General features: G+C 37.1%; 5 protein-coding genes and 1 non-coding gene across 10 annotated transcripts in view; 2 read left to right on the top strand and 4 right to left on the bottom strand.

Annotated features, from left to right (window-relative positions):
- Window positions 1-16860: 16860 nt before the first annotated feature.
- Window positions 16861-24106, bottom strand: klf5a (Kruppel like factor 5a). Its single transcript, XM_055205170.2, has 4 exons — window positions 23498-24106; window positions 21160-22066; window positions 20402-20461; window positions 16861-18366 (listed from the first exon to the last, which is right to left on the bottom strand). The coding sequence occupies exons 1-4, from the start codon at window positions 23663-23665 to the stop codon at window positions 18188-18190; spliced, it is 1314 nt and encodes a 437-aa protein (XP_055061145.1). The 5' UTR covers window positions 23666-24106; the 3' UTR covers window positions 16861-18187.
- A 407-nt stretch (window positions 24107-24513) lies between these two features.
- pibf1 (progesterone immunomodulatory binding factor 1) lies at window positions 24514-74698 on the bottom strand. Of its 2 annotated transcripts, XM_055205162.2 has the most exons (18): window positions 74352-74698; window positions 73580-73890; window positions 73157-73257; window positions 72731-72929; window positions 72459-72578; window positions 71867-72000; window positions 68855-68963; window positions 68568-68749; window positions 67801-67926; window positions 59949-60047; window positions 50576-50741; window positions 48864-49014; window positions 45791-45881; window positions 45570-45672; window positions 36650-36780; window positions 31101-31185; window positions 25024-25197; window positions 24514-24776 (listed from the first exon to the last, which is right to left on the bottom strand). In XM_055205162.2, exons 2-18 carry the CDS (start codon window positions 73826-73828, stop codon window positions 24723-24725), a joined length of 2274 nt encoding a protein of 757 aa, XP_055061137.2. In that variant the 5' UTR covers window positions 73829-73890; window positions 74352-74698; the 3' UTR covers window positions 24514-24722. The 2 variants fall into 2 exon arrangements, 1 of the variants encoding a protein (XP_055061137.2); XR_008644438.2 differs by lacking the exons at window positions 24514-24776; window positions 25024-25197; window positions 31101-31185 and adding an exon at window positions 37458-37569.
- Window positions 74699-75265: 567 nt separating this feature from the next.
- Window positions 75266-78166, top strand: gpalpp1 (GPALPP motifs containing 1). Of its 2 annotated transcripts, none has more exons than XM_055205172.2 (7): window positions 75266-75456; window positions 75633-75765; window positions 75909-76037; window positions 76177-76432; window positions 76688-76852; window positions 77061-77162; window positions 77640-78166. In XM_055205172.2, the coding sequence occupies exons 1-7, from the start codon at window positions 75372-75374 to the stop codon at window positions 77856-77858; spliced, it is 1089 nt and encodes a 362-aa protein (XP_055061147.1). In that variant the 5' UTR covers window positions 75266-75371; the 3' UTR covers window positions 77859-78166. The 2 variants fall into 2 exon arrangements, with proteins under 2 accessions (XP_055061147.1, XP_055061148.1); XM_055205173.2 differs by having other exon boundaries at window positions 75267-75456; window positions 75912-76037.
- Window positions 78167-89746: 11580 nt separating this feature from the next.
- Window positions 89747-100052, top strand: gtf2f2a (general transcription factor IIF, polypeptide 2a). 2 transcript variants are annotated; one of them, XM_055205177.2, is made up of 9 exons: window positions 89747-89968; window positions 90252-90325; window positions 90435-90453; window positions 90555-90693; window positions 95150-95191; window positions 95537-95618; window positions 99003-99102; window positions 99185-99328; window positions 99531-100052. In XM_055205177.2, the coding sequence occupies exons 1-9, from the start codon at window positions 89903-89905 to the stop codon at window positions 99648-99650; spliced, it is 786 nt and encodes a 261-aa protein (XP_055061152.1). In that variant the 5' UTR covers window positions 89747-89902; the 3' UTR covers window positions 99651-100052. The 2 variants fall into 2 exon arrangements, with proteins under 2 accessions (XP_055061152.1, XP_055061153.1); XM_055205178.2 differs by lacking the exon at window positions 95150-95191 and having other exon boundaries at window positions 89751-89968.
- Window positions 100053-107703: 7651 nt separating this feature from the next.
- Window positions 107704-120967, bottom strand: part of tpt1 (tumor protein, translationally-controlled 1) — an 18862-nt gene continuing 5598 nt past the window's right edge. The window contains exons 3-6 of one of the 2 annotated variants that reach the window (XM_073863137.1): window positions 111830-112017; window positions 111360-111465; window positions 110877-110993; window positions 107704-108115 (exon numbers count right to left, since the gene is read on the bottom strand). In XM_073863137.1, coding sequence (XP_073719238.1) covers window positions 108113-108115; window positions 110877-110993; window positions 111360-111465; window positions 111830-112017 — 414 coding nt within the window. In that variant the 3' untranslated portion in view covers window positions 107704-108112. Of the gene's footprint in view, window positions 108116-110873; window positions 110994-111359; window positions 111466-111829; window positions 112018-120967 lie in introns of those variants that run through there. The other variant, XM_073863139.1, reaches the window with a different exon arrangement.
- LOC129445553 (small nucleolar RNA SNORA31) lies at window positions 108399-108526 on the bottom strand. Its single transcript, XR_008644821.1, has one exon. It is a non-coding gene; the product is annotated as a small nucleolar RNA SNORA31 (small nucleolar RNA).

Raw genomic sequence — 120967 nt, 5'->3', positions numbered from 1 at the left:
TTAAGAGTTATTAAAAGACTATCATAGTTATGGCATAAACTGCCCTTAATTTTGGCATAAACTACACTTTTACCAATTTTATTTAATGAACAAACTCCATCGCACAACTGTAGTAAATAGGTGCGTAGGAAAAAAGACCAACAATTAGGTCGTATCAGAAAGGAAAAAAACTCCCGCACACTATCATATACTTGCAATTTAAAAAATTATTTATTCACAACGTTTCGGTCTCACGACCTTCATCAGGTATACAAAAAACTTCACATTCGTCTCATTTAAAAAATATCACATGACTAATCAACAGAATCACATCTGCGCTCACTCAAGCTCATTAGGCATACCTAGACACCTCTCATTAACAATTACAGGTTGAAATATAACAGAGAAAACACACTCCTGTTTTTTAATTAATTACAGTCATTAAAAGCACAATCCACATGTAATCAAACAGTCTCAAGTAATAATTCTAAACAGTTACAGTGGTCGACAAAACTCAATAATCAATAATCACCAAAACTCATAAAGAAAGAGTAGTATATGAAGCACATTGTTTCAAACAGTTCCTACAAAAGATATTATAAAAGACACATAGTTCCAAACCGTTATTATAACATCACATTGAATAATGCCTCATCATTCATACCCATAGGTGATAAAGTCTGAAGGGTATAAATCCAGAAAAGTTCACGTCTCTGTAAGAGCAATTCAAGGTCACCCCCTCTAGGTGGCAAATTTACTTTCTCAATTCCACAAAACCGTAAAGAGGTAACATCATGATTAAAAGACAAAAAGTGTGCTGCAACTGGATAATTTAAATCTTTTCTTCTTATAGAACTCTTATGTTCACTAATTCTCTGTTTCAATTGGCGTGACGTCTTCCCCACATATCCTAAACCACAAGGACATCGGATCAAATATACAACATGAGTAGAAACACAAGTAATTACAGATTTAATTTGATATTTTTTACCAGTTCTTGGGTGACAAAAAAATGATGTTTTACACGTATTGTTACATTGAGCACAGTTCCCACAACGATAATTGCCATTTTGTATAGGGCTAAGTAGACTCTGAGAAACGCGAGGATTCTCACTCTGAAAACGCGCATGATTTAGAAACGCCTCATTAAAAGAGACAAGCGACACACAGCGATAATGTCGCTGGCTGTCTGAACGAGGGGTAAGAGTTCTATAAGAAGAAAAGATTTAAATTATCCAGTTGCAGCATACTTTTTGTCTTTTAATCATGATGTTACCTCTTTACGGTTTTGTGGAATTGAGAAAGTAAATTTGCCACATAGAGGGGGTGACCTTGAATTGCTCTTACAGAGACGTGAACTTTTCTGGATTTATACCCTTCAGACTTTATCACCTATGGGTATGAATGATGAGGCATTATTCAATGTGATGTTATAATAACGGTTTGGAACTATGTGTCTTTTATAATATCTTTTGTAGGAACTGTTTGAAACAATGTGCTTATATACTACTCTTCCTTATGAGTTTTGGTGATTATTGATTATTGAGTTTTGTCGACCACTGTAACTGTTTAGAATTATTACTTGAGACTGTTTGATTACATGTGGATTGTGCTTTTAATGACTGTAATTAATTAAAAAATAGGAGTGTGTTTTCTCTGTTATATTTCAACCTGTAATTGTTAATGAGAGGTGTCTAGGTATCCCTAATGAGCTTGAGTGAGCGCAGATGTGATTCTGTTGATTAGTCATGTGATATTTTTTAAATGAGACGAATGTGAAGTTTTTTGTATACCTGATGAAGGTCGTGAGACCGAAACGTTGTGAATAAATAATTTTTTAAATTGCAAGTATATGATAGTGTGCGGGAGTTTTTTTCCTTTTTTTTCCTTTACCATAAACTCATTTAAAATGTGAATCAATAATTTATTTGGACTGCAGGCAAGAACAGGTAAGTGATCTGTTTACAGAAGGAGGTGGCTTGTTCTTCATTTGATAAGTGGCCAATAAATATATCTGTCAGGTTTATGGTGTGTTTGTGTTTGAGAGAGACAGACAACAGATAGTAAATCAATACATCATTCATGTCTTGGTTTTTCTAGCTATGAAGAGGACTGCTTGGGGGCAATGGGGTTTTGCATAAGAACACTTAAAAAGGGTCTTAACCTTAGTTTTATATTTACAGAAATATTAACAGATAAAATGGTAACTTATTACTTGTGCACTTTGAGCAAAACCCCATCGAAATCGATATAGAATGATGGCTGAATAATTATTAATAGAGCTTCTCATACAAAAAATGTGATGCAAACAGCAAAATCTAAGGGATATTATTTGTTTGTTTTTTATACTGCTGTATGTCAGGCTTGTGCACAATTCAGAATTGAATTGAGAATGACTCCTTAATTACAATTCAATTCTTGAATTTGAATTGAATTTGAATTGATGTCAAAAACAGGATCTAAAATTACAATTCGAATTTGAATTAAAGAAAGCAGAATTGCAATTTAATAGAAATTCAAAGAAATTCATATACATATTATACAGTAGGTGAAGTGTTAAAAATGAAGCTTTCAGTATATGTCAGATATGTAATTTTGTGGAATACGATGGAACATGACTTCATTTCCCAGAATGCTTTACTTTAACCAAGTATTTAAAATGATTGCCAAAGTAACTTTCCTAACACTGTATGTGAGATTCTTTCTGTTGTGTGACTGTGGAATTTCTTTGAATTGCCATGAATTTAATTCCACTTCCTGTCATTCGAATTCCAATTTAAATTCAACTTCCTGTAGGGCGGAGTCAATTCAAATTCCAATTCATGAATTGAATGGAGGCCAATTCTGAAATTCTGAATTGTGCACAAGCCTGCTGTATGCAAAATAAACTTCAAAAATTAGGAATATTAAATTATTGAATCCATTAGGTTTTACAATTGACACTAGGTTAATGTTAATTTTAAAATTTTCTACCGTTCATTGTTAATTCATGTTGTTCATCATAATACATAAAAAAATTTAATGTAAATAAAAGTACTCGAAAAAATAAAACAGTTTGTATTGTTTATTGTATTCCACACTGTAAAAAAATTGCTGTAATTTTGCATCTGGTTGCCAGTAACTTACTGTAGAAGATAAAATGTTTCATGTTCATTTAAATTTGAACAAAATGTTAGCCTGGTCCAACCAGACTCTCATACATTCATTTCATTTGTACAGAGAGTCTGGCCACACTCCATTGCAAAGCGTTACTTCCGTTAAGGAGGGTCCTCTGTTGAAGTTTAAAACTATTGGATCTGCCCAGAGTCACTCTGAATCTGCCATAGCCAATCGCTAACGTGTAGTCGTGACGTGTATCATCAACCGAAACCGGCCGGAAACAACAAGTAAGAATAATCAGACAAACAAAACTTGGCAAACATTGTTCTTGCTCCGGCTTTAACTTCTGTACATACGGCAGTTTTGCAACAATGAACCGAATAGCTTTTCTCACGTTTTTCTCCGCTGCCATTACTGAACTACAACTTAAAATGACCTCAACGTCATCGTTCTTAGCCACCCCCATCTGTTCGCTGATTGGTCCTGCAGATTTTTGCAGGAGAAAACGAAACTCTACAGAGCAGTCCCAGACGTAGTACTAAAGCGAAATTAAAATTAAGCGGAAGCACGTAGGAGGGTGGAGCCAGGCTAACAAAAATGTTGCCAGTAAATAACATACAGTATTGTTCAAAATAATAGCAGTACAATGTGACTAACCAGAATAATCAAGGTTTTTAGTATATTTTTTTATTGCTACGTGGCAAACAAGTTACCAGTAGGTTCAGTAGATTCTCAGAAAACAAATGAGACCCAGCATTCATGATATGCACGCTCTTAAGGCTGTGCAATTGGGCAATTAGTTGAATTAGTTGAAGGGGGTGTGTTCAAAAAAATAGCAGTGTGGCATTCAATCACTGAGGTCATCAATTTTGTGAAGAAACAGGTGTGAATCAGGTGGCCCCTATTTAAGGATGAAGCCAACACTTGTTGAACATGCATTTGAAAGCTGAGGAAAATGGGTCGTTCAAGACATTGTTCAGAAGAACAGCGTACTTTGATTAAAAAGTTGATTGGAGAGGGGAAAACCTATAAAGAGGTGCAAAAAATGATAGGCTGTTCAGCTAAAATGATCTCCAATGCCTTAAAATGGAAAGCAAAACCAGAGAGATGTGGAAGAAAACGGAAGACAACCATCAAAATGGATAGAAGAATAACCAGAATGGCAAAGGCTCAGCCAATGATCACCTCCAGGATGATCAAAGACAGTCTGGAGTTACCTGTAAGTACTGTGACAGTTAGAAGATGTCTGTGTGAACCTAATCTATTTTCAAGAATCCCCCGCAAAGTCCCTCTGTTAAAAAAAAGGCATGTGCAGAAGAGGTTACAATTTGCCAAAGAACACATCAACTGGCCTAAAGAGAAATGGAGGAACATTTTGTGGACTGATGAGAGTAAAATTGTTCTTTTTGGGTCCAAGGGCCACAGGCAGTTTGTGAGACGACCCCCAAACTCTGAATTCAAGCCACAGTACACAGTGAAGACAGTGAAGCATGGAGGTGCAAGCATCATGATATGGGCATGTTTCTCCTACTATGGTGTTGGGCCTATTTATCGCATACCAGGGATCATGGATCAGTTTGCATATGTTAAAATACTTGAAGAGGTCACGTTGCCCTATTCTGAAGAGGACATGTCCTTGAAATGGTTGTTTCAACAAGACAATGACCCAAAACACACTAGTAAACGGGCAAAGTCTTGGTTCCAAACCAACAAAATTAATGTTATGGAGTGGCCAGCCCAATCTCCAGACCTTAATCCAATTGAGAACTTGTGGGGTGATATCAAAAATGCTGTTTCTGAAGCAAAACCAAGAAATGTGAATGAATTGTGGAATGTTGTTAAAGAATCATGGAGTGAAATAACAGCTGAGAGGTGCCACAAGTTGGTTGACTCCATGCCACACAGATGTCAAGCAGTTTTAAAAAACTGTGGTCATACAACTAAATATTAGTTTAGTGATTCACAGGATTGCTAAATCCCAGAAAAAAAAATGTTTGTACAAAAAAGTTTTGAGTTTGTACAGTCAAAGGTAGACACTGCTATTTTTTTGAACACACCCCTTTCAACTAATTGCCCAATTGCACAGCCTTAAGAGCGTGCATATCATGAATGCTGGGTCTTGTTTGTTTTCTGAGAATCTACTGAACCTACTGGTAACTTGTTTGCCACGTAGCAATAAAAATATACTAAAAACCTTGATTATTCTGGTTAGTCACATTGTACTGCTATTATTTTGAACAATACTGTAAATGTAAAATCTACAGTAAGTTACTGGCAGCTAGTTGTCAGTAATACCCATTAATACTGTACAGAATTTTTTTTACAGTGCATGCTATTTCAGTAAAGTTCAGTAAATCAATTTATTGTTGTGTTTTAAAAAAATGATATAGGGGATACTGGGGCAAGAAATGTAACTTAAAACCTTTTTGGATAGTCCATTAAACATTTATTTTTGCGAAAAACAAAGTTTTAGCAAACAAATTTTGCTACACATTGAACATTTTCAGTATTATAGCCACACATTTTAAAGTCCTCAACATTTATAAAAAAAATACTATCGTACTCAAAGGACAATTTAAACTTTCTTAATTATATTGTTTTGTGTTTTTATTAAGTTTCCTTTTTTGTGTCTTATTGTACAAGCACATGAAAACCAACATTTGTACAATTAATTTTTTTCAGAACTTTATGGTTCTCTTTCAGTCGGTCACTACGATGTCAGGTCGTGACCGACGAATTGGGAACCGCTTCGCGGGTGACCTATCTGTGTCGAGAAACCTTTAAAACGCCAATGAACTTGGCATGCAGATAATGGCATCTGCCGGCGCCGCACAGGTATTTAATGAGCGGCAGGTGCAGTTATCAAATCAGCTTTTTAGCTTTGAAAGCTGGCAGACTGAAAAACTGCTCACGAGAAGCTGCTCTTTAACTTGGAATAGATCTCTGCGTGTCAGTTGGTTGGGCGAAGGCACCACAGCGAGGCTCGCGAGTGTTTCCACCCTTTGATCTGCGTGATCGCCTTTTTTTCACTCTCTTTTAGTTGAGTGTGTGCGTTCTCCTCCCTGTGTGCTTCATCAACTACACAGCTGAAAGAGTGATTTCCCCTAAAAGAGCTGTAGTTGAACTTGCTTCTTTTTAAAGACAGCCGTTCGGTGCTCACGGGCGTTAAGCGTCTTTTTAAAGATGTCTTTCGTGTTACGCTGAGGCGGCTTTCGTGGGAGGGACATGCTCCGCTTGCGAGAGCCTGACTCTTGCGGATCTGCAGGGTCGTATGGCGTTTTTCCGGGAATGCGACCCTCCTTTGCTGATCGCCCCTAAGAAGTCGGCTGTGAAGCTACGGAGAGACGACCTCCGCCTCACGGTGCTGAATCGGCAAGCTGGTTCGTCCAGCGGCTCTCAGCTACCGGATCCGCAACCATCTGAGGTTCCGATGGAGACGGAGAGCACGCGTTCTGCGTCGCTTTCTACCTCTGTCGGGCCTCCCGAGGATTCGGTATCGGTCGTAACATCGGAGGGGGGCCGACATTTTCGGACCTTGATCCGGATCCTCTCCCTCCTTCTGGAAGGGTTGCGGTTCCTGATCTCGACCCGGAGATGAGGGCCATGCTCGCTCAGGCTGTGGAGGCGGTCGGGTTGGAGTGGCGAGCTCCTCCCCCTCCCGTACCGTCCCGCCTAGATGATTGGTACTTTGGGGCTGCACGGGCTTCACAGTTTTCCCCACCGGTACCTTTCTTTCCCGAGGTGCATGATGAGCTGACTCGGACGTGGAAAACCCCGTTTTCCCTTCCGGAACCGTCCGCATCAGCCATCACCCCTCACCTCCCTCGATGGTGGGGCCGCTAAAGGGTATGCGGGTATCCCAACAGTGGAGCGTTCTGTAGCGATGCAGTTGTGTCCTGCTGGTGTCTCCTACTGGAAGGACCGTCCTACCCTTCCCTCGCAAGCCTGCAGACATTCGTCAGCCCTGACGGAGTCTGCGTACTGGGCTTGTGGGGAGGTGGCCTCAGCCTTACATGCCATGGCTTTGTTGCAGGTTCATCAGGCTAAGGCCCTGAAGGACCCGCACGAGGGAGGTCACGATTCAGCGGCCTTTAAAGACCTGCGTGCAGCTACACGTCTGGCGCTACGTGCGACCAAGACCACCGCACAGGCCGTCGGTCGTGCTATGTCCACCTTGGTGGTCCAGGAGCGCCACCTCTGGCTGTGCCTTGCGGACATGCGGGATTCCGCTGCGGTCCCTCTGAAACAATTCCAGAAACTCCTGGGGCATATGGCAGCAGCCGCAGCTGTGACACCGCTCGGTTTGCTGCATATGAGACCGCTTCAGCATTGGCTTCACGACCGAGTCCCGAGGAGAGCATGGCTCACCGACTTTCACCGTGTTACGATCACACCGAAATGCCATCTCACTTTCACCCCGTGGTCAGACCCAGCGTTTCTCAGGGCGGGGGTGCCACTGAGACAGGTCTCCAGACATGCAATAGTATGCACAGATGTCTCTGACATGGGGTGGGGAGCCACGTACGGTGAGCTTGCAGCTTCAGGAGTGTGGACATCACCTCAGCTGCATTGGCACATAAATTGCCGAGAACTGTGGGCTGTATATCTAGCGCTCATCCGCTTCAGCAGCGAGTTGAGAGGCAAAGATGTATTAGTTCGCACAGACAACATTGCGACTGTCGCGTATATCAATCGCCAAGGCGGAGTGCGCTCTCGTCACATGTCGCATCTCGCCCGCCATCTCCTCGTTTGGAGTCAGAAGAATCTGAGGTCTCTTCGTGCCATTCACATCCCGGGGTCGCTCAACACAGCGGCAGACGCGCTTTAACGAGCAGCGCGCCCCGGCGAATGGCGACTCCGTCGGTCCAGCTGATTTGGAAACATTTCGGCAGAGAGCAGACAGATCTGTTTGCATATCCAGAAACAACCCACTGTCGCCTATTTTATTCACTGAATGAGGGAACACTCGGTGTGGATGCATTGGCACACAGCTGGCCGAGAGGTCTTCGCAAATACGTATTTCCCCCAGTGAGCCTCATTGCACAGACGTTGTGCAAAGTCAGGGAGGACGAGGAGAAAATTCTTTTAGTTGCTCCATATTGGGCCACCAGGAGTTGGTTTCCAGAACTCACTCTCCTCGTGACAGCCCTTCCCTGGAGGATTCCCCTGAGGAGGGACCTTCTGTCTCAAGAAGGGGGCACATTATGGCACCCCCTCCCCTATCTGTGGAACCTCCATGTGTGGTCTCTGGACGGGTCGCGGAGGTTTTAGGTGATTTACCCCAGGCGGTATCTAACACCATCGCTGCAGCACGAGCACCGTCTACGAGACAGGCGTATACGCTAAAATGGAACCTGTTTGTTGTATGGTGTACCTCTCAACGAGAGGACCCCTGGGAATGCTTGATCAGTGTTGTGCTTTCATATCTCCAGCACCGCTTGGAGAAGAGGCTGTCACCATCTACCATTAAAGTAGATATCGCGGCGATATCCGCACATCACGCACCCATAGACGGTAGATCTGTGGGTCAGCACGATCTGGTCATTAGGTTTTTGAGAGGCGCACGAAGGCTGAAACCTTCGCGCCCTCCCTCTATTCCTCCTTGGGATCTGTCCATGGTGCTGAAAGCCCTGCAGGACGCCCCTTTCGAGCCTCTGCGGACGGTGAGCGTCAAGTTTCTCACTATGAAAACTTTGACGCTCCTCGCATTGGCTTCCATTAAGAGGATAGGGGATCTTCATGCATTTTCGGTCAATGATTCGTGCCTTCAGTTCGGGCCGGCTGAATCCAGCGTTACACTGAGACCCCGGCCGGGCTACGTGCCTAAAGTTCCCACCACTCCCTTCAGAGATCAGGTGGTGAACTTACAAGTGCTGCTTTCGGAGGAGGTAGACTCAGCCATGGCTTTGTTGTGTCCTGTACGTGCACTACATGTGTATGTGGATCGGACTCAAAGCTTTCGGACCTCAGAACAGCTCTTTGTCTGTTAAGGTGGTCAGCAGAAAGGGAAAGCTGTCACTAAACAGAGGATGTCTCATTGGATTGTAGACACAATCGCCCTGGCTTATGAGAAACAGGGCATTCCTTGCCCTTTTGGTTTGAGAGCCCATTCAACCAGAAGCGTGGCTTCATCTTGGGCTTTGGCTTGTGGTTCCTCGCTTTCAGATATTTGTAGAGCTGCTGGCTCGGCGACACCTAATACGTTCACTAGATTCTATAGTGTTCGTGTTGAGCCGGTATCCTCTCGAGTTCTCTCGTCAGATCAGTGAGAACATAGAGGAACGGCTCCTGTGTCGGCTTGGAGCCTTTCTTTTTGGTGCTGCACAACCACACCATTATGGAAGGCCGTTAAGGCAAAAACATTATAAAAAAATTTTTTGGCTCCTCCACCGCTTGGTGGCCGATGTTGCGGAGCATCGGCTGCCAGCCTCTCACTAGATGTATCCTTCAGAACCTGGTTGAGGCTAGCGCCCACATTGCGCCCCCTAGTGGTTTCTTTGTGAGTATTTTCCGTGGAAAGTTTCTGGTTTACCACGTTTCCCTTAGCGGAGCTTGTTCCGCGCCTCTCTAGTGTTACTAAGAGAGTGTATTTGTTAGACCTCGAGTCTTTTCAACCATCACCTTAGTGGTAGACCCCTAGAGGGTTTTTCTTCCACAGCGATCTTAGTCCCGCCTGACGAGTTCCCTTCCCAGTTCGCCAAGTCTCTATCGTGGGTTAAGGAACAAGTAGTGACCGGCCTCTGCTTCAACCCCATTTCCGTCTCCCTTAAAGAGGAGCGTCGGGGGGTTTACGCAGGCACTGGAAGGGTCAGCTTCAGTGGCGCTTTGGTAGGGATTCCCAATTCGTCGGTCACGACGTGACATCGTAGTGACCGACTGAAAGGGAACGTCTCGATTACATATGTAACCCTCGTTCCCTGAAGGAAGGGAACGGAGACGTCACATCCCATTGCCACAGTTTGCTGTTCCACTGCTGATACCGGCCGGACCCTTTCCTTCGGTCCAGCTTTCTCAGCAAAAAATAGCTGATTTGATAACTGCACCTGCCGCTCATTAAATACCTGTGCGGCGGGGGCGGCGCCGGCAGATGCAATTATCTGCATGCCAAGTTCATTGCCGTTTTAAAGGTTTCTCGAAGCAGATAGGTCACCCGCGAAGCGGTTCCCAATTCGTCGGTCACGACGTGACGTCTCCGTTCCCTTCCTTCAGGGAACGAGGGTTACATATGTAACCGAGACGTTATCATACTGAGCCTTTGTGACAACTATACATGGGAAAGGCTCTCCTATAACACATGTTGCTTTATGAGTACATACTGTAAGATTTTCAGATCTTCAGATTTCAGATTAACAATGGTCAATCTTGTGTGATACTGAATTGTTACAGATTGCTGTTCTCACTATATTCACTACATTGTATTCATTGATAATCCTCAGCTAGACTCAATGCACTTAATTTGTAGCCTTCATTCATTCACGCGAAAACAGTTTTAAAACATCCCCGAGACTTCAGACCGAAACCAAGATTTTAAGGCTCTTGATTGAGATTATTTCCACAATGAACACTGATTTAAGTGTATCTGATAAACAAGAATCAGGATTAACACGGTTGTTACCACATGTGGATGTGATTTCACAATGACACAATCAAACAGCTGAGGTTATGAAATGTTCCCATGCTTACTACTTTAGTACATTAAGTCATGAGATTGTCTCTCAATTGCCAGGAGAAATTTGCAGCCCTTTATGGTTCGCCGTCTGCCATTTTGTTTCCTCGCGTTGAGGTGTGACAGTACCAAGTGGTTAAATAACGGAAGCAGACCAGTGAATCACCCTCTGCTTAACACGTAGATGCGTACCAGCGTCCAAGCCGTCTTGTCCTAAGTTTGTCTTCAGCTTTGGCAAACAAATGTCATGATCGACTCACGCCCACGAAACCCCCCCTTCCCCTGTTGATGTTTAAGAGGGGAAAGTACCCATTTGAAACCACTGTCCATTAAGGTATTAAGAACATGATTAGAACCATAAGTTTAAGCTCCCATGTGTTCATTCAATGCTTATTATGTTTCCACAGTGTGTTGGGAACAGGTCCTCCTTTCTGTGTGGGTGGTCTGTAAAGCTACCCTGGAAAAATTGCACCAAAAGCAGCATGTTGTATCGGCCTGCAGCCAAAGCCCAGATGTGACATTAATTGTTTTTAATCTCCTCTATGAGACAGTAGTTCCTTTCACACTAAGTAAATTTAAGGTGCACTTGAATATCAAACATTATAGCAGCATGTGTACAGTATGTTCCATAAAGACGAACAGGAAATGTAATGTTTCCCTAGTAATTTTAATAGACAGTTGGCTTCGACTGCTATCAAGGACTGCTTTAAAGTTATGCTTTTCTGAATCTATTTACCCAAGCCTGGATTCCTGCTATTGCAAATGCATTTAAATTCAGAATGAACTTTAACAGTCATTTAGCTGAGTTTATTCTCTGTCCAATGAGCTCCCTCTGAGAATTTAAGAGGCTCTAGCCTTGTTTTTAAACAGTTAACCCCACCATCCTATGATTAGCACTTGAGGGAAGAGGTAAAAGTAAAGATATTGGGTGATATGTGGAGTGCAGTAAATCAGGCTGCTGTTTTTGCCAAAAAACTGAGACCATGACAGCTTGAACTTTACTACTTCACTTATAGACGTTTCAGCAACAACAACATAAACAAACAGCTTTTGTGGCCCAAACTTAACTTTCGGTAGACTTCCACAAAGAATCAATACATCGTGGTCCTTCTGGAGTAGTTTATTTCTGATATTAAGCTAAATAAATAATCAGTAAACTACCTACTAACCATAAGTGTATCAGCCATTACACTGAGCTAACGTTACTGTGCAAAATTAATGTATACAATAATAGCTATAGATCCTTAAATTCTTGCCTGGCTTCCAAATCCACACAGAGATCCATGCTCAACAACTCCTCTCGTCTTTTGGAAACCAAAGCATTTTTATTTATTTATTTTTGTATGTTCCAGAGGTCAGTTTAGTCGCTAGCCAGACTGATAAACAAGCAAAAACCAGAAGTTAACTTTGAGCCAGGCGCATAAACGCGGCAATAAGAGCTCAGATACAAATGCCAATAAATGCCACCTCTGTCAAAAATGAGATGATAATATGGACTGAATGCTCTTGGCAAGTATTATACATTAATCAAATATTTTCGCTTCAAATCTGGCCATTCAGAAATATTGGTTTGTTGGCAGAATCCGCAAAAACGCTAGATTTTCAACGAAGTCCTTTAAGTGCACTGTGTTTTTACCCGGTTAAAGGAGGTTTACCGAAAAATAATAATGTTTGGTTCATCAACCATTATATGTTGCCCCTTTCTGATATTCACATCATCGTGTCAGCCTTTTGATTTTGTTTACAACAAAGACAGACTCACTTGTATTGATCTGACTGAGACAGGTTATGAGAAAGTGCAGCTTGTGGTGTTTTGAGGTCTGAAAGTCAAGAAAAAAAAATGGGGGCCCAATGCATTAGAGCAATAATGTTTACTCTGGGGGTTTAAAACATCCATGTAGGCTACGGAAAGGGGTAGGAGGCAGGAGAGGAAGAACAGAGTGAAGAAGAGGGGGGAGAAGAGCACTTGTAGGAGTAACAATTCTCGGGAGGAACCTTGAAGAACCTCCTGATTGGGTCCAGTGGAGCTTCTATTGTTTGCCTTTGTCTTTGACATCTGAAGTTCATTATGTCCAGAGGCTGAGGTTTGTCCGAAGAATCAAACTAAAAACATATGTAGAAGAGGGGGAGAAATTCCCCTTCTCTTTAAAAAAAAATGAAAGCATTTGTTTTCCTTTGCAGTGTTTCCTGATCTCATATCAAAAGCTTTATTGTTTCTTTGCTCACAGGGGTCCCCAACGTTTTGGCAGCTTGTAATTCGGTTGCACCCTGAGAAACCACTGATGCTGCTTAAAGCAGCTCATTCACCAACTGTGTCCATCCACACTGAGGGTAGAACCTCTGCCCTCAGTGTGGTTGAACCTCAGACTTTTCAGAACCTCTGACTCTCATTTTCTAAGCATACACCAAATGAGAATTAGATGAAACAAGGTATATGAAGGTAAGTTGTTTTAATTGTATATTTGAATTTGTTAGGAACAATGAATGCGAAAAGATGTGGTATCAATGCTCCAACATCATGGTAATGGCCTGTGAGTCTATGATCTGAGAAATCTATTAAGATATATTATTAAGATTTTAATGGTACAATTAATTATGAAAATTATGTAAAATTAAGTTTGTAGGACCCTTTGTGAACATATACTGTCTGTACATAGTGTACACAGACATTTAAATCTACAAATACAAGTTGAAAATGAATTTCAAGACCAGGGACCTCATTTATAAAATGCTGCGTAGAATACATCCTACATTTGATCTTACGTTATCAAAAATGCATAAGTAATTCATAAATCGAACGTACGTGCAGAAAACGTGCATACCGCTTTCTTTCATATGTGAAATCTATAAATCACCAATGATCTTGAACTTGTGTGCAAACATTTTCAGATCTTTGCCTTTTCATTAATGTCATAGACCAGTAATTCTCAAAGTGTGGCCCAAAAGATGACCTAAACTAGGTAAGTGTTAATACAATCGTCACTTATTTAGGTAGATTTTTAATGCACTTGTGAAACTGTGATATTCATTAATGTCATAGACCAGTAATTCTCAAAGTGTGGCCCAAAAGATGACCTAAACTAGGTAAGTGTTAATACAATCGTCACTTATTTAGGTAGATTTTTAATGCACTTGTGAAACTGTGATATCAGTTCTTGCCATTCTGTTTTAATAAAGTAAAAATGGATCGGTGGCTAAACCAAAGAGGTTTAAGAGTCAAAATAAAAGATCAAGCGTCACCTGAAAGCAGCTAAAATCCACATATTTATTAGTTTTGCAATGTACTAGTTTTTGTTTCATGTGTAAAATTCTTGTAATTTCAGTAATTTTGGACATTAAGGGGAAAAGTTTTTTCAGCATTTTATTGTTACCATAATTAGAACCATAGACTTCATATACCCACCACCTCAGTTTTAATGAATGACATTAAGTGAAACCTAGGCTGTTACAGTATGTTTAATTGCAGGGTTTTTCACATGTGCAGTTTGTTGTTCATATTAAGCTGCAACTCATTTCACATTTACTTTTTCAAATGAAATAAAATTAATATTATAATTTCTGAACATGGCATTGCATTTGTGTTTAAAAAATTAGTTTTTGACTTAAAACAGTTGCATATTAAACTTTAATTTAGTATATCCTTCCTATTATGTTGTTTTTGGGGAGCGTTTTAGAGTGAGATTTTGTTAGGTGGTCCTCAGAAAAAAATTGGAAGTGGTCCTTGGGCTGACAAAGTTTGAGAAACACTGTCATAGACATATAAAAGAGAGCTTGTCAATGTTTAAACCCTTTTCGAGCAGCAAGAATGCATATATTTCCAAAAACCTGCAGCAATCAGACAAGCAAAAGTGCGTGCGTATGCGCCACGTCAGGTTCTGAGCAGACGTACGCACTTTTGCTTGTCTGATTGCTGCAGGTTTTTTGGAAATACAAGCATTTTTCCCATGTCAAAGAGAGTTTTTATAAATATGGATTGGCCGTGGATTTTTGTGCACACTTTACGATCAAATCTGTGCGTACGCTTTATAAATAAGGTCCCAGATTGCATCTATTAAAATATGTGAGGGTCAAATACATTTCAAAATTGTATTTTTATTGGTTACTAATGGCATCTATGTTTTTCTATAGCAGCAATATAAAAAGTACTTTACATGATGTTTTATTGGGCAAGACATATGAAACCTCATAAAATTCTATGGGTTACACTGGACAATAAAAACGGAGGTATTGCAAACTTTTGTCATTGTTTCACTGGCTAATGTCTTTCAATCCTCCACTCCCTGACAAAAGTCTTGTTGCTTATCTATTTTGTAGAAACACCTGCGATTAACCTGACTTTTAATTGATCAATTGGTGTTAGAAATAGCTCATATGAAAAGCTAAAACCCTCCCAAATGATGTTTAATGCACTGAAAGAAATTAGTTTCACTGACAAAAGATTTATAATTTAATCAAGACAGAAAGATAAATTTTTGGCAAGACAAAAGTTTTGTCGCCTATACAGAAATTTAACAAATTTACTGCAAATACAAAAATATGTCAGCAAATTAAGTAATGGTGCTGTGAAATCCAAATTTAATATCTTGTATGACTTCCATGAGCTTGAAGGACCGCATCCATGTCTGATGACTGCAGGCTTATCTTGAAGCATCTTAATCTTCTTCACCTTGAGGAACTTTGATGTGGAGATGAAAAAATGCGATGGAGCTCCATCCTGTTGCAGAATTTGGCCTTTTCAATGGTTGGGAATATAAGAGGTAGCTAAGATTTCTTGGTATTTTAGACTATTGATGTTGCCTTACACCCTGCAGATTCTTCCACCACCAAACTTCACTGTTTTTTGGGGGAATCTCAAATCCATGCGGGCTCCAGTAGGTCTCCTGCAATATTTGAGGTGACTGTGGTGTAATTCAACAGAAGATTCATCTAAAAAATCAACCTTCTGCTTTTCCAGTGTCCATCCTTTTAGCAGGTTGTGGGCCTTGGCAAATGCCACACAGTTTTTCAATTGTCTTTTGTTAAGTACTGGCTTGTGGGCACTGATTTCGACCATGGAGGCCATATAGAGACAGAATCCTACAAACTGTTCTGGTTGACAAAGGGACTTCAGGTGACCAGGTCTCGTGGAGCTCTGCTGCAGTGGAAAATGGGCTGGCTTTGGATTTTCGAGCCAATAAACGGTCCTCTCGAGCAGTTGTTTTGCGGGGTCTGCCTGACCTGGGATGTCAAAAACGTCGCCAGTCTCTTCAAATCTTTTTTATATCCTCTGTACTTGATGCTGAGACACATTGAAGGTTTCTGCCACATCAGCAGTGGATCTGGTCTTCAGACTCTTAATAATCAAAACTTTAGTCTCAGGGTGAATCTTAGGCATGTTTGCAGAGGTCTAGTTGCAGTTGATTTGAAGGTCTAGTGTACTGTGGTTCTTTTTATACACACCTGAGACCTAATTGATCCATTATTAGTCACAGATGAAGCTCATATGACAAGGCGACATCATTTATGTCTTTGCAAAAATTTACTCAATGGGCTTTGCCAAGCTGTGAATATTAGAATACTTCTTGACAGTTTCATTTTGCACTGAAACATTATTTTCAAAGCAGTTGGGATATAAATGAGCCATTTCTTGAAAACAATCTTGATTAGAAATATATTTTATCAGCACTTCAGGTCAATTTGTACACAAGCGACAAGACTTTTGTCAGGTAGTGTATACTTTGATAGGATTTTTCATTAGTTTTCCTAGTTGGAGCTTGGAGTTTCAGCTTGAGTTGTGAAAATTGTTTCTAAAGACAATTTCAAATGCTGTACAGACCCAAGTGATCTTGAGAAACAATTCTGTGTTTGAACAGTTTGATCTCTTAATATATTTTTTTCTTTTTGGACCTTAGAAACAACAAGATACTTTATAGGGCCACCAAGAGTGTAAAGGCACCCTTGGACATACATCAATGCAAATTGAAATGAACTAAAAGTGTTTAATAATTATTGTGTACATTCTGTTCCCTCAACCATTACACTTCTACTGCTAACAGTACTATTTTCTTTATGTCATACATCATTATAATCACATTAAATCATTAAACAAAAAGGTAGCACACACATACAAGGTAAGATCAGTTTGTAAAAAGTTTATTTTATTAAATTTCATTTAAATCAGTAGGCAAAAAATAGTCACAAAGACAACCAATTTAGAAATATAATCTGGAAATCTACAAAATAAGTTTAAGTGAAAATATAAAAAAAATCAAAAACATCAAAATAGTCACACGGCCAGGATCCAAAAAGAAAAAAAAGGAACAGAGCAACAAAATAAATCAAAATAATATTTACAATAAAATGTCATAGTATTTACATTAAGGCATTTCAATTACACAAAACTTTTCAAATTCCAATTTACAAAGCCAATGCAATAAATACATTGATTTTACAAAAAAAAAAAAAAAAAAAAAACGGGTAAAAATTAAACCCTCTCTTACTTTTATGAAAGGCAACTGAATTGTTGTAAAAGTGAAATAATGGAATCCAGCTGAATGATCTGTCTCTAAAAACAGTGTACTGCTGATCAAAACAAACATCAAAAGGCACTTTAAGATGAAATGTGTTCCAAAGGCTTTACTTCAAAAGAACAGTCACTGTGGTCTTGTACATTCATATGAGCTTATACGTCAATGACAATAGGAAAACAAATGGTCGGCATGCTTCTGTGTGTAGAAAGTAGACTGTACAAATCACACAGCTGTCCAAAGCCCTTTCTACTTCTCATTGCTTTTCTATACCATTGTTTAATAATTCATGAAATAATTGCTGTTTAGTAGCAGCACATTATCATCCAAAGCTATAAATACTTCAACAACAAAGGCAGCCCGAAGAGTGAATCGTAGCTAAAAGTCCTTTTCGAGCAATAACTATTCCAGTGATGTATGTATGTATATACTGTATACTCAAATTCAAGTGCAAAGTAAAAGGGAGTTGGCTTAGTGCTTTGCAGATGTACAAGATTTCACAAATCCTGTATACGTTGTAGTCATGTTTAATACGTTTAAAACTATTTAACTGCACATCTTTATCTTCCATGGAAGTCAATTTTTTTAAGCAGAGGCTTAGGATGATGCATCAAGGCAGTTTCACTTACAAGACAGCTTATTTGCATTGCAAAGGGTTTAAAAATGACAAAACAGTCAAGACAGAGGATTTGATCAAACATCCTGTATGGATGAAGTGTTGTGAATCAGTATTTCACATGATATTTTGAATTTCATGCTCATACAGTATCAAACTTTTTTTGTTCAGCATTTTATAGTCGACAGCTTGTCTTAAAAAATTAGAGGGATCAGAACTTTAACCTTAAACATGATAAGGTTCGTCATGGCATAGAGAAAAAGTTATGTTCTTTTATCGCTTCAAGTGCATAATAATAAGTAGGTGTGTGGGCTTTTGTGTTTAATTCTGGTGCCTCTTCATATGCAGAGCGAGATGATCGGAGCGAGAGAAGCTTCGGCTGCACACGGCACACTGAAAGGGTTTGGCTCCTGTGTGTTTCCTGAAGTGACGCGTCAGCTCATCGGAACGCGCAAATCGCCAGTCACAGCCCTCCCATGTGCACCTGTATGGCTTCTCACCTGAAGAACACAATGGGTACCAAGTTTGGTTAGGTAAATGCAGTAGTGAATAGAATAGGACAGAAACTATTTCTATTCACAGTTAAAACAGGTTTTCAACCTGTTTCCACCTTACTAATACATTAGTAATACTTAATGATCCATTAGTGTATTAGCATAGTTTCTCTCCTTGTCATTGCTATAGTTACCACACAAACATATTGTTAGTAGAGGTGTGGATCTAACACATAAAATTCACTTAATCTATCTCTAAGATTAAAATATTTAAGAGTTTTGTTATGTTCGTGCAGGTTGACAAGACTAAACCCCTTGTCAGCCAGTAGTCCTGAACCATGTTTGCCAGTAGAGAACTTGGATTTAAACGTTTTTAGTATTTTTTCCCAAGATAAGACTTAATGAATTAATTCTTCCTTAGAATTAATTTTCTTGCCCTTAAAAACGCATGCAATAAAACCACAATGCCACTAAAGCCCAAAACTTGGAATTCAGATACGAAGTAGCAAAGAACAGATACATAACAAAAAACATAACACGTATCATTTATCTTGGCTGTTTTCTTTAATTACGGAAGCCGATGGATTACAAAGCATAACACTGTTCAGCTGTTTCAACCTCAAACACTAGGTGCGGCCCTCCAAAAACAATTAACTAAACGTCAGAACATGTGCCTGTCTTGGGGCTTTAACATGTGTGACGAAAACTCCGATCAAGAATCCTGTAATGACTTGTTTGAATAGCTCATACGCTGTCTGCCTTAGGCTCCGGTCTTTTCTCCATACACCAGTTGGATTAGGTTTAATTCCGTTGGGTATCATGGTGAGGATTCTACCCTATTTATTCATTATGTCTGTTTGAATAACGACATAGTGGTACGTGTCTGTCACAGAACCAGAGTTTTTTCATATTACTAAATAAGAAATAGCATCTAAATATATACAGTGGCAATAAACATTTGAAAAATGTGGGTAAATTAAGTTACGTGGCGAGGGAACAGAAAAATCATATTGCCATGTTTTTGCCACCTGTTATTTAGGGGTCAAGGTCATTATTTGTAGACTGGAATGTTCCAGACCCAAAAACCAACACTGGATAATAATTGTGCTCAATTAGCTGAATAACAGAAGTGTACAGTACTCAAAATTAACCTACTATTTTTGTTAACATGTATTTCCCATTTTAAATATTTTAGTACATTTTGAGGAAGCATTATATAAATCATTTGTTTTTACTATCCTTAAACATTTTAACTATTCTTAAAAGTTGTAATTTATGTTAATTTGGTTAGCCTGCTTTATAGATATCAGTAATCAACAATTACAATACCAACGGTGATTGATTAAATGTCATAATATTACTAGCACTAGAAGTCTAATTGTCATGCCCACGTTAAAACTGCTTCATCCATATCTCACAGTTTAGTCACATGCGGCAGTCCAATGGGAAAGAGAGGGTGTTATCTTATCACAATAGTACTTTAAAACCAGTGTTTTAGTAATTAGGCTGTTGACTGTGACATGAATCTATACCTGGAAAAATCGAAAATGGGGATTGCCTGACAAGTAGTGATTAAGTGCTTGATTATCCCAATGACATACCAAAGGCCATCTTCTGAAATGTATGATATTTACTCACAGAAAAGACTCTGGGTCAAATGAGGTGTGCTCTTCTGCTCATTTCCATACTGATACAAATTCTGTTACCCCAGATATAGACAGACAGAGCAAACCTGAACAACGAAAAGCTTTTTCTATCTATATTTATTTACATAAGCCTAAATATCTAGTGTAGAAGATCATTAAAATGCTGGATGTTCTAATTTGACATAAAAGTAAAAATGTTGTATGGACACGGCTTTGGTGCAACCTTATATTAAGAGACAACGTAGGATAGCTTTTAGGCGGCGTGCAAGAATGAACGCATGTGCATGCCAACAACGCACTTCTGCCCAGCAACATGACAGTAAAGTGCCAAAATAGGAGCCGTATCCAGCTTTATCGAGCATAAATAAAACCATTTTTAATTGGAGAACTCTTACCAGTGTGTGTCCTCAAGTGAGCCTTTAGATGGGACGACTTGGTGTAAACTTTCTTACAACCTAAAATTGAAAGAAATGTTTTGTTATTTAAAAACATTAAGCATTTTAGCATCTGACAAAAACGTTATAAGGTTTAAATGCACAAAAAGGAAATGTAACCACTATGTTTGACGAGCGCAATTTTTTATTAATCTCTAAAACGTCGCAGAATCAGTTGATTCGCTCATCACCACAGTCATAAATGAGAACATCCTGTTCTTTGGTTTCAGGCTGCTTTCTTTGCCAATTAGGAATCCAAAGCCCATCTCAACTCGTTAGCTATAAAACCCCACTCAGTGTAGCAAAGCAGTGATGGGTTCTAAATTGCAGAGCGCATCTCTTCAGACATGCAGCTTCTTAGCGTAAATGCACTATTAATGGCACTGTGAGGCTTGTCTGTTTTACAATTTGCCCAGTCAATTTGATGCAACAAGATTCAATAGCAATCAGCCTGACGTCAACTCTTTGGCATTCATTTTGAGCACTGGTTAAAAGGCTTTGGCCGTCTCTGAATTATTTAACAGTGGATTTGAGTGTGTGAGTAAAAAAGCACAGTCAAAAAGGTGCAACCTCCTGATAACGTGGCTATTCTGTAGAATTTTGGTGATAAATGTGGAGTAAATGTGCCTTTTTAGACTTGTGTGATGTTTACAGATTAATTTCTGAAATAATACAGAACCTGGTCATACTATATGAAGCTATTGTAAGGTTCTTAATACCTGGAAAATCACAGTGGTGTATTCTTCTCTTTTCCAGGTCTGGGTTCGTCCTTCGGTTGTACCGAACAGGCATGGACCCAGCGGTTGCAGGAGCTCGTGTTGAGGTGGGAGTCGGATGACTGGGTGCACTGACGGCCATTTTGGAGGCAATAGTGGCAGCGTAAGATGGCGGTGGTGTCAGATTGTGAAGCAGATCCTTCTGTCTGTCAGGACTACCAGGTTCTGAAGTGGGAGGCGAGGGGGGAAGGTACGGCATTTTGAGATGCGAGTGAGGCTGACGGTGAGGGTGAACAAAGTGACTTGGGCCGAGAGGGTACCCGGCGGTGGGCATGCCGCAGTATGGCTTGGCAGCAGTCTGTTGGGTTGCTAAGTGCAGGTCATGAAAAGCAGGCATCTGTGAGGGCATAGAGTGAGCTTGAGGGTGGGAATGAGAGTTTGTGACTGCCTGATGGGAGACATCCAGGTCTGAATTAAGTAGCTGAAAGAGAGGCCCATCCTGTGGGATGTCAAAACCTTGCATCTCTTGCTTGATAAAGACCCCGTTACTGTCATCCACTGTGTTGATTCCGGAACCTTGAGTGGAATTTGAATTAAAGATGCTGGTAAATTCTGGTAATGCGGGCGGAGCTGGGCCATTTGTGCTTACTGGGCACTCTGTGTGAGAAAAAGGCGCTGCCACAGGTTCAGTTTTGATCTGGTTGGGGACTGAAGGCCGTGTTGATCGGCACAGCCCGGTTCTTAAATACGCAATATCAGGCAGGTAAACATTCATATTGATGCTGTAGGGGGAACCATGGTCATTCCCAAAAAACTGGTCCACTACAGAAGCACTGTCTCGTTGTGACTTCTTCGGCTCTGAGAGAGCCACAGGTTGTGGAGAAAGATATTTATCCATCTCTAATTTAGCCTGAGAGCAAAACGAAAGAATCATGAGATGTGTTTCATTTGTTAATGCCATTAAAGGTAAATATGTGATAAACAGATTTTAGAATAAAAATTATGCAACTGTTGAAATATTGCATAATTTTCTTCTGTCAGCAAAGCTGACAGGATCTCCTGGGACCACTTGTGTTGGCTGAGCACAAACATGACATCATTTTTTTTTTTCAGAAAAGCTTGCACTAATGTACACTGTATTCACTTATTGTTGCAACAATAGCCAACCTCCATGCTTACTCAGCTATAAGCCATCATGTTAATAAATACTGGCTATTGAAAGCATTACAGGCATAAATCAGTTTACAAAATAAATACATTATGCATAGTATAATCACTTGGGAATTACTTAATCACATTAGGGATATTTTAGCTTTATTATTAAGCATTGCATTTCCAAACAGACAAAAATGTTGGAGAAGGTAAAACTAAATAGATGACATAATATTAGATGGTTTATAAAACATCCAGGACACAAAGAAAAAAGCTAGAATGTGTAAAAAAATTAATTATGAAATTGTTACTATCAATATCTGGTCAAGTAAAAAAAGTCAAGCTATAAACCATAAAATCCAATAAGTTTTAAGACATGATCTGTGGTTACGCATAAATTATGACAGAAACAGAATGGAGCGTGCGTGTGTGCTGCTGTATAAAACTGTATAGAACAGTCAGAGGTTAAACATTTATCAAGTCCTCTTCAATACATATCTGCTAGATTCCGCTTTAAACTGTAAAACAGCGCTCATACCACAAGCTCAAAACAGACTTTGCTGACAGGTGAAAAGAAAACATGCTGGAGAGATTGCTCAGCCATTCCAAATGACTGCCATTCAATTATCATGAATCCGTAATCAACAGAAAATAATATACCAATTCATGATATAATGCTCATTCATTAACCTCTAATGCCAGTAACGCGCAGAGTCTTGTGGAGAAAAAATAATAACTCGCACACATACACAGACTCGAGATGCCAAAGCTGTTTAAGTGCTCTTTACGCGTAGCTATTTCTGGATTTAGATCTTCCAGCTGTTCGTCGGACATGTATCTCTTTCACAAGTTTTCAAATTGAGGGTTGGCGTTGCTGGGAAGTTTTATGCGGAGCGCGAGACATGGGAGTCAGTTGTTGACTCTTCTGTAGCCAAGAGACCAACTGCAAGCAACTGACACGAGTCTGTCCGACCCAGCCCATCCTCTCCCCTCCGTTACAGCCACGAGAAAATCCCCAAAAACGATAACCAACTTCGCGTAAAAAAACAAAACCTAAACGCTTTACACATTGCACAAATGCGTCACGGTGCAGGCGTGAAACACAGCATAATTTACAACGGCCTGTTTTTTATGCGCTACGCATATCATCTTTAATTCATCCAAAGATGCAGTCAAATACAACAATTACCTGAGAATAGTCGCTCGATACGTCCCTTTCCGTGTCAGGATTCTTGACTTCAAAGGAAAACAGAGAATCCTCTTGAAAGCCGTCGGACAGTGAGGGTTTAAAAAAAGAGAGAAAGTCATCTTGTCCCGGTGCGAGCGTGGAGCTCATCGTAAGAAGCGTCGCGGCCATAAACCCGTAGATGTGATGGAGGGTGCGTCCGCAAAATGCGTTTTGAAAGATGTTGAGTATGAGAAGGTGCGTATACAGTGTGGTGCATTGAATGACACCTTTGTGTGGATGCGCGCGTGCTTTCAGTGGTATCGTCTCGTTTTGCTTTTCTACGTTCCTAAAGCTCCGTCATATATGTAAGTGCGCTGAAGAGGCGGGGCTTCAGGAGTGGCTGTCAGGGAGCGATACGACTACACCTTTACTACCACTGCCTTTACTGTAACAGCTGAACAACCCCGTCAAAACAAAGCGAGTTAAATCTGTCAAGAATTGGTTCCCTCTTAGCACTTAAAAAACATAAAGACAGTAGCGCTTACCTTGTTTTTGTAAAAAAAGAAAAAGTAAAGTATGTTGGTTAAAATAGCCTAACTTTAGCAATGTATCCCAGCAAAGAAACAGAGTCAATATTATATTATAGAGTTACTATTACTCGCATTCTGAAAAACAGAAAATACATGTTTATCATAAATTAAATTCATTTAATGCAGCTAAAAGTAAAAATAACACATAAATAAAAAGAACCCAATTCTAGCAGACTAAATCAATTAAATGAATCAAAATTATAAAGCTATTGGCTGCTGCTGTTCTAGCTGGACATTCGAGACTGTGGCGCGCACTACGATTAGGTATGCGCGCGCTCCTCTATTTTTATCACCAGCATGTCTCTCTCGCGTCTTACTAATCAAAACGGAAGGATGCAGGTCTTATTCCAAACAAATGGCACGTTTAGAAAAGGAGCTTTTTATAGGGTAACCAGTGAAAACTTTTTTGCATTTACCAAAGTAAAAACAACAACAAAAAATCACACATTTACAGCATAAGTGATTTAATACGAACATTGAAAAAAAATCTTTAAAAAATTTCTTTTGGGTTTAGCTACATACTTGATGGCCACATAAACACACAAACCTGCGTAACTAGTTATGTAATATATCTAATCTAGTAGCTTAAACATACTTTCATCAGTGATTGCATGACATGTATCCCAGCACTCTTAAACGAGTTAAACAAGTCTCTATCATTTGGTTTTCCGTTGTGATTTTCTACACCAATCTGGAACTTCTTTATTAGTCTGTAAAAAAAAAAAAAAAAAAAACGTGTTAAATATCTGCATCAAGTACGTTTTATAAAAACATGTGGAAAAAGTTGTGGCTTTTAAATGTATTAAAAATAAATGTCAGAATATAGCTTGTAATTTGGAATTATATCTAAATGACAAGCTATATTCTGACATTTATTTTTAATATATAAACTAATCTATAGGTGTCTAGATGCACAATTTTAAAAGCTGTCTTCATGGAAAAGCAGGCAAAACTTACAAACACTGTGGGTTTAGGGCCATGGTTGTATTGCTCCTCATCTGTGTTTTTAACTGGTCTCTGTCTGTGAACCGCTGTACCAGTACCACCTGTCTCAAGCTCAGACAGAGATACAGTCCCAACTTGGTGTTGTGAGCGCATGCTGATCAGGACTTGCTTCATCACAGACAGTTCCTAAAACAGGATAAAAACAAATTAGTGGCAGCCTAATGGCTAAAGATCTGACATTTACCCCTAAATATTGTCAGTTGACTTTCCATTAACAACAGATAGTAAGAAAGAGCCAGAAGTGCTTTGTTTGCAGTCTCGTTGTGCAAGCAATGTCATGGCCCTAAGCAGAGCAATTAACACTAAAACGCAAAAGTAGACAAAGACAGATCATACAATGTGGTGTTTTTCTGCTTATCTGAATTTTGGTTATTGGTATTTTTGGTATTGCTATTAATAAGGTTTTATAAGGTTTACTTAAAGTAGTTCAAATTCAAAAGAAGTAAATTCAATGTTTTTATTATTGTGTGTGTTTGAAGGAGGTCCCTTGTGTATACTAATTTGTGTTTAAATTGTAATTAGTACCTTGTCATTTAGCAGACTCTTTTTAAATCAATGCCCTGAAAGTACCTGTACACTTCTGTAAATACTTCTGAATCAACTTAAGGAAACGCCCTCAAACAACATAACTTTTTTCACTTCTCTAAAATCATTTGTGTAATTCAGTTCTGAGATCAGATAAAAGTTAAATGAAAAATGTTCAATATCGTATAATTGTTTAAGCTGTCTTTGTAACATTATTGCACAGAAGATGTAAAGTGGCCTACACTGAAAAAAAAAGAAAAATAATTCAATTCTTCTTAAAAAAAATCTGCTACAGATAATGATATCTAGTTTTTTACTGTAAAGTGATAAACAATTTAAATACTTGCTGACAACTCTGTATTAACAAGTTAATGTATGTTCATGGTCTTTGTGTTCAACCACAGTCTTGTCTTAACTACAACTTGTTAGCAATTTGTGGTTGCTTAAAAAAATATTACCTTCAAGTTTTTACCTGATTGTATGAAGAGATTAAATTACACTGGGAATTTTTTTTATTGTTTGATGTAAGATCACAGAAAAAAAGTAAAATTTCTTCTTACAATATGCTGCTAAAACCACAGACATTGAAAAGTCTTTAGTACAAAAAAGCAAGATACATTTTTTCTCTTAAAATAAATCATTTCAGAAGGATACAAACATCCCATAATATGGATCAGAAATCTTAAAATATTCTCCTTCCCAAACATGATAATCATAGCAAAAAATTCTTTATTTGTGACCGGTTATTTCTTACATTTTCAGGAAAGCAAACTCAAACATAAAACAATATAAAAAGATTTAGTTAATTCAATTGTGAACTGTTATTCAATGTATTGAATGGTTATTTTTTAAGTTTACAGAAAAGCAATCTAAAACATCTCCTGCTAGCAGATTGCAGCCCACTGCATTGGTCAGTATAGATCAGCCCAGTGCTTAAGAGTCATTCAATATTTCTATTTATCACTGCACGACCATATGCACTGGTATGCTAAAAAGTGCCAGAGAAGAGCAGCTGTCTGTGAGGATTGCATGCTTTCTGCCAACATGCCACTGTGGAATTGTGAAGTCGGCACAGTGTGTGCCAGCAGTATTTGGTTGAAAATAGCTCCAGATTTCACCAGTGCTTAATCAGTTACACCCTGCCCTTAATATCCTAAGAGTTTAGCATGTCACAAGAGGTGTAGTGTACCTTCAGTCTGCCTTACAATAGACCCCTTCACGGTTCACGTCACAGGCTGTTTCCACTGCGCATGTCGGGGTCAGAAAAGTCATTACAGCTGATTGAGTTGCGTATTATTCGGTATCGTCAAAAATGCCTACTTACGTCGTGGGCTGTGAAAATCGCACCAGGTCTTCCGTTAAGTTTTCGCGATTCATGCAGAATCTCAAAAACAAAAAAATACAACATCTGCGTCTGCAAGCAATTAACGTGCAGACTGGGACAATGCAAAGATCAAAGAGGCTTGTGTTTGTAGTGCTCACTTCATTTGAGGTAAGTCATCATTTTTCAGCACTGTTAGATTAAATTATAAAGCCTAAATGGTATGAACAGTTCGACCCCGTGCTGCGCGCGCACCCGATAATCATTCAATGTTTACAAACCTTGAAGGGGTCTATACAGCAGATAAAGATGCAGCTCGACGGAAGTATAAAAATATCAGTAATTCCAACTCAAGTAAATTCAGCGAACCTTTTCAACACAAAAGCAATATTACCCACTGAAGGCTGATTAGGTTATTCATACCTGCCTTTTAAAACACTATATTCAAAACAAATGGGTCAAGTACATTTGGCTTCACACATCAGTTCCCCACAATGAGGCCATCTACTAGCTGCCTGTCAGCATGAAAACCACAGGCAACCTAAACAAGGTTATTACTAATACAACAGCTTGAGCATGGGAAACAGTTGACCTGAGAGACAGGATTTTCTAGTTAGTGATTGTACCTCAGACACTTCTAAGAAAGTTTGCAACAAATGAATAAGCTGTGCTGAAATGTAAAGGCATCCTAAACATACAAAGCTTATCCCATTGATCAGTTACTAGAGTCACAGCTTCCTAATTTGTCCAGGAGGCTTTTCAATAAGGTGATGACTTGCTTGGACAATAAATTGCAAATACTGTACTTGGAACTGCTGTTTGGAACAGAAGGCCTGTGACTAAAAAAAAACGAAAAAGGACACACCTAGCCAGTGTGTGTGCCTCTCATCACAATTGTTTGGACAACTTTAATGGACATTGTATAATAATGTTTTTCCAAAAATAAATAAATAAATATTTGCCTGTAATCCCTGCTGATGTTATTCTATCTGTTTATTGTTGGCCATCACTCACCTTTAAAGGGCATAAAGTAAAGCTACAGTGAACACCAAAGCACTTTAAACTAAAACTACAAGATTTAGATTATTATTCAGAATTAATTACACATTTTATATATACACATATTGTGTATATATGTATATATATTTCAATCTCCTTATCAGGGTTTTTTGTTGTCAGTGGTGTTATTTTGGTTGTTTACTGAAGTACTTATTATAGCATTAATCTTCATATTTATATACTTACCAGGACTAGTTCCATAATTCCTGCTTTCATCCTAAAAATCATTTAAACATTTGTCATTGGATTACTGGTTGCAGTAACCTTTGTTTCCCAGTTGTAATGCCATGTCACATTACAGAAAAAAGACATATTACTACTGGTCTTTGGCAATACATTACATAGAGCATCTCAATCAATTTATTGGGTTATTTATTATGAACTTCTTCAGTAGTGTTACTGGTTCTAAAGTCACATATCAGTCAAGGCCAATTAAATGTATTTTTAAAAGTCCTACATACAGTCGCACGGGATGTTAAACATCTAAAAAGTCTAAAATCTAAATGGCACCACACATTGTAGAATGACAGATTAATGTGTGGTCATTAATGTGAACACATACCAAACAAATGATTAAACAAATACAAGAGAAGCTCAATATTTGGTGAATGACCCTAATATAGCAGTTTAAAGGTGCAGTGTGTACCTTTAAGAAAAATCTCTTGACAGAAATGCAATATAATATACATAACTATATTATCAAGGGTGTATAAAGACCTTACATAACGAACCATTATGTTTTATTACCTTAGAATAACACATTTTTATCTACATACACTGCGGGTCCCCTTACATTTTGTGCCGTCATGTTATTGCAGAAGCCCTTAACGGACAACCTTTGTTTGATAAGTTGTCTCCGATGATGATATGTTTGTCCTGTGGCAGCTATCGTAGCTTCTCTGTGTGTTTCAAAAGCGAGGGGTGAGCCATAGACAAGCCGTTGGTCTCACTACTAGATGCCGCTAAAATTTACACACTGCACCTTTAAAAGTATTAACACCAAAAAATGAAGCATTATAATGAAGGCATTCATTAACCATCATGGCACCCTCATATTGTTTCAAACCTGTACAAGGTTCTTTCTTGATGAACACAAAGATATTTTAATAAATGATAGTAAGCACACAGTAACATTACATTACATTTAGTTTTTAGCAGAGCTTTTTTTATCCAAAGCGACTCAAAGTTTAGGAAACCATAAAGAGATGTGTCTTAGTGAGACAATAGTACAAAAGTGCTTATACCAAAATACAAGTTTTACCTATTCCGAAACAATACCTGTTGAGTGAGAAAGAGAGTTAATTTTTTTACATAAAAGATAGAAGAGTAGAAATGCAGTCAATATCTATCTATGTAAAGTATTTTCTGGAAAAGAAGGGTTTTTTAATTTACAGTACCCACTGACATCCATATATTCGGTATGAAAGTCAATGGGTACCATTGTGTGCTTACCATTATTCATGAAAAAATCTTCTTTTGTGCTTATCAAGAAAGAAATGTGTACAGATTTAAAACAACATATGGGTGCATAAATGATGACAGAGTTTTCGTTTTTGGGTGAACTATCCCTTTTATTCATGTGTATTACTGTCTCCACCCAAGACAAAATGTAACTGTATTTACGTCACTGTGTGATCTTGATCTAAACGAACAATACACAACACACCCAAATCTAAATGTTAGGTTGGTAACAATTTACAATAAAGATGAAAAAGAAGTCAAATTAGGGGTGGGATGTTTTTATAAAGAATTTTTAGCAAAGTTTTAATGACCATTCATATTTATTTTCTAATCTGTTTTTTAGAATACAAACAGCAATTGGAGACATATACATCAAAACATGCAAGATTAGGGCCGCAAGCATCATGAAAGATTTCTCCCACCCTGCTAATAGACTATTTAACCCTCTTTCTTCGGGAAGGAGGTTGCGTAGCATCAGAACCAGAACATCAAGGTTAAAAACAGCTTTTATCCAGAAGCCGTGAGACTTTTTAACACTGCCAATTCCAGAACTGACAAATTGAACTTGCTGTCCTAATTGCATTGTATTTACAGACCCCTTCATGGTTCCCACTGCGCATGTCAGGGTCAGAAAAGCCATTAGAGCAGATTGAGTTGAGTATTATTCAGTATCGTCAAAAATGCCTACTTACGTCGTGGGCTGTGAAAATCGCACCAGGTCTTCCGTTAAGTTTTCGTGATTCATGCAGCATCTCAAAAACAAAAAAAATACAACATCTGCGGCTGCAAGCAATTAACGTGCAGACTGGGACAATGCAAATATCAAACAGGCTTGTGTTTGTAGTGCTCACTTCATTTCAGGTAAGTCATCATTTTTCAGCCCTGTTATATTAAATTGTAAAGCCTGGACAGTATGAACAGTTTGACCCCATGCTGCGCTCGACCCGATATTCATTCAATGTTTACAAACCTTGAAGGGGTCTATTTATAGTTATTGTTTTATTGATTGATGTGTAGTTTAGTTATTTATTGTGAATGGTTTTAACCGTACCTCAGTAACTAATTTTGTTCCAGCTCATGTACCATCACCATGACAATAAAGAATTCTTAATCCTTAATCCTGACAGAAAATACAGGAAATATGTACACAAAATGTAAAAAATTTTGTTGACCAAAATTGCTTCTTCAGGCAAAAGTCAGTATTTAGTGTGACCTCTCCTGGTATTAAACACATCTTGAATTCTATTGAGGATCATTATTAAACATTAGATTACAATAAGAAAATAGTGTTTAATTTCATTTAGGTTTAAGAGAGCCTGCAGGGTCCTGCTATTGCTCAAGTGTAAGGGTAGGCCACACTAAATACTTGATACTTCAGCTAATAATTTTATTAATTTATACTGCATACACATTTCCTGCATTTTCTGGCTGTATTCTAATAAAGAGAGAAAATATATATGGCCGATATACATCTGAACAAACAACAAATCTAATGGTGGCTTGATGGCCTGAGACTTATTAAACAATAAAAACAATAAAAACTTGTATTTTGGAACACAAAAAATTAAACAGGTCAGTGTATTTTTTTGTGAAGCATACAATGCCAGTGGAAAGAGAAAATTAAGGCATTGGGCTATTTTTCATCTTCTGACACAGCACCTACCTCTCTGTGGTTCAGAAGTCTCTCCAGATCAGCTGCCATGTTGTTTTTCACTTGCAGCAGTGCAATCTTCTCTTTCCGTAGTGCACTGTAAAATTAAAACAAATTGTCTTTAAAGTCTGTGATTATTCTTAAAATAATTCATTTTAAAATAGTTACAGCGAATCAATTAGATATTAATGAAAATTTTGAAAAATGACTTTGTAATCCACCAGCATAAAGATGTGAAGTGGTCAGCTGGTAGTCACCTGCACCCTAGTAAATGTAAAACATTCATACAACAAAAATTGCATTCTGTTAGATTTTCTTGAATTTGGCTGCTCAGTCTTTCATGGCTCGACAACGTATTAGAATGCATCTAATACGTAAAATATAAGCAGGACCAAGTGCATGTGGGGAAAAAAAATTAATGAAGGTTCTAATGTAGCATAGTTCTTCAAGGAGCGATGTTGTCGTGTCAACCTTCTACATTCTTAACCCAAAGTTCTGCCTGTGTGAGCAGACCTTTATACATCTTACACAAACAATACAATGGCACCCCATGGAGACTTTCTTTGAGGTGACAATCACACCCACGGAGAACCTACGAGAATGTGACCTAATAATGACTTATGGGGTAACTGTATGGGCCATTTGGATAGTTGATAACATCAGGGCACAGTTGCAACGTAACACATCAGACACTGATTATGCATACAGAAATGTACACAAAATAAGTCCATTTTGCTAAAATTTTTATAAAAACACCATTAAACTGTTACAGACCCACAACCAGAACGTTTGACAGAAGCAGTTAAGCAAACACCGAGTTAAAAAGCCCTGTCCTGAATACTGTGAGGGGGTGGTCTGTCGAGATGGTGGGTGAGTCTCTCCGCTGTCAAACGCGAGCGGGAGTAATGATGAGTTTATATGGACACAAACTAATATTATGTCGGAGTCTGCTGCTTGTGTAGTAAGTAAACATGCTGCATAGTGTTTTGTACATGTATATGTTAGAACTTTCTCTGAATTTTCAGTGCAATTGATGAAATAGGATCACGCAACTTGTCACGCTTGCAAAATGAAACTGCGGACATCAGCCGTTTTAGTTTTATCAATGAAAGGCTAAAAATAGCGCTGTTCACCGCGTGTTCGCGCCAGAAGTCAGAAAAGACGTAAAACATTGTGCTCAGTACCATAGATTAGATAAATGGGCGGAGAGAAGGCAATCGCATGTGGCTGTTCTAACACATTCAACCACATGTGCGTTTACACTACAAAAGCAATCCGATCGAAAGGGATTTCAACTACCTCTAAATGTGGTTGAAAGTGGTCGAAAGTGGACAAGCTCAAAACGTTTTGAACACCGTTTGAACCTGGCATTAACGTTGTCCACCTGTGATCCGATCGATGCCAAGTGTAAACAACCTCTTAGTGCTGAACCTGCTATTCTGATCTGGGCTGCAGTTCCATTTTCCTTTTGACACTACTTAAAAGTGCCATAGAATAAAAAAACTGTATTTACCTAGGCAAAGATAAATAATAAGAGATCTGTACATGGTAATGAGATATCATACTGTAAGCCTCAAATGCATTTGTTTCTTCATTTTTATGTAAACTTCGTGCATGCAAAAGACTGCTGGAAAACAGGCCAATCTCAACATAACACCAATGTGATGCCACAGTCGAGATGTACGCCCCCAACATGAAATTACACATTAAATTAATTACAAAGTTGTTAAAATGTTTATTAATGTGTGCTGCTTGCATGAGCCTCAGCGCAGAGCAATAGAGCAGAGCTCAACATTATTATTCATGACCCTTTCAAATAGGGCAAAAATAGACCATTTCATTCAAAGGACAATGGACATGTAAAAACGTTTCTGGATAATTTTTGCACTTAATAAAGTTACATACCTTTAGTGTTGGGAAAGTTCACTTTCTACACGAACTAGTTCAGTTCACAGTTCACAAATTTTAAAATGAACTAGTTCAGTTCATATTTCAAAATTTTGAACTAGTTCACAGTTCCAAAAATGAACTAATTTGTCGTTAACGTGCACGTTAAATAGCGCGATGTTAGTCAGAGTCTATTTCAAGATCCAGAATATGCATTAGCAGCCTATGTTAATCGTTAACGATTTAGGACAAATATGATGTTATTTAATGTTAAACTATGTGAGTGGCGCGGCAGGGATTTCAGCAGAGTCCAGAGTCAGTGTTGTTTTGATGACACATGCAGCGTGAAACACTGACTGGTGGCGGTGTTGCCAGATTGGGTGTTTTTTCCGCTACACATTAAGGCTTGTTTACAGTGTTTTAGCCGGGTTTTCGCCTGAAAGACTATAGAAATCTGGCACCCTATTGAACGACGTTAAACTGAGAGAGCGTGCCGTTCACAGGCACCAAAATGAACGAGTTCACAGTAACGTTCATCAGTCAGTAATACAGTACGTTGAGTTCACATTCGCCCAAAATGAACAAGTTCATGAACTTTCGTTCAATGAACTCGTTCTGGCACAACACTGCATACCTTCTATGTAAATATCGAAGAACAATTTAACATACTATTTCAATGCATTCTTTGGCACCTTTAAAGAACATATTTCAGATTACATTTAGATTGCATTGGAGATAAATATATAACCTTGTGTAAAAATACATATGAAAAGTTAATCCAGGATTTAAATGTATTACAAGACATCAAGGGCACAAATTTAGTTCTCAAAAAACACTTCACGTCAAGAGAATAAGTTGATTGCCAGGCTCCTCTGAGTTGGCTCAGTGCAGAGTAGGTTGGTATTAAGTAGGAGCAGTCATGAGTCAGTGTCCTTTCTGTAGTTTTTATATTTTGATTTATCATCGGCATGGTAAATTATTGTGTTTGTGGAGGTTGCACAAACTCCAGCCTGTCAGGACATCACAAGTTTGCATTTAATGCTGCAACACAATTGAACCAATTTGCTCATGTGAATGTAAAGACTGAGATTCTCTCTTTTTCAGTAATATATGACAAATGCATAGGAACAAGTCTTAAAGTCTTGTAAAACAGGTTTGTTTATATGATGTGCTTGTCCAAAAAGCAGAGAAACATTGAAATCATTGTACAAGGTTGCATGCTATGTTGCTTCAGGTGCTAAGTGTCATATTCAGACTCAGAGATCATCACGCATCAGCATAAACATTTTTTCAACATGTAGCTGCTTTTAAAATAGGGTGGTTATCTTGTCAGAGGCTGAGCTACAAAACAGATCAGCTGTTCCTGGAATTTTGGGGATGACACAAAATAGCCTATCTGCAGCAAAACAAGAACCGGACTAAAGTTGCAATATTTATGCTTTGCTTGATTCTCGCTTGTGCGATTTAATATTATTGTCTGTTTTCACTTTCTAATGATAGAAAATTTAGTAAGACAAGTTCATTTTTGCGCATAATAATGAAGTGAAGGGTCAATAAAATAAATAATTTTTCATGTTATAAATACAAGTTTAAGTATTGTATATTGAAGGCTTTCAAATCTCTAAATCTACTTTAGCCAGGATTTCACAGGCAGGGTCACATTCATAATTTTCCCGTTTTCTATTATTTCTTTTTATCTTATACCAAAATATTTTTCTTGTCTCTCTCTACGATTTGTTGATTTTAATCATGTTCCTACTGTTTAAAATGACCACTCTCCTTCTCGTCACGTCACTTCCAGTTTGCCGGTTTGATGCGGAAGTAAAACTTTCTTACAAAAAAGTTCTCCAAAAGCCTACTTATAAGTAAATAGTATATTTCTAAGTATAAAAAGATCTACATAATTCTTCTATACTTTGAGTCGCTGGGTGTTTTAACCAGAGATATGCACTTTAAGCTGGATTGCAACCGAGGAAACTGGTCATAAAGGAGCATTATAACCGGCAAAGCTGAATGGCAAAACAAAACAAAGTTCGGAAATAATTCTCAATAATAGTTGATATAACAGAGATGCAGAAAACCTGTCTGTGTAGTTTGCATATAAAGAGTTTAAGGGAGAGGGGGCTGTAGGGAGACAAAAGATTATACACGTCACTGGTGTGATTTAGCCAACAAAAGCTGAAAAAAGAAAAGCCTCAAGCCAGCCATGCATGCACGCACAGACACACGCACTTTAAGAAGCCTACAGATGTGACTTCTGACCTTTATTTAATTACTCTTTCTAATCTAGTGAGATGACATTACCTTTTAGATATTTCAGATGTTGCATTCCATCATTCCTCACCAACAGGATGTTTTGTGTACCATGTGTTTTATTACATTTATTTAATTAATTTAATTATTTTTCTTTTTTTTATATCAAGGTCACGATTAAACTTTACATTGCCTTCATTAAATGCTTTTACGCATAGGCTTTCTTTTTTTACCCTTATTTAAAGCAACACTAAAGAGTTTTTGCTCTTTGCTCCCCCTACAGGTTAGAAGCGTAATTGTCCATTACCACTGTCGTAAATACTGCAGCAAAGCTGGCTCTGATTGGATTGTAGGTCTGCCGTAAAGAAAGTTTTCACTTGAACTACAGGACCGCGACCCAACGGTTGGAAACTACTTAGTGCGGTTTTGGCCGATAGAGGCCTGCAAAGCGAATGTGAAAGTGCCGTTCACCCTGTTTCGAGTGGATGAACGACTGAAACTTTTTTGGAAACGTTATTTTAAGGTAAAAAAAACCTCTTTATAAATTCTTACTGTGTGAAGAATTTCCACATTTACCCTCAGTGTCACTTTTACCACAATTTTCTTTCACAGACGATTTTCAAAAGCCAGTTTTTTTATGCTTGAGAAAACAGATAAGGCAAGGTAAATACCACTAAGGATTTAACGTATGCTGAAAAAAACATGATAGTCTTAATGATTTATGATGATTGAGGGACAAAACTACAGTAACAGTATTCTCCTGAGACGCATGTATACCTACTGACATTGTTAGAAGACTAACTAAATGAGTTAAAAAGAGTTGTAAAGGAATTTTACATTTGAAATGTCCATATGATCAAATGCATCCACAGCTTCAAGTGTCTATAGCTGGGGTCTCCAACCTTTTTGTGAGCAAGGGCTACCACAATGGATAAAAAAAACTGGAGGGCTAATTTGATATAGTTTATTAAAAACTTTTTTGTTTTACTTGTTGATTTTATTTTATTTTACTTGTTGATATGTTTTGGTATTGTTTAAAATGTTAACATATGTAAACAAAGCAAAGCTATAAAAAATATGTAAGAAATAAATATTACAATTGAGACTATTAATAGAATCTGCTTTGGCGGGCACCTCACACCACTTGGAGACCCCTTGTCTATAGAGTCCGATGCTACCTTCCTTCTCTAATATACATATACTTGTGCTATACAAATGCTATACATACATCCTTGTTTAATTTAAAAAAAACATCTGAGCAAAGACATAAATGTATTCAGGAACCGTTGCAACCATTGTTACAACACAATGGTACTGCTTCTTTAAAGACTCCACCCTACATCCTTTCAAAATAAAATCTTTTAATGATGGGATCAAGCGGTTACAATATGTGTGTTATGATGATCTGTTTCCACCCTTACCTCACTTCCTCATCTAACCGCGCGACACGCTCTTTCAACATGTGAATTTGACCATCTCTCTGTCTCACAGTCTCTATCAGGTAGCTGTGCGGCTGCTGGGCCTGCTGAAGTAGCTGGTTGGCCGCCACCAACTGAAAGACAAAATGACAACACAACAAGTTCAAAACTGAAATTTCTTGCACTTTTTATTTTATGAAAGGGATACTTCACCCAAAAATGAAAATTCTCTCAAAAATAATTTACTCTCATGTTGTTACAAACCTGTATAAAAGGAAAATATTTTGAGGAATATTTCCAACCAAACCAATCAGAAGCCCCACTGACTTCCATAGTATTCTTTTTTCCTACAATGAAAGTCAATTGTGCTTCCGATTGGTTTGGTTACAAACTTTACTTTAAATATCTTCCTGTTTTAATTAGAACAATAAAATGTATACAGGTTTGTAACATGAGAGTGAGTAAATGATGACAATGTTCTTTTTTGGTTGAACTATCCATTTAAGTTAAATGATTATGCTTTTAATACCATGTATTTTATATTTTTCTTAGCCTTTTTAATGTGCCTGTACTTTTACAGTATGTATTCATTGTAAAGTTGTCTTGTTACAATGCAAAATGGTGAAAGGCATTCAAACAAAGTGTTCTGTTGTTGCTATAGCATTGTAAAACACCTTAACTTGTTATACACTAAAAAACACCTGCCATTCATAAAACAAAATAAAATTCAAGACATCAGTCAGTGACTGTCAGAGGTGATAAGATACAGTCCAAAAAACAGATGATGACATGTCCACAGGTAAGATCTTACCATCTTTGTAAGCAAATGTCTGGGCCGCAATGACAGGGTGGGGCTGTTAAAGTCTGCATGCAACGAGAGGCCGCTGCTGTGTGGGTGGCTAAGTGAGCAATCTGAGGAATTTCTGTAAAGAAAACTTGGTTTTCTTTCTCAGTGAATTTACAAAGACATACAAAGTGCCAATCTATCATGTCTGACATAGGAAAGGTCTGTTTGCTAACAGTGGAGGCCACCTTCACAGTAAACTCATTACCATTGCTCAACAGCTGCTCCAATTGGCTGAGGCTAAGCCCGATAGCGTCTGATAGGGCAAAAAAACAAGGACGATCACTTTAGTCCTGCTTCTCTATTTTGTGCTGTGAGAACGTGAAAGAGATGAAACACGTGTCTGGGAAACGTGATGTGTATAAACACAGTACAGGAGCACCAGCCAAATATAATACATCAACACATAGATAATTCAGGGTCTTTGTGAGAGCATCAAGCATGACAGTTATGTTATTTTATAATCTGTTTATAAGCGTTTTTAACCCTTAAAATGAAAACCCTTGCAACTCAAATGTTATGTCTGAAGAGAAGGCAACAGTATTTAAACAAGAGGAAAAGTAACTTGTTTCTAGGGTAGTTTTAAAGATGCAATTAAGTTTACTTCCCTGTGGCCATTCCCTATTAGCATGGTGTGCCAAAACAACTGATCACGCAACCAAACCATTCAACACTATTGTTTTTACAGTACCTTCCTTTAAAGACTACAATAATTGCAGTTGGTGACCAACCATGTATCATTACTTCTTTTAAAAATAGTGGATATTCTGTTTATTTATTCATGAATCATTTTACATTAAGCAGAGAACAGCATGTACCAGGTTAAAAAATGTGGTGTAGGAGGACAGAGAGAAACAAGCACAGACATATTCTTATTTATATGATTTACTACAATTAAAAGCACTTTCTCTGGTCAATTTAATAATTTTTTGTAATGGAGTATAAACTTGTTCACCTATGGATTTTAAATACTTAGGTTTACAAGTGGATGGCCATTTCTAGAACCTCTACCAACTTAACCTAACATAACTATTAGGGTGAAACTTTCTTAGGATGAAACCCAAAACCCATTGCATGGTACCCTGTATGACACATATAGAGCAATTCTGTTATTTGGACTGGCCACTGTAAAAAAATCTCTAAAATGTATAAAGCTCTTATGACACTGTGGCAGAGCCAAACAAAAAGAAGTGTTACATCTATTTAAAATCCGTTATAGTTGGGTTTCAGCTTTATTGTTAACACTATTTACATTGGACAAAATAAGGATTTTGACTAGAGGTAAACAACATCTGAGATTTATTGACCTGCCATTCCAACTGACCCAAATATCTTCCTTTTGAATAACTTTACCAACTCCAAGTACAACTACGCTAAAAAGACAGAAACGTCACAACTTTTGACAAAAAACACAGTGCTGAAATGGGACACACAGTTATATTAAATGAAATCAAGATATTTATCTAGAAAAGAAAACATTACAAGCTCAGAATGCATCAACATAGTAAAGAGGCTCTACAGAGTCTATAACAGAGGTCCCCAACCACCGGGTCGCGACCCAGTACTGGGTCGTGGACAAGTTGCCACCGGGTCGCAAGAACGTCCCGAAAATTTTTTTATAATAGCCACGTAATAGCTTAATCGGGTATTTTGTACTTTAAGAGCCGACTTCAAATAACATCAATCATTTCCACTTTTGTAAAGAGCCTCTCTCTCTCTACCAGCGCATCAGCAATCACATTGCTGTCATTAGAGTTTGAGCATACAGTACTTCTAAAACACAATCGATCAAAGAATTGCGGAGGTATGACTTTATGAATCATTTGCAAATGTACGTCGCAATGATGTACATATGCGGAGACGTTCAACTGTGTGACAGCGCAAATTACTGAAAAGTAATTATTTTATTCTTCTTTAAAACAACTTCAGAATTATCCATCGATCATAGCACCATGATCAAAATAAACTATTATGCTAATAATATTTTAACGGCTACACTTTTAACGTAGGTTTGAAAGGAACCTAAACTTGTCAATCATCATTAATCATGGTAAACGTGAGTCTCCGTGCCTCTGCGCCCAGCCGCAATTTTTCTGGTATCTCTCCACCTTCACTGCATTTTTCTTCTCTTCTGTTACTTGGAATTGGGTCTCGAGCCCGACCAAGATTCGAGCTGCCTTCGAGAACAGCAAGCCAAGTTCGTTTAGGTTCCATTAATTAAGACTAAATGGGCAGGCAAACTAGTAAAAACAATGAAAGTAAAAAACAATAGAAAATATACTATAGCCTAAATAAAGCAATTATTAATTTTCCTAATGCATGGTTGTTATCTTTACTTCCCTTTAAAACCCAACCCCCCGGTCCGCGAAATTTTTTTAAAGCTGAAACCGGTCCGTGGTGAAAAAAGGTTGGGGACCCCTGGTCTATAAGGTTCATCAACTTCCCAAAACCTGTTGCTATGTTTAAAAATTGAGTTCTTGTTGACAGCTATCTAATCGGTTTGGGTTAGTCTGACACAGAGGATATAATTGTGATCTTGTGGCGAGTCTCTAATTAACTTATGTTCCAGTACAAATAACAGTATGCATGTTATCATAAGTGATATACAGTTTGTATATTGTGTTTACTAACAATCAGTGTCTTACTTTATTAGGCAATATCCTCCTATCTATGTGACAGCTAATGTGCTATTAATCACCCACTGAAAGCAATTATACGTTCTAACTGATGACTAACAGCTTCATAGTGCAAAGGTTAGACTGTCCAACAGCTTCTGTACATTATAGAAACTTAAATTGGCTGTACTTATGGTTAAACTTTTTAACTTATTGTGACTATAAACTTTATTCACCCTCTGAAGTATTAGTTTTACATTAAACTACACATGAACCATTGTAATCATTTGATGTATTGTAAAGATAAAACAAAAACAAAATCGATAATGTAAAAACCTTTTCTATTAAAACAATTGTTCATTACACATATACACAATGAATTTGTTTGCCTAAGCATTCAGCACTTCAAGTATTTTGTATACTCAACATTGGAAGCAATTGAGGAGCTCAGATGTAAAAGCCACTAAACAAATGCTCTCTGCACATATTATATGTTCATCAAATATTTTCGCTTTAATTCACTTAGGCCATGTTTACATTAATGCCTTTACATTTTAAAACACATTACTTTTGCCACATTTACGCAGTTCATTTAGACTACTCCACTGTTTTCAACCCTCATAAACGTTGGAGTCGTTCGTAAATGCTGCAGACCCTGTTTTAGTTTAGGAACTCCAGAGTTGCGCTGCAGTGTAAATTAATGTAGACAAAGTCTTATGTAAACTAACAGCAATGTGACAGAGCATAATTTTCAAAGTAAAAAGTGATTTATATTCAGGTAAATGGAGGTTTGCAATGGAGGTTTTGCCCAAAATAGTAAACTTACTGCAACCACCTAATAAAAAAGCAATATCAGTTTTTAACATGTATCCTAATAGAGAATGTCTGTTTTAAATTTATGTTTAAGTATTGTTGGGTTTGAATATTGTTGTAATGTTGTTTATGTTTTGTTTCAATTTAATTAGCTTATTACAAAATAAGACTGTAATTTTAAACGCCATATAGGGTGTTGTAAGGTATTGAAGACCAGTATTGTGAGAATTGGAATGGGTCAGACATAATTTTCGGGTTTAATTAAAATTTTGTTTGCTTCTTTAAAATTAATTTCCTTTCATATAATTAGACTCTTAATTTCAATCTATGTTTTTTTGAAAACCAGCCTTCAGTGCACCAAAATTTTATTTGAATGCGCAATCAGAGTATAATGTAGCAGCACATTTGCAGCATGCTTATGACTTTAAAATCAACGTCATATTAATTTTTAAAACTTTTTTGTGATTTCTGTGTCGCTAGCGGAGGACATGCGCACACTTTTAAAAATCAACATCATACTAATTTTTAAAACTTTATCCGGCCACCCTTTTTGCCATAAACAGAGGATGCGTGTGAGGGAACACGCACCACACACACACACAAAGAGAACAGCGACAGGTAAAGATAAGTTATTTGGTGTTTTTCTGACAAATAGAAACATTTTCAAATGGACTATAAGATCGCCAGTATGTGATATGAACTCTGAACAATGACCTATCATAAACATAATGGCTGAAGTGGCTGAAGAGGAACTTGCTACATTAAAGCAATAAGCAATTATTTAGGCTAAAACTAAGCATCACCTCTTACAGCGGGGAAAATATGTATTTGACACATCAGCATTTTTATAATAAGTAATAAGTAAGAGGATTTCTAAGTGAGCTACTGACACAAAATTTCCACCAGATGTAGCCATCAAGCCAAATATTGAATTCATACAAAGAAACCAGAACATTTAAGCATACAAGTTGAGTCATAATAAATAAAGTGAAATGACAGGGAATAAGTATTGAACACATGAAGAGAACAAGGTGCAAAATGGTATAGAAAGCCAGATGATCACCTGAAATCTGTCAGTGTTGAGAGAGAAACACTGCCACCTATCAGTACTAATTGAGATCAGCTGCTTTAGTCCTAATTGATGGCCTATAAAGGCTTCTCATTACACAGGAGGCACACATGAAAGACTTCATGATATGTAAAAGCAAGGAACTCTCTCAAGATCTTTGTAATCTTATCGTTGAAAAGCATTTTGAAGAGAATGGTTATAGGCGCATTTCCAGAATGCTGAATGTTCACCATAAACCGTCCATGATCAGGTGCTTCACGTAAGATCCCTGTCCGAGGAGTCCAAAGAATGATCAGAAGAGTTCTCCAAGAGCCATGAACCACTCGGGCAGAACTTTAGGAAGACCTAGCATCAGGTACTTCAAAGAAAACTGAACCGCAATGCACTGAAACACCAAGGCATCCATGCATGCTCACCACGCAAGACGCTATTGCTGAACAAAAAGCATGTTGAGGCTCGGTTAAAGTTTACGAAAGAGCATTTGGAGAAGCCTGTGGATTATTGGGAGACTATAGTATGGTCAGATAAAAGCAAAATTAAACATTTTGGCAGTCATTCTACACACCATGTTTGGAGAAGAAATTGCACTGCCCACAACCCCCAAGAACACCATACAACAGTTAAGTTTGGGGGTGGAAGCATCATGGTTTGGGCCTGCTTTTCAGCAAGGGGTACTGGGAGACTTTATATTATTGAAGGCAGGATGAATGGAGAAATGTACCGGGACATTCTAGATAAAAGTCTGCTGCCATCTACCAGAAAGCTGAAAATGAAAAGAGGTTGGACATTTCAGCAAGACAATGATCCCAAACACAAGGATTTAACTGTATTCCAATAAATATTCAATGACCTCTTGTATCCATTTCCTGTAGTCAGTGGAAGCAGGCAGTCATGAATTTAGGTATGTCATATTAAAGGGGGTAAATACTTTAAAAAAATCAATGACTTTTTTAAAATGTTATTTGTTTTCACTTTGGCATTAACTATTTCTCTGTTGCAAAAAAGACAAACTGGTTCTCTGTGTATAACTACTATAAAACAACAAAATATGAACAAGTCCAGGGGGTGAAAACTTTTTAAAGGCACTTTTTATAGACGTGTACTGTATACATATTCAGTAAAGTGAAAACCTGGACATTTTGTTTAGACATATTCAGGAGATGAATATTTCAGAAGTTTGCCAGTGGCAAGAATAGATTGATACTGATACTGGTTGATATCTGGAAACTACTGCACTCTATTTTCCTGGCTTGTGTAAGTAACGCTTCACTGTCTTTTAATTTCTTTTGGTGTGTGATTCTCCTTGCTATTCACAGTGACATACATAAAGTAATCATTTAAAATGTCAACAAGAACATTTGAGTGGAGAGTAAACATTTTGCTAATTGTTTACTCAGCAGCTGGCTATGAATGTCCTTAGCATATCACAATGGTATTGTATAGAGGTAAAACCAAATTAATAAATCAAAGTGGTTCAAAATCAATATTTAACTGTAAACTGTGCCAACTGAAATGTAAACATTGTGTTCTGTCCATTGTTAAATGGTTCAAAAGTTTAAAAAAACTCTAGGGAGATTTTGTAAAGCTAAGACGGTTAATTGTGGCTTTGTTTAGACCCTGAGCTTACAATAAAGACAAAGGCAAATAAAATAAATCTTATGTAAAACTGAAAACTGATAACACTACAGTGCGTACCAATGCTATGTTCACTTTAAAAACCTCTTTTGACCAGAAAGTACTAGCTTTAGATTTTGTGGTAACACTTTAGTATAGGGAACACCTGTTCACTATTAGTATTAACTACAAATTTTGCCTCAATAAACTCCCAAATTTAATGCATATCAATATTTTAGTAGTTGTTGTAGAGTTTCAGTGTACGTTTGGAATAGCATTAAGGGGATGTTGAATATTGTCATGCAGAATGAGCCATTAGCATGTGCTTTATAAGTGGGCTACTAATTAACAGCTAATATGCTAGCAATATGCAAGCTAATAGGCAACTGGTTTAAAGTGAGAACTGGTCCACATACTAAAGTGTTACCAATTTTGCTTTAGTTGCTGTTGCATTTACCGGTAGGTGTGTTTAGTCAGTTCTTCGAATGGACGATGAGATCAACTTCTTCGGACAGGTTTACAGAACACAAGATTAAATGTTGCTTATTAAAGGCGCAAAAGAGGATGTTTCCGCCGACTGAGAATCCAAAGACCGTTACTGAGTTTTTTAAATAAGCGCATGCGCAAGAACAGCCTCCATCCTTCATAGCTCATATCTAGGAAACGCCTTCCATAACTCGTGCACGAGTATTTGAACACGAGTGTTTGTTTACCACTGGCATATGCTGTGTCGCGTCAGTGGATTCATTATGTGAAAAGATATGATAATAAACACATAAGACGTAAAGTTAGATCAGTCGACGCTACTCCCATTTCAACTTGCGTGTAGCAGCCTGGTCACTTACAACTACAGTACAAGAACAACGTCGATATACCTGAATAACAGTACAACAATAATTATTCCACAAAGAAAGAATAATCACTGTTACCTGTCAAAGAGAATTTTTGCGACCTGCGCGTCTTACACCTCTCTGTTCCTTCATTGCTCTCCTGTGTTTAATTTTTTCTCAAATAACGACTCTGGTTAGATAACATTCTTCTGACAATTTTCTCCTCTTCTCAGCGACTTAAAAACTCTTTCTTTTGCGTCCTCCTTCGGGTTTCTTCTCTTCCATGGTGCAGATTCGAGGAGGAAAGCAGGAGCGAAAATGAAAACAAACCGAAACTTAAGACGGAGTTTCATGCGCTATGCGCATGCGTCACTCGTGTAACGTTACTGGAGCGCGCACGTCTCTCCCAAGAAACGTAATGGCAGTGATTGACAAGCCAGAGGGCCAATGACGATTGCGATGATTGCATCAACGATTGGCTGATGTTTATAAGGCCCTACCTTATGCACAGATGACATATATTAATTTTATTACTTTCAGTGCGCCTAATAAATAGTCTTTTATCATTTAGTAAAGACAGTTTCAGGTAACATTGCAAAAATGTATTAAACAAACATCCTCTTTTCCACCTTTAACCAGGTCTGCCATACTGTAACTCAGATCAATGACCAGTGAAAATCTTGTTTAAAAGTGTCAACCTTATTAAAACACTTAAAACATGTGTTTGAACCAACCAACAGGGTCAAATCATAACTAATAGGTATAAGAGGACACTTCTAATGTTACTCTCTATAATGTAGAAAATAACATGCTCTTAACCTCCCGCAGGGCATATTTTAAAACTATTCAAAAACTGCTGTCAAAATCCTATTATACTCCGAGATCAGTATGGTTTCCAAAGCTATTTTTACATAATGTATGTCAAAGGCATAATCTGAGGTACAAATGCTGTAGGTTTGTGGTACACAAAACGTGGCCAGAGGCCATTATTTTATCATAAATAATAAGCATTATTTTATTATGAAATCACATATGTACATGCTTTTTAAGTGCTCAGATAAATTTCCTCTGCAACTACACGTGTCTATATGTGTATTATACACAGTATATGTATGCATTCTTGTGTGAAATGCAGCACCTCTTCAGAGATCTGACTGCTGTGAGCTGTCTGCCGCTCCAGGTCTCTCCTGAGCAGTGTGTTCTGTTTCTCCAGCTGCAAAACCCTGCGTGCCAAGTGAATGCTACATACATGCACGTCAGAAACCTATGATTAGAGTCTTGCAGACATAAAACATCATTGACAAAAACGCAACAATCAGCTTCTGGTTTTCAAAGACACGTGAGAGCTTCAGACTTCACCTTTGCTTTAGTCTTCTTTTAGCAGTTGTAGGAATGTTTGCTCCATAACCGTATGAAAACAGAACCCTCTCTGCCTCATCTTCATTCTCCACTAAAGAAAAGTGAAAAAACTATTAGATAAAAGCTTATCTAGACAACCCAGGTAGCACTGAACACCACTGTAATAAAGACTTTCTTTATAGGGTTGCGAAGTCTATCAGTATACCACTATTACATACAGTAAGTGCAAATATTTACAGTAGAACAATATTTCTTACATTGCAAATTTTAGTACCTGATCCGGGAGACAACATGGTTATTCAGTACTGTTTGACAGTTTGATTAGTGTGATGTGAGGTGAAAAAGTTAATGTGTTGACATGTGAGATTCACTACACATGTTTGAACAAGTTCATCAAAATTCACATGCTGATCAAATGTATAACATCCACTAAAAGTGAAAGTCTTGTTGGATAAACATGTCTGCCAAATGCATGAATGTAACTCTGAATATAATTCGGTCATTAATCTATCAATCTATTCCATGTGAGATTGTTGACAACAATAAAGTCATTTAAATGTTATGGTCAAATGTGATTTCCGTTAAGGCTATTATGAATGTTCAAACATTAATAAAACAATCATTATACTTTTTGTAATAAGTGTTCTTTATTATCTAACTATTGTAGATTTGCATTAAGTAGAGTCATTTTATTGTTTGTCCATTTGGATGTAGTTTGACAAATACAAAATGTCTGTAAGCACTGTTTAGAAATCTATCTCTCTTTGGTTTCTTTATATATAACCAGTGTTGGGTGTAACTATTTACTAAGTAATTAGTTACTGTAATTTAATTACTTTTCCCTTGAAAAAGTAAAGTAAGGGATTACTCTTATTTTTATTGTAATCTAATTACAGTTACTTCTGATGTAACTTAATACTGTGTATGGACTGTAAAACAATTATGTACTCTAAAATACAATAGTGGATTTAACATGGTTTTAGTTTACAATTCTCACTATTAACTGGTTGATTCATATTAATGAGATGTTGGCTGTTTATTAATACTTAATAGCACATATTAATGCCTGATTCTGCAAAACCTTATTCTACATCCTTAACCCTCCCCTTTCTACCAATACTTAAAATTAACAACTTCTTTAGTATTAATAAGCAGTAGTTGGAGTATATTGAGGCAAAAGTAGTTAATAGTTAGTTAATAGAGAAAATTGGACCCTAAAGTGGGACCAGAATAATTGATATACTTTCATTTATTATTTCTTCGAGCCATTTCAAGCCTATCCTTGTATCATGTACTAATAGGATTTAGAAAGTAATTAGTAATAAGTAATTAAATACTTTTTGAAGAGAGTAATTTGTAAAGTAATATAATTACATGATTGAAGATGTAATTAGTAACTAGTAATTAATTACTTTTTTTGAGTAACTTACCCAACACTGTATATAACACACGTACAGTATTGTGCAAAGGTCTTAGGCCAGGCTCACGCTACAGGTTTTTTAAAATCCATGGCCGATTATGAAATCTGGTTGAAGCACACACATAAGGAGAATATTGACAGATTTTCTTTCCTTAAATCTTGCACATGCTTACACTACAAGATTAGATAACACGGTCTCACACCCATGGCGTCAATATTTGACGACACTTGACCATGCGTCAATATGTTGACGCGGAGGGTATACCTTTCGCGTCATTTTTTGACGAACTGGGGACTTCAATACTACCAGGTACGCGAAATTAAACAGTTGTCGCCTGGCATTGGGGTTAGGGAAAGGTTTGGGTAAGGATGTCATTATGTAAATCTAACCCTAAACCGACGCGAAAATGGTAGAAAATGGTAAGAAAATAGGAAAGAGAATGCAACGGACTTAATAGTATTGAAGTCCCCAGGTCGCCGAAAAATGACGCGAAGGGCATACCCTCCGCGTCAACGCACTGACGCATGGTCAAGTGTCGTCAAATACCGACGCCATGGGGTGAGACTGGGTTGGATTAGATGGCACATCAGACAATACAAGATATATTACGCCAGACTGAGCGCATCATGTCACCTCACAGGAAAGCGAATGTAAATGAAGACTGTTACATATTTATTATTATTTTTAGGGCCAGATCCACTAAACAGAGCAAATTAGCATGAGCATGCAATTTCAATAAAGCGCAATAAAGTGATTTACCGATGAGGTTCAGGGTAAAGAACAGGAACAAAAATCCAATGAGGAACACAATCTACCAAGTGCAGCGCAAATTAGTGTTGGTTTTGCTTTTTAGGTCTTAAATAATGGAAAATTTAAATATGGAATTTTAAAGTAGATTAGAATTCTTATGCTACTGAAGCTACATACAGTAACATAATTCAGCTATATAACTAAGGTAACTAATGTAAATACAGCCAGATATATCCTTGATAGCAGCAATTCATAATGCTCAGGGGTTTGGGAGATAGTGTAAAAAGCGAATCCATTTCTTTGTGATTTGCTGTTAACACAGTCATAGAAACATGTTGCAATTCAGTCCTATAAATGGCGCTTGCACCACTGTGGGAAGTCACGTGAAACCGATGAATTGTACCAAGGCCAAAAATTTTAAATTAAGCCAACACTATTTCTTTCTTTTACCTGGCATTCTGTTTTAGGCAGATTGAAACGTATTTGAGTTTTTCTTGATCTGTATTCAAGCTAGTGAGGCAAAAAACCTGTTGTTAACTTAATGTATTTGAAAAGTTGTCTTTATTGGCATTTCACATTAACTCAGCTCAGTGCCAACATATTCAGTGACGTTTTCAAGAAGGTTATGTAAGGACAGAGCCTTAAGGGTGTTTTGTCAAAGCACTTTGGCAATGTCATGTTTAGTATGGCATTTCAAACATGCAAAATCCTGCAAACTTCTTGTTTTTCTTAAATACTACCATTGTGCAGACTCTGCAAGGGGTATGTAAACATATAAGCTTAACTGAAGTCTCTGTAAGATCTGATTAAAACTGTTTGCAGACACAGTGCACACTCTAATATTTGGTCTTCAGTAACAACAAATCCAGTATAGATAAAATCTGACTTTGGATCAGTCTTACTTTCTGCAGCCTGCATGGTAACATCATCCAGGTCATTTTCCATTTGCTCATATGTCTTCAGTCTTGCCTGCTGTTCAGAATTCTGAGCCTGCAGTTCAGTGAGGCATTTCTCTGATGATTTCTGTAGCCCATAAAACTCTTTTGTTAGAACCTGTAAATCAAGTAAAAGACAAAGTCACAAAAACACACTGAGTACCATGGGTGGTGTCATAACATCCTGTTCAAAGGATTTATGATGGTCACAAATACGTACTGTAAGTACAATCTTTATTTAATGGGGATGGGATAGGTATCAACCCTTATCATGTGTTTGGAGACCGGATGGTAGCTATATATGACTGAGTAATGTCATATATAAACGAATTACATATGGGCATGTAAGAAACTTCTCGGAGAAAGTAACATTTTCAGAATATCCAGAAATCTTCCAGAATATTCACAAACCTCTGGAGAGATACATTAATTTATATTAAGAAATAGTAATGGACTTACAATACACTTTGTAGAAACTTTATAAACTGAAATATGCAGTGCACAAACCATAAAAGCCACAGCATATATAAGTGTCAAGTATACTAAAAATATTTTTTTTCATTGTCACTTTCACAACAAGGAAAAACCGGACGCAACAGTTCTTGGTTACAGTCTGCTGCAATGATATGGTCGTGCACCACTGCTAAATCATAAAAGATTGCAATGTCTGAAAGTACTCTACTTTTACTGTCTCACAAAGTACAAACAAAATTGAAATAATGACATAATATATTAATATTAAAATTTACGGACTATTTTGGTGGCAGTAATTGCAGTAAGCTGTAATCACTCCACAGATCAAAGCATATCACATGTGTCTGAGACCTCATGGTAAATAAAGGTATGTAAATCCTCTATATAATATCCATATGACTTGATATTAAGAAATTGTTATAAATGAAAATAAAAAAGGACAGCATTTATTTAACATACACAGCATAGATGTATGTTTTTATTTAAGGTTTTTTAAATCCGTAACAATATAGTGATGTGTTATGAACATAACCTTCAAAATGTTACAGATCTGATGCATAACTGAGCAGCAGTGACTTTATAAATATAGATCTTTACAAATATGGATTTTAAAAGAAGCACTGTTATGGCAAAGCGTATATGTTTTTAAGACACATCTTTGACTTAATAAGAATTTTAATAAATAAAACTCCTTTTATGCTCTTTGAAACAATCAAATGTTTGTTGAAAATGTGTGCATCATGTACCTTATATACATGCACCATAAAACTAATATAAACCTAGTATAAATAAACTTTTTAAAATTGTTAGTATAGTAGACATGTCTATTGAACAGGGTTCTTGCAGGTTTCAGTAAGTTAAATTTAAGAACTTTTTAACAAATGACATATTACTATTCGAATGATCTTAGAAATTCTCAAAAGTTTTATTTTAATTGATTCAGTCAAAAAGAAAAGACTTTTTAAGACCCTCTGGAAACCCTGATTGAACTGTCCATTTTAAAATTGAAATATAATTTGTTAGAATATAATAATATAGATAATTATTATGCAATTAAAACCTTACACTACAGGCAAAATCTTTCTTTAACTCTTACATTCATCTTTTAGTAAAGTCAAATTAAAGAACACTATTTAGGTGTGTCATATTGATGGTGTTTCCTATATGTATTTGGTCAAGATGTTTATTTATTTCTAGTGACTTGCCTCCATTTTTTTCTGGTGTTTTTCACACTCAATTTGACACAGGCTGAGGTTCCTGGCTGTCTCCTCCTGGACCATCTGGGCACGCTCCAACTCAAACGTTTTAAGCTTCACCTGGTTAACAAGTTCTGCCACCCTGCTGTCTGAACCCAGCTGTACCTGCCTGAACCTGGAAAAAGGCATCAAAAGGAAATATGTAAGAGCACCTATAATCAAACAGTATTTGCCATTTATTTACTGGTTCATCCATTAAAACAAATAACAATCATCCTGGTAAGAATCATAACATAGAAATATTAAATAGACATAAGTAGTAGTCCACAACTTGGAGTTCGATTTCCAACAAATGATTTAATGCGGTGATGAACTAAGCAATACATACTTGAAGGGGTCATTTGACGTTGCTAAAAAAGAACATTATTTCGTTTATTTTGTGTAATCCAGTCTGTTCTCATGGTTTAAGGTAAAAAAACATTATTTTTTAAAAACCTTACATTATTGTTGCTACTCTATTCCCCACTTTTCTGAAACGTGTGGATTTTTACAAGGTTCTTCAGTCTGAAAAGCCCTGTGTGCTCTGTTGGCCAGCTGTCCAGTGCATTGTGATTGGCCTATTACCTCCTGCGTGTGATGGAAATTATATGCTTCTTATCATTTTTTTAAAATATCAGCTCCCAAAGCACAGTGTCTCCACGACATGGCGGCAATGGCAACAACACTACAGCAAGAAAATGTTTATGCTTTTTTCCTTTGCATATACATTTCATTTGGGCAGTGTTTTGCAAGCCCTTCCACACAGTGTAGATGTGTGGGTGCCTATTTGAATGAAGCATTTTAGGAAGGTGTGAATGAGCCTTCACTTTTAGAAAAAATATCTGAAGAGTTTGGTTCCAAAACGCGATAAACGCCATTTAAAAAATATATGATTACTGCCAAAATCAGTATTATATCAGGTCAGTATTTCCTAATTTTACGCAAAATACAATATCCGCTGTGTTATTCTGTCATCTTTTCTCCTTTTTTTCCCAAAACGCAATAAACGCCACTTCTCCTTTTCTGCAGAATGCAATAAATCCACTCCACAAATTACAGTACAACGCACCATTCCACGCATTGTAAACAAACAATGGTAGCATGTACAAGGAATCCTAGTTTTCCTCATCTACTTTGTACTTTGTGATCAACAAACAAACAAAAACAAAATAATACTTTAATGGTATTGATAAACCTGTGGTGGTTTTGTGTGACGGGAAAGAAACGTAAGCCATCAACATCTAATAATTCACGCGAGAGGCACGCGGAAGCCGGTTGCTTGTTCTCCCAACAGCATCAAGTTTCTCTCATGCTAACACATTGACCCCAGAGGATCTTATGAAAAACTTTCCATAATTTTACTCAGTCAACGAAAATCGAGCAGGACCAAAACATTTCACAGCTGATCGCTGTGAAAAACGTTATGCAACGACATATAACCGTATAACCGCAGCAAAAACAGTGTTCTTAATATGACAAAGTAAGTGTTTAGATTAATGCCATTAATGTTTTTTTTTAATCAGTGTATACCACTAGTCAACTAAATGAATATAACATGGCAAAGATGAATGCACATTTATATATTGATCCAATAGATTTATAGCATTTTGAGGAAAAAATAATTCGTTTTTATAATAAATCTTTGAAAATCAAGTTATGGATTTGAATTTTTTATGTTTTTATAATCTAAAGATGCTATGTGAAAGTTTGTAACAGAAAATAGTGGTTTTTATTTTGTCACTTTTGTATAGAAAACGAAAACAAAAATTGTCAAAATGGATTTATTGCGTTTTGGAACCAAACTCTTCATCTCTTTGGGTTTAAGACTTTAATCTTTGCAACTTAATGGATCTTCTATATGCACAAACAGCTTTTAACACTCCAAAGACAAAGGAAAACATAAAATTGCATCATATGACCCCTTTGATATTAAGAGTGAAATCCAATCTGTCAAAAAGCTTTATGTCAGATTTTGTCTTAGTATGACGTCATAAAGCAATGAAAGACCACCCCTGCAGAAGATCAATGACTACTTCTACATCACTAACACTCCTGCCCCACCTACCAGCCCCACCCCAGCAGCCATATCACCCTGTAGCCCAAGACAGCTTGCCCACTAAAGCTAAGTAGAGTTGGGCCTAGTCAGTACATGAATGGGAGACCTTCTGGTAAAAGCTGGTTGCTGCTGGTAGAGGTGTTAGTGAGACCAGCAGGGGGGGCTCACCCTGTGGTCTGTGTGGGTCCTAACACCCGTGTATAGTGGATGGGGACACTATACTGTTAAAAAAAACACTGTCCTTCAGATGAGACGTTAAACCGAGATCCTGACTCTCTGTGGTCATTAAAAATCCCAGGATGTCATTCGAAAAAGAGTAGGGGTGAGCCCCGGCATCTTGACCAAACTTGCCCATTGGCCTACTAATCATCCCCATATATACTAATTGGCTACATCACTCTGTCTCCTCTCCACTAATAAGCTGGTGTGGGTGTTCTGGCAGAATATGGCTGCCGTCGCATCATCCAGGTGGATGTTGCACATTGGCAGTGGTTGAGAAGATTCCCCCATTCATATGTAAAGCGCTTTGAGCGCTATATAAAATGTAACAAATTATTATTATTATTCTTTTTAGACCTTAAAAAGACATTTGACACGGTGAGCCATCAAGTACTGCTGACTAAACTGACAAACTTAAAATTTTCTACAGATGCTATACTGTATTATGGTTCCAATCTTATTTATCAAATAGAACACAATGTGTAAGTATAGATGGTGTAAAATCCTCTTCCTTTATTAATCATGTTGGAGTTCCGCAGGGCTCAATTCTTGGGCCTCTATTATTCTCTTTGTACATTAATGATCTTCCAACTGCCTGTCTGGACCTTAATGTACAGATGTATGCGGATGACGATGTGATCTTCATATATGGTAAAGATGCAAAGATAATAGCTACAAATCTTACACTGTAAAAAGATTCCGTAGAAATTGCAGCTGGGTTGACGGTAACTTACCATAGATTTAAATTTATGTTATTTACTGGCAACATTTTCTTCAAAGTTAAATGAACATTAAACATTTACAAGTCTTTGTCTTTACAGAGTAAAACTAAAAAAACAGCATCAAGCAAAACATTCTGGGAAACAAAATCTGAAGCAAAAAACAGAAAAAGGTTGATGATGATTTCTGGTTCCCAGAATGCTTTGCATGAGACTGTTATTGTAGTTTTATTCTGTAAAGATAAAGACTTGTTAATATTTAAAATGTATTTAACTTTGAACAAACTCTTGCCAGTAAATAACTTAAATTTAAATCTACGGTAAATTACCAGCAACCCAGCTGCAATTACATTGTAATTTCTACAGAATTTTTACAGTGTACAAATGCACTAACCAAAGTTCAAAACTGGTTGAATCAAATTTGTTTCATTCTTAATAACAAAAAGACTGTTGTGATGATGTTTACAAAAAACCTGTGAAACCAAAAACTAGAATTTGATTGCAAGATGCCCACTGAAAAACTACCAACAAGAAGTAGATCTTCTGTGTTCATGGGAGTTGAGGAATTGGTAGACCAGTTTAAGTATCTTGGGGTTATACTAGATTCAAACCTCACTTTCACAAAGCACATAAAAAAGGTAACTGAAGCTATACAACTGACAAAATTACAAACGACTTAGGTCTTTCATTACAACAGAGGCTGCCAAATCCTATCTCCACTTCTTACATTGAAAACTGCTTCACAGTTTGGTCATTTGCTAGTGTCGCTGCATTAAAACACATTAATCAACTTTATAAAAAGCAGTTAAGGTATTTGATAGGAAACCACAGTTGTTTCACCATTGTTCAATTCTAGAAAATAATACGTTTTTAAGTTTTGAAAATCTTAATGTTTTTAAACGCAGCTGTCTTATCTATAGACCCTTTTACAGCTCACGTGATCAATTAGCCTGTGCGCGCATTTAGGGAACAGACGTGGTGTTATTCCCCATTGGTGCTAACGTGTTAGCAACTCAGAAAGTTTATTAAAACAGTTTCCCAGCATCAAAATGTCTGGTTGTTGAGTTTGGTTGCACTAATATAATATACTAATATACGTATATATGTATCTGGCAACTTTATTTTTGGCCATCTGCTAACGTCTTCTATCTACTCCACTATAGTACATAGATCTGGTAGCTGTGTTGAAAAAGTTGATAAAGATAACTTTCTCTGTCTGTGTTGCTTCACTGCTGATTCTTGCCATACTTCTGTTGCCTAAATGCACACGCATATGCTGCCACGTCATCATTGTGTACAAACAGTAAAAGGGTCTATAGGTCAAATGAATGGAATGGCCCCACCACTCCTGGGGGACTTTATAAAAAAGTGAAATAACAAGACTAGTACAATTACTCGAGGGGACGGTGAAGTACTTTTTAGAAAGTCTACGTTTGCACAAAATGTCCTCTCTATTAAAGGCTGCACAGATTGAAACAGTATGCCAATGGAAATTAGAAGTAGCCCTACCTTTGTGTAATTTAAGAAACAGCTTAAAATATGGCTGAATAATAATAAAAAATTTGAACATTGGGTAAAAAGGTAGATTTTGATAGGTAGATTTATTTTATTTTTATAATAACAAGCATGGGATGTCTATGTACAGACATTTACGTACCTTAAATAAGTATAACTATAGACTATTAATATTTTATATGTATTTTTAATGTTTTTTTTAACTTTATATATTTATTAATTGTTATGTTGTTTGTTAGTTTTTTGTTTTTATTTTTGTATGTCTGGGACTACAGATAGAAATTAGCATTAATTTGTGCTAAATCCAGCGTATTTATGTCAACTTCGATTGTATGTTCATTAATATGCATTGGGCGTATTCACAAGGGGCGTCAGCATTAACGCTTCCCATTCACTTTTAGTGGGTGACGTCATGCGTTGCCGAACTGAATTGTGGATCCGTCGGCACCGCGTCAGTGCCGTTGCTTGCGACAGAAGTTGAACATTTCTCAACTTTTCAAGCGGCAACGCGTGCGTCAGCCAATCAGATCGCCTTATGCACATTTCCTAGACAGAGCCAGCCAATTACGTTTATGGAGGAACGGAGCATGTGTAGCGGCCACTGTGATTGGCTGTTGGCCACGCTTCAGACAAGCCTACCGTTAAGCGTTAACGCTTACGGCCCGTGTGAATGCGCCGTAAGAACGCATGAATGAAGTTTCAGAATGTGTAGACACTGTCGAATGCACTCTTTTAAAAAGCTGCAAATAAAATATGATGCAGTGTCCAATATACTGGAACAGAGAATAATGTTGCAACACACAAGTGTAAATACAATTTAGAGTATTATATGTCTTTAACCAAAATTACCCATATTGTTTTCAGAGTAAAACAGCAACATTTTAATATGCAAACTTTATTATATCCTGTATGTAATTTATTGTATAATAGTCTCTACCTTGGCTCACTAAGTGATTACCAAATTTATGTAGATGCCAAGCTTAGATGTGGCTGCCTCTGACGTGCAAGGTATATTTCCTAAGGCAGAAAGTTATTCAGAAAGATCATGAAAGCCCAAATCTTAACATGCCCAAACAGCCTTAGTATCTGTTTGCATCCTCCTACAGATTTCTGAAGTATTAAACAATTTTCCTTTAAATTGAGAGTGCCCCAGGAGTTTTGGTAGAAACTGTCACCACACCTTTGCAGGGGCTAAACTGGCAGGTCAAGATTTCACTTTTGTTTATGCTGTGCAGCAAATATATGCAGCCAAATGCAAGCAGTGTTGTAAAGACATTACAGATGATGGGCTGAGATATTGGATATTTTTTAGGTATGTACTAGTATAAAATAAATTACGTTTATTTGTTTACATAAATTCAGAAAAAATGATGGGTGAGGACACAGGCCGTTGGAACAGTTTGTTGTAAGGAGTGGTTATCTGAGACTAAACACAAGTAAATATTTATAATTGCTGCAATTAATTTACTATAAAAGCACACTATCTTGAAAATATTCTATATGTCTTCTGGTACAGTACAAATCCATTTGGTACAATTTAAAAACATTCCCATTCTGCTTCATTAACTTTCTTGACATGATGCAATGTAAGGCAACTCTCATATCTGTTCTCCCCTCCCCCTCATAAATTTGACAGCCTAAAATAGAGCCGCTGGACAACATGTCCACTGACCATAGACCCGACCTCTCAAGATCGAGGGGTAAAGGAGCATCTGTCATTTTTGTCCTCAATCCAGCTTCTCTCTGAATGTGAGCAATCTGTATCCCAGGGCTAAAAAACGTGGGGTATGCCCAACAACTGTGCACATAGTATCTGCTAGTATGCAAGGCATGTGCCAGGAGCTCAGTGATACCATAAGCCTCTCACATGGGCCAATAAGGGTTGACCATTCAAGATGGAAGTGAAGAGCCAACAATATGCACTTCTAGACATTTATTTAACTATTTTCTTAAAAAATATATATCTAAGGTAAAGGCACAGAAAGGAGGAAAAGAATGACAAAAAAGAAAAAAAGAAAGAAAGAAAGAAAGAAAGAAAGAATGAAAGAACGAATGAAAGAACGAAAGAAAGGTCTAACTCTAGAACTGTAAAGCTGAATTACGCCTAAATCATGATTTAGAATGTGTGCTACATCTCCGTACCTTTTTGGCCAAAAAATTTATATTTAGATCCCTTCTATCAATATGTAGTTGACTCAAATTGCCTCTTCCCTACCTTTAGAAAAACTAAACCTGTGAATGATTTTCGGTGTGTCTCGTCCCCTCTTTGGAAATTCCTTGACCCTTGAGAATGTAGGCTGATTGTCTTTTTTATTATTATTCCCGTTTAATTTGTTGCTATTACCCTTTATTTGATCACTGAACTACTATTGCATGAGAGATTGTATAATGGATGACTGTATATACTGCTATAAAACACCTGTACCACAATTTTGTTATTGTAAATCTTTTATAAATAAAATAACAACAGTTTAAAAAAGAAAGAACGAAAGAAATAAAGAAAGTTTATAAGATGTTTTAGATCTTCAAAAATCTGAGCAACTGAAATTGCATTTATTTTATCACATATAGTCGCCATGGTTAGACTACTCAATTTCTAAATTTTAGGCATTTGTTTTATTTTTTCAATTGTCTAGGCTACTGTTTTGGCTACATGGGCAGGCAGGCATGCATCAGTAAAATATGCCAAAATACCTGTTTCATTCTGTTCAAGCTAGTTTAGCAAGTTTTCTCTCATCAACGGCGCTTGCCAGTACTGTTAAAATCAAAAGCTTGGATGCTACACATAGCATGTCAGAAATATACATTCACTGGGCTGAAGTGTACTTGTATTTGACTAGAAATGACTTTAATTTGCTCTAGACCAGTGGTTTTCAATTCCAGTCCTCGGCCCCCCCTCCCAGAACATTTTAGATGTCTCCATATATAAAAACACCTGATTCCGATCATCAGCTCGTTAGTGTGTTAATTAAGGAGCCGATGAGTGAAATGAGAGCTGTGTCTGAAACCGCTCCCTATCCACTATATAGTGCACTATATCGGGTGTCGGCCATTTTGTAGTGGTGTCCGAAACCTGAGTGAACAACTTCATTCCCTACATTTATTCACTACTTTTTACCCACAATGCACTCTGATTTTGAGGGTACATTCGATGTACACTCGTTCACTCATATTTCCCATGATGCAACGGGAGACGAACGCGTAACTTGAATCAGCTGAAGGATATACTGACAGTAAACACCAAACATTTTCTTGTTGTCAGTTATTTTCTACTTTTTGAAAATAAACAAATGAAAAATAATTGCGTTATCTTTTATTTAAAATCTTATACACATTTTTATTAAACAATAAATAAACAGTAAATAAATATTATAAGCAGTTGTTTTGTTCTCTTTATTATCAACTAATACAATAAACATGACAAATGTAAAAACAGTTAGAAAGTAAACTTTACCATTTCAGAGCACAATCAATAAAGCCACACATGTGTTTTTAATGAATCTCTGCGACAGCTCTCTGACGCATGATATTTGCGTCAGTGTCCGAAATCGCTCACTCATTTTCATTTGCTTCTTCCCCATATAGTGGACTCAACTGTCATTCCCCATATAGGGAATAGTGAATGAGTGAACGAGGGAACGGTTTCAGACACAGCTCAGGTGTTTCATATAAGGAGACATCTAAAACATTCTGGGAGGGGGGGCCCGACGACTGGAATTGAAAACCACTGCTCTAGACAAGTCGACAGGTTTCTATTTATTTACACTGATTACCACAGCCCAGTGTCTAGATTGTGATTAGCTCTCCTTCAACTTAACTAGCTGATGTTCACAGTACAAACACGTGGATTTGTCATGTTTTTTTTCACAATAGAGTGATTAACAAAAACATGTTCAACACCTATGACACACTGTAAAGCCGTGGGAACGTTTGCTGTACAACAAATTCCCTGCTCAAGGGAGTAGGCTCCAAAAATAATTATAGGTAACTAGGAGTACAACAAGCAGCATACAATACTTTGAAATACTAACTTTGATTATATTTTGGTTTGATTTGTCATTGGCATGCATTTGTTTAAGACAAGAACTAATATTCACAGAGTGAAACACTTTCCTTTTTCTGTAGGCGGTAACAGAGGTTTAAATTTCCTTCTGATGTTGTATCAAGTGCTTATTATTGTTTCTGAAAATCACAGTAACACCCAAACAATGCCTCACCCACTTTTATTTACAGTGACAATATATGGCCATGTCCGTCAACAGTTTACTCAAAGATTAGCTGATTATGTCTTGAAGGAATCTAGTCAAGCTTGAAAAGTATGACTCCAAGAAAAACAATCAAAAAGGACCGAAAAGAAAGGTAATTTTTACAGGTTTGCGAAATGCACGCAAAGACTAGAACAGTGTTGAGGCCACATTTCATATACAATGTGCTTAATAATATAAAGCACACAAATTAGTTTTATTTCACTGAAGTTAAACAGTAGTGATATTGTGATGCATTAAATGGTGACATTTGTATTGTGATGTGTTTTGTACATAGTATGCAGCACTAATTTAAAAAAGGTAATGACATTTATAAAAATTTCTTTTGTACTCTAAAAATTCCTAGAAGGTGATGGTCTGAAGTGGCATTTACTAAATTATTAGTTGTTGAAATAGCTATGATTCCCATGCATACAGCTGTCATGCTTCATTTCTTCTGAACAATAACTGTTGTTGAAAAATCATGCACATGCATTTACTCAAAATATTTTTGAACAATGAAAGAATGGCAATCAAAAGCTCATGGCAGTGTAATGTGATGTATATGTCAGAGATTTGCATGAACTCACTGATCTAAGAGTTGATCATATTTGGCTTGGGCATCTCTTTCTGCATTCAAGGCTCTTTCTTTCTCAATGACGGCATTATCCCGAGTTTCACGAAGGTTTCTGAAAGAAAAACAAATACGGCGTAAATGGGCTTTGCAGCATCGTCATTTCATTCTATTTAATACAGATAATCGGGTGATTCTCACGAAAACTTGGTTTTAAAAATGTCAAGCATGAAAATGTAAAAATTGCTTAAATTTACTTTTTTCCCACCAGACATTGAAAAACAAAGTCTGGAGTAAATGGGAACATTAATTTAAAAACTTTTACTTATCATTTAACACTTTTTGTAACATAATTTAAAAAATTGTCCTAAAAAATCTCATTACCGCAACAGTCAGAAAACATCAACACTGACATATTTTCAAAATGACATGACAAACCTGAAAGAACATAATTTGGAGATTCTGCACATGCATTTAAAATCAAAGTATTATGCTTCTATTAATTAAATTAACATTTAATAAGCATCTGTTGCGGTAATGATAATCAAAATGTCGTGTAAGCATTCTGACAAGACAATATTTCAAATTAACTGTAAAAAAATGATCTTAGCTGGTAGCCATCTTGAAGTAACTGGTCCTTGTGCTTGGTCACTCAAAATCAAACTTTATTAAAATTCTGTATGTGTGCTTAAACTGTTCTCAAAAAGTGTTGCGGAGGATGAGAACATCAGGCATGGACACATCATTTTCCTAATTTTTCTTCATTATTATTATACATGAATATTCAGGAAATACTTTTTCTGTCATCTAAAGTAGTCTAGCAAAACATCCACTTATTTTTTTTCTTAATATTTTTGTGTTAATTTGATTAAATTACAACATAACGCATGTTCAAACACAGCCGGACACATTGCGGTAATGAGAATTTCAGCAGAAAATGACATAAAATGTACAATTATAAATTCTTATGTTGAAATCACACATTGTGCAAGGTAGAACACAGTATTGTGTTAATTCTGATGCTTTTTAATGTTACTATATTACACATTTTAAAGCTAAAATCATTAGTGCCGTGGTGTTTCAATGGTTTCGTGAGAATCACCCAATCTATGATCTGTGATTATTACATAATAAAGCAAACAAGCAAACAAAAAAAGAACGGCACTACAGGAGGGCAAACTCCACCTATGCTTATTCTACCGTAATGAGAGTATGCATGTAGCCCAGTTTAAGCTTACTGAATGCATACAGTATTTGAAGGCAAACTGCAGCTGTGCAAAGAGTAAATGGTTTAGAAAAGCACAAAAGGAGGATAGCAGATTTTAAGATGACATACATTCTAAGGTAACAGATTTTTCTAAATTGACATAAATTAAAAACAATTTTAGAATAAGAAACATTAGGGTGACGTTTCCAACACTTTTTGACTTCATGACTTTTCCAGCCTTTCACCATCGAAGGAAAAGATTAAACAGTTTCACTCAAGAGTAGGGCTGCACGATTAATCAAAAAAAAATTCACAGAATCTCGATTCATACATTAATGCGATCTTCTTTCTAAATGACGCTGATTCACTTGCATATATTTCCCTGTATTCAGATGCTACCTTCACATGTTCATGTATTTACATTACAATCCAAGATGCTTTATCAGTCAAACATGCTCACACAGTGAAAAACAAAACCCTATTCATTCACAACTCAGACCTGATAATTTCTCTCCTCTCTCTTCATCATTTGCTGTGTTCCGCTGTCACAAGTCAGGGTATCTGCACATTTTTTAACAGCAAATTTAATGACTTTTAAGACCTTTTTAAGTCCTCTAAAATAAAAATGTAAGACTTTATCATAAAAAACAGGAAAATGTTCAGCGCGACACGACACAGAATTTTGTGTTGAAGCATAGCACGGCACAGCTCGCCTGAGCCACACTCAAGACACATCACAGGGAAACAACAACTTTTATACTAAGTGCTAAATCGCCTAACAATTCTGACATGGTTGACTGTGTATGTAAAAGTCTGCCTTTAAGGTACTTCAGTTAATTTCTAAATTCTGGCCCCTCTTAACATTTTGAAAAAGACATGGAGGACAGCCCAGAACATTACAAAATAGGGGTGTGACGGATCACAAAACTCATGGTTCAGATCACATTACGGTTTTTGAGGCACAGATCTGATCATTTTTCAGATCAGCAAAAAAGGGGTATCAAAAATTTAGTAACAAATTAAGAAATTACAAACATTTATAAAAAAGAACAAAGTTGCACATTAGGTAAAGTCTTTGTATAAATTAAATATGATTATTTTTTTAGAGCTACAGAAGGGATTTTCTCTTTGTCTTGGGTTGTTTGATTAACATTAATGACACAGACTTAAGTAGGTTAATTGAGTTATATTGTATTTAAACACAACTTAATTATATTTTTACATATTATCTGTTTTGTTGTCAGACATGTATATCAGGGCTCTCAAGTTTTACCAAAAGTTTGGAGTGAGATCAAGTTTTTGCTAACTGTTTAATTTTACCTAATGTTTAGTAAACAAACCGTTAATGGGCCCCATTGAATTTCATATTATACTTTATCCTACTATGGAAGTGAATGGGGCTCATTAAAGGTTTTTCAAGTGGTACCTAAATACATTTTTAAATTACATTTTAGCATATTTCATATAAATGTACTAAAGAACAAAAAAATGTAGGCTATATTAAGTACAACATTAGTACATGAAAATAGAGCACTTCAAGTGGATTATGGAATTGTACTCTTTTAACTTGAGCTTACTGTACACATACAGTATTGCAGAACATTTAATGATGAAAGGGCAATAATAATGAAATGCATCTCTATTACATTTTATATATTTCAGGAAGCCTCTAGTACTTTTCTTAATTTCAGGTAACTAAAGCTTCTGGTTGCAAAGCTGTTGGAGTTTTTGACTGAATCAATAATAATTTAGCACGAATTTGGCTTTATTCCCCAATATTAGCTTTCATTGTTTTTGATCAAAGGCAATGGTTTCGTTCAGGAATTGTAAAATCAAAATGATTAAAAAACGGGTTATATCTACCGCATTCATCGGATCTTGCTCATCCAACTTCCACTCCGTTAAATCCATGTTAGTAATGAACTTGCTAGCAGCGGGATAACATCACCAGAAACAACTTCTCGTTTATTTTTGATTGCCTGGTAGAATGCATTGTGTGAACGACTTCATTAGGCGCTGCAAAAAAACGACAAGTGGATGACATCAGAGTAACGCGAGAGCGATTTGAAATCAGCCTCCTTCGCAAGATTTCTCGCGGTACCCCGATGTCATCTGCGTGTCGGTTTTGTAGCGCTGCGTAAAGTTGAAAGCACACTTAAAAAACTCGAAGGAAGCAGCTGAACTCGACAGAACTGCCATGCGCCTCGTCCATTTATTGAATATAGCAGGATAATTTATTTTTTTACTTCTCAGCGTGAGAAATACAAGGTGTGGCGTGTGAACTGACTGTATTGCGTGTGTCTCACGGTCAATGCGTGAGACTTGAGAGCCTGTGTATAAAAAAAGGGTTACTGACTAAAAAATAGTGACTAAACACGACCCAATAACACGACCCTCGTGTTTAATCCAACCACGTTACTTACTGCTTAAATCCTGATTTATAGCTAAACGCTTCTGACAATATCACCATATATTTACATTTAAGAGCTGATATAACATTACGAGGTGATTTTGGCTACATTACCTGTGTGTCTCATGCAGTGCAGAGCTTTACCGTTGCTCTTCTCGTCTTGTTGTGTTATAAGCGCTTTTAAAAGTAAAAGTATTATTGTAGATCGCGTATTCGGCAAACCTAAATACAGTGGGTTTACATAGTAGATTTGGAGTGGGAATTTCCACATAAATAAAAGAAAAAACTGAAGAAAAAAAAAGGAAATACCTATGTCCGTTTCTTAATCTGAAGGATGCAGCCTGCAGGTCACATATTCAGACTACATAAGTCATCAAGCCTGGTTTATTTAAGTTAACTGAGAATTACATTCGCAAGTCATAAACATACTACAAAAATTTACAATAAACTAAGAATGATAGTCACCTTTTAATTGTTAATATTCTGAAATAAGACAGTCTTGATGATGTATGCAGCATAGAAATGTGACCTCCAGAGGCTGCAGCCTTCAGATTGAGAAACGGCCTCTAATATCTAAGTTCCCCATCAGAAAGGGTTTTTAGCAAATTCTTTCTTCCTGATGCCTCAAAATGTTGATCGTTTAATGTTTTAAAGGGTTCTTGTTTTTAAAGAGCCACACAGATCCAAAATCTAAACTAACCTTTATTGCAGTGTGTCATGTAGCTGTCCATCAATATAAACAACGTGTAAAGTAGTTGAACCAAAAAGTGCACGATTAATAAAGTTATTGGCTTCTAAAGCAGGGAGTCGACTCTGAATCGCCGAAATGAGTCGTTATAGGGAGTGAACCTTCTTCCTGATATTTGCCACGTCACACGAACGCATCCACGTCACATGAGATACTAATCTCCGCCTACAGCCTTGCCTTGCGTGTGCGACGTATGTTGAAATGGCGTCTTTAGCAACCTGACCGAACTGCTAGTTAATTAGCTACAATGACACTAACATTGTGATTATACTAAGTCTGAGTTAGCTAATGTACATCAACACCTATTATGTTTACAACATTTAATTTATATCACAACATTAAGTCATACAGTAAGACTATCTCTTACCATTTGTACGTTAGATGAACTTCATCCACGCCGATACCCAATATCGGAGCCTAGCATGTCCCTCCACTTATTCAGCAGCCACGATTCCGGGCTTCCGAAAAGACGCTGGCAACGACCGCTAATTATATCCATCTCGTCATGCACGCCGAGTTGCATCAACGTGATACCCATTTCAGTTTAGGGCTGTTGAAACTAATTTCAGTAATCGAATATAATTCGAATATTAAAAAAATAATACTAATCGAATGTTAAAACTACTATTCAAATGGGATTTTAAAAAAAATAGATTTAAAAATATTATTTTTTATGTGTTCACTATCTAACGCATTTATGCTGTTAAATACCGCTAGCTACCTCGACCCGCATTTCCATCATTTCTATCGGCTAATTCATTTGAAACAAGACCAGCAGCAGGAGGTACGTGAGAAAGAGAAAGCGGAGCTGATAGCGATTGCGGAGGAAGGTTATGAGGAAGACGAGAACGGAGCAGCCAAGGTGAAGAGGACAGTGTCAGGAGAAAACCGCTCTCAGTCGGGACGACCGTTTTGGGAATGTCTTTAATGCTAATTTGTTTGGATAAGTTTGTCTTTTCGACCAGTGACAAAATACTTGTTCAAGATCACACTTCCTTTAAGGTGTGTTTAAATGAAAAAAGAATAGTGAAATTGGAGGCCAGGGGATGTGTGTGCTGTGTGTAAGTATTGCATAACTAATGATGCGATCTACGCAGCCCTCATACGTGAACAAAGAGAACTGCGTTGATAATGAAATTTTTCATTAAAGTTGACAACTTTGTTAATTTTGTGTCTAAGCTTAATCATTAATTAGCAAGAAAGCTATCACCTGTTACATGTATATTAGTAATACTGCAATGTCTTCTAGTGGACATAATTTAAAACAAGTCAACTATACGAGCTCATAGTGGCATTGACAATGCATAAGCCCGTTTTTACAACGTGTGTAGATAGCTATAGTAAATATTAATAAGTCAAATTTGAGCATTAAATAATCGATTATAAATCGAATAAAAAAAAAAAATAATGAATGAAATTCGAATGGGATAATAGAGGAAGATTGACAGCCCTATTTCAGTTGCTTCTTTAACTTGGACCTCCATAAGTGCGACCAAAGGAGAAACAACAATGACAATAGGGTTTTCACAACCCATCTTCATAGCGACCATCGGAGCTAGCTGATAAATTAAACGTTTGCCTCATCCCGTAGGAAGGACGGCAAAAGCATCTTTCCCATCAACAAATGCCTTGATCGCGTTTCTCTGTTCCTCTTTTAAAATCAATGCTCTGTCGATATCTTTTAGAACAGACTCAATGTCAGAATCCACACATTTGAATTCTACAGCGGCAGCCATTTCGTTGTAAATAGATTCAACACACGCGCTCTTCGGTGACATGGTTGATTACGTTACTGTTGATCATCTGTCCATCATCGTATAAAGCCCGCCCTGACAATTTGATTGGTCGACCAGCTTTGGGTCTTGCATAGAAGCTACTCAACGGAAAAACCCCAGACCGATCTTCCCGTTCTCAAAATGTTGTGGGCAGGGCTAAGATCGGCTGGCACCCAGGCTATATAAACATACAATATATGAATTAAAAGAACAGACCCTCTGATTTCAAACAAAAAAATCTGTTTTATCCTACCTTCATGTGTTCTGTTTTTATCACCTCTCAAATGTGTAGGTTTTATCAAAAACACCAAATTTTGAGCAAAAAGCTGAGATAATTCCATTTTTGTGAAGGACTTTTGTTAGAGATCAGATACAGAGCGATATTTAAAACATACACGGACATACAGCTGTTTGCCCTAGGGCAATACTTCCGGGTTATATAAGTGGATAATAGCGGTATTGCAGATTGACGAGATAACTCGTCAATGGCGGGGAAAGAGTTAAATGAGTGTAAAATGGCTATCGTCATGATGAATGAGTGATGAATGATGTCGTTGTCAAAGAGTCACGTTAGCAAGCGGTTAACGCATGCTGAACTTTCGGTTATGCTATGACCCGGTTATTTTACATAAATGCTTAAATGAGTGTTAAATGTCTATAGTCGTTTTTTTTGCTTGGATTAATGATGAATGATATCGTTGTTTAAACTCTATATACTGTCAGAGTCACGATAGCAAGCGGTTAACGTAACTCATGCTCACTAAGGGTTTTGCTATGACCCGGTTAGTTTACATAAATGCTTAAATGAGTGTAAAATTGTTAGTTTCGATCGTCGTTTGTATTGCTTGGATTAATGATGAATGATGTGTTTTGATGTTGACAATGTCTTCTTACTAAATCATGTTAGCACGAGGTCAATACATGTTGCACTATTGTTGGTCTGTGCCACTGATCTGTGGTCTGTGCGACTGATCTGTGATTTGTGCAAAGACACTCTGTCAGTTGACCAATCAGAGCAGAGTAGAATACTGAAAGGTGGGGTTTAGGCAGACTGAGTCGTTGAACGGCTTCACACGAATCGTTTGGGGATCTCTGAGAAATGGGGTCATTTTAAATTTATATTTTGAGAAAATTACACTGTTTTTTGACCTTGCATGCATTTAAACCTGTTGTCTGGGACTTATAAACAGTGATAGGATGCTTTAAATTGTCATCTTACTGGCTCTTTAAAGTTTTAAGGTTGGCCAGTTTGAGTGTACAAAAGCACAGTTGTTATTTATTCTAATTTTAAATTACTCATCTTAAGGGCCTAAAATAAAGAAAATATACTTTTAAGACACTTTATTATATCTAAAAGTCCTGTGTAGCACATTTTCTACTTGAATGCAATAAATGTTTTTGTGGAAAAAATTTGAATCGTGTGAGAGAATCGTGATTTAATTTCCCATGGAGAAAAATTGTTACTCACATTTTGGGAAAAATCGTGCAGCCCTATTCAAGAGTAATTTCTATCCAATGGAATGTTTCAGACCCAAGTATTAAAAACTAGAAAAAGTAAATTCATTGATTCTATATTTTATTAATTTCTATGAGTTTCTTATGCCTGGAAATTACAATTGTGAAAGGATTTTTTTTAAATCTTGACCTTAGATTAAGAGTGTTTCCTTTACATGATGGAAATGACAGAGGTTGCCTGGGTCTACTGGGTAAAGTTAATTAACTGTTCACCTGTTCTCTCTCTCAAACATCTCTTTGGACGCCCTCTGCAGGCTCTCAATCTCATGACTCGTCTTCAGCCGAATTTGCTCTAGTTCATCAAATAGTTTGTTTTCATACTCTGTCTTATAGTGATCCCTGGTGGAGAGATGTAATCGTTACAAAGATATGTCACAATAAAAATAACTTCAATCAAATATTAAAACTTAGATCACTTGGATCTTGGAAATGCAAATAGATTCTTACATGGTTACATAATAACAGAGTTTTACAGATGTTAGATTTAAGGTTTTTTCACATATAGTTAATTTTAAAAACACCAAACCCAGTTTGCTTAAAGTGAACCAGAAAAGGAATTAGGCGAATGTGACCTCAGTCCTTTTTGTGTTCACAATATAGTGGACTCAAAAGAGGACCCAGTTCTTTTTTCTTTTCCTCATCACAACTTCATAAGAAATCAGACCCCAGCTTTCTGTGCTGCAGTTAATATTAATACATGTCAAAACCACATGTGAAGTGGAACGAGACCTCCTTTCTTTTACATGTCAAAAAGAAATCGAATCCGGATGTGGTTTGAGTATGGTTCGCTGTTTTGTCCTTTTAGGGGGGTCTGAGATCATTTGGATTGTTCACATATACACACTGCTCCAAGAGCATTTGGAGGGCTCAAACGAACTAGGTGTGAAAACACCGTTAGACCTCTTTGGCAAAGCTGTACTATTCACAAAAACAGAGATTTGTCAACTGAAGTTAAATAGAATATGATGTCTGTCACATACCTAGATGCCACATATTTTTCATAAGCATCTTCCCTTGCTTTCTTGGTGTCCTCGAGCTGGGTGTGCAGCCTGTCCAAACGGTCTTCTTGATGAGCACAGCGCACATTAAGCTCCATGTTCTGTTTGTTCAGATATTCCTTATCCTTCTGCATTAATGTCACTGACTGCTGCAGTGTAACCACCTTCAAATGCAGTGAAGGGAGAGTGGTGGTAAATTGAGCAAGTAAGGCAGGAAATTAGAGAAAGATCAATTTATAGCCATATACTGACATTTAGTCTGACATTACCTCTTTATTTAGGTCATCCCTCTCTTTGGTCACTGCAGTGTGTATAAGGTCCAACTTTTCCAATTTCTTTCTCAACTCTCTCACCTCAGTTTCATACCCATCTCTCTCTCTATAAACACAATTTAGAAGCTCATATTTTTATACACACACATACTCACAGAAGTGCAGTATTACGGGCCAGTCACACCAAAAGTGCTTTAAACGCTTGCAAACGCAAGGCTCGACGCACTGCCTTTTTTTAAAAAAGAGCAGTGCGACGCGGCTTTTCATATTGCTAAGCAACCACCGAGTCAGCTGTCTTGTCAATCAAATATTGAAACGTGAGCGCTCTTTTGCTGTTAACTGTCATATTAGTAGAAACTTTAAAAAGAGGGCGCTTGCTCTGACCTTGTTTGAGGGTGAGAGGTGCTCAAACACGCAGGAGAGAGTGAGCGAGTGGAGTCCGGTTCTTCAAAGCAACTGTAAACTTCCCTCACCACAACGTAAGGCCCGCCTCTCCCCTCATTCGATTGGACAATGGAAAGACTCGAATGACGTCGGGCGCTTCTCTGCTCTCAGTGCTCCTTCAAAAACGTGTGCGCGGCAGGCGGCAAAAAACCGCAAGGCGCTTGGCGCGCATAAGCAGCGCGCAAACCCACCCTGCCCATAGAATATCATTCAAAAAAGGCGCCTGCAACTGCCATAAACGCTTTTGGTGTGACTGGCCCCTTAGTGAACTAAACATAGGCATATAGTACATGCATAAATATAGACGGTTTCAGCATTCAGGAGTTATTTTACAGTAGCTTATTTCTGATAACAAGGGAAATAAATGACAAGTAAATTACCATCATATCATGTCTTTATATATCATATACGTGTATCAACTATTACACTAACCTAACAACAGTGGTGTAAAATTAATGTATACAATGTTAGCTACAGGTCCTTGAAATCTTGCCTGGCTGCCAAACCTCTCCACACAGTTGTAATCCATAATACATATAATTTTCATATAAAAGTAAATATGGCTTGAATGAGACTTGAATTTTACATTCTTATTTTGTCATTTTAAAGCTTGACAGTGCTAATCCTTATTCACTGCAAAGTGTGACCAGGATATTTTTAAATCACAAAATCAACGTAATCAAAAACAATCACAAAAGAAAGAAAGTCATATAGGTCTCAAAGTAAATGAGTTGAAGGAACAGTATGTAAGAAATGTATATCAATTAATCATAAAATGGCCCTGATATGTCACTTCGGCATTCCAGGACCGACGTTGCCTACCTCTGTACTACACTATACTACTAACTATAAATAACTACATGTTAACTAACTTTCATTCAATTGCAACTATATGTCAACTAACTGTCATAAGAGTATTAGTAGACTGTAAGGTTAGTATTTTCGGAAAACGGTTAGGGTTAGTGGAATAATTAGACAGTTGAACGTCTGTTGAGGGCTCATGACAATAAAGTATTAGTAGATATTAAGCGGACAGTTTACTAATACTGTAAATATTGGTATATCATAAGTAGTTGCAAAGTTACTTATAATCAGAGATGGGGAAAAGTACACACATCCTTTAGTTAAGTAGAAGTGCAGATAATTGTGTTTAAAAATACTCTGGTACAAAGTCTGGTTGAATTGATGGAGTGTAAGTAGTGTAAGTTTGGGGTGCAACATGCCAAACATATTTAAATAAGATTTTATTAATACAAAAGAAATTCCTAAGAATAATGAGTAACTCAAATAGATTGTCATCATCTGCTCCGCTTTTTATAAAATATAATATCTTGACAATATTTAATGTTAACATCTTTTGCATAAACATCTTTATGTATAAGTATGTGAATATGATAAAAATTATGCCCAGAGCTTTTAAAAACTTTTTCATGTATTCTTCAGATGTTCATGCCTACTCCACAAGGCGCTGCAAAGATTTTTATCTTCCTTTTTGTAGAACTACAGCTAATCAATCTACACTAAAATACAGAGGGCCTTCCCTCTGGAATCATTTAGATTCTGCATTAAAGACTACAATCACTCTACCCTCTTTTAAAAGAGAATTGAAAAAAATGTTAATATACAAATAAGTTTATTTTGTAAATTTGTTATATTAAAATGATTTATGTATTGATTATATTGTCTTGTTTGATCATGTAATATTGTGTTTCATTTAATGAGATTTCAGGGAGGTGGTTTTATAAGACCTTAGGGTCTTCTCACTCTCTCCCGTACAGTTTTTTTTTTTTTTTGCTTTTTTTCTGTTGTTTCCTTTTATGGATTCATTAAAGTTGTATTTTAAATGTGCAAATAATCAAATCAAATCAAATCAAATCAAATCAAATCATTAAATTTGGACACCCCAGACATCCCTCTAGCTCCGTGCCACCTTATTGGAGTATTCCACTGTATTGCATAGATGGGCTGATCGTGCTGAAAGTCGCAGAGGGGAAAGAGCCAAAGTCTGCCCTGCAGCCGTTTTCAAATTAAATTTAAAGGGGACTGAAGCAGGGCTCAACATAAAGGACTGCCCGGTGGCCCGGGGCAAGCGTGAGAGACGTTGGTGCCAGTAAAAAGTATTGTCCCTTGCCTGATCGGGCCAGTGCTTTACCCTCTGTCACTGAAATATATTTTCCTTAATGTATATTATTTAACATCTTGGAAGCAGACTTTACTTGGGTAAAACACGACGAAAGAAACAATGCAAAATTTTGGCAGGGCTGTAAAATTAAAAATTAAAAAATACAGATTAAAAGTAAAGTAATGAGCTTGTTTTGAAAATCTAAGAAGTAAAATTTATATATGTGGAAAAATGTAAGGAGTAAAAGTAAAGAGCGAAAAAATAGCGAAGTAAAGTACTGATACCAGAAAATTATTTGTACTTTGTATTTGTTACTTCCCATCTCTGCTTATAATTAGTAAAATGTCTACCCTAATGATGAATAAATTAAAGAAATACATTTTTGTGCAAACTAACCATTTATCTAGCATTCAGCAGTCAGGGGTCAGGGGCTGTAACCTTACCGTTTGATTTTGTCGTAGTTCTCATGTTTGTAATCTCCTTCCTGAATAAGTAGTTTGGTGTCAGCAAATTCCAATGTGAGTTTCTGACAGCGAATCTCCAGCTCAGAACGCGCTCTTCTCTCCTCCTCATAACTCTGATTGATATAAAGCAATGAATGTCAAAATAAATTAAATCTGTTGTACTCTGTACTAAGACATTTGGTAATTAATATGAATGATAATATAAACTGATTAAAAGTTTGTAAAATTAGTGATCTCTATTGGATGAAAACATAATGGTGAATTTGAATACTATTTGAGACCAAAACATATGTAAAAGTAATTTAAGGGCTTTTTACACCACTTTCAACCCACATTTAAAAACATTTACTAGTTGTGTTTAGTAAAAATGCTGAATGGTAATGACAATCTCACATTATTATAATTTTTTTTTAGGTTTCAAATTACTTAACAATCAGAATGACATATTCACTAATACCAAAGAGTTCACAAACTCATAGCTGTTTTTATTGACCTTCTAAATATAAAAATAAGAACTATAAAGCAAGAGATTCCAGAATTACAATTATAAAATCTGAAAAAAGCTTCAGACCTCCATTATTGATTTTATTTGGTTACGATAACTCTCCAGATCCTCAGTCAGGTTGGTCTTTTTCACCTGCAGCTCAGTCACAAGAGCCCTCAGTGGGTTCACAACCTCATAGAACCGAACCTATGTAAAGAAAACATGCATGACCAAACTCACACATATTACAGCTATGCTTCTCAATACTAAGCTCCCTGTTCACTAACAAAGTTAGAGCTTTTCGTGAGATGAAACAACAGCATCAATATGGACCATCAAGTCCATAAACCAGTTCTTACTGCCACATATTCAGGAATGGAGAGTTTGTCCTCAGGAAGTTCCTTCAGCTCATTGTACTTTTCGTCAGAGAGCTCTAGGTCTCTTAGGCTTCTGCGGAGGTCCCCTGCTCGCTCACACAGCTGACGGTTCGTCTCTTCCAGCTGCTTCTGTCTGAGCATTATGGTGTCCATCTCTTGTTTCCTCAGGGCCTGCTGCTTCCTCCATAACAGACCAAATCAAAAGACACATTTTAGGATGCATGAAATGGCTCAAGAAGTGCAGTCCTCTGTCATTTGTTGACACGTTTGCTAGAGATTTGTGTGACTAAAAGCAACAAAACTCTTGTTGTCTACAATGAGTGTAGGTTCACAAGAGAGTTTGATCAAATACCTTACAAGTCATCATTATTACAAACGTTATTTGTCATCAATTATAGTGTAATTCACCTGTTTTCATCTTGCTGTAGTTTAAGTTGGCTGTCAAGGCGCAAAGCAAGCACCTGTTTTTGATGAAGAGCATCGTTGAGCCTTTCTTCCAGCTCTTCTATCTAAATACAAATGACCAAAACAATCATTACTTTAACTTCAGGTTAAAAAGGCTTATATACATTTTAAACGTTTTTGAATGCAATTAAAGGCGGGGTGAATTATCTCTGAACATACCCCTACCCCAATAGAATCTGGACCTTCTTTTGATAGACCCTTCCCACACATACGCAACCTAGGCAAGGATGTCGGTTAGTAAACATGCCTCTTACTGCCGTGTGTGTTTTGGACTCCCTTTTTCAAAGTGTTCAAACATTATGCACCCCGCCTTTAAATAAAACTGTGACAGCACAGTAATTCTTTATATAGTGATGCAACCATTGCCTTGGTAAGGTGGTCGACTTTAAGGTTGTCTATTAGCAGATTTTTCTGTGACATTTCTATTTTAAGCTTTTGAAGGTTATGTAGCAGCTCTTTTCGTTCCAGAAGCTGCTTTGTGACTTTCTGTGCACCATCTTTTTCATCTGAGGATGATATCTCCTCCGTGGGGACTGTTGTCTCCAGACTGATGTCCTCAGACTCAATGGAGCTAGAGATGTTTGCTATGGGGTCCTTTTGCTTCTTAGGTGGCATTTCGACGGATATATAGTACCGCTCAAAGTGTCCTACCACACTTTATCATGTAAGATCACTATCTAATGTAAAACAGAAAAAGACATCCACATCACAATCAAATAGGGTTTTTAACAATTAAAATGATGGACATAAGCTAGTATTTTATTTTTAGAAACGATAACACACAGTGCAAACGTAATTGATGCCTTTACGACGAATCTCTCAAATTGAACAAAACCTTTTAACTTACATGTTTGCTAGCTAACTGTTAGTCGACGTCGTTTTGGTGATGACACTCAATTCTACTTAGAAATAGTGAAATTACAACACTAGTCACTCTTACGAAAACTGACCATGGTTTTACCTTAAGTTAGTTAAAAAACATGGTTCATTTTCGCAAGGGCAAAAGTAACCGTTGCGACTGGACTGATAAAATTGAGTAACGTTAAAGATGGCGAGTGAAGCAATAAGACAAGAGCTCAAGAACTCAAGAAAACGATAGGTATTAAAGTGAAATTAACGGATCAAAAGGCAGACTTACCTTTACTGGTGGCTAAAGCAATTCAGGAAGATGAATTGCGTTTCATTTTACCTTAATTCATTTATTTAGTAGTCAAAATTATTAATATAGGTTCGTACGGGTAGTAATGTATGTAAAAGGTTAAACTTGAAATTCCCAAAACTACCTATAAAGCTATTTTATAATAAAAAGGGGACATAGTTATGTATTCAACTGTTTTCAAGCGTCCCGCCGCCAATGGCAACAACGTATGAAAACAAATAAGTGAAGTGAAGTTTGCGTTAAAGAGCGTCTCGTTTTTGAAACGCGTATGATAAAAAATAATGCGCCACCTTTAGGTAGTGATGGGCGACTTCGAAGCAATGCTTCATGAACCCTGGAAACATTTACAAATCTTTTGTTTCGAATCATTTGTTCGAAGCGTGTTTCAAAAAGTCACGTGATTTTCGAAAGTCCTATGATTCACCACAAGGGGGAGTTGACCACAAATGATGGTTAACTCGGGTCAGTTTTATTATACAAGTTCATAAAACATTCATCCTTCTGACTAATAACACTACAATTTTGCCTACTTTTTGTTTATAGGCAGATTTAATTACAAACATGTGCATAATTAAAAGGGGGGTTAAAGTGTTAATGATCTGTTTGCCCTAAATAAAACTAAAAACACAAAATACACTTTTACGTACAGTTAGGTTAAATAATACATTTTCCTAAAACATTTTTTTTATCGTGTAAAAAGTGTAAAAATGTTTGGACTGAGATCTTGTTGCTTTTACAACGTTCACCATGAGATGACGTCATATTTAGGTGTTTTGAGAGGTTCAATCGAGTGAATAATTTTTCTAAGCAATTGGTTCAATTGATTCGAAGCTTCGAAAAGCTTCGTTTCTCCCATCACTAGTAGTGCTTTTATTTTGAAATTTGTTGTGACCGGAAATATTGGAATGTATACAGGAAGTAGTAGCGTATTTCTCATTTTGTTACCGAATAAATGTTTGTTTCGTTTTATTCTAACACAAAAATACATAATATTTTTCAATGTCGAGGCAAAACATAATCGGACCTGCTTTGCCACCGATGATGGAAAAAAGCAAAAATGATCATTCACATGACGAAGGCGCAAGTAATTTATGTTCATACAAAATGCTTTGATTGCAGTTCTTTAAGCTGCAAAATAATTATTTTAAGTTTATTCTGTATTTGCTTGACTGATTTATCGTTAAAGATGTGGTTTTCCACCAACAGTTAGATTTTACTTGAATACAAATCTTTGTTAAAAAAAAGTAAATAACCTTCCAGTTATAGGTCCAGCTTTGCCTCCACTGTATAAAGCTGTTACAGAGTCTTCCGATTCATGTGATGACAGTGACCAAGAGGAAGTCGTGTTTAAGAGGGCTAAATACTCCTCATCTAGGAACCGGCCTTCCTCAAAGTATGATCGTTTATGTTTTTGTGTTATTTTATGTATCAGATCTTTTTAAACTTTGTAATTATTAATCATAGTTTTCTGCATGTTGTTAGTATTGATTATGGTGAAGGAAATAAGTTGCTATCAGTTCTTCTGGTTATCACCAACAGGGGCCTAGTGAAAGAAAAAACATGTATAAAGCAAACAGACAAGCGTGATGATTATGAAGGGGATGATTGTTTCTTTGGTCCAGCTCTTCCCCCGGGATATAAAAATCAAGACATAACACCTGAACGGTACTGAAATTTACCAAATAATGTACTGTGTATTTCAAAATGTGCCATAAGGAATAGGTTAAAATTAATCAAACTTATACATATGTACTTAATATTTATATTATATTCTATAATATTATAGTATTTCTTTCTACTGCAGGCCATCTGTAATAGGACCTGCCCTTCCTCCAGGCTTTAGAATACAAGATGAAGAAGAAGACGTGGAAAGTTATGATGCAAGAGGAGTTTTAGGACCATCTCTACCGCCAGGTTATAAACCAGATTTGTCAAGCAGTGATGAAGAAGATAATGATGTCATTGGCCCCATGCCAGCAAAAGGGGCAGCACCGGACTCCGTGGCACTGGACTTTGAAAGAAGAGCCCAAAGGATGAAAGACAAACTTACAGGAGTTGATGTAAACGGGGTTTTTTTTAGCTAAAGATTTGCACTTTAGTTTGGTTCATCAAGCACTGTCCTATTATTCCAGTTAGTTTTAACTCTTATAATAGCAATTAAAAATTATTATTTTTCATTGGTCATGTATACTTAATCATGAACTTCCAACAATTATTTTATTATGGTCTACCTAGAATGCAACATGTAAGCTCAAAAACTACTTTCCAACATGGAAATGCATATAGACTGACCAGTCTTAAAAACTGCATTTTAGACTGGTCCAGCAGTGCCTGCCAGAGAGAGCTGGATGACTGAATTGCCTCCTGAGTTGCAGCATGTGGGTCTGGAAGCACGCACCTTTAAGAAGAGATCAGGCCCAGAGAACAAAGACCGTTCAATCTGGACTGACACTCCTGCTGACCGTGAGAGAAAAGACAGGGTGGGTAATAATATAATGTAGTTAAGATTTAAAATGTGTGCTTAGCATGCTGAACACATTGCAGATTTACCAATGAAGTTATTTTGCTTGTGGTATTATCTCTGGATTAGTGCTTTCTGCAAAGTTTTTAGATTTATAGGACAAAAGCTTTGTGTACATGGAATGGAGGGAGGCGTTTGGAAATTTTCATCTTGTTTGTCTTTCTTAGGAACGGCAGGAGGCTAAGGAAAAAGGTGAATCGCTCAAGGACGAGGGACCTCGCCTTTCTCAGAAAGAGCTTGAGATGGCTGAAAAAGTTTCAAAATATAATGTAAGAAATTATGTATGACAAAAACTATGACATTATTACAAAAATTTGCACTAAAGTCACTAATTATTGAAAATATTGTTCTAAATTCAAGGTAATCATGACTTTATTGAAAGCATAATATCAGATACGTTAGAAAGTGTTTTAACCTCAGTTTTCTTATAAAAGAATAGTTAAGTAAATCCACTTTTAAATGTATTCCAATCATTTAAAACAATATAAGATGTGTGTTTAAAATGATCGGATGTGTTTAAAATGATAAGAGGGATGAAATTAAAATCAGTTTTTGGGTCATTAACATTATATTGCAAATTCTTTCAAATATAGACCCTAACATTTAAATTAGGATTATGTAGATCAGATGCATGCACCCTTAAACCACACAGTTTAATACATGCAATTCCCTGAAGTGTAATACACACAGTCAGCCTGAAGTGCAAAAACACGAATTTTAATCTTAAAATGCCCATCCCTGTTTAGGAGTCCAAGCGTGGCGAATCTCTCATAAGTATGCACACTAAGAAAATGAAGAAAAAAGCTCAGGAGGATGCTGAAAAGCCTGTGGAGAGAAGACCCTTCGACAGAGACATGGACCTTCAGGTCAACCGCTTTGATGAGGCCCAGAAAAAAGCCTTGCTCAAAAAGTCACAAGAGCTGAATACCCGCTTTTCTCACAGCAAAGATCGCATGTTCCTGTGACAAAGATTAAAGATTGTTAAAGATTTTTTTCAAAAGACATTGCATCACCTGGAAAAATCATCAAAACATTGTCAACTTTGTTAACAGTTGTGTGTGAATATGTAAGACTGATGATTCTTCATTAACTTGCTTTTTATACCTTAAGTCTAATTGTAAGTGACAAAATTATGTAACTTAGTTACTTCTTCATGAGTACTGAATGAGTGGTTCTCAAAATCGGTAAAGAACATGTCAATTTTCACCTCAAAATTAAAAGAAAGAAGTAAGATATATTTTGCTTTTTGAAAATAAAGCTGTTTTTAGGATCATTGTGAATGTGACATTTGTTTTCATTAAAAATAAAATTTTCCATTTCTCAGTAGTACTATGATAGAGAAAGACTGGGTGTAATGAGTGTTTTTCTCAACCCTGCTCCTCGAGGACGCCTTCCCAGAATGTTTTAGATGTCTCCTTATTTAAAACACCTGTACCAACTGGAAACATCAGAAGGGGGTCTTTGAGGACCGGAGGGGTATTGCACAAAAGTAAGATAAGGGATTAAGCTTGGATTTTCCAGTTATCCTGGCTGAATTTAGCCCTGACTCGGTTGCTTGAAGGGAGGCTAAATGAATCTAGATGAAGTTACTATGGAGATTTACTCTTTGCAGCTAGCCTGCTCCAGAGCAGGCTAACAACCAGGCTAAGATTAATCCTAATGATTAATTCAATTCAGAAAACTTTATTAATTCTATGGGGAAATTGCTTTAATGTTACAATTATAGAAAAGAAAGAAATGAAAGAAAAAATTATTAAAACCATAATTATATTATTTAAAAATTTATAAATAAGAAATAAAAAATTATAATAAACTATACCCATATAAAAAGGGTAATTTACTTCAATAGTGAATTGTCCCAGCACTTACAAAAGAGGAGTTATACAGCCTAAAGGCCACAGGTATAAAGGATCTTCTAAAACACTCAGTAAAACACTAAGCAGTGATCAGCCTCTGACTAAATGTACTTCTCTGGTCGGCCAAAGGGATTGTTCAGAATTTAATTTAGTTTTGACAATATTACAAAGTCCAGCTCCATACCAAGTACAAAGTCAGCCCCTCTTATTAATTTGTCCATTTTATTTCTGCCACCTTCATACTAATTCCCCAACAGACCCCCGCATAAAAAAATTATGCTAGCCACCACAGACTCATAAAACATCCACAGCATGGTATAGCAGACTATACAATTTCAGATTAATCGACTAGTTCCTCTGTCATTCCTACTAGATATTCATGTGTTTTAGTCACTTCATGGTCCTGCATTAAAATACTAGATATAGTAGTATGCATACTGTTATTTTAGTGTTATTATGAAGACTGCTGTCAGGGGTTTGATGAATACATTTATTAATGCAGTTGTTGAGATAATTAATGGCTGATGAAGTTGAAAGGCAGTTTCAATTAAGTACATATGTCGACTAGCATTAAGGCATGAGAAATATCTGACACAGAGGTACAGATTCTCAGGTGATGTAAGAAATGTCAGTCTAGCACTGAAATCACTTCTACAAGATTGCAAGTAACAGGAACAGATTACTCCATAAAGTGTTACATTAGGACAGTAAAACAGGCATTCTTTTGTATTACAGCTTTCCCTATTGTCATTGGATGCAGTGGACTGCACCCACCCCTGTGCCAGAATATGAGACTTTTTTAATGTTAAAATTAGTACAGACGACACAATATGTCAGCAGACACTACCTTATGTGTAGATTTATTTCTGCAATCAAGTCACCAGCATGCAAAATGTTCTTAATCTTGATTTTCTGAAAGTGATGGATGGTCCAAATTATTATGCACATGCTATTTTTGTTTGTTTTTTAAAATAAAGTAAATACGTTTACAAATTGTATTTTAATCTCATAGTTATATGACAGTGTGCATGTTATTCTAATATTTTAAATAGGCTACTTTAAAAAAATATGCAAATCATGCTTTTCCAAATTATTATGCAAAATGCACTTTATCAAAATTCATTGTGTTAAAATGATCCACAAAACAGATCTGTCAAATGTGCTGCATGGACAGATAATAAAAAAACATTGTAAATCAAATAATGTATTTAACACAAGTTACATAATAATATATAAGCATATTTTTGACATGACTTTAACTCTCCCATTCATTAAACTTGTAAGTCTATAGTTTCTGTCTTTATTTCACTTGAAGATGCTAGTAATGCATCCCAGAGTTGATGTTTGAATATGAATTATAGTGCTGTCCACCTCACAGATCTTTCATGTAATGATGCTCCATAGACTCCCAAGGCTGAGGTCAGAGGATAGTATTCATACTGTAACTACATTTTTTTCTTATTTCATGCCCATATTAAAATAGACAGTGTTGCTTTTTGTAGCATGCTATAGTGTATTAAGTAAATTAATTTCAGAAGACATGATTTCTTTATCCCCATCTTTTAGGTACTCTACAAATCTTCCAGATGTCCTTCTGGCCCCCCTCAAGGGACCTACCATCTTACTTCCCAATATTCCAGTCCAAACCAGCCTTGTTTGAGCATGATGGCTATTTACCAACAATCCAGAATATACTATTCAGTGTATTATGGCATGTCGATGATTAAATCGACATGTTTGCTTCTTAGCAGGTGGCATTTTTCTAATATTTTCCTAAAAAAATTCTTCATATGGTCAAATGTACAAAAATCTTATAATAATTCAATGATTTCTGTCTAGTTCCATCAAATATAAATTGTTATAGGAAATAAATAGCTTTTTAAGATAAGGCACACCTTTTTGCATCAAATATTGTATATGCACATAGTAGTAGTTATGTGTTTGCAGTTTCATTATGAATTTTTATGAGTTTTATACATTTTTGCATCAGTGATTCTGTGATCGATCCTGTGGTCTGTTTAAGAATGCCGTGAACGTGCACTTATCCTAGCTAGCTACACCTGGCTTGACATAGCTCCACTTTCTCATCCTGGCTTAACAATCGTGCAACAGACTTAGCCAGGATGGGCTGATTAAACTAGGTCAAGCTGGGCCTTGTCTGTTATCCTGTCTTTCTTAATTCTACTTTTGTGCAATACCCCCCAGGATTGAGAAACACTGGTGTAATGCATTAATTGTTGTTATAGTGCAGGGGTCATCAATCCTGGTCCTGGAGGGCCGGTGTCTCTGCAGAGTTTAGCTCCAACCCTAATCAAACACACCTTAAGCACCTTAATTAGCTGCTTCGGGGATGCGCTCAGCCCCGACAAAACGTTGCACAACGTTTATTAAACAGAAAAGGTGATGTGTTGAACACCCTGTTGTGATGACGCAAGAGTTGTAAATACGGTAGCTGAGAGGCCATTCTTTGTGTTCTTTTTTGAATGTTTCTGAAGCCTGATGAAATCGTTATAAATGTGTGTTTAATACTGTAAAATACCCTCGATGTTACAGTCACTGACCTTGCTGTCCAGAATGTAAGACAACATTCCAACTTGAACCCTTTGAGTGAGCTGTCTCTTTAGTACCGTGTGGTTTACATACATCTTGCTGCTGATTGGGCCAACATTTCTGACACACCCACCAAACAAGAGAAAACGCATCTAAAGCCTGTTGCACACCGTTTCCAGGAAACATGTCGTTCAACCCGGAAACCGTAGCAAACCGTTGTGTACCGGTGTGAGGAGGTGTGTTTGATTAGGGTTGGAGCTAAACTCTGCAGAGCCACCGGCCATCCAGGACCAGTATTGGTGACCACTGTCATAGTGTTTGGTTGTGGTGCATCTTTTTTTTCTAATTTCTAATTATAAAGTTCAATAATTGTAACGTGTGCATGTGTGTGTATGTATGTGTATACACAGTGAGGAAAATAAGCATTTGAACACCCTGCTATTTTGCAAGGTCTCCCACTTAGAAATCATGGAGGGGTCTGAAATAGTCATCGTAGGTGCATGTCCACTGTGAGAGACATAATCTAAATAAAATCCAGAAATCACAATATATGGTTTTTAACTATTTATTTGTATGATACAGCTGCAAATAAGTATTTGAACACCTGTCTATCAGCTAGAATTCTGACCCTCAAAGACATGTTAGTCTGCCTTTAAAATGCCTCACTGCAGAACACACATCCAGGGGGCGGGGTTGGATTCAGATCCAGGGGCGGAGCTAGATCCAGAGATCTCTTCCCACTGCATTTTGATTGGTCGGCAGTTTTACCACAAGACATGTCATACACGTGTTGTTGTGTTACCATTTCCGTATTGAGTCGTAACTAAATTAAGTTATTCTTTTGACAGAAAAACAAACTTTACTTATGACTACAATAAAAGTAGTGACTTTAGGGTGAAATGTAAGTGTTTTTGCTATAATGTTTTGGAGTAAAACATTTCGTGTAACGTTACTACGAGTAATCTTACCACATGCAGTTTAATACCTATGAATGTGTACAGTATAAATATGCATAATTATTAACATATATATGGCAAGTTATTTAGAAATTAATAAATTTAATGTTTATCTTGTAGAAACTTTGAACTTGTTTTAACACATCTTTGCTTACAGCCATTAGGAACAGGTTTCTTAAACATGGTTTACGGTTTTTATATTTGCTAATTAAAAATATCAAATACATTTGTGTTTTTATGTGTACAAAGTGGGATCATGTACAGCCATGCCGGTCTCAAATATATCCCTTCAGTGATATCACCCTGTCGGGAACGTCTCCCTTACCTCCCCTTACACTAACTGTGATCATTACTTTCTAAATTATGAATCATTCTCCACTATATTATTAATCAAACGTACACCTAAACTGATAAGAGCAAATGTTGGTGACCACAGGATGCAATAATTGCGGGCTGCAACAACGCATATATACTGGTTCATTTGGCGGAACAAAGTATATAAAGTGGGAGGAGTCGGATCTAGATCCAACCCCGCCCCCTGAATGTCTTGTTCTGCAGTGAGGACCATCCCTGCGTCCCAAACCGCCTACTTCCATACTATATAGTAGGCAAAGTAGTGCCTTTTACATACTATATAGTATGGAAGTAGGCGGTTTGGGATGCAGGACATCTCTTAAAATGTCCACCTCCATTCCATTTTATTATCCTAAATTAGATGCACCTGTTTGAGGTCGTTAGCTGCATAAATCCCCCTGACAACCCCATACAATCAGTAAGAATTCAACTACTAACATGGCCAAGACCAAAGATCTGTCCAAAGACACTTGAGACAAAATTGTACACCTCCAGAAGGCTGGAAAGGGCTACGGGGAAATCGCCAAGCAGCTTGGTGAAAAAAAGGTCCACTGTTGGAGCAATCATTAGAAAATGGAAGAAGCTAAGCATGACTGTCAATCTCCCTCAGACTGGGGCTCCATGCAAGATCTCACCTCGTGGGGTCAGTGACCCTAAGAAAGGTAAGAAATCAGCCCAGAACTACACGGGAGGAGCTGGCCAATGACCTGAAAAGAGCTGGGACCACCGTTTCCAAGGTTACTGTTGGTAATACACTAAGACCTCATGGTTTGAAATCATGCATGACACAGAAGATTCCGCTGCTTAAACCAGCACATGTCCAGGCTTGTCTTAAGTTTGCCAATGACCATTTGGATGATCCAGAGGAGACATGTGGTCAGATGAGACCAAAAATGTAACTTTTTGGTCATAATTCCACTAAACGTGTTTGGAGGAAGATTCCGCTGCTTAAACCAGCACATGTCAACTTTCATACAAAGATGGGGTCAAGTTTACTACAAGTAGTACCTAAATATTTTTTAAATACATTTTTAGCACATTTTAGTTCATATTTATGGTGTCCCTGCTGAAAAAACAGCATCAGAACAAGCATGGACCAGCATGGGAATAATGCTGGTCTATGCTGGTTAAGCTGGTGGTCACCAGCATGCCAGCACCAAAACACAACATATGTGCATGACCAGCATGGGATGCTGGTGTGACCAGCTTGGGATGCTGGTGCTAGTGCTGGTTTGTTGCTGGTTTAGCTGGTGTTGATGCTGGTGCTGGTTTTGTGCTGGTTTAGGTGGTGTTCACTAGCAAACCAGCACCAAAACAACATATCCTCGTCTTGCTGGTATGCTGTTTTTTTCAGCAGGGGTCTCAAAATAGCACAGTGAAGTACACTTAGATAATCTTAAGAACATCTTGAAAAGTACTAAAGATGATTTTTTAGTATATTAGGTACAAAATTAGTGTGCGAAAATAAAGCACTTTAAGTACACTATGGAAGTGTACTACTTTTTCACCTGGGAAACTCTGTTTCTCAGAGACAGGCCAGAAACCTGACTGAGAGAAGATCTGTGAGGAGTGGGCCAAAATCCCTCCTGCAGTGTATGCAAACCTGGTGAAAAACTACAGGAAACTTTTGACCTCTGTAATTGCAAACAAAAGCTACTGTACCAAATATTAGCATTGAATTTTTCGGGTATTCAAATACTTATTTGCAGCTGTATCATACAAATAAATGGTTAAAAATCATACATTGTGATTTCTGGATTTTTTTTTAGATTATGTCTCACAGTGGACATGCACCTACGATGACAATTTCAGACCCCTCCATGATTTCTAAGTGGGAGAACTTGCAAAATAGCAGGGTGTTTATATATATAAATATATATATATATATATATATATATATATATATCAGTATTGTTCAAAAGCCACCACGCCACCATTAGATTTGTTGTTTTTGCAATGGTATAGCAGTAGTGTCAGCCCTCCTTGTGTGAAGAGGTTCAAGTGTAAAGACTACATCTCTACCTGTGCGAATCCACCGAGCAAAGACACAGACAAGAAATACAAAATATGGTAGGGGGGGGGGATTTACAATAAAATATTAAGTAAAGTACAAATTTTCAAAGTTTTCAGTGCCTTTTGCTTTAAAGCGTATCTTAGGGTGTTTTCACACATGTTGGTGTGCACAGTGGTGCAGCCTCGGAGCGCACCAAATTACATTTGTATCATTTTTCAGTTAGTGCGGTTCGTGTTCACATATGTTTTTACCGTACTCAAAACGCCCCAATGTACACCATGTGACAACTGTCAGTGCTGTCATTGGTCTCTGACAGCTCTTACCTCCATGGCCACCCCCCACATTTCCACGGCAAACAGCCTGACAGGAAGAGTGAAGCTAGCAAGATATGGAGATAAATGATGTACGTCTTTGCAAAATGTCTTTGCTTTAACGCGAAATTGCGCAACTGTTCTATTAAAACCCTTCTCATGGAGCCATTTGCTGAAAATCACGTAATGTCACTATTTGTGTGTGTAGAGGGCAGCTGTGCATTTATAAAATCATCAGCTCAAACGTCCAAGAGACAGCGAATCTCTGCAACTGACCAAGATTGCTCTGTTTTTGTTAACCATAACACTCGGCTCATGTCACGATGGTTGCCCAGTGGCCCAAACATGTGGAGAACTTCCTGTATTTGGTTTGGCCCGAGGTCGAGCAGTGTTCACACCACAGATGGGTCGCACCAGTTCAGCGACAGCCACTCCGAGACCACCTGTTTAGAGGATCTCGGTCTTAGAGCTGTTGAGTCTTAAAAAGTTCTGACGCATCCAAAGTTTTATTTCTTGTAAACAGGCTGTAAGGACATTAGAGGTAACTGCAGCATCAGATTTTGTACTGACGTAAATCTGTGTGTCGTCAGCATAAAAGTGGTAGCCTAAGCCATATTTCTTAATGATTTGCCCTAATGGTAACATATAGATATATTGGTATTGAACATGTTCAAGTGCCTAGGAGAGGTGGTGATGTTAACAATCTCTTATTAAAAAGAGAAGCTTACTACATTTACACACTCAATGCTCTTTCTCCTAAGGGATTGAATTTAGAACTTGATTTTAATTCATGTTTCTAATTGATATCTTTTGTACTATGAGTTTTATTCAAGTGGTCTTGTTTTGTATTTGAAGTGTATTGTTTTTCATATGATTGGGTATTGATCAATCTTAGGATTTGAAAAGTGTATAAGGAAGATGAAAAGAGAATGTTTGGGTGTTGTTATATGATGTTTTGAGGTGTTGCTTTAATGTGATTATACTTTAGTTGCTTACCTGATTGACCTTGATTGATATCAGGTGTCATTAATTGAAACTGTTTGTACCTTTGAATTCTTGTTTAACAATGATCCTTGCTTGTGTGTTTGTGTGTTTGCCTGATGAAGGTCTTTGACCGAAACGTTGCTTTTTAAACTTTTGAAATTAAAGGGACTTTTTACAGTGTGCAGATCTTTTTCTGTTTTTTCATTCATCCTTTGATCTTGCACCTGGTCAAGACTTTTTTTGGATGTGCGTATCCTGTTTTCTCTTAGATGAAGATCAGAACACATTTTATCCCTACTGAAAAATCCAGCTAAGACCAGCATAAGCTGGTGAGCTGGTTTAAGCTGGTCCCCAGCTTGGTTTTAGCTGGTCTTGCTGGTGTAGGAAGCTGGTTCTGCTGGTGTAGCAAGCTGGTCTAGGTGTGTTTTGGTCACATTTTAAGCTGGTCTAGCTGGACTTAGATGGTCATGCTGGAATACCAGCTGGCCCACCAGCATGACCAGCTTTGTCAGGCTGGGAGGACCAGCACAAACCACCTCAAAAAAAAACAGCTTATGCTGGTTTTAGCTGGATTTTTCAGTAGGGATGACCAATTTATGAAGAAATCCAAGTAAGCCCAAAGGGTTCACATACTTTTTCTTTCAACTGTATATGGCCATCACTTTCGGTCTGAGACAGGTGGCCTGGGCTGCGTTCAGCCCCGACAAAACGTTGCACAACGTTTATTAAACAGAAACGGTGATTGAACTCCCTGTTGTGATGACGCAAGAGTTGCAACTACGGTAGCTGAGAAGGCTAATTATGTTCCGTTTTAAATGTTTCTGAAGCCTGATGAAATCGTTATAAATCTGTGTTTAACACTGTAAAATACCCTCAATTTTACAGTCACTGACCTTGTCGTCCAGAATGAAAGACAACATTCCAACTGGAACCCATTGAGCGAGCTCTCTTTAGTACCGCGTGGTTTATATACATCTTGGGCCGACATTTCTGACACACCCACCACACAAGAGAAAACGCATCTAAAACCTGTTGCACACCATTTCCAGGAAACATGTAGTTCAACCCGAAAACCGTAGCAAAACGTTGCGCACCGTTTTGAACTTGAACGTGCCCCTGGATTGTGTATCCTGAAATGTGGGCACGAGTGCGGGGCTGTAGCTGGATATACCTTGGTGCTTTTCGCTTTTTTCAATCAGATGTGTTTCAGGTCTCCCTCACCAAAGAGTATAGAACAGTGGTTCTCAATTCCAGTCCTTGGCCCCCCCTTCCCAGAAAATTTTAGATGTATCCTTATATGAAACACCTGATATTATAGACCTGATTCAGTTCTTGTTTGTGTGTTAATTAAGGAGCCTGATGAGTAAAAAGTGATGGATCGTTTGAAAGATATAAGGCACGCCTGGTTGCACAAGGTTATTCACAAAAATTTGGATCAGACTATGATGAAACATTTAGTCCAGTAGTTCGATTTGAATCAATCAGAACAATAATTGCTCAGGCTGTACAGTATGGACTAAAGTTGCATCAAATGGATGTCAAGACAGCCTTTCTAAATGGAGATCTAAAGGAGGAAGTGTACATGCAACAACCTGAAGAGTTTGTCATTAAAGGAAAAGAACATTTAGTGTGCAAACTAAATCGCAGCATCTATGGACTAAAGCAATCACCAAAGTGTTTGAACATTGTTCTAGATGAACAGCTAAAGAAGATTGGTTTTGTACAAACTACAGCTGATCCATGCATTTATACTGCAGCAACAGGTGAGATGTTCATTATTGCTGTTTATGTTGATGACATTCTACTGGCTGGACAAAACAATAAACGTATGATAGAGGTGAAGAAAATGCTTGCGAAACACTTTGATACTGTGGACATGGGTGAATTAACTCATTTTTTAGGAGTGAAAATTGTCCAAAAACCAGACACTGAAGAAATCTGGATGGGTCAAGCAACATATGCAAAAGTTCTGTTGGAGAAATTTGGAATGGAAAATTCAAAACCAATAAGCACACCAGTAGACACGAACATGAAATTCTTAAAACATTCTGATGAAGAGGAAGGAGTAGATCAGACACAATTTCAGTCTGCTGTTGGTAGTTTGCTTTATTTGTCTACCAGAACAAGACCAGACATTGCTTATGCTGTAAACAATGTTGCAAGGTTTTCTGCTATCCCACAAAACAACATTAGACTGCTGTCAAACGAATCATGAGATACCTAAATGGCACTCTCAATCTCGGCCTGATGTATAGCAAGGACAAGCCAAAGGATTGCGTTGGATATTCAGATGCAGATTGGGCTGGAGACCAAGATGATCTCAAATCTGTATCAGGATACATGTTTCAAATCAGCGGAGCAGAGCAGCTGTGAGTTGGAGAAGTAAGAAACAGACATGTGTAGCTCTTTCTACCGCTGAAGCTGAGTACATGGCATTGGCAAGCGCAGCTCAAGAAGCAGTTTGGATGCGACAACTGTTAAAAGAACTAAAGGACAAACAAACCGGATCAATGGTGATGTATGAGGACAATCAGTCTGCTATCTCCATGGCAAAGAATCCTAAATTTCATGGACGTGCAAAACACACTGACCTTAAGTACCACTTCGGGAGCAAATTGTAAGTGGAGTCATAGACTTAAAGTATTGCAGCACTGAAGACATGATTGCTGATATGTTCACAAAAGGACAAAAAAAAATCACAAAATTGAGATTAATGGCTGGAGTGAAACCAGTTTGCTAATTATTTTGATTGCGAGTGAGAAGGAGTGTTGAGAAATATTATTATTATTTTTACACTATTTCTAAATAATCATGTTAAATTTGTGTATTAAGTTAAACACTGTCTTTTGTAAACTTTCATTCACTTTTTCTGATATCCACTAGGTGGAGCTCTGTCAATGTTTCTGTATGTGTATAAAAGCTGTAGAAGAAGTTGTTTTCTTTGTCTTTCAAAACCAAGTAAATGTGACACACTTTTGCCGGTGTGTATTTGCATAAACTATTTTTCTGAGTCATTATTAATCAACATTTCATACAAGGAGACATCTAAAACATCCTGGGGGGGGCGAGGACTGGAATAAAGGGTATGCATTGACGTCACTTTTCCACGTGACCACGCGAGACCTCGCCCGGCTGAGTGGCAAAACGTGCAACAAAATGGCTGGTTTTCATAGGGGCTGCTGCGAAAATGCCAATTAAACTGACTATTATCAGCTTAAATTTAGTTAGACTTGATAGCACAGGTCGACAATACTAAGTTACATTAGTTACATTTTCCAAGCATCTGTGCTTTATTAGGATGTTTGTTTGGGGGAAAATATACTTCACTACATTCTAAAGCATATAATCATACTGTGTATTCTTTAATATTGCATATTAAAATGTATTTAATACATAATTACATTAAAATTGTGTACTTTTACTTGAGTAAAAGTATGTTAATGTACTTAAACATTAAATGTAAAACAAAAACATATTATTCATGAAATGTAATAGAGTAAAAATTATGATAATATGCTTTGTAATGTATGTTTTCCAAAGAAAAACACGGATATAATACAAATACTTGAAAAATACTTTTAGCAACTTATCAACCCACCTGTCTGTGGACGTTGGAATGGACCATCAATTTACTTTTCCTTTCGGTGTTTTTTGTCAGTCTGTAAAACGATAGCTCCGAATTCTTGTTAATCTGTTAGTACAGTCTATCGCACAACAGCTTTTTTTCCATTTCGACGCGTTTTCACCGATGTCACGGTGTACTCAAATGCGGCCGCTCTGTCTTTTGCCACTCTGTGGGCGTAACAGCAGCACTGTCGCCGACACTCAACGCGTTTTAGTTTCTAAGCTTTTAGTCCTTACGGGTCACCGTACAACCTGGTCTGTTGTTGGTAGTACGCAAGCTTGTCGGGTGTGTTGTGTGATAGAGGTGCATACAAGCCACGTGAAATAAACAGCATTTGAATATCTAAACTTATAACAAGGATGTCAGACAAAGGAGAGGTGGATTTAACTGGCGTTAAACAAAATACTGGTGTATGGCTAGTGAAAGTAAGTGCTGGAGATGCATCGATGAAGTGCACTATCTTAGAGCTAACGTAACGTAGCTAGAGCAAGGGCTGACTGCTGCCAGATATTGATTATCTTAGTATTTATTTTATGTTGTATTTTAGTACATATGGCATTAATGATAGAGCACATACAATTGACGTTCAATCCCAGATTAATAGTTTGATTTGTTATTAAAATATAGGAGATAGTTGTATTGTGGTGTTTAGCGCGAATTAAGTGGCCTTCACGAACATTATTTTCTTAATTTCATGTTAATTTGTAGGTCCCAAAGTATTTATCACAACAGTGGGCAAAAGCAACAGGAAAAGGAGAGGTTGGAAAGCTCAGAATCACCAAGTATGTAGCAAACTTGTCCTCTTATTATCATCTAACGTTTCATGTAATCTGTATTTACAAGCATAACTTGGTTGAAATGAATATATTTAAACTATTTCTGTTTGTACAGGAATCAAGGCAAGCCAGAGGTAATGACAAAAATATCATTAAACATGAACTCCTCTACAGTGTATTATATTTGATTCAGTGTATTTCTGATTGTTTGAATTCCCTGTGTGTTATTTACCAGGTTTCTTTTACACTCAATGAGGAGCTGACTGCTATAGACAGTATGGGGGAGAAATCCTCTATGGTGCGAGCTCCCAGAGAACATCCATTCACTCTACAGACTGTTGGTGGACTGGCTGTCTTTACAGAAAGTTCTTCAGGTAAGAACCAGCAGCTGCTAAAATGTAATGTGTCTGCTTTCTAGAGAATCTGATTTCAAATGACATAATACAGACTGAAGCTAATACATTGAAAATTCAATGGACTGTAACATAAAACAAAGTTAGTCAGTAATTGATGATAATATTAAACTTTTATACTTGACATAATCCACTATTAATAATGCACCAAAGGGACACATTTTTGAATCATTTTTAATAACTTTAATTAGTTAGTTGTTAAAAGTTTTATACTCCAAAATATACAGCGATGCAAAAAAAATAAGAGACCCCTCCAAGATTATTTTCAGTTTTTCGCAGATATACACATCAATTCTGGTATGCAGAATTGTTTCAACATTTCTCAAATTGTTAGTAAAAATAATGCCTTTATTTGCATTTGAAGAGCTTGGATGCAAAAACTTCTAAGTGGGTCCTTTTTCTTGTAAATTTGCATTTTTTTGTAAATTTGCTTGTTTTTATCAGGCTAAATTAAAGCCAGGAATATGCTTAGTTAAAATAAAGGCAAGGTATATGATTTTGAAAAATGCTAACTGTACTAGCACTGAAGTTACGATCCCACCCTCCGTTCATATCGCCATCCAAAGCCTCCTCCAAAATGCATCAACACGCACAGACCAGAAGCCCATTCATGTCTCATTAAAATGTGAGAAAACTTTGGTGAATAACATTACCAAAATAACCTTCGACTCTGCGCAGTAAAAAGTCACGCCTGAAAAATCCGCTCCCTTCTCCCTCTCATAATGAGAGGGAGAGGGAGAGTTTTACTGCACAGAGTCGAAGTACTCCCAAAAGTGCTATTCCGCCATACATTATAGTTACCATGTTTAACCCGCTTTGAAAAGCGCCACATTTTATTTTGTGCCACCATATTCTGCGTATAACTACTCATTTTAAAAAGGGAAAACATGATGTGTTTGGTCATTTCTAACTTCTTTGTTTGGTACCATTGAATGAATTGGGCTAAGCTAAGTGCTACCAAAGTGTCACAGCGATTAAGTGCACGCACTAAGATGATAGAGGTATGTATCAATCAACTCTTCTTAGTTAAGGTAATAACATAGTTTCATATAACAAAACGATGGAGTATCCCTTTAAAGCCCAATTTATAGTCGTGTGTAATAGTGTTGGGCGATATGCCACATTTTGAGATCATCCTATCCCAGCCTGTGAGATCGCCGATACACGATAGTATCGGGGGCGGGGCAGTAGTTTACTCATTTAATTATTTGTTAATTTTTTACTTATTTATGACAAGTCACTTGATTGGTGGACAAAAAAGAAGCAAGGGCAACACTGTCATAACCGCAACCTTCTTAAAACTGATGCCATTATTCCATGCGCGTCATTTAGTCCAGGCGCTCTCAAATGTCCTGCATGCCAGGGAGTGGGAACAACAAACTTGCTGGTTTTAACCCTCTGCGCCCCCAACAACCTGTCTAGTGCAAGGAAATGTCAGAGCCACTCCAGCGCAGCATGCATTCAGATCTAAGCAAGAGTCCAAGACGCGTGCAAGAAGGAATCCGCACGCATTACAAACTCTCACGCAAAGTAAAGCCCCCAAACCCTATATGAGGCAAAGCATGTAATATGCATGTTAAAGTGAAAGTCGCTGTTTATTTACTTCCATCATTGCTGGTCTTCTCAAATCATACACAACAAGTTGCTGTTTCTTTTTTGTTTGTGGGTTAACTTGCCAAGCTGCTTTTTCATTGACGGTCGCGCTGCTACTGTGGTTACACGGTCTGTGCTTGTGTTTACACATCGACGCAGACCACGACGCAAAGTATAACTAAAAACTGACGCAGGACCTATGCCGTTGCGGCTACACCATAGGACCTACGCACAACTATAACGAGCCCTTTAGTCAAGGACATTTGTAAACAATGGCTGGTGACTTCATATTCAAAGTCCGTATTTTGTTGTTTTCACATCTGTGGCAAACGCTGATAATTGCACAGTTGCTTGTGACCAAACATTGCATAAGGTGACTTCAAACGGAGCTGAACTGGGGAAGAGTTGCAACTTTCGTCTTGAACTGCAGTAATGTTTACGCATAGGCTTTACATAGAATTTGCGAAAAACTTAGGCAATTCGGCAAATAGATGTTAAGCTGTTTTAAAACACTTTGGTGAAGAGATGTGGACGTTAACTTCAAGTGTGCTTGACTTTAAGCAGTATTTGTGTGGTGAGAAACATCTGTAAACAGTGTGGGGGTAAATGCGTCATTTGAAATATAATAACATTTGTAATATCAAAACATTATGATTGGCCCGAAGCTGTCAGCACATTCTTACTTTTTCCGTGCTAATGCTGTAATCCTTGTTCTCCATTCACACAAAGCCCTTACCAGTAAATTACTGGTAATTTTACAACCTTTCTTACTGGTAAATTGGCAGCACTGACTTAAGCCCGATTTTTTTAGTCGTGCGGTTACTGCCTACCAGCAATACTTTAAGTATTTTTACTTTCTATATAAAAGTAAATTTTTAAGTATTCATATTTTATCAGTGTTTTTCTTAGGAAAACATACATTCCAAAGCATATTATCATAATTTTTACTCCACTACATTTCATAATTTCAAGTTTTTGGTTTATATTTAATATTTAAGTACATAAAATATCTTGTATTTTTTTACTTAAGTAAAAAGTACTTTTACTCAAGAAAACTAAAAGTACACAATTTTTATGTAATTGGGTATTAAATAAATTTTAATATGCAATTTAAAAGGAATACACAGTATGATTCTATGCTTTAGAATGTAATGGGGAATAATTTACTTTAATAAAATTTTTTCAAGACAAACACTTAAAATTCTCAAGTAGTGTCCGCCTCTACCTACCAGCGGTCTTGCGCGTGTGTTTGCACGTCGATGCAAGAGTATAAATAAAAACCGACGGGGAACATACGTCGTCATGGCTACGCCAAAGGACCTATGCACAACTATAACGAGCCCTTTACCAGAAAGGTTCATATGATCTGTTAACTGCAATTTACCAGTAATTTACCATAGAGACTGTATTCAATTTTATTTATATAGCACTAAACAAAACAACAATGTTGACCATATTGCTGTACAAACAATAGCACAATAAGAAAAAAAAGAACTCTTTTCTGATTTTTGACAGAGGTGGCGTTTAGCGGCTTTTACATCTGAGCTCCTCATTTATTTACTGAAAATTGGGAACATGGTCTGAATAACTAAAAAGATGCAGTGTTTTCATATTTTGAATTCTGCGAAGAAACAAATTAAAATGTATTGCTAATGTTTTTACTGTTTGTATTTTAGGAATAGTTGAAAAGTAAATATTTGATGGAATAACACAGATTTTTCAGATTTGTCTCTCAGTCTTTTGGATTGCTATTGGGTGACTTTATTGTCACTCCTTAAATGTTCAAAAAACAGGTAGAAGTGATGATTAAAGGCATAATAAATGGAGTAGTCTTTTAATTTTCTACCATGGCTCTATATTTAAATGTTCAGAAAATACTGACATGTGAGGCGGTATTAATTTTTTTTATGTTTTAGCAACGAAAGTTAGTATAATCCACAGTTAGTTAATTTTGCTAAACAGATCATATGGTAAGTCATGAAATCTATGGAATGTCCTGAATATCCAATACTTCAGTTTTCGCTCTAGTCTAATTGTTTCTACTAATAATGTTTTGTTGGTTTCTTTTGGCAAATTTCTCTTTGTCTGTTCTAAAACTGTGAGAAAATATGATATCAAAGTGTAATAGCTTTGATCTGGTGTCTAAAGATTTTACAGTTGCCTGACCTTTGACTCTTAATCGATGTGTGTGTGTTTTTGATAGTAATGGATTTTAGAGTGGGCCTTCAAATATCATTGAAACAAATCTTTTTTTTGTAATTATTCCTTCATTAACCAGAAATTGTTTTTAGCCTTGGGTGTTGTGTGTGCATGAATAACTTTATTTACTTTACATTCAAATAATTATTCTTTGGTGACATGGTAAGGACAAATAATTTCTATAACTGTTACATTTTGCTTTAGTGCCCAAATGCCCTGTCCGCTCAAGATTTGTTAGAATACGATGCTAGTATTTTTTAGCAAACTCATAAATTACATTTTTAATTTCCGTAACAAGGCTTTCTCAAAAGTATCTATCTTCATGCTTAAACTGTGTATTAACTGCTTGGATTGGGTGTCTTCAGAGAGGTGTTGGGTAGAGGCCTATATTGGGGTGAGGCAAAGCATGAAATTATTTGCGTTGTTATTGATTGTTTGGTTTCAATAAATCTAATTAATTAACTAAATGATTAGGAGTGTGGCTAGCTGGTTGTATCTGCGTGGTTTGTCAGTTTGTGTTCATGCTTTCACTGATTGCTGTTTAAAAGCTTCTGTGAGGCTCGGCCTGCCATGATTTTGTTGGCAAGTGTTCCCCCTTGTTCTTATGTTGCCATCCCTCCCATAGGGCAATCAGATGCTGAGGCCAGCGGCCCAGGTACAGGCCCAGGTGAGTGCTCGCCGTCGCCCTCGCTTGAGTGGAGATCAAGCTTTTATACTATGTATATACAGGTCTGCTGGCCATTGATTAAACAAAAGCTGCCAAAGACCAAATCAGAACATGCAAGATCAGCTGAGTGTGGAAAATTGTGTGTTGTTGTGTTTTGTCATTAATACAGATAATACAATTTTGATGTGATAACAATCAACAAAATAGTACATATAAATACAAAACAGACTGTTGCCTTTCTCACTAATACAAGTCTGAGCAGTTATGCAATGTGTGTTGCAGCAGCAGCACAGATTGAACAGTTATATTTCCCATTGAGTGCTAATGTCTGTTTTTTTTTAAAAGACAAAATTGCATTGGAAGGAATGGTTGTACAGAGAGCTGAATGCAGACCAGCAGTAAGTGACAACTACATGAAGCTTAAGAGGTAATGAAATTTTATTTTTACAGCGTATTTTCCACATTTTTCTGACTTTCTAAGTGAGTGTCTTCTGTTACTGCGGAATTATTGTGTTTATATAAAACTACTATAATTACTGTAACCTTAATGCAAACCAGATGCTAATGACCCAGTGGGCATAAACTAAACTTAAAGCTCTTCCTGAGTTGGTCTGAGGACATCTGCAGTGCTTACTTATGAAACTGGTTTCAGACCATTGACACAGACAAGAAAGAATAAAAGTCTTCGCATGTGCTTATGCCCATTACTGAACATCCATTATATAGCGAATCAGACACCCATTGGTTTTCCTCCTTAAGCATGATTTATAGTTCTGCATCAGACCTATGCCATAGCTCCTTCGCTGTAGGCTACGGGTCAGTTTTCATTTATACCTCTGCATTATTGTTCCTCTTCAACAGACAATTACACATGCAAATCGCTAGTGGACAGTGTCCACGGGTATGTTACAGTATTCAGGCAAAAGTCAAAGAAGAGGTGTATGTTGTTGGAGAAGCATCAGCAGTGATGGAGGTAAATAGAGGGTATGCATTGACGTCACACTTCCACGTGACCACACCGGAGCACGCCCTGTTGAGTGGCAAACATTCAGCAAAATGGCTGGTTTTCATAGTAGCTGCTGCGAAAATGCCAGTAAAACTGACTATTATCAGCTTAAATTGAATTTAGTTGGACTTGATAGCAGAGGTGGACAACACTTTGTTACATTAGTTACATTTTCCAAGCATCTCTGCTTTATTAGGGTGTTTGTCTTGAGAAAAATGTCACTTCATTACATTCTAAAGCATATAATCATACTGCGTATACTTTAATATTGCATTTAAAAATGTATTTAATACCTAATTGCATTAAAATTGTGTACTTTTGCTTTAGTAAAGTATTTAAATATTAAATTTAAAACAAAAACTTGTATTTATGAAATGTAATAAGAGCAAAAATTATGAAACACTGATAAAATACAAATACTTAAAAAAAAATATTTTAAGTAGAAAGTAAAACCTCTATTTGATAGTGACACTACCAACTTGTCAACCCACCTGTGGTCAGTGGACGTTGGCATGAACGATCAATTTACTTCTCCTTTCGTGTTTTTTGTCAGTCTGTAAAACAATAGCTCTGATTTCTTGTTAAATCTGTTAGTACAGTCTATCGCACAACAGCTTTTTCCAATTTAGACGCGTTTTCCCCGTTTTCGCTGATTTCACACTGTACACAAATGTTGACGCTCTGTCTTTAGCCACTCAGTGTGCGTAACCGCAGTCATTTTCGCTGAAGATGATGTCACGTGCATACCCTCTATAGAAGCGCCTTTGTTGGAGCTTGAGTTGTTAAATACAGCTACTCAACTTTGTCCATCTTTGTTTTTTCCATCACAAGCGAACATTCATATGAGGAAATGGGCCGCAGATTTTTTTGACCTGAGGGAGGGGTTCTAGCAGAACAATCACAGTGGTCCGCGTAGTACTGATGCATTTATATTTTTTGGAGAGGTGTGCGTCCAAGGTGCGCTTCAATCAATGCAGAAGTATAAATTGGGTTTAAGATGCATGACTTGTTGCATGCAACAAACTAAACAAATCATTCAAACTGATTTGTAAACCAATTCAGACTGTTTTGCACAAAGATTAATCATCAGTTGTTGGAAAATAATTGAAAAATTAGTGTTACAACCAGCTCCTACAACACAGGTGGGCAAGTAGGAAAAGGAGAAGTTTTATTTAACAAAATAATATATTTAACAAAAGATAATCAAACAACCAGTAGTCAGTATATGGACGTCAGTAGTGAAGAATGCATAGAAGGGGACTGTAAGCAGAAGGTATGCATGAATGTTAACAAATACTAACAGGAAAAACAAAAATAGCCACTCGGTCAGGTGCAGTCACATCGTTGCGCGCCCCCTGAATCCACAGCACTGGAGCTCTTATGCCGCTTTTTCATTGCATAGTACCCCACGGTTTAGGTCAGGTCAGCTCACCTGACTTTGGCTTGGTTAGCTTTTTCATCGAGTTTAGTAACACTTCGGAGTGGGAGGGATTATAGATGTGTTGTTATATTTGTGCTGCCTACTGCTGTGATATACAGAACGTTGTTGGAATGCTATACATCCCCATACATTCATTTATTTCTCAGTCCACCACAGAATTAAAATTGACCACCATAAATAGATGTTTGCACATCTTGTTTATCACTACCTCTGTCTCACCTGACAGTTTCGGTACAAACACCCGTGGCGTCAGTCGAAACGCTCTGCTGAGCCTCATTTAAGTTACATGTAGCCCCTTATGGAACGGCTGAATTTCCACAAGGGGGCGTATTTGTTCCTCAGACGTTGCACAATAAACGTGACATCCGAATATATTCATTATAAATCGTGAATGAAAAGTGAGATTCGAACGAATGTCCGTTAGTTAACTAATTGTACACAATTTATATTGTAATTCGGTCAGAAACGTCAAGATTGTGAGATGAACAAATCGTTTTGGATTTAAAAAGCCTTGGATATTCCATTTCCTTGGACTTTTGGGGATTTATGAACAATTTGTTTTGGACAATTTCACCGAAGCGGATAAAGGGAAGATTTTGAAGGTAAGTAAATATCCTAAATCGGCGCCGCCCGGTTCAGGTAACTAACAACTAGATTACAGTTTTATGACTGCTAAAAATCATATTATGCTTTGTGTGTGCGCTTAATGGAATGCCTAATGTCTAAGCTTTTCAACGATGTGCCGCATGACCGTATATTTTGAAGATTTAATGTTTCAAAGTTACAATGACGTTTATGCAGCCTCACGTGCAAGGGAGGGGGTGTACCGTGTACGGCACAGTGTTCCTTATCAGGTTAAGCACATATGCGAACGTGTGCTTCGCGAATGTGCCACAACAAACTGCAAGTCTGGAAAAAACTGGTATGGTGTTCCTGATTCTCAACCTGTGGATGTTTTCATTGCTAAAAGGGAGTTTGTGAACTTACAGCAAAGCACAGATGACAATAGGTTTACTCGAGACAGCGCAAGCTAGCATTAAGGTAAAGCTAATCTTTTACATTATGGCGATGACGCTGGAAGTGACGATTCTCTCAGAACAATCAGTGATCTACAGTGTGTTCGCGTCACGTTTTGGTATCAGCTCGGGTCGCTTGAAACCCCAACCGAGGTGGTACCAAAAACTATCAGGTACTATGTACTGCACCCAGTGGAAAAGCCCCCCAAAAGTAAACTGACCTGACCCAAACCATGGGGTACTATGCAATGAAAATTAAAGGCCCTATGAAGAGCCGCAAAAGACATTGATATGTATGTTGCTAGGATGTTTGTTTCTGACTCAAACAGGATCCTCCTTTTGTTGCAGGTTGCAGATTGAGGAGTTATCCAAACCCCTGAGATTTTCTCAACAACTCGACAAGGCTGTTACCACCAATTACAAACCTGTGGCTAATCATGCCTATAATGTAAGTCAAGCATTTGCAGAACTTCATATAGTGGTTTGTTTCTGTAAGTGAATAATACTTTATTATTCCCTTCCTGTCACAGCTGGACTATGAAAAGAAAAAGAAAGAAGAAGGAAAGAGGGCACGAGCAGATAAACAGCAGGTGTTGGACATGTTGTTCTCCGCCTTTGAGAAGCATCAGTATTACAACATTAAAGATCTGGTGGACATCACAAAACAGCCTGTGGTGAGTTACACAAGCAGGGGCCCAGACTTAAGGTGCAATTTTTTTTACTGTGAAACAATACACAAAAAATGTTTCCTAAGATAAAAAGGTTTTGAAAATAAATACATTTCTTTAAATCTTTTATGATGACTACTTTTTTGTCCTAATTGTTGGTTGTAATAAATCATTAAGCTCATCTATAAAATAAATTTTTGTTCTCCAGATTTATTTAAAGGAAATTCTTCGGGACATTGGAATCTACAATGTCAAAGGCACCCACAAAAACACTTGGGAGCTTAAACCGGAATACAGACACTATCAAAATGAAGAAAAGAGTGACTGATCTTATCATAGAACAGTATAGAGCCATGGACTCATTCATTGGACTCAGTGGTTATCAAAACATGTTTTAAATACCAACCATTAACTTGCCCAGTAAGTACAAAAGGATATTGTTTCAGAATAAGTCATGGTTTGATTTTAGAGATACCTTTGTGGAGTTTAATAATGCTAAGAGGAGTTTTTTTAAGACTTGATATATTGGGGGATTCACATGTACAATGTAGCCCTAGCTGAGATTAAATTGTATTTATCTCAGTTTAGGTTTTTTGATGTATAAAAAGTGACATTACCAAAAAAAACTAACGTTTTAAAAATTATTTTCTGTTTAAAAGAAACAAGTTTTTTAAGTTCTATGATTTCTTTTGACTGAACGCATTTGAAATAAAGTTTTTGTACAATGATACATTTACTGACTTTGCTTCCACTTTGGTTTTCAACTGTGGGTCGCAGTAAAACATTTGACCACTTTCAATTTAATATAATGAAAATGTCTGGGTACCAGCTGACGCTGATAAAAAAATGTTGTCCCTAATATACAATAGGTGTATTAAGCGTTTGTAATTAACACAGTTGCGGGTGAAAATCAACTGTGGCGAGTAAGGCATCTCAATTCACAATTCACTTAGTTTCCTGTAAAATATAACAATAGTACATGCTGAGCTTACCTTAGGCTGGTAGGTTTCTTGTAGGCCTGCATTTTGTAATTTGTATATTTCAACATTGTATTTTTTTAATAAAGTATATTCAACTAAATATTCTGGGACAAAATAACAAATGTTTTGGTTTCCTAAAGAAGAGAGAAGACAGCGATCATGGATTAACATTTCCACTATTTTATGGGATGTTTGGCAGCCGATCTGTAGTTAATATTATATACATAGTACACATTTTACACACTTAAAGTTGGCTCAGTGTAGTTTTTGATACACTTTAGCTATGATTTGAACTAAGGTAATCTTCTTGTTTAGTTTGCTTGTTGTCAGAAATAAAGAACTCTAAAAGGACTTGATTCTTAGTGGAGTTTACCGGAAGTTACGTGTGTTCCACGAAAGTCATTTGTTTATGTTGTTACTGCTGAAACAGTCTAAAGATAAACGTTAAGTTGTTATTTCAAACAGTTCTTTAAATCTATGAGACTTATAAAACCTTTTTTTAAACAAGCTTATGTTATTACTTGGTCAAGTTTTGACAAATTTTTATCTCATTTATTTTTTTTTTCAGGAGAATCATCTAATTAAGTAGCCTACTATTGGCCTTTAGTGATTACTTTGTACTTTCAATAAAATTAACCTACTTCTAATTTAGCCTACAAAAAAAAAACGATCTACAGCTTATTCATTTCCAAAAAACATTTATGCATGTTTTATTATTTTTTATGTGTGCTTATCAAATTACGCCCTAAACATATTTTATATAAACAGGGTTACATGCACTACAAGGTCTTCTTTAATGCATTCAAGTTTAGACTGTTTCTAATTACTAAAGTATAAAACGTGTATTAAATATTTTAGCTGTGGTTAGCTAGCTAGCTACTTTAGCTAGCTACTTAACAAATTTTGGTATTTGCTAGATAAACTAGAATACCATTGGATCAAATATATTTATCCAAGTTTTATCATCAAAATTTACTTGACTTGATGTAGTCATTGGGTTTAAATGCAGCCAGCAAGTGTGGCTGCTGTGGTAGTCGAGGCCTGGAAAATGGAGGGAAATTCTCTCTCCCTCTCTTTTATTTAGTAATTGACTTATGCATTTAAGATGGAAATGTATACTTCTTAATAAAAGGTTTTAAAAGGTATTACACAATAAGTTTTACACAGCAAATGATAAAGAACTCAAAGTGATTATTAGGGGATACCGGTTATCTCATTATAGAGCGGATTTAAAGCTGAATCACTATCAACAGAATTACAAAAGGTGTACAGAGGAAAAAGTGAATAAAAGTGAGCCAGCAACAAAAAACTACATTAACATATTTCTGGCTTAGGTAGGCAGAACAAAGTGGGTTTAAAATTGGGGTAGATAAACATTTCTCTTCAGTATGGCGGCAACACACTTTTAAAACAATGCTTCTTCATCTTCTTCAAAGCAGCTTATCCAGGCCTTGTCCCCCTTTTTGTAACGAGAGAGAGGGAAAGTACTCCCAAAAGGGCTATTAGGCCATACAATATAGTTACCCTTTTAAATCCGCTTAGAAAATAGAAATTAGGAAATAGCTTTATTTTGTGCCACCATACTTGCTCGTATAACTACTCGTCTTAAATAGGAAAAACGTTGATGTGTTTGGTCACTTCTAACTTTATCTCTGTTTGGTACCATTGAATGGGGCTAAGCTAAATGCTATCAAAGTGTCGCTGCGCGCCACAGCGCTTACGTGCACGCACTAAGATGATAGAGGGATGTATTAAATATTAAATCAATGTATCATGGTTTAATATGGAAAAAGGATAGACTATTCCTTTAAGTGCTGGCTTCTGGGCACTGATTCGACCATGGAGGCCATTTCCAGACAGATTCCGACAAAATGTTCTGGTTTACACAGGGACTTCAGGTGACCAGGTAATGAAAATCTTCAGCCTCTTGATAATCAAAACTTTAGTCTCAGGGTGAATCTTAGGCATGTTTGCACGTGTATAGTTGCAGTTGATGTGAAGGTCTAGTGTACTGGGGTTCTTTTTATACACCTGAGACCTAATTGATCCAATTATTGGTCACAGATGAAGCTCATATGACAAGGCGACGACACTTATGTCTTTGCAAAAATTGACTCAATGGGCTCTACCAAGCTGTGAATATTAGAATACTTTTTGACAGTTTCGTCTTGCACTGAAACATTATTACAAAAGCTGTTGGGATTAATATGAGCCATTTATTGAAAAAAATCTTGACTTTTGTCAGGGAGTGTATATAGGTCTGCCATTGTGAATGTACTGAAGAGTCTTGCGCATGCCTTGGGGGCAAGCCGTTTGTAGAGTTCTATGTTAAAGAGTAAAATATCTCCCAAAGTCTTTGAGCTTTGTGACTTTGCAGATCGTTTGATGCCTGACTAGAGTCATAAAAGTGATAAAGCACAATAAGGACCCCTTTAGGTATTGTTTCAGGTAATTTTCACCATAAGAGGCGACACAATTTCATTTATTTCAGCGAAAGCTTGGCTACTTCCAGCGATACCATGCGGGCATGTCCAGCAACTTGACAAAAGAGAGAAAAGAGAGATTTTCGTGATTGACTACCAATGGAAGAGTAGCCAGCGGAGCTCACATTACCCATTTCTTGTCTTGCTGCAGAGGACAGTTACTCCTTTGTTTATAACTATTACTAGGAGAACCATTCTTAAAGATCTTATAGAAAGAAATAGATGAGACAGCAACAAAGTCTATGTGTGAATGCAGCATTTAAAACCAAACATTGTTCAAAACAATAACAAATGTGTAGCTTGATGATAAAGAGCATTGAATCGTGGGAATTGTTTTCACATTTACAGCTGGTGGACTAACACAGTGCTAATTTTGATCAATTAAATTCATATTATTTTATTTCATACAAATGTTAACTCCAGAGCTGTGTTTTATAAAAATATAGCACTAAAGTTTTTCACTTGAAAAACCATAATACTAAAAATAAATTGAATTGCCACAATTCAAAAAAAAAAAAAAAAGATTATTTACAGTGCAGTGGTGACTGGAATATGGGCACCCAGTTTGAGCTACTTGATACGCAGTAATCTACTTTATTACACGGCTCCCTGGAATGCTTGATTCTGATTGGTCAGTTGAGACATTTGCAGGTTCGTTCTTTTCAAATCGTAACCGCTCCAAAGTAATAACGCCGGTACTACTTGTACGAGTAAAATCGCTCCGCGCCAATAAAGATCAATAAAGATTACTGTTTGGCACCATCTTGTGACAAACACTGGACAACCACGACAAGACACAGCTTACTGAGACTGAACTTGACAAAATATGACAGCTACGAAGCCAACACACAAAAAAATACAGAATGGGCATTAAAACTTCTCAAAGACTGGCTAAAAGAGAAAAAATGGAGACAGACAAGTATGAAGCAGAGGATCTTAATAAGGTATTACGATCATTTTATGCATCTGTGCAAAGTTTCGCGGAAGGATAAAAATGTTAATTTAAAACAAATATGCCAATAAAATGTTTCAAATTCATATTCATGTCCGGTTTTTTTCTTATGTGACAAGTAGCCGTGTAATAAGCGGGATAATGTAGAGGCAGCCGGTAGTTATCGGGAAATAACCCCCTTTCAGTGTGATACAGGACCCCCCGCTTCGCGTCGGTCCTGATCACTCTGTCGGGGCTTGTTTCCCGATGACTACCGGCTGCCTCTACATTGTCTCTTACATAGCTAACACTCATATAGGGGTGAGCAGGGCACAAACTAATTGTAAAACGGCTACTTAGCAATCTGTGCTTTTGGTCTTTTTCTCTTATTGTCAAAAGGTGATTAAGTTATAATGTGTTTTCGTTAGAATACTGAGTGTTTTAGAGGCATGAAAGTAAATTTCTTTTGTTTCTGAGTGATGTGTAAGTCACCAAATCCAACCTTATATTATTTTAATCACTGTCTTGTTATCTAAACATAACACCATTTGAAACATTTCAGCAACTCCTGATAGCTGTGATTGAAAACATTTTTGCACACTAACAGGGTAAGTAACACAGTGTTAGCCTCAAGTGTACAATGATAATAAAATGAAAACTATGTAAATATTACTAATCAAAATGATAACTGTTAATACAATATCAAGGTCCTCACAGAAATCGCCAAATGGGTGAAACAGCTTTGCAAGTCAAAGCCAATAAGAAGCAGGCCCATCTGCCTGCAGCCATAACTTTTGTGAGGGAAGGACACAAGGCTCATAAGACCGGCATGGTGACCAAGAACTCACCCTCTTTATTGCAACAAGCCTCCAACTGGGAGTTGAGAGTGGACCTGAAGAGAAAGCTTGTCTTTCCACAGGATGTGGCAGTGACCCCCCTCCGACCAGATATGGTCCTGCTATACATGAGCACAAAAACCATCATGGCAGAGCTCACGGTGCCCTGGGAAGTGAGGGTTGCCACGTCCTACCAGCTAAAAGCTGTTGTAAAGGGGTGGCGTGCTAAATGTCTGTAATAAATGTCTGAAATAATTTTCTAAATACATGCGACAAATAGTCCATTGGGACTTATATATGTTTTTTCGTCTTCATGACACATTTTTGATCGATGCAACTCATACTCTGAAGCGACTTATAGTCCGGAAAATACGATATACAAAATGGGAGTCTTTTCTAATGAATCATGCAAAACAAATTCAAATTGCACACATCCAAGCAGTCGCACACATTTTATTATCTTGAAGATAAGATTTAATTCTTACAGAAAATATGGGAAATACTGTCTGGATTTTTTAAACCAGCCAATTTACTATCCCTTGTGTTGTTTTAATTATTTTAGTATGGAGCATAATGAAGAATTTACAATGGCACCAGGACTACAAAAATGTCAGATTTTTTTGCTCCTCCTATTTTAACCATGCACAAGAGCTGCAAAAAATAGGAGTAAACTATAATTTTGCTATTGACAAAATTAATGAAAAAACTGTCTGGCATCTTTTCCATCATTTTTGAAGTACAAAAAAATATGCATTTGGAAATCATATTTTGGAAATACCTTGACCAGTGGTGCATAAATTGTATGCATCATTTAGTTTATAACACAAAATCATTATATTATTTCAGTAAAGTGTAAGTAAATGTAAGTAGTTTAGTATTCTTACATATAGCACTAATAGTTTTTTTTGGTCTGGCATCAAGAAAAAATGTTTGGAAACCCTGTCACACAGTAATACATTTATTTTTCTCTCCTTGTGTGCAGATGCTCGTGACCTGACACTGGACCCAAACACGGCACATACTCATCTCCTTCTGTCTGATGGAAACAGAAAGGTGACACATGTGACAGAAAAGCAGCCATATTCTGATCATTCAGAAAATTTCAGGAATATGAGCAGGTTTTGTCTAAAGAGTCTGTCTGGACGCTATTACTGGAAGGCTGTATGGACCAAAGGATTGTGGACTAATATAGCAATGATATATAAAGAAATCAGCAGGACAGGAGGAAGTGACTTCAGGTTTGGACTATGTAATAAATCCTGGTGTTTATACAGTCATAAGACAATGTATAGTTTTTGGCACAATACCTGCCTTGACATACCTACACCTTTCCCACATTTTAACAAAGTAGGAGTGTATCTAGACCAGTGGTTTTCAAACTGGGGGCCGCGAGATGGTGCCAGGGGGGCCTCAGTTTTATGACATTTTATGAAATACATTAATTTATCATGAATTCTGTGTAATTAAACCTAAAAAAACAAGGCTACTAACCAAAAGCACTACTTTTTGTATAATTTAATGTTTTTTTTTTATTAAAATGTTGAGTTTTAGAACAGTTTTTTGTCACAAATTTTCTTTGGGGGGCCGCGAAGAATGCACCGTACACAAGGGGGCCCGCACGCTGAAAAAGTTTGGGAACCACTGATCTAGACCACACGGCCGGCACTCTGTCCTTCTAGTGTCTCTGACCAAGCAACACGTACACACCTACATACATTTTACAACACATTTACTGATCCCCTCTATGCAGGATTGAGGCTTTATCCTTATTCCTCAATATCCATGTGCCCAGTTGAACAATTACCTGAATGAACTGATTTCCTGTGAGGAACGACCAAGACATCAAATTTGTGAGGGAATGTTTGGCCATCAACAAATTTCATACTGGGCCTCTGACTAGGAGGCCTTGAGATGAGAATTAGAGCTCAAATTGAGCTAAGATAAATGAACATGCTTATATGTGTGCCAGTGACTGTTGCCTTAATATGAAAAAAATGTTTGTGACGCCTCTTGACATTGCAAAGTTGCTGCTACATCGACTCTCTTTAGCATTTACTGTTGAAATGGTGTTTATTCACACAGATAGATCTCATTTGTTCTTTTTATTTATTCTTTCTAGATAACAGCCATCTGTTGAGAAAAATGTTATACGAGCAAATTACACCCAAAACCCAGCTCTACATGGCATGTTGTTGCTTGCTTTTTATTTAAGAATTGTTTTAATTTATGGAATTATATTTAAAATTTCATTTATACATTTTCTTTTAAGAATCCTAGTTTATCTTTTGTGTGTATTTGTCGGACAATTCACTTAACAGTTTCAATTATGACTAAAAAAATCTATTTTATTTTACAGATAACAACAATTACTGGGCCACTGAGCACAGAAGGGACTGCATGCACATTGCATGACATAGGGAAGGAATACAAAGTGGATCACAAAAAAAGCAAAAAGTTGTGAACTTAATCAGGCTTTTTGTATATAACAAAACAATGGGAAGTAAACAACATTATTTCTTGTAGATAAATTCCATGTATTTTCTCAAAGCAACTGGATTAGATGCAAGCAGCATTTGCACACCAATTCACATTTAACCAGTTATTACCTTTTTAAACCTGTCAGTAAAAACTACTGTCAGATGTTTTATTCGTTATATATTCCAGATGAGCAACCAGTGAAATCGCAATAGATGACAAAAACTACAAGTATGCATTTCGCCAAAGTGACCAATCAGCATAGGACATGAGTACTACTAGAGCAAAGCAACCTGCTCATCACTCACAATAACGTCATAGCTCCGCACACCCAATTAATTTACAGGGCAGAAGTTTGGAAACAAGACAAAGACCCAGCAAACATGGGTATATGTATTGTTATTAGTCAGACTGTGGCTTGTCTATATTAGATTTGGAAAACATAACACTGATTAATCATGGGTGGCCCATCTGCAGATGAGTTTGTGAACATGTAAAAATAATATTGATGTGCATCTATTGGTGTACAACAAATAAGATCTACAACTTGGTTATTACTAACAATTGTTTGCTTTGTCACGAGTCGCACATTACAGCCGTTTCTTCTCTGTTCACAGAAACAATGCTTCTTAATGACAACACATAACACACAGTAACGGTTAACACAGGCAACATCTTGAATTAGCCAGGCGCTTGACTTTATTTTCACAAATTGTGCCAAGAAATCCTATACAATCCTCTGATTCAATGGGAAAAGGGGAAATTACAACTGTACATTTGCTGAAACCAGAAGCTGACATGCAGAGCAAATGAAAAGCCAGCAGTCATCTTCACCTCCATGAGCGGAATAAACAATTCAGTTTTTAACCACATCATTTTCACATTGTGGTTTGGCTTGCTAAAAGTCCTGTTTTTATTTTTTTGAAAGGACAATCATGTCTTTAGCGTTAAAAGACATAAGCCAATCAAGAAATGAAAAACAGTGGCTTCGTGAAGTTAAAAGAGCCTCTGGTCCTGATGCAAAGGATTAGAGGGAATGTCTTGTTTAATCCACAGAGCAGAGGCCAGTGTTGGAAGGGTACTCTTTACTATAGAGAGAAACAGAAAACAAAATCATTTTTAAAACAAATTGTAAATTACAACCAAAATCCTGTGTGGATAAAAAAGATGAGAATGACATTATGCTTCTGAATGCATTATTAATTTAATACCGTGTTTGGCAGGTAACTTTGCAAAAAAAAAAACACAACATTTAGGTTTATTACAACAATTACAAAGACATTTTAAAAAATGTATTTAAAAATATTAAAATCAGTGTAGTATAGCCAGATTTGTACAACAGTTCATATCTCTAAAAGCTAACAAAAGTGTTTATTCTCCTCTTCAGTCAATACAAGCCACCTTTCAGATGACAAGTAGACATAAGGAGGTTTACTATCGCATCCTAGTGCAAACCCAGAGGCCACTTATTGCTGCAACAGGTCTATCAGTGGATGCTACTTGCAAAACATTAAAGGTAGGGTATAACATTTTGAAAAAATGCTAACGGTAGGCGACTACCAATGAAATCACGATCCCACCCTCCATTCAAATCGCCATCCAAAGTCATGCCTCTTTCAAAACACAAGAACACGCACAGATCACATCTCATGTCTCATTCACCAGTGAGAAAACTTTGCAGTACAAAGTGAATAACATTACCAAAATAACCAACATAAACAACTGTTTCACATCAGAATTAGTTAAAGCACACTTTCGGTTGTGTAGACGTAGTAATTATATCTTTATGCTAACCCATAAACGAACACAAATTTCATAAGCAACACAATGTTTCATCAAAGTAGAATATCTGAATCCTTCTCCAAACAAACATATCGCATACCTACCTTACCAAAATAAACAGTGCAACAACCCTTTCAGACCCTTTGCCTTCTGCAGCTGTTTGCATCTCGTGGTAAAGCAGTAAAGTTACCAATGTTAATTTTAGTTTTTGCTCTTTGCTGATCCAGGTAGTTTTTGTTGTTGTTAGAAACATGTCTTTCATTTTGGGGCTCCTGTGCAGGTTGTCAATTAAGCAGGGAAGTTTGCGATTCTCCCTCAGTTTACAGACGGGAGGTGAGGTCACAGAACATATGGTGTCTGCGTGACCAAGCTGCATGGTGGCATTCAAATTACGCTTACGGATGAGGAACAAAAAGGGCAACGTCCGTTCAGACCGAAATCTATGATTGGTTTAACATTTTTTGGTCCTACGCCTTTCACAGATGACATAAATTTCTACAAATACATTTAAACAATTTAACAGTGATTGCTATCAGGATGTGAGGAGTCTTTTAACCGGCATAACTAAAAATGTTTTTGGATTAACTGAGATACCCTGCCTTTAATGCTTTTTTACTTATTTGAATTTATACCAAAGAGTATAGAAGCCCAAGAGGCGAAACTCAATAGAACGCTCCATAGCAACAGTTGCCCCCATGACGTGACGGCCGCCATTATGGACTGAAAACTGAAGGAAAACGCTGAAAAATAAGAGTCAATGGCACTGAACCAACTTAACATAAAAACTTGGCATAACTTTTTTTTTCTGGTCGTCATATCTAAATACGAAAACAACGTGGTTATGCATGGCCTAATTATCCTTAGGAAAATAGTATTTTGGGACAAAATATTACTATAAAGGTACGATAGGACTACTGTAGAAGTGCTGTGGCGGCTCTGGGATGTTATAGAGGTATTACAGAACATAACATACTTCTGTGATGTTCTAATGCCTCTATAATATTTTAAAGCTGCTATAGTATTTCTAAAGTAGTCTTATCGTACTTCCATAGTATGTCCCAAATTACTATAGTATTCCTATAAGATTACTATACTATTTTGTCCAAAAATACTATAAGATTCTTTTTCGTAAGGGTATGTCCCCCACCGAATCGGCTTCATTAGCCTACCACTTACGGTTTGCAAAGATACAATTATAAAATTACTGCAAACCTATAATCTATCAATATTTATGTTATATTATGCATTTTTCTTGTTATATGAATAACAGAAATTCATGAAATAATATATGGGCAGACACACAGTAATAAGATATTTATTCAAATGTTGATTTTGAAATGAGTGAACATCACCATATATATGATTTGGAAAAATAAATAAAATTATAAATGAACATTTCTTAAGAGTTCATCTTTTACATAGAATATCACAAAAATATTAACAAGTTTCTGGTGGACTGATAATCTTTGCAATTTATTGCAGAACACTGCTTGCGTTTTAACCACTTGCTCATCTTCACAGTTGTGAGGCGCGCTAACGATTTCAGCAGCTTACAGTCCATAATGGCGGCCATGGCTCCGCAGCACCATCTACAGACTGTTACCCATAACACAACAGAGTTTCGCCTCTTGGGCTTCTATACTCTTTGTTTATACTATACTACATTTTAAAAATCATTTTTAGGCGATTTTTCCTTAAACATGTTTTTTTATGCTGGTTGAAAGTTTCTTCACAACCTAATAGCAATCAATCAAGTTGTCTAAATATAGGCACAGGACCATGTAATATTCATCCGATCAGCTGTCAATTTTGATGACTACTAAAAGTAAAAGTTGGGAATTTGGGCTAGGGTCACTGGGCCAGATTTGATTGGCCATCAGGCAGAGTGCACTTGAGTTATAGAGGAGGTGTGGCTTTGGAAAGCACTATTGCCGGTGGGATCTTATGCGTTTAAAGCTATCTTGCTATTGCAAGCATCTCCGAACCTGTCTACCCTGGCTTTAGATGTTCTTTGTAAATAACATAGAATAAAATAGTTTTGCTTCTGTTTTTAAATTCATAAACTTAACATTTCTCAATCTCCAAACCATCCTTAAAGAAGAGCATGAATGGTGTGACGCCATCCTCACGGAAGTCAAGGAGACCAATTACACCATCTGGGTTCATGGACTCACCAGTGAAAAACTGATAAGACAAAAATTCTGTTAGTGGGACACTCAACTTAAAGGGTCATACTTCAAAAAGGTTACAACTATATATATTTTAGAAGATAACGAAGACTTAAAGGTATAGCGGAGGACTTTCTCGCATTTTAGAAAAGAACCGCCTTCTCCACTTTAAAAAAAATGCAATTGCGCAACACTCCTGATTGACACCTATGAGGACCAATAGTCTTGATGATCCACCCAGAAAAAGAAAATCCTCCGCAATACCTTTAAGGAACACACTCTGCATTAAATTAAATAAAAGTGCCTAGTGATGACAAACCTTAAGTAAACATTTGTCACTATTAGCAGTGCATTAAAAATATAAGAAACTTCTGCAGCCTACCTGATAGTTCTTGATGTTGCCTAGAATTTTCTTGACCTCAGCTGGTGCATTAGCCATAAAGGGATCTACCCTGTCAGGTGCAGTCTCCTGAAGTTTGGCTTTAACTCTGTTATAGAAATTGCCAAATTTGTTATGCTTCAAAGCTACATCCACATCACTGTGAAGTGCAATGAAAACACTGAACTTTTTGTTGTCCCCAATTCAATCTTACATGCCACTCATAGTGCAAGCAGAAAGCGCAGGGACTTTTAATTTTGCATCTTCACATCTTTAAACCCAGGTGGCCACAATACAAGACTCTGAGCTGTCAATGATGCAAAAAAAGCAGGATAACCCAGCAAAAAATTTTAGTTAAACCACACGATATTTACAGTACACAAAGTCTGTTGTAAGGTACAACATACTTATTTAAGTGATAGCTGCCATTTATTTTGTATTTCTTTGACAAGGATTGTGTCATGAGCACTTACGCTTTCATGTAGTCCTTGATGTATGCCGTGTAAGACTTCTTGTCATAAGATGTCTCTTGAAGTTTGTGGTTGAGGACAATATCCACACCACTGACCATGGAAGTCTCACAGCCCTCATCTTGAACTTCTGCTGATGCATTGCCACCAATCAAAGCATCATCGATGTCTCCCTCTGCCCTTGAGATCATCTTCAATAAAAAACAAAATTGTCACAATAGCTGATGCCACACTGTCCTTAAAAGGGATAGTTCACCCAAAAATGAAAACCCCTTAATTCACTCCCCCTCATGCTGTTACAAACCTGCACAAATTTCCCTGTTCTGATGAACACAACGGAAGACACCCTGAGAAATGTCTGCAACCAAACCGCTCGTGGACCCCATTGACCTCCCCAGTAGGAAAAAGAATACTATGAAAGTAAATGGGGTCCACGATCAGTTTGGTTACAAACATCCCTCAAAACATCCTCCCTTGTGTTCACCAGAACAACGAAATCTATACAGGTTTTCACAACACGAGAGTGAGTAAATGACAGAATTTTCATTTTTGGGTGAACTATCACTTTAAGGTAAAACATCAATCAGCACAAGCTGAATCTTGAAATTAGGGCTCAGCACAAACTATTCCCGGCCTTTAATTTAAAATGATTGACTCTGAAAATCCCTGAATCAAATCTTACCGTGCATGCTTTACTTCAGAGGATGCAAGCATTATCTATACTTGAGCTCTCGTCCTAAAAATGTTGAAACATGGGATCGAGAAGTTTTTGTATACTCCGTGTAGAGACAAAGGGATTTTGGGTCATTATTTGTTTTTGAACTTTTAAAAACTTATTTCAAGTTTTAAGTGGTTAATGAATTCCACTGTCACACATTTATAGTGTTTTTCTTTTTTACAGCAATGTATATTGTTTAGATGGTGCACCAAGTTGTGTATTGTATGCTCATATTTATGGATTTATTGTTTAAAGTATTTGTTACCCAAAGTAAAATAAATAAAACAATTGGTTGGGCTTATCGTTTGGGTGATATAGCTAAGTGGGATGGTTTCAATTACCAGCATTTACATTTTTTTTCAATGTCTGCAAAGCTAAAAAAATTATGAAACACTGATAACAGATTATCAGACACAGTCGATAATTTTAAATCTAGACTTAAAACTTTTTAACAAAGCATTCGCATAATTTGTCTAGTAAAGGTACTTAACTCGCAATAGTTATTTTTACGGAACAAAGCACTCACGGTCATAACACAGACCAACCAAATAAATAAAAACCTTATCTTCATGAACACTTCAAAATGAATTGCATTAAATAGTTTGCCACCATTTGCCACTGAACCTGCATTAACGACAACAGTGGGGCTTCCGGCCTTAGTCAAACGGGTTGGCACGTATGGTCGGGTTGCAATTTTGGCACTTTCGTGTGTCTTGTGAATAGGATGCCATACAGACCCATTTGCCACTGAACCTGCATTAACGACGACAGTGGGGCTTCCGGCCTTAGTCAAACGGGTTGGCACGTATGGTCGGGTTGCAATTTTGGCGTTTTCTCGTGGTCTTGTAAATAGTATGCAATATAGACCCATTTGCCACTGAACCTGCATTAACAACGACAGTGGGGCTTCAGGCCTTAGTCAAACGGGTCGACAGGTTTAATTTTTCTTAAAGACCAATCTACCCAATAGTACATTTTCCACTAGATTACCATACGAACATCTTGAGTCATTTAAACCTACTACAATAGAAGAGCTCTCTAAATTAGTAACGTCATCCAAATCATCGTCCTGTATACTTGACCCCGTTCCCAAAAAATTACTAAAAGAGGTATTTCATGTAGTGTCAGACACGGTACTTTATATCTTTAACTCATCTCTAGAATTAGGATACGTTCCAACAGCTTTCAAACTAGCAGTTATTAGACCACTCATTAAAAACAAACCTTGACCAGGGGGGTATTGCACAAAAGTAGAATTAAGAAAGCCAGGATAACAGAAAAGGCCCAGCTTGACCTAGTTTAATCAGCCCATCCTGGCTAAGTCTGTTGCACGATTGCTAAGCCAGGATGAGAACGTGCAGCTATGTCAAGCCAGGTGTAGCTAGCTAGGATAAGTGCACGTTCACGGAATTCTTTAACAGACCACGGAATCGATCACAGAATCACTGATGCAAAAATTGATAAAACTCATAAAAATTCATCATGAAACTGCAAACACTTAACTACTACTATGTGTATCTACAGTATTTGATGCAAAAAAAATTGCATTTTCTTAAAAAAGCTATTTATTTTCTATAACAATTTAGATTTGGTGGAACTAAACAGAAATCATTGAATTATTATAAGATTTATGTACAGGATTTGACCATATGAAGATTTTTTTAAGGAAAATATTAGGAAAAGGCAACAATAAAAATGCCACTGCTAAAAAGCAAACATGCTGATGTCTCTGTAATACCAAGAAGCCCTCAATATGGGATCCCTCAGTGCATACAAGTGGATTTCAACCCCACCCCCAAACTAAAGCTTCCAAAAATACTACATTTACTGTGAGCTTCATAAGTTTTCAAACAGTTGTATTCATTGACATGCTATAAAACACTGAATAGTATATTCTGAATTGTTGGTGAATAGCCACCATGTTCAAACAAGGCTGGTTTGGACTGGAATATTGGGAAGTAAGATAGTAGGTCCCTTGAGGGGGCCAAAAGGACATCTGGAAGATATGTAGAGTACCTTAAAGATGGGCATAGGAAAAAATGAATCATGTCTTCTGAAATTAATTTACTTTCATGCAGGATATAGCATGCTGCAAAAAAGCAACACTGACTACTTTAATATGGCCATGAAAAAAATAAAAAATTAAGGTACAGTATGAATACTATCCGCTGACCTCTTTATGGAGTATCATTATATGAAAGATCTGTGAGGTGGACAGCACTATAATTCATATTCAAACATAAACTCTGGGATACAATACTAGCATCTTCAATAGAAAAAAAGACAAAAACTATAGACTTACAAGTTTAATAAATGGGACAGTAAAAGTCATGTCAAAAACATGCTCATATATTATTATGTAACCTGTCTTAAATACATTATTTGATTTACAATGTTTTTTATTATCTGTCTATGCAGCACATTTGACAGATATCTGTTTTGTGGATTATTTTAACACACTGAATTTTGATAAAGTGCATTTTGCATAATAATTTGGAAAAGCATAATTTGCATATTTAAGTAATAAAGTATCTTTTGAGATTTTAAATACGTCAAATTATGTATTTAAATAGAATAACATGCACAATGTCATATAACTATTGAGATTAAAATACAACTTGTAAACTTACTGACTTTATTTTAAAAAACAAACAAAAATAGCATGTGCATAATAATTTGGACCATCCATCACTTTCTGAAAATCAAGATCAAGAACATTCTGCATGCTGATGACTTGATTGCAGAAATAAATCTACACATAAGGTAGTGTCTGCTAACATTTTATTGTCTGTACTAAGTTTAACATTAAAAAAAGTCTTATATATCTGTCATAGGGGTGGGTGCCATCCACTGCATCCAAAGACAATAGGGAAAGCTGTTACACAAAATAATGTGTGGCTGCCCGTAACACTTTATGGAGTAATCTGTTCCTGTTACTTGCAATCTTGTAGAAGTGATTTCAGTGCTAGACTGACATTTCTTACATCACATGAGAATCCGTACCTCTCAATCAGGTATTTCTCATATCTTAATGCTAGTCTACATATGTACTTAATTGAAACCGCATTTCAACTTCATCAGCCATTTCTTACAACTGCATTAATAAATTTATTCATCAAACCCCTGACAGAAGTCTTAATAACACTAAATAAATTACAGTATATCTAGTATTTTTATGCAAGACCATGAAGTGACTAAAACACATGAATATCTAGTAGGATTCAGAGAAACTAGCCGATTAATCTGAAATGGTATAGTCTGCTATACCATGCTGTGAATGTTTTATGAGTCTATGGTGTCTAGCATCAATTTTTATGCAGTGGTCTGTTGGGGAATTAGTATGATGGTGGCGGACAGAAATAAACTGGACAAATTCATTAGAGGCGCTGGCTCTGTACTTGGTATGGAGCTGGACTCTGTTCTGTTGTGGCTGAGAAAAGAATACTCTCAAAACTATATTCAATTCTAAGCAATCCCTTTCACCCACTACATAGGGTGCTGGCCGAACAGAGAAGTACATTTAGTCAGAGACTGATCACTGCTAAGTGTTCTACTGAGCATTTTAGCAGATTCTTTATACCTGTGGTCATTAGGCTGTTTAACTCCAATTTGTAAGTGCTGGGACAATTCACTATTGAAGTAAATTACCTTTTTTTATATGGGAAAAGTTATAGTTTTTTTTATTTCTTATCTATTAATTTTTAAAACATTGATGGGCAGTTATGTTTTTATTTCTTTTTTCTTTAATTTCTTTCTTTTCTATAATTGTAACATTAAAGCACATTCCCCCTGGGATTAATAACGTTCTTTGAATTAAATTAATCACTAGGATTAATCTTAGCCTGGTTGTTAGCCTGCTTCATGCAACCGAGTCAGGGCTAAATTCAGCCAGGATAACTGGAAAATCCCAGCTTAAGGGCTCGTTATAGTCGTGCGTAGGTCCTACGGCGTAGCCGCGACGACGTAGGTTCCGCGTCGGTTTTCATTTATACTTTTGCGTCGTCCTCCGCGTCGACGTGCAAACACACGCGCAAACCGCTGGTAGGCAGTATCCACGCGTGAAACCACAGTAGCAGCGCGACCGTCAGAGAAGAAGAAACTTGGCAAGCTAACCCACAAACGAAGAAGAAACCGCAACTTGTTGTGTATGATTTGAGAAGACCAGCAATGATGGAAGTATATAAACAGTGACTTTTGTTGCAGATTGAGTTAAATCACTCCTCAACTTGGTTCATCTTTGTTTTCACCGTCGCAAACGGAAATACCCATGACGCAGTTTGTTTTCAGGGTTCCCACTCTTTTCTTGAAAAGATTTTCCAGGACGTTTCCAGGACATTTTCAGCTGCTACAGTGTAAGTCAAGTTATCACAACTAAGGCTGGGTAGTAGTGATAGTATCATATCATCATTGCTGATATCAGTTTAAAAATCCAAACTCTCACAGTCAAGCTGTATTCGCAATCAGTCACTAACGTTAGAAAATATTAACTATTATCGGACTTCTAAATTAATTGCATCTGCTCGCACCAAGGCACATTACGCATCTGGTATAGCATAAACTGATGAGTTATGTGTTTGTGACTCTAAATTATTTCGATTTATCCTATCTTTGTAACTGTTTTGTCAATTATATTGCTGAAATGGATAGACCTTTTGTAAAGCTAAATGTGTTTAAATGCAAAATCCATTTAGCCTACTGGTGTATGAAATGGATCTGAAGTATATCATATATCCCAAGCTTTGGAGAAGCTTTGCTATTTTCTACAATTGTACCTTATATTTTGTACATTTAACCAGATTGCTTAAAATGTTTATTCATCTCAGTCTGTCTCTCTTGTACTTTCTCAACAAAATATTTTATGTTCAATAAATCACCAAAACAATTTCCTTTACTTTATCTGTTTACTGTTTACTTACAGTTAACTTAGTGCATCTGACACCTGGGGCCTATACCATGAAGCTGGTTTAGTTGGTTAGCCAGCTTTGTTTAGGATTAGTTTGTGCAAATCCTGGGTTTTGGGTACCATGAAAATAGCTTTTACCAACAAGGCCTGCACATTGGCTTGGTTTTGTCAACCTGAAACTAATCCTGTAACCCTGAGTTTGTTTAACCATTTTCATGGTACGGGCCCCTGCATTCTTCAAGTAAAAATGAAAATCACTGCAAAAATAAATCAAAACTATAAATATCAAACTCAAATCCTATACTGCGGTGCAAAAAGGTCAATATAAAACAAAGCAATGTCACTTTATTTTTAACTTGTTTGACTCTGTGGACCCTGTACCGGGTCCAGAATTATCTTATTTTGACTTAATATAAAATATTCCTTTAATTTTGAATGGTCTGTCATGGACCCAGTACCACATATGAGATACTGTTTGAAAGCTTAGACTCTCTATTTTCTGCAGATATGCATCACTTTGAGATATGTTTCACTGTAAGAAAGTTAGTTACACTTAATTTACACTATCACCCCCCCCATAATTTTTAATATCATTTAATATTCACATATTTCATATTTTTCAAGTATGACAAACATGGGCAAGTCTTATATCAAATGAAAGCTCTCACTCTCAGGAATAAGGCTGCCTGTTTTTGTCCTATTTTTTATCACATATCCAACAATCGCCGAATGAACAACGATGTAAAAAATCGTCTTTTGTAAACATATGGGACAATTGAGTGTGGACCGCCCCAGACAGCACAGATAGCCACAAACGATACACCATCCTCTCTCCTAGGTCCCACTCCAAAAAATGAGTCCATTCACAGCATTTTCTTTGGTTGTGTGCATGAATAATCCCTTGCTATTTATCATATGTGCAAAACAAAAAATTAATATTTATATGAAAAATGTATTTTCGCACACTTCAGTAAAATGAGAATAACTTTTGAATGCGACATGCTAAAGAGTTCATTCTTTTTTTGGGTGTTTACTGTCTGCTGCTGGCAACAACCAGAACTGCCCGCAGTCCGCCAGAGCACACAGAACCAGAGTTATATACTATCAGAGGCAGTATTTACAACATAAAAAAAGAAAATTTGGTGTTTTATCATATGAAAAACCACATAAATAACAATATTTGTCACAAACAGCAGCTTTTTATGTAACTTCAAAGGGTTTTCTGCAAAATGATATAAAGATATTGCATTTATTCCACTGTATGTGGTTATGGGAGCACTTCAAATGTTTTTTGGCAGAAATTGTACTCCATAAGCGTATTATTCCTCCCATCAGTTGGAGTAAAATAACTTTTGCATTTATTATGGTAAAGAAAAAATTCCTTTTTCCTCTGTAAGCTGGCAATTGCTGGAATCAAACAAAACTGTCTGCAGGTTTCGTTCCCACTCAGGGCCAGAGTTATACACTTTTAAATACAGACTTTAGAAAAAAAAACTCAAAAAGCGCCTATTTATTTTTGTGTTTATTAGAGGACTGACAACACATACAACCATGTTGAGCATTTTTAACAGTGTTTTATGTAATTTCAGAGGGTTTCCTGTAAAATGATACCAAACTTTTGTATGTGCACCTCTGCTTGTGGGTATGCAAAGCTTTTGAAATTGGGTAGGCCAAATCCAGGAGAAAATCCCCAAAATAGCCTCAGAGTGTAAGAGGTTAAGAAATTCTCAATGATAAAATAAATGAATGGGAAACTGAAATCACATTATTTTGAAATGTTTTAACTAATCTAGGACTGTCCCTAAAAATTATTTTGCTAATTGATAATGAAGTAATTTGATATTTTTGGTAATAAAATAATAACCTTTAACATTACATAATAATGACAATGCAATAATAATTCGTCCAAATAAAGTATCAAAACTAGTAAACACATTTAGCCTAAAAAAACAGAATTATGTACTATAACAAATGCCTACAGGGGGCGGTAAATTACCCACTTTAGTTACTTTAATTTTAAATGGATGCTTTTAGCCAAACAACGTTTAAATCCATTTAAATCTTTAATATTAGTCCAATTCTTTACAGTAGAAATGATACAGTCACTGTTATTATTGAGCAAGATTTAAAAAGCAAACGCAGTAAAAGACAGAATATAATGCATTTAATTTATGACGTATGCAGTCTACAAATGCAACCTCTGGATGCAGCATTTTGTATAAGAAACGGCCAGCATTTGACCTCCCCGAGAAATCTCATGACATAATTAATTTCGCGATACACATTTAATCGCACGAGATCTCGTCACACCCCTATATTTTATGTATTATACTTACTGTACACAACACATTATTTTTTCACTTAGACTTCGACTCGAATGCTTTCACAGTGAATCCTTACGTGTAACGGTTCACATTTACCAAAAGCTGGCAGGTACGGTACACACACACATACACACACACACGTACGCACGCGCGCACACGCACACACACACACACACACACATTACCTTTTTAAGCCCAACTGCAGCAAATGGGGAACGGGGTACAGAAAGTGAGGCAGAGCAGTGCCATTGAGTAGAGCGGTGCTGAGGCAGAGGGGAGGAGGAGAGGGACGGGAATGTTACGTTGTAGGTTCAGTAGACTTGTTATTCTCTGCTTTTCTACAATGATTAGCTGAAACTGCTTCACCACGCTGCTGAATCGTGTTGTCAGACAGGAGTACCGCACGTGCATATTTGCCACAGAACTCACATGTCCGTAGTTTAGAGGGGCAAGTCCTACCAGCGTACTGTGTCGTCAAATTGCGCACTTGCTACGCAAACGCGTACATTGGCAGGTTTGTGTCACGTGGGGCGGTGTGCTGGCTACATGCGGAAATGAAAGCAGACAAGCGCTCCAGCCCAATATTACACGTTAAAGGCAGGTCAAAACAGACATTCATGCATAACATTTTTAACCCGTTTGCGTTCATCCTACCAGGAGGGAAAATAATTTTCCAGGACAACGCAAGCGTTTCCAGGACATTTGACGTTTCCCCCCATTTTTTATGTGTTTTCCAGTACTGGAAAATTGGTCTTTCATTTTCCAGGTTTTCCAGGACGCGTGGGAACCCTGGTTTTACCTGACGGGAGGGGTTCTGGTGGACCAATCACAGCGATTGTGGTCCGCGTAGAACTGACGCGCTGTTAAAATTTTTGCGAGGTGCGCGTCAGGCTACGCACAGGCTACGTAGCTACGGCGTAGAACTTACGCACGACTATAAATCGCCCTTTAATCCCTTATCTTGCTTTTGTGCAATACCCCTCAGGGAGATCTTAATAACTTTAGACCAATCTCAAATCTACCTTTTCTTTCTAAAATATTAGAAAAAGTTGTGCGTAGCTGGCTTGCCACTTTCATAGTGAATAATAATACATATGAAAAGTTCCAATCAGGATTCAGGCCCCACCATAGCACAGAGACAGTGCTGCTTAGAGTTACAAATGACCTCCTATTAACATCCGATCGTGGTGAAATCT

This window comes from Misgurnus anguillicaudatus, chromosome 3, assembly GCF_027580225.2.
Source record: "Misgurnus anguillicaudatus chromosome 3, ASM2758022v2, whole genome shotgun sequence".
NCBI classification, from domain to species: domain Eukaryota; kingdom Metazoa; phylum Chordata; class Actinopteri; order Cypriniformes; family Cobitidae; genus Misgurnus; species Misgurnus anguillicaudatus.
This window is presented reverse-complemented; position numbering and strand designations above follow the sequence as displayed.

What these genes read in the sequence shown, in the direction of transcription:
- klf5a (XM_055205170.2), bottom strand. Translation starts at nt 23,665, where the DNA reads ATGGCCGCGACGCTTCTTACGATGAGCTCCACGCTCGCACCGGGACAA. An exon ending in ACACCACTGTGATTTTCCAG is followed by an intron (nt 20,462 to 21,159) that starts GTATTAAGAACC and finishes TTTCAATTTTAG; the next exon opens with GTTGTAAGAAAGTTTACACC. An exon ending in TCACTTGAGGACACACACTG is followed by an intron (nt 18,367 to 20,401) that starts GTAAGAGTTCTC and finishes TGTGTTCTTCAG; the next exon opens with GTGAGAAGCCATACAGGTGC.
- pibf1 (XM_055205162.2), bottom strand. Translation starts at nt 73,828, where the DNA reads ATGCCACCTAAGAAGCAAAAGGACCCCATAGCAAACATCTCTAGCTCC. An exon ending in GGGATGACCTAAATAAAGAG is followed by an intron (nt 68,750 to 68,854) that starts GTAATGTCAGAC and finishes CTGCATTTGAAG; the next exon opens with GTGGTTACACTGCAGCAGTC. An exon ending in GACTTCTGAACCACAGAGAG is followed by an intron (nt 25,198 to 31,100) that starts GTAGGTGCTGTG and finishes ATCCTGTTTTAG; the next exon opens with GAACTGTCTGTGATGAAGCA.
- gpalpp1 (XM_055205172.2), top strand. Translation starts at nt 75,372, where the DNA reads ATGTCGAGGCAAAACATAATCGGACCTGCTTTGCCACCGATGATGGAA. An exon ending in AGGAACCGGCCTTCCTCAAA is followed by an intron (nt 75,766 to 75,908) that starts GTATGATCGTTT and finishes GGTTATCACCAA; the next exon opens with CAGGGGCCTAGTGAAAGAAA. An exon ending in AAAAAGTTTCAAAATATAAT is followed by an intron (nt 77,163 to 77,639) that starts GTAAGAAATTAT and finishes ATCCCTGTTTAG; the next exon opens with GAGTCCAAGCGTGGCGAATC.
- gtf2f2a (XM_055205177.2), top strand. Translation starts at nt 89,903, where the DNA reads ATGTCAGACAAAGGAGAGGTGGATTTAACTGGCGTTAAACAAAATACT. An exon ending in CTGGTGTATGGCTAGTGAAA is followed by an intron (nt 89,969 to 90,251) that starts GTAAGTGCTGGA and finishes GTTAATTTGTAG; the next exon opens with GTCCCAAAGTATTTATCACA. An exon ending in CGGCCCAGGTACAGGCCCAG is followed by an intron (nt 95,192 to 95,536) that starts GTGAGTGCTCGC and finishes TTTTTTTAAAAG; the next exon opens with ACAAAATTGCATTGGAAGGA.